The following is a 126,761-nucleotide window of genomic DNA, read 5'->3' on the forward strand; positions in this document are numbered from 1 at the left end:
TGCTGTGTTTGTCTAAGGGCAAGGAGGCGAGGAGAGCCACGGCCGCTCTCATTGGCTTTGGCTGAGGCCACTTTACCTCACACACATAATTGGGGAGGCTTCAACACCAGTTTGAATCATCTCTGGGCCGTCAACATCATAATTACCCCATTTACCCTCTAAACACTGACAAATTATTCTGAGCTAATCTGACCTTACAGCGACGCAAAATAATCACCGCAGCCGAGTACAGAAAATTAGCTTGAATCCTTTAAATAGTTAAGAAATATTATATGCTAACACTATCAAAATCACTGTTTACATAATGTTATTATCTGCTGAGTGTGCCAATTTAAAAATCAGCATAACTTATGTTACAGAAATTATTCTGTAACAGTTATTTGGATGCGGCTCAGAGCTTAATGCAGGGGCATAGCACCAAATTCTGGGGCCTATGCATAAGCAGTCCCTATGGGCACCCCACCCTTCCTCTCGTAATCCATGTCTCCCTCATGCACCTTTAGGATTTTCCCCCCTACGAAGTCAGTCTGCTTTATTCCCTTTCCTGTCTTTCTTTTCTTTTTTTGGTACATTTCTTGGGATAAGACATGTACGTTGGTGCTCCAGCTGCAAATGCAGTCACTAACTTGGCTTTAGCTACGTCTAAAGACAAACTCTAGTGTGCGGTGAGAGGACCCTCAAAGAGCTTCCTCTATTTCTTTTATACAAAGTTCAGTCTTTCAACCGATTTAATGCACTTTTTACTGGCCTCCCAAAAAACACAGAGACTTCAGCTCATTCAAAACTCTGCAGCTCGGCTATTAACCAGAACCAAGAGGAGAGAGCACATCAGACCAGTCTGAGCTGCTCTGCACTGACTTCCTGTTACATTTAGAATTGATTTTAAGCTCCTCCTCCTTGTATATAAAGCCCTACATGGGCTGAGACTGAGCTACATTGCTAACTCCCTTGTTAACTACTTGCCTCCAAGAACACTGCGATCATCTGCTGCAGGTTTATTGGAGGTTCCCAGCAACAGCCGGAAGAAGATCAGGGATGCAGCCTTTGTCAATTACACCTCAAAGCTATGGAACACACTACCTAGGGATATAAGGAAAGCTAGCTCGCTAAATTTCTGTTCACTTTAGCCTTTAACTAGCTCCAACTTCCTGATACAAGTCTGAAACTCTTTCCTTCTATGCTTCACACTGCTGCAACTCTTTTAAAATCTTAATTGATTTTATGATTACAGATTTTACAACTCTATGATTTTACCAGTTAATCTGTGTTTTAAACTGTTTTTATGTTCTTTTGTATTGAATTGCCTCGTCTGTTTTATGTCCATTATTATACTTTCATGTGACACACTCAATTCTTGTACTGCTCTTATTGTGAAGCAATTTGTGCTGCATTTCTTGTATGAAAGGTGCTACATAAATAAAGTTTATTGTTGTTATTATTTTTTTTAATTTGTTTATTTGTATTTTTTTAACTAAATGTTAATTTTTATTAAATTTTGTTTGTTTTTTTTAAAATTAATTACTAAACAAAAAAATAGAAATTGCAAACAAATCCAAACTTTTCATTCCAGGCTTTTTGAGGCCCCCCTCCCACTGGGGCCCTTGGGTTATCAGTCTCACCTTTCCACCCACTACAACGCCCCTGGCTTAATGCCCGAACTGCACATCTTGCACAGGAAAATCGCCAGAGCCAAAAAAAATAAAAATAAATAGGAAGCACATGATTTAATTTTGGACGCTAAGAACATCCGGTACAAAAATATGTCCACTAGAAATAAATGTGTAACCACCTAATGCGACTTTTGTTTGGCTTTTTGTGTCCCCCCACTTTTTTAACGACAAACATTTCTAATAAAAAAATTCTAAAGCACACATGCAAATAAACATGCATGCATCTATGCACTTTCATATATGCACCAAAATATTTTTCTCAAGTAGTAAATGATCATATTAATGTATTTTAAAAAGAATATATTTATGTGTATGACTCATGCTTTAAAACCACATATATGTAATGTAGAGCAGGAGAGCAGGATGCATGTACATACTGTATGTGTGCCTGTGTGTGTTATCCCTCAGAGTTACATTAGAATATTATATTTCCGTAAGGCTCAGCTTTCTCTCATTTTGTCTGGTGACCGAGGTGGCTGACTGATTCAAAATTAGCCTGTGACACGTCAGGTGCGTACAGTATATCATCAGCGCGGTGACCTCTTGAATAGCACACCTCATGCTGCGAATGTGTCAATATTATGAAGTGCTGTCATCTGATCTAATGGGGTCCATGTCAGTGGACAAGCTGCGACCCATGCTTGCACACACACACACGCACACACACGGGGACAGAGCTTGTGTCACCCTGCCTATTCCCGGCTATTGTTTTAACAAAATGGTTTACCCATGTGCAATTTGTCCAATGCTGTATTTATGACTGGAGATGTATCACATTACATTTTTCCTCGCCATAAGACTGCGGCTTACTCAGGCGCTTTATTGACAGGAGTGTTTTTCAGTGACACCGCTCTTGTTTTGTCAACTCTAAATCCAGGCCAGAAAGTGAAATGTGTTGCAGCCTTTCCCAGTCTATCCCTGCCTGTCTTTTGAGCAACTTGTAATGCAATGATCCATCTTGGAACACACCATTCCCACACGAATTTGGTGTAAAATCAAAATCTGTGCATGTGTGTGTGCGCCCATGCCCCATGAGGCTGTGTGCATTTTCATCTCCGTGTGCACATGCCTGTAAAAAGTAACAAATGCCAAAACACACAACATGTGTTCAAAGAGGGCCTGTCTGTCTAATTTCAACACCGCCACCATTGGCGAAGACGTGGAAAAATAGATGTTGAAAATCATCATTATTACTGCTTGTTTTTATTTCATCCGCTGCAGCACAGTGTCGGCCATTGATGTTGCCTACATTTGACTTTCTTTATTGTTTACCTTTAGTATCTATATCTGTTTACCTTGGGCGTGGGTGATTCCTTTGGGTGCTTAAAATGATTTTGCTGATGACCTCATCCAGTACACACGCTTGTCAACTGGGAATTGGAATTCATACAGAACATTTTGGTACGGCTTTCTTTTTTTCTTTTTTTGTGAAGGTGGATGTAAATGATATATTTTCTCACATAGCTGAATAGTCTGGGAGTCGAGAGGGTTGTCACAGAGGTAGCCAGCTCAGCTCAGCTGGCCCTGCGAGCAGACATGCATCCTGGCCGTATGCTCATCACAGACGGTAATACTGTCAAGTGGAAGGGTGTCTTTGTGCCACATGAGCATACCGAAGCCATGATGTAAGCTGCACCCATAATCTCTACAACCAACCCTGAGCCAAACACATCAGACAATCAGATTCATAATTTGTATAATGCGTGAAATAATTCCGAATGATTTCCTCTCTCCACACACACACACACACACACAGACTCACACACCGGCTGTGTCTGGGACTCGGTGGATCCCAACGGTAAAAGCCATATTAAAGGTGAGTGTTGTTATTCTGCCTTCAGTCCTGCTAGACTCATCAGTTATCCTCTATGGCCTCCAGGATGTCTGCCATCCCCTCCCGCCCTCCTGTTTGTTTTTAGAAAAATCTCAAAGTGGGAGTACGGAGTGGGTGCGTCTGACACAAAAGTAAAAACACATCTTTCATGTCTAAATAAATCTGACAAAGAAATGTTTTATGAACTGCCACCTGAAGGTAGTCCTAAAAGTCGCGGTGAGCAAAGTGGCCATAACGTTTAATCCAATTGGCTTCCTAACCGTCTTAGCAGATGGCCGGCTGTAATATGAAAGTTATTCACCCACTCACTACGGCAGTGTGTCTGTTATATCACCATGTCCTGTTATTCTTTATGGCTTCCATAGGCACTAAAGAGGAGAGAAGTTATTTTCTTTTCATTACTTCTCTCTCTTGGGGGACTGGGAGACTTGGTCCAGCTCTTCCCCTTCAGTCCAGAAATTCTTTTCAATTAAAGGCCTATCCTACCAGATGGTAGAGACATTAGGCCAGTGCTCTGTTGATGTGCCGCCCCTGCAACCGATGGACAGCCATTTCATTTACCAGGCAGTAAATCTTAAGGCACCTAATGCCCCGCAGCACAGGCCCGCCAGCGCCCGACAACACACACCAGCCCGGCCAAAGTGTTACGCGCTGCGCTGAACTTTTACAATCCTCCGCTCCCTCAATCACACATGTATTGTCTTTGCCACGGATCAATTAAAAGGATGAGGTCTAAAAAAAGGGGCTCCATTTGTAGAGTGGACGTCCTCTAAGAAGCGAAACAGCAGCAGAGAGCATTGGAAGCGTGAATAATTTATCCCGAAACCCTATCACAGTGTTTGTATCAGTTTCCATCATAAAGCTTGGCGAGGGAGAGGGGGTGGAGGGGAATACATCAGCCTGTGTGACAGGCTCTGCAGGGAGGGTACAGTAGAGGGTCTACTGGGCAACCACATACACATAAATCCACTCGCTGTCACCGGAGGAAGAGGATGAGAGGAAATGGCACAGTGAGAGCATGGCATAAGGACTTCGCCAAACCTTATACATAAAAAAACATTTTTAAAGAGCGTTTTTTAAATTGGCAATTACAGATTTCTGAAGCTATAAAGGCCTTGGTGATAGTTTCATGTGCTGCACGACTATAAACCTCCTGAATGTATAAAAGATCATCATAAACAAAAGCGTGAAAATCATTCTTTTTTTTCTTTTCTTTTTTTTTACATGAAACCACAATTTACAGTATGTAGTTTTATGGAGGCACGTGAAGCACATGAAACTCCAGGTGATGCAGATGATTTCAGCCTTTTTTTTCTCTCAGAAAGTGTAATATCTACTGCAGCTGCTGCAAAAATACACAAGGCGAAACAAGAAGCTTCTGGAATCTTGATTAATTTCTTCCCGACTTAATCCAGACTTTGTTTAACAATGAGCGGTATGTGCTCTATGTGTCAAAATAGACACCACATACTTTTCTCAGTTTGAGGAACTGGGATGAACTCCACTGTTGTCAGACAGACGTAAGAGAGGCTGTCTCGCATTGCTCTCTGTTTTTAGTTTGTGTTTTCACAGACACGATGAAAAGATCATTTTGCATTTGGGAGCGAATCTGCTCTGAAGTGACGTCTGGTTCTGTTGTGCGTGTACTAGACACTGATTGCCTACCAAAGAAAATTGTCTAGCATGTTAAATTTTGCATGTGTTTGTCTGTATTGCTTTAGCTTGCTTGAAATTTAGTATGAACGCGTGATGAGAAGCAGAGATGCTCTATGGGCAGAATACAAAATGAAAACGCAGGAATACATTGGAATTTTGTTCGTTTGTTTGTTCTTTCCTCACCTGCAGAACAAAAACCTAAAGAAAGATTCGAGAAGACTGGGAAAATCATGCCTCAAAAGGAAAGGAGGTCTCTAAAGATGTAGATGTATACTGTTTCCTGTAGCCTGTACAGCTGATTTTATGGTAATGTATGTGAAGGCCAGCTATTGTGTAAATACTGTCTCTACTGTTTCTTGAACATAAATGCAGATTTGATATTTGATACCTGACAAACACAATCTCTCCATTGCGTTGATTTATATCTCCGTCAAATGTCTACTTTATATACAGTAGCTTTAAAAATAGTGATATATATATATATGCACTTGTATGATATTTTTACCCTGGGAAAACAGAAATCAAATGTAGTGTGTTTTGATGAAGGACATCATAGCTCATTTGCTTCCCATTTCCTGTCACGTTCGGAGACTTGTAAAAACAGAGCTCCTGGTGAGTGAGTGAAAAGCAGCAAGTCTGAGCTCACCTCGGCTCTCGTCCTGGCCAGCGATTGCAGCCCGCAACTCCCACTGTTCCCAGCTGCCGAGGCAGGGAAGAGAAGCTGGGGACTGACTGGCTGCTACTGCCAGCAGGCTGACCGCGATCTGCGTCTGAAGCCTGCGCCAAACCTCCCCTGTCCCAGCGGAAAGTGCCATTTTCTGCAAGAGAGAGTGAAAGTCTGGTTTCAGACGGAGTAGGCAGCTTGTTAGGCAGCTCTGCCTTTACCCGTTCCTCGTTCAAACGGGAGCACTGGGATATTGGAGGAAATCCCACAGAGTTGAAAAGAGACTCAGTCAAAACAAAGGCTCCTGTCAGGGCTGGAGCCCACAACCATTTTCACACATTGTTCTACCTGGTAAAGGTGTTTGCAGTCACTTTACTTATTACATGCATGGGTGGAGAGGGGGCTAAGTTATTTTACATGGTGTGTTTTAATGTGTTTTACATCTAAGGGAAAATTCCAGTTTATTACAATTTGGGTCTTACTTCAGTCATTTTGGCCGAACACTTTAATGTCTGTGTGCTGTAAGTGTAATCTCACCTTGTAAGTATGGACTACAGCCAGGAGACAGTTAGCTTAGCATAAAGACTGGAAGCCATGAGAAATAGCTAGCTTTGTGCTATTCAGTGTTTAAAAACAAAATCCAACCACCAGCCTCTGTAAAATATACTAACACATTATATATTGGGCCTCATGGAGCAACATTTTCATTAATTTCTAATTTTTTGCCTTTTAATTTTCTGTTATGAGAGAAAAAATAAGAAAGAAGTCAACTCTTACCTGCTCGTACCCAGGTGTGCTGAATGATGAACCCACTTGATCAATCGGCACATGGCCGATTGTTTGATATTAGCACAGATAATGCACCCTAAACACTATATGAGGGCAGGTGTTGTAATGCAAATACTCTGGCACATGCCCAAGGACTGAAGAGATGCCACCAAAAAGGCTGTAAGGCCATCATATTACTCATTTACTGTAGGTTTGTTGACACCCAAAGATGTGATACACGTAATATTTCACTGTAACATGCGATAGTGGATTTTGTCTGTGACCGTATTATGTGTGATGTGTTTTTTGCTATGATACAATATGTTTTGACCTGTTTTACATGCTGTATTTTATTGTTTTTATTTTTTCTAGGATGCCTTTTTACAGCTGGCGAAGGGACTGCCGATGAAAACTAGCCTTTCAGCTATTTTGGGAACATTTACATTTGTTAAAATGTTTATTAATGCACACTGTCCCTTTTCTTAAATAAATAAAAAATAAACAGAACTTCAGCAGTAATGAAACTGTGACCTACTGTTAAATAAATTCAAAGTAACACTGGTTTTACAGAGCGTCAGTACAAAGTACCAACCTCCAGGGCTGATAAATAAGCCAGCGTCAAAGTACCAAAAGCTGCAGTTCCTCTAATGGCCACTTGAGGCTGGCTCAAAAAGCAATTCAATCCCCATAGACCCCCATGTTACAATGCTCAACTTTACAGCAAAAACACGTTTACAGCCTGGTGCAACATCGGTTTTACATTTTATTAAGGCTTAAATTTATGTATGATTAAAGGCAGGGCCACCCATCACTCTTCCACAGCTCCACCCTCACATCCCAATTTGTTAATTTATGGATCCAAAAATTCAAGATGGCGATGGCCAAAATGCCAAACTCTAGGCTTTAAAATGTGAGTCTATAAACCAATTGCTGACGTCACGGTAACTACATCCAGTAAACATTTGTGATACTGTAAATACCACGTCAGCAAAAGGACGCACAGTAACTGACATTAAAAGAAAATGGTTTTAATTGACTTAACTGGGAATAATTGTTTTTCTTTAGTCCACAAATTTAAAAATCAATTATCATAATTACTCACATAAAATAATCTAGATTTGATTTAATGATGGGCTATTCATGTTTTTTTCAATGTTCCTCAAATTTAAAACTTAGGTTTCTTTACATTAGTCAAACAATTTGTGGTGTTGAAAGCAAAAATCTTTTCTCTTAATGTTCTCTCACCTATGAGCGGAGCAAAAATGAGAAAACATTAGCAAATCCCATAAATCAAAGGGTACTAACAAAGTAAGAGCAACTCATGGATACAAACAAACAAAAAATAAGTGGAGATCTGTTTCCTTCTTGAGGCCCAGTGTTTGTTTAATCTGCACACAAACACAAATGTTAAAAGTTGTGGTTTTATGGGGAGTTACGTGCTAGAACTGTTTCTTGGCTTGGTGCAGGGACTTCTTGTTATCACTCTGAAGACAAGGCAAAGAGCTGAGACTCAAAGACGTCACTGAACCCGGCTGCTGGCCACCAGCAATCAGTATGAACAGAGTCCAGCTAAATTGTTCCCCCCGATTCTAGTCTTTATGTTTAACTAACAAAATAATCTCCTGGATGCAGCTTTACAATCTAACCTAACTCTCTGCAAGTAAGCAAATAAGTGAACTTCCCACACTATCAGCTGATAGTCCTTCGTCATGGTTCTCTGTGAAATCTGAATCAGAAAAGGAGTAACTTCCTGGTGGATGTGGGAACACCAGTGTCATCACAGCAGACATGACTTCTGTATGTCTTGTCCATCTCTTGTCCTGCATGTAGCATATGAGAATGGTGTCTGTCCTTTTTTTCCTTTCAGACAGAGGGGTTTGAGGGTGAAGTGTCATTTTACTCAGCATCCATAAATAGAACGTGCGGCGCGTATCCCCCATGGAGGTGAATGCATATCATGTTAGCAGGGCTGAGTAGGTGCTAACCTGCTGCTGGCAACCTCCACACTAAACAATACTTGTTACAGAGAAACACAGAAATTGGATCACTGTTGTGTGAAAAGTGAACTAATGTTATGTGGAGTAAAACACAAGAAAGTGTAACGCAATCTAATGCTCATTGTTGTCAGGGGCTGGTTCCCTTGACAGAATTACATTACAAGTAATTGAATAACAACAGGGATGTCTTTAGATTGGAAAGTGTGATACGTCTGATTTGGCAAAATTCTCAACCTGAATAATGTTAAAATTAAATTGTAAATGTTTTTCCCACTCCAAAAAAAATAATAATCTAAAAAATCAACTGAACTAATGGGTAATCCTGAGTGTGTGTTTCCTGTTTTCATTTTTATCCGTGTTGGAGAGTTACCAAGAAACACAGTGATGCTCAATTTCAGTTAAACGTAGGGAAAAAACAACAAACCACTCAGATTAGTTACAATTTGTGATGCTGTCTTAGTTACAGATGTGTATTGGGCAACATTTTACTCCAGAGTGACCATTTACCAAAGCCAAAGTCATTTTTGCTGAATAACAGCCACAGCTAAATGCTAAACTGTCGCTGAAGCATTTAGCTCAACTGCTGCTTAATTTTTTGGTTAAACCTAGGTTAGCCCGATTAGCCTAGCTTAGTGTTTAGCTAAAATGCTTATCTACTGTAACAGTAGCACAAGTGGAGGAGTCGTAAAATCATCAAACTGAATCAGAAATGTGCTATAGCTAAATTTACCTAGTTGCTAACTTTAGCTAACATTAGCCACCATATGCTACTGGCTACCACGGCCTCAAGTGGCTTAATGCTTTTATAAAATGGCTGCTACATATGCCACACACAAGTGCACAGCAACAAAACGATCTCTATTTTGCTCATTTCTTGCTAAGTAACCAAGCTATACTGTATCAAAATGTTGCTAGCAATTGACTGCATAGCTAGAGGAAGGTAAGGATAATAGGCTACAAATAAAAAATGCAAGCTAGCTAATGTTATATTGTTAACTTACCATAGATTGTTGATTTAGTTTGTCCGCATTAGATGAAAACAAAACGCTGGTGGACTGGGTAGCAGTGTTACCTCTCTCAGTGACAGCTTACTGGCTCAGAATTGTCGGGAACAACCTGGCTTATTTGCATTAATTTAGCTTCGCTCGTTATTAGCTGGTAACTAGCTTCCAGCAGTCCAGACCACGTAGAGGGAAGGATGGCGAGATGTTCGGGTGCTGTTCACCAACAATGTTTTTATTGCAGTGTTCACCACAAAACAATAAACATGGCTTCTAATGAGGTTAAAATGTAGCACTGAGCTTTTCTAGACACTTATCCAACCCTTCACGAAGTTCCTTCATATTCTGGCTAAATGTTGTGTCTGGGGCAAGTCGTGTATTAATGATACTCGTTACCTGGAGAGGTTGGAAAAAGATACACGTTTCTTCCCTGTTCCAAAACCAAAATCAAACCCTGAAAAGTGTAGGGTTATCTAGCTAGCTATTGAAGATATAGCCCACTGAATGTATACACATGCTGCTTTTGCTTTTTAATGATTATAACAGTGAAACAAAGACTGACCCTGCTGTACAGGAACCAGCGAAGGGAAGCAGGGAAACCTTGCTGATATTCAACCAGCTCTGTGTCATCACATTGTGCACAGATGAACGTTGTTTGACTTCCCCGGAACACGGGGGTGAAGCCAAACAATATTCGTTGTCATGTGTGGCGATCAGCAGTGATGTGGTGGTTCACTTTTACACTGTGATCTGTAGCCTATAGTTCGGCTTTAGCTTCTAACTACCTTTGTCTTTTTAACCTGTTGTTCTGCTGAGTCAGTTTGACATCCTGGATATATCCTTCAAACACAGACTGTAGACCCCTCTGTCTGCTTCTCTCTGGAATCACTGTTTCATTTTTCCAAAAATATTATAATATTTCTTCAGGGAGTGCAGGAAGTTACAGTGTGGGCTCCATGCTTATTCTGACAGCTGGTCGGACCATCACAAAGGGGCGGGACTTAGCGAAAGGTCAACTCTGCTGACTATTAAAGCTCTTTGCCGCCTGCAGTCTTCACCACGACACACTGAGAGAGAGCTGCTTCCCGCCACATACTCACAAGGCCACTGCCACCGCCAGTCTTTTGTGCTTTGATCCAATGAATGAATGATTGCAACCCTCTGCTCATTCCTGTTCCGGCAGATGATAACCCTGTGCCCCATATAACAACAGGTGAATTATTGTGCAGTAATACTGCGGTTATAGCTGTGTGTTTATAGAGGTTTTTACAATGGCTTGGAACGCAGCTCAGCCAATCATATTCAAGGGCTAGAACATTTGTTTTATAATTAGAATTACACTTCTTAATCTTTAGAGGAAGGAGAATGTATTATTTGTTCTGCCACAAGTTTTGTAGTCTCGATTTGAGGATAAAGGTTTGACCGGAGGTTTGTGTAAAGAAATTACGAGGTAAATGTCTCTGTGATGCTATCTTACAGTTTTACTAAAGTGTTGCCAAGATTAAATCTGTAACAAATTATCTGATCCCGTCTGTTCTTTGCAGGCGTAATTATCCCAGACCATTAAATACAGACTGGGCCTTGTGGTTAGACGAGGAACAATGTGTAAAAATTACACGCATTAAGACAGTGTCAATTACACAAACCTCAACATCACTATTAACATAGAACAGACACGCCACCATTTTGAGCTTTGACACCGTACACGCCCTGATATTTACCTGAACTGGAGTTGGAAAGTCATTCGCAAACGAAAAAATATCCCGGGGCATCGAACAAGCCGCCTGAGAAACCACTAACAAGTCTGCTTCCTTCCGAAACACCCTCCCCCCAGTAAAAGTCTGCGAGCCATGCCAGCGAACATAAAGACATAAAGACGTGATAACTAATATAGCCTTGGCTACCTCGGCGTGCCCTGCAGTCACAAGCCTATTGTTGTCGTGCTCTTTTGAAGCCTGGGAAAAATATCAAAGTGTCGGAGGCTGACAGAGCTTTGAACAATTAGATTTTGGCTCGGTGACAGGAAAACCTTAGACAACAGGAGAGAGGGATAGAGGGAGAAAGAAAGGAACTGACAGATAGAGAGAGAGTGGGGTGTGTGTGCCGTGATTTTGGCTTTCCCAGTTTCTGACTGACGGGACGAGGAGCATAGAGGGGGGACCTCAGATATTACTGTCCTGAAGCATGACAGCTTGACAGGGCAGCCTCCATTTGAAGCAGGAAGGAGCGGACCGCTCACAAGCCCTGGCACATGAGTGAACTGCTGCAGATAGACATGCAAACATGGGATTCAGACACACACACACACACACACACACACACACACACACAGCACCACATGCATATAGACACACTCAGGAATGTGCATCAATATGAGAAACAGTGTAAGAAGGTGGACTGCGTCTTGGTGCATCGAACAGCCGTGCAGACAGGCCAGGGTGGATGCCAAAGATCTCCAATCATCCCATTTCCAATAGGAACGAGCCTGTCAAACTGGCATCCTCCATCTGACAGACAGAGCAAGAGAAGAAGAGAAAGAACAGGAGAGGAAGAGAGCAAGAAAAGGAGAACGCCTGGTCTAGCTACAGCCTGCGCTGCTCCCCCGTTCCCAGCCAATGCAGGAAATGAAGAAATAGGATCACATCAAAATATGCACCCCGATCATCCCGAGCACACCTTTCCAAAGGCCACAGGCGAGCCAGCGTAGGATTTAGGAGATTAACCTTTTGCCAGATGAAACAATTCTATGGAGTTTATTAAGAAATGTGTTTTAACGATGAGCAAAAAATGTACTGATTGCCATGGCAAAATAAACCAGGAGTCTGGAGCGGTCGCTCTGCGAGACATGCCAACCAACACAGAACTTCCCTAAAAAGAGATTATGAAGGGATAATTAAACAATCAAACCAAAGAAGAACAAACACTAATCACTGCGTCACCAGCGTACAAGGCCGTACTTGAAAGTCTGACTGAAGTAACAAAGTCTGCAGGTGAAAACACAAAATTAGATCACTGGCTTGTAAAACGATTAAAAACACATCAGTGACGTACACAAGGGAAACTTGCTTTGCCCTGGGGCCACTTTTGCAAAATGACAGGAGGCTAGGGGCCAGTTAATGAACAAACATTAATAATTCATATAGAATAAATTAGCCCAGACCTCAGACAGGGGTCCAGGGGATCCTCCACCTGCACTTTTTTGACAGACAACCTCTGTTTTGATGCTTTTTACACACTCTGGCACCTTATTCACATTCAAAGTACAAAAAATAAATTCCCACTGTAAATAAATTTATCTTGACTGTAAATTACAAAATGGTTGGTAGGCCACCTGGCACCCTATCGAGGGTCATGTTTGGCCTGTGTTAAGTATCCCTGACATACACCTTCCTGGTGCAGTTAGAGCATGTTCCATAGAGTGCCCCAGGAATGAGTCCTAAAACCAGGAAATGAATTTTTTTTACCACTTCCATTTCCCTCGTCTCAAAGTCAATGTTTTTTTTGAATAGTTTTTTTGTTAGTACTGAAGTAAGGTGAATGGTGAAGACAAGCTTGGGATATGCTGACATTTTGCTTAATGACATAAAATACGTCAGTAAATACCCCACTTGTGAATTTTGAAGCTTTTATGTGTTTTAAAAAAGGCAGTTGCCAACAAGTTGCTAAATGAGACTACAGAACATCATCACACTGACCATGGCTTTACGGCCTTGCTGTGGTGGCAATGTTAAGTAGTGTGACGATGGTGTTGTTCTTTTATAGCCCTAATACTAGCTTTTTACTTCTGGCAATTCAATTTAGGCTTGAAAAATCGTGAAAGTGGCGTTCATTTGTGAAGATTATCTCACTTCACAAAATGTGTGAGTATCACAAACGTTTGTTTGCCACAGAGCTTATTGTCTACAGTAATCCAAAATCCAATGGAAAAATCCCATAGGCTTTTAGACAAGAGAACCAGAGCAATGCTACAGATAAAGGTCATCCCTGGAGTATTCTGGAGTACTCAATTTGCATTTCCAGTTGGAAATTTTAATTGTAACGCCCTCAGAAAGTCTGATTTCGGGCTCGGACAGTCAGAGGAACCTCACAGAACGTGATTTTGCTAAGCAGGACGTGCTCCTGATCAACATCCCACATCGTGTTCCTGGACATACCAATCACAGCCCGCTGACATCATCACTGTGCTGCTCCTGCACTTCTCTCAAAATACCTTTGTGCTTCTTCAGAGCTAAGCTAGTTTTCGAAATTGAAGTTAATACAATTAAACAAAATCCTAGAATATTAGCGAGTTAGCTTGCTAACTAGGTTGACTATGCTAATGGGTAAACTTGCCAATGGACTAGAATATTAATGAGTTAGCTTGCTAACTAGATTGGCTATGCTAATGAGTAAACTTGCTATTAGACTAGAACATTAGTGAGTTAGCTCGGTAACTATGCTTGCGAATAGGCTAGAAAATTGTTTATTAACATTAAGAGTAAGGATAATGTCATTTTGCAGTTCCTAAGACCACTGACACATTTTCCCTCCGTCAATGTTACAATAGTGAAAGCTACTGTAATATATTATTTATTTCTGTGTTATTTGTGTCTCATTAAAACAGTCATTTATACAGTACTGGTCCTTCCAACTGTGGACATGAAGATATGGTGTTTCATGTACAAAATACAGCTTAATGCCTTGCTAACAACAGCTTGGTTTTCCAACGTGTGGTACTGAAGCACGGTCATTCCCAGCTCCAACCTCTGACCTCTAAGGTAAATGGACCACAGCATAAAATCAAATGTGGTTTCATCCGCAGTTGAAAATAGACTCCAGGAAATGCAAACTTGCTCCAGATTGAGTAACATTTGCTAAAAACCACAGTGCCTCGCTGTTTAAAGAAATTACTGAGCCTTTGTAAAAATGAAACTACATACTTGTGAGCTATTTCAAAGATTTACATCTTCAATAGGAGCAAATGGGCTTAACTGACAGACAGACATGGTACAGAAGTCAGGAAGTATTGAGAGAAAAAGTACAAGAGATGGTGGGTGGGATGGTGTTATAAATATATAACACGAGCAAAAACTGTGAGAAGAGGAAGCTTGCATGCGATGGTTTTGAAGCAGGTGGGGCTGTTTCCCTCCTAGTGGGCAGTGATTACTGTTGGCTGAGGTCCACGCAGCCTGCAGCTAGCAAAACATTATCTATGGCTCAGTAAATTCCCTTTTATTTGATTTCACTTCTTCAGGTTGAAAGTTTCTTCAGTTCTTCGTGACAGGAGCCCATAACGCATGCACACTTTGAAGCCTAAAAGTTTAAAACATGTCTTCATAAATCCCACTATAGTTTATAAGTTTGTATGTATTGTGCTATGTTAAGGAGGGGAAAGTACATTTAGGAAGTGTAAACATACGTGTGACGCTGTAGATCATCCGTGCTATAATCAGGGGAGCTAAACCCAGGCCCCTGATTAATTTACTGCTCGTTAACAAACACACACACACTGCTCATTGGCTGAATATTATTAGTGTGTGACACATGCAGAAGCACACACACACATATAGAACATTGATGGTGATTTATAAATGCTTTTTTTTCTCACTGTAACATGGTTGATGTTTCTTTAAGCAGCAGTGCCCTAAATCTGTTTGAATATTTGTAGAAAAGATGAGTGTTATTCTTTTTTATTACAGGTTTGAAGAAACAATGTTTATGGGATATACCCTTAAAGAGTCAAGAGAAAAAAAAGCACACACATGGGTATCAGCTGTGTTTCATTCCTCTCTTTTTTCTCCTTTCCATTGCTCTCTTCATTGAGACGTGGGGAGCTCATAAAGAGGCCGAGAGAGAGAGAGGATCTGGGTGATGTAATTTGCTCTTAGTGTCAGTGAGGAGCAGTCCGGTGATTTAGCAGGAGTGTGCTGAAGACATGACAGAGACTAATTGCTTTCATTAATCACGTTTTGCCGGGCCCATTTCGAGGTAAACTAATTGAAATCCTCTTACCTGTCAGGGCGCCAACCATTGTGTGCCCGGCAGGAGTCACGCGGGGAGGAGGGGCGGGTGGGGGGGGGTAAAGGTGCAGGGAGAGAGTGCAGGAGAAGGAACAGGCAGGAAATGAAGCTTTAACTACAAATAAACCATGTCTTTGTCTAGACAAATCTCTTTTCAAGCCGTAATGCTCTCTGAAATGTGTTAATGTCATGTAAAGTCTTTCAGGGGGCTGCAGAGCCGAGGAGAAGCCAAGCGCAAATGTGGCTTGGGAAGAAAGGCTCTTTTCCAGCATAAAATACCAAATCAAATTATTCCCCTGGCCCAGCTGCCAGTGGCGTCGGAGAGAGAGAGGCTTTAGGCCTTAATACCTTTGTGTGTGACAGGGGCCATTACTGAGGCCCCTTTATGGTGGAACAAAACAGAGACATCAGAACAGCCCGGTCTCTGCAGACAGATGGACGGAACGACAGACAGACAGACAGACAGACAGTGGACAGATAGAGGTGAGTGGATACTCTGGACGCCATGTTAAGTACAATGTAAGAATCAATTACAGTACTACTTGCTTTGCACTTAAAGTGATAAAGAGTGTTAAGAAGGAAGCTCGACCATTTGCTGCTGCAGTTACAGTCAGGCCAGAGGATTATTGTCTGTATTAAAACCCAAATTTAAAAGACATACATTTTTTTGTGGACATGTTGTTGTAAGAGCTGGTCATGGAAATAAAAGCCCTCAAATATCCAAGAGAATAAAGACTGAAATGTAAGATTTATTAGGTGAAAGGATGACAGCTTTCACCTGAACTCACCTAGCCTGAGTGTCAGACTGAAGCTCCCAGAACCTTCAGTCTGACATGGCTTCCATTGAAGGCGATTTACAAGGGGGAGGGAATTTGATTTTTCCCTAACCAATCAGTAGAGATCAACGACTCACCCAGAATCTGACGTCATTAGTAGCCATGCCTCGGGGGTGCCGAAAACAAGCGAGCATTGCCCGTTTAAAATGTCTCCGTCGTCGTGCACGCCCAGCTGCATCGCCGTTAAATCCAGTTTAGCAGCTTCCTTAATTTGGTCCTCCATTAACGCGAGTAGTGGCGAAATACCTCGATAGCATCGTTAATGTGGTCTGTAGGATCTGTAGTGGTCGCCATTGTTGCTATCCTCACCAGTTACCCACCGGCGTACAGCTTGACATCAGCGTGGCGCTGATTGGCTAATCGCTAGACCCCCGGCGTTCATTGGTCCGTCCATCATTTGGACGAGATAAATCGCAAATTCATTGAAGTATGCCAGACCAGAGATGCAAGCCTACTCAGCTGAGTGGGCGGGGTCTATGGTCTGGAACCAGACTAGAACTCACCTGCTCAACATATGCTGTGAATGCAGCACTTGACTCTTTTTTTTTTTCGGTTTACTATCGTTCTGTCTCACCAATGTACTGATGTGAGTAAGGAAGTAGTGTAAAAACCGAAAGTCTGTGTAAAGAGGCAGGTTGGGGTGGATGGATAACAAAATACACTTTAACCGAGGAGACCGGTGTTTGGGACTGTTTAATACCAAGTAAGCTTTGAATTATTTTAAAGTATGTTGTCACCATGCTTCTTTTCCTGGACCGAACCAATGTAACTTTACGATGCCCAGCCACGTTTCTTTTACTAATGCTAACCTACGGGACTTTACTTGTCTAAACCTAACCTACGTAACTTTACGATGTCAACCCATGTTTCTTTTTCTAAAACCTACATATGCAACGTTACAATACTAAATCATGTTTCTTTTTCTAAACCTAATCCACGTAACCTTACAATGTCAACCCGTTTTTTTTTCTAGACTTAACCAATGTAATCTTACTTGCCTAACCATAACTTACATATCTTAACGATGCCAAAATGTGTTTCTTTTTATTAACCTTCACCTATGTAACTTCATTATGCAAAAACATGTTTCTTTTTCAAACCTAACCTATGTAACTTAACTTGTGCAGCCCTCCCACTAAACTCAAATTTTTACTGAATTGTCATAGCATACCCTATGGGAGGTGAATTGGTGGGAGTCTAATAAAATCAATTTTGGGATGTATCTACTTTAAACTAGAGCATATGACTCTGACTAGGTTACAGAGAGGCCTGGTTATCTTATTTTTATAGCTTTACTGTAACAAACTGCACAAACTCCCATGCATACCATTTACACACATAGCCCTTACATTAACCACATGACACAACCGTCCTGGAGGCAGTTTCTTGTTCCAACAGCAGGTTCCTGGCAGCAGCGTGAAGTCCTGGGCACCCTCTACAGCAACAGCAGCACGTGGCAGTAGACCGCAGACATGCATGTAGCATACAGACACCAAGGCACTCTATCCAGAAATTCACAACACTAATAAATTCCCAATCTTTTATCATAAATGTCCATATCATTAACAATTCACATGTAATGTCCATACTCACTCAGAAACTTGGCGCAAAACATGTCTCCCCCACACACTCAGTCCTCTTCTCTTCCCAGCTAACTAAAGAGGGCAAAGCTAACTAGCATTAACGTTAGCTCACAGCAGACAATGGCGTCACTGGTTTAGTAGAATTACTGGCTAAAACAGCTCCAAACACGGCTCACTCTTCTGTTTTGTACTAAGTACCACACAGATACTGTAAAACCTCCGGTGTTTATGTTCATTAACAGCATTCATTTTTAACAGTTTAAACTGGTTACAACTAGCTCTTGGCGTCTCTTCGTTTTCTTCCCGTTTCTCCTGCTTATCATTGAACTTCGTCTTTTTCTTTTAGTCCCGCCCCCTCTCAGAATCCAGCACTGATTGGCTAATTAACTGATTGACACCTGGATTGCCCAAATTAACAGAGGAAACGATATGAGACTTTCAAAGACTATACAGAACATAGGACATTTAATACCCTCCCAAATAAAATACCAAATATAAATGTCTCCACATTAATGTAAACTTATTTCACACCAGCAGTTATTTAACAGACAATATTTCAAGATATACTGCATATTTGTTGACGAAACACATATTTAAAGAATGAAATGTTGACAAATGTACCAGGGTCTTACACTTGCCTAACCCTAACCTACATAATCCTTATGATGCCCAACCATGTTTGTGTTTGTAAGCCTAACCTACATAACTTTACTTGCCTTTACCCAACCTGTGTAACGTTACTACATAACTTTACAATGCCCAACCATGTTTGTCTTTCAAACATGCCGGCTGAAGCTCAGAGGTAGAGCAGGTCATCCACTAATTGGAAGATCCGCGGTTCAATCCCCGGATGTCCTTGGTCCCCATGTTGAAGTATCCGTGAGCAAGATACTGAAGCCCACATTTCTTTGAGCGGTCAGAAGACTAGAAAGGCACTAACTAAGATACTCTTTAATTTTGTTATAATGTTTTTTGTATTTGCCCATGTCGTATGTGAAATTCTGGTGGTATAAACACACGTTCTGTTGTGATTATCACTTGAGTCATAGGTTCTATGATTACAGTGCATAGTCTTTTTGTTTTAGAACATCAAAAGCTAACCAATCATATGACCCGGGCGTCTAATCCACACATACCTGTCCTGTCACACACCTCACTTCTCGCCAATCAGCAGGGGGTTTGGATTAAAAGAAGTGGTCACACCTGCATATACATACACTCACACACACACACGCACACACACATACACACACACACACCTCTTTTTGGCAGTGGTATTCAGGAGTTGCATAGAGGACAAATCCAAAAGTGATTGCCGTGTGAAAGGCCCTCCTCCTGCCTTGAGAGTGCGTCTCCAGTTACGAGGTCACAGACAATTAGAGAGAGAGGATCAGACGGCCCCACTGTTGTCATGGTGCTGTAGAGAGACTCTCTCCACACACACATACGCACACACACACACACACACACACACACACACACACACACACACACACACAATACGTTCACCGATACAGTACATGAAACATGCCCATTGACAGACATTTATAATCCCTCGCACATTTATTAATCACATAACACACACATGTATATGTACATAAAGACAGCTCAGTGCCCGTCAGCTAACACCTTGCACTTCCTCTTTCCCCCTCCCTGCATGTCAGACAGACACTGCCTCAGGCTGGGAGAGCAGACATTTTTTTGGGAGGTGAAAATGTAATTTAAGGTTCAGGAATGACTTTATTTGCCAGAAAAATATTATCTGTTGATCTGCAGGGTGTTCACTGCTTCCTGAACACCTCTTGTCACCGCGCTGCCTTCCCTTGTGGTGTAGCGAGGAGGAGAAGGGCCTGCAGGGACACGGGCCGACTCCAGATCTTATCGCCGCTACCATCCCGTATTAGGTTACATCCATTTTTTAATTTAGCATACTGGGAGACAAGTCAGCATTCACAATGAAGCCTTTATGATCTGTGTCAACTCAGTGCCAGGGACGAGTATTTCTCCTCATCGCCCTGCGTATTAACGAGCACACAGACGTTTGTGACTCATCAGGACTTTACGGTAGCCATGCAAAAAATATTTTTGAAGCAACTAATGTTACATTTTTAATAAGGTTGTGTCACTGGGGTTGTGATTTAACTTCATGGAAAATTACAAAGCTGTAGTTTGTCCTTATGTACATTATACAGAGGATTACACATAGAAGGAAACAAAAGCAGGTGTGTCACTTTATAGCCAACAGCCATTCATTTTGGGAGGAAAAACCGTTGCTAGGAAACTGTTGCAGTTACCTTGTATAACCCACAATACAGAACTTTACATACTAGGAGCATTTTGTCAGTGATTTGCAAGTCAGTATATTTTTGTACTGTTGTTGCTGTCATGAGCGGCAAAATCTGGAAATGAGATATTTACTACCCGGCAAAAAAGCAACACATTTTTTTCCGGAACAAGGTTAGTTTGACTGAGCTTCCGCACTTTAAAAGAAAGGCATCAGCCAGTCATGTTGTGCAGAACAACAGCATAGACGCGCCATAGTCCGAACCAAGACAACAAATGTTATTACTCCTTTTAACGTTGACAAAAGCAGCACACACCACCACTCCTTCCCTACTTATCTTTTATGATAAAAGCCCTAGACATACACTGAGTAGCCATTTACCTGAGGGAACTCAAGTTCACTCAAAACATTTCACTAAAAGAAAACATGGAAGGAAAAGAAAAAGCATACAGTAGCTTAACCTATACAACAACATACCTCAGACCGACTGCCAGACGCTGCTCTGGGCCAATAGGACCCTAGTAGTTGGTCCTCTGCCTCCTAAGATGTGGCTCTAGCATCCTCAAACTGTCATTATTTTTTTCTGAGGCATAAACTGCCATGAATCAATTTGAACCTGTAAAAAAATGGAGCCTATCCCAGCTGACATTGGGCAAGAGGCAGGTACACCCTGGACAGGTTACCAGACTATCACAGGGCTGACACATAGAGACAGACAACCATTCACACTCACATTCACACCTACGGACAATTTAGAGTCACCAATTAACCTGCATGTCTTTGGACTGTGGGAGGAAGCCGGAGTACCCGAAGAAAACCCACGCTGACACGGGGAGAACATGCAAACTCCACACAGAAGGGCTCCCCCACCCTGGGTTTCGAATGCCTCACCCTGGGTTTGAACCAGGAACACTCTTGCTGTGCGGTGACAATGCTAACCACTGCCCCACTGTGCCATTTTCTTGAGTGTAAACTTCCCCAGACTATTTTCTAACATAACCCCACAAAATAGCTACTGATAGGTGAAAAAAGAGGAAAAAAACTCTACAGTCTGATACTACCTGGAGAAATCAAAAGCTTGACAGACCTGCTGTGCCTAGTAACTGTTGCTAAGCTATGATTAGACAATCGGTTCGTGATCCATACATACATTATTCCCCTGGACTCTCTCTGACTCTCCCATGCTAACCTTTCTGGTGTAACAATAATCGGCCTAGCAGCTTTTTGTCAGGAACAATATCCTTCTAGTAGGCGACGTGCTGATGTGAATTGGCGTAGGCTGCGTGGCTCAACAGTCCTCATGAACTAACTGAAACAATTAACATAGTGAACTCTGTCAATGCTCTGATTCTCTTGGCTGGTGGTTCAGAGGGAGAATCATGAATTATGGATCGAGGTCTAAATACTCACACCCCCGTTTTATTCAGCAAATATAGGATGCAGGCCTTTAGATTATGCATGGCGATCTTTGTACATTTATACCTGAGCTGACTGCTGTTGGCCGACGGGGGAGCGCAGTGGGACAAGCCAATGTCCTCTTATCAACTTTACCTGTGTGTGTGTGTGTGTGTGTGTGTGTGTGTGTGTGTGTGTTTCGAATGACATACTGTACAACATGCCCATTCAGGGTGGAGGTATGTATGAGCGATCAGAGGGCAGAGGTGGCGTACATGAGAGGGCATAGCAGGGGGTGAATGTGGGGTGTGTGTGTTGGGGGGCAGTTGCGGGCACAGGGGAAGGGGAATGGTTGAGGTGTGGGGAAGAAGGGAAGGGGGGGAAAGCCTTGGTTTCCTGTTCCCTAAATTCCCAGCTCCTGTCTGCGGAGCAGGTACACAAAGCCTCCCTTGAAGGGTTTGGAGAGGGGCGGCAGGATGAAACACAGCCACTGATGGTTAACAGATCTGTCCCCCTGGACGCCGCCCCCCCCCCTCCCTTCCCTTCTTTCCCCTCCTGCACTGCTAGCCAGCACCCCGTTTGTTTACACTCTCCCAAGCCTTTTTAGCATTTTCTGGCCAGGCCAGGAGACTTGGCGTGGCTCCACGCTGCTGATTGCCATATTCCCAGACAAGAAATGTCACTTACCACTTTGCTCTCCTTCATCCGCCAGTTAAACCCTTTGTAATCCCCCAGAAGAGCGGAGTCACCCAGGATATAGAATATTTTCTCCCATCCCAGCGGCTCCTCGCCCCCGTGCTGCCCCTCCATCCCCACTGTGTCCCCTGCCCAGACAGAGGCAGAGCAAAGAAACCATTTCAGCCAACTGGAACGAAACATTAACATTCCTACTGGGGCAGTGTGGGCCCAAAAGAAAAAGAAAGACTGAGGAGAGGATATCAAGAGAGAGAAATGTGCCATAAAATAACTCCCATGTGGCTCCTCTCCATTTACAAGATGAGTGTCCTTAAATTGTTTAAACGATTATTGACTCAGATACCTATTTTTGAGAGTTCTTTCACCACAGTACAACAAAGGTAAATGGAATGTTGTTTGCGCAGCTCACAGACTTAAAATCCATTTTTAAAGTTTTAACAACAGCTTGCCAGGACTCTCTGTTGAGAACAGTTTTCATTGGAACCACCTGAAAGAGACTGCTGTTGGTTTTTTCATAATACATTTTTAATACTGTGAGCACCACAAACAGCTCCAGCTTGCAAATTCGACTTTCTTATAAATGGAATATGATGTTTACTTAACTTAAACACATACACATAAACACATACTCCAAAAACTCGATTATAAATGGGTTAGTCATGTCCATAAACACACACTAGAGCAGTACAAGAATGAGTTCTAAAACCTTGAAATGAGTTAGCATTTTAGCACCTACATTTCCCTTGTCTCAAAGTCAATGGGTTTTTCAGTTGGATGACTGAAATAAGGTCTGTGATTAACAGGAGACTTTCACATTTTGTTCTATGACATAAAATACGTCAGTAAATATCCCCCTTTTGTGAAACTGAAGCGTATGCGTGTTAAAAAAGGTGGTTGCTCGCAAGTGACTAAAGGTGCTTTCAGACCTAGAGTTGTCTTGCTTTGGTCTGAATCAGGGACTAATTTTGTTAGAAAGTTGCATAATTGCCTAGAGTTGGTTCATGTTCTCACGGCAGCATTTACAAGCAGACGAGATAAAATGTCTTGTGAGAGAAAGTTGCTCTTTTCTGGTCAGAATTTCCATGTGGGAAAAATCCAGGAAGTAAACAAAACGGTGAAGAAGAGTACACTTGCAAGGTAAAAGTGACACTTTCTAATGTCACAATGGAGGGACAACTACGCAGGTTGATTTTAGCGCTGCTCATCATGGACTATTTGGTGTCATTGTTCATTCAGGACTGTAACATGCTCATGTTTAACCCAAACAATGTATAATGTGACTACAGTTGGTTCAGACTGAGGTCGGAACACGTTCTCACCACAAATTAACCGCATCAGAGTTTGTTTGTAACCCGATCGACCCCACCTCTTCAAGAAGGTCTCGGTCCGGTTATTTTGGTGTGCACCAGAGTGCGTTTGCTGGCTGAACCGCACTTAACCAAACTGAACCAAACAGGGCAAGTGCGAAAGCGCCATAAATGAGACTACCGAACGTCATCATGGCAGACACAGCTTTTACAGTTTTGTTGTGGTGACATATGACTGTAGTATAGCCTAAAATTGGTGTTTAACTTCTGGCAATTGCATTAACGCTTAAAATTTGTGAAGATTATTTTGCTGAACAAAATGTGTGAGTATCATAAACGCAATAATCCAAAATCCAGAATCCAATGGAAAAATCCCATTGACTTTTTGACGAGGGAACCAGGCTGACGCTAACTTCTGCGTCGGCCTACAAAAAAAATGTCCTCCCTGCAGCACTCTGCTGCCAAAATTCATAAGTTACTTACTTGTACATAACTTTAAACACTCAGCCGACAGTTCATCTTAAGGACTTCAAAGCCCTAATAACAACTCTTCACATCTGTGGTATTTAATATGGGTAGAAATAGAAAACAGACATTCTGGTTTAGCAAGCAGCCAGCTCAGGGTTTGCAGGGATTTACTGACCATCAACAGTTAGCTTAACGTCAGCTCTCTCCAAACGTCCAGTCCTCACGGTGACACCAGTGACTTCACTCCCGCTTCAACTCTGATTAAAACTTGTGTGGTTCTTGAATGTGGGGTGACCTGTGGCTAGGCTAGTCAGCTATGAAGACACAGGATGAATAAGGCAGGACAGGCCCTGTGCCAAGCTAATACTTTGAATTTTTCTAATTAGAAGAACTGACCCCTAAATATACAACGTACACACAATCAAACCTCAGTCCTTTGCTTCAGGGTACCCAGACTAAAAATGCTAACACAATATCAAAAGGTCTTTTTCTTCTCAAATTTCATTTTGTTCCTTGACTACACTTAGTTTCAAAAAATGAAATACACCAATATATGTGGTCATAGCATACAAATAATTAAATGAATTACCTGCGCTGTCGTACTTCAGGATATAAAGCAGCAGCAGGACCAAGAGGAAAGAAACACACAGCCTACCTATGAAACAGGGTTCACCTTTCCTTCATTTCTACTTATAGAAAAAACAACATCACCCGTGACTTATCGAGCAAAAACAAGCCAAGGTGGGACGCGAGGCTGTTTTATTAACCGGATGACATCGAGTTTATTAAACTGGCTGAGAGGCTCTTTCTGCTGCCAGACCAGAGGGAGCTTGGCCCGGGTCCGAGACCCGACTTGGGAGAGCCAGCCCAATTAACACCCTGGAGGGAGGTCCTTGCAAACACACACATACACTTTCTGAGCACACATAAACACGCTGCGCATGCTCACACACACAGCATACAGGGAGGTCTGAGGGGGCAGCAGCAGCCAAATAAACCCTCAGGGACCTGGTAGCTCAGAGTTAGCTAAGAAGCCATGCACGTGCGCATTTACACACACACTCACAGTTGTAGGGTGGCCTTAGCTTGCCATATAAATCTCTGCCACTCACCTTCAAATGCGAGTGGTGCGGTGGGCCCAGTAAATATGAGGGAGTGTGTGTGTTTGACCACAGACGCAGGTGGAGCCGTGGTGTGGTTGGGCAGACAGCGAACATCGCTCCAGGTCCAGTCCTGGCAACGCAGCACTACGACCTCATGTTGGTTATGAGCCGTGGTGAGAGGTTATGTGAACGTGTGCCAGTTGTTGCCGAATTTGCTCAGTGAATGAAATTCAGTGGCTGCTAAGCCGCAGCAGTTGTTGTACAAGTAATTATTTTTTGAAGGAGGCACGCAGCGGGGAGGCACTGCTTCAACTTCCAATGAAAATGGTTTGAAATAAAAAACAACAACTCTGCAATCAGGGGACCAAATACTAAAACAGCATGTTGATGACTGGCTGAGAGAAGAGTTATATTTCAATATTTCAACATGTATCTGATTTATGAGACTTGCAGCAACTACTGCTGAGCTGGTGTGGGATACATGCATGATGAGAGACAATGCCTACCAATGTATCTCATTATTAGAACAGTATGGGCTTTGACACAACAACTACTTATAGTAAAGTAACACATCATTTGCAGTGCCTGACGTGCACCTCCCCAGAAATGCAACAACACATTGCGGTGACGCAGACCTCCTGTCTATTTTTGTAAGCTGAAACCATTTCCCTCAGTGGAAACAAAGCTTTTATTCACTTTTATTTCATAATAAACAATAAATTGTGAAGACAATAAAGCCTCCACAAAATATCATTTTATGTCTTGTGGTTGATTTATCCTGGCTTCATACTGTATGAGTAGAGGAAATCTCTGCTTGTCGCTAGGCTAATTTCTACAATGTAAAATGCCATAGGCTTGTGCTAATAACGTTAGCATGTTATATTTGTTTGGAAAATGTGTTTAACATAAGACAGTTGTTTTGTCAGTGAACCCTGTGAGCTGTAATAGAGCCAAATTTTGTAACTTTACCTTTGTTAAATGTTGCTGTTGTCCCTGGCTTCATATGAGTAGAGGAAAAGTCCGCTAGCAGCTAGGCTAATTTATACAATGTAAAATGCCATAGGCTTGTGCTAATAACATTAGCATGTTGTATTTGTGGGGGAAATGTGTCCAGATAAAGACAAGTGTTTGTCTGTAAATGCTGCGAGTTATAGTGAAGCTTCTGTTTGAAATTGTCTCTATTAATGTGTGTTTAATGTGTGTTTTGAATCAACTAAACTTTACAGCACTTCACAGAAACGCCACCACAGACTAGTGTTTTGGAGATGTAACTGCAGTGACACAGACACACCACCGCACAAGTATAAATGCTCACAATGGTGTAGGCCACGTGCACAGACTCTGCATAGAGCTGACGCACAAGCATAAATCCGCCTTAACCCCTGCTGACCTCTACCAGTCCCAACCCGCAATTCAAGTCTATTAAAACCCAATCTTTTTTAGACCAATCATACTCAAACTCTTCACCATCATATATGCTTAACGTTGTCAAAGCCTAGACCCACTTGGGAATGCCTCGTCTGTGTGGGACAGGCATAGCTGTGTGGACGCCTGGCCCCTCCGGAGTTGACACTCCTGGCTGGGATCCCTGGCATCCACAGCTTCCTGATTACCAGCTGTCCTTGCCCCACTCTGCCTGTCAAATCCCAGTAACTGAGAAATAAACAAACAGTAAACAAAGGGCCTAGTTTAGCACCACCGCCCGCCACAGCATGACAACAGGTTTGTCACTCCCGCTGGCTGCCAGGGCGAAACTGAGCCTCTGGAGAGGAGCAAGAAGCCTTTTTCTTCATGTGAAAACCACTGGAGGAGGAGCTGCAATCAGTGACAGTGGGTTCGTCTATGCCGCCTCCAGACAAACAGCATCAGCCAAACCAAGAATAAAGCACTGCAGACTGAGACAACCTAATAGTGTGTGCTTTTGGTTCTTATACCGAGCAGAAAGTCTTTGCAGCTGGATGGAGCGGCGCAACATGACGAAGGGCCTGTCTCAATCTGTGAACATCTGCTCGCTACAGAGACAAATTCCCCTAACTTGAGACACACTAGCCACCAAGAGGAGAACACAGGCCTATTAATAGGCTTCCTGCTCATAAAAGAGATGTGGCAGATCAGGTTTTTTGGGGGGAGTTTGATATGCATGTAATACAATATTAGTTCAATTGTGATGCACCGTCAGAGGCCCCCTCTATGGAAATCTGCATGAAATCACTGTCTGGGCAAGGTCGTAAATCACCAATGGCGTTGTTTATTATTGCAGTACAGTTTTATGGAGGGCGGGCGCTTTGCTGGGACGTCCTGGAGAGGAATGCCCAACAGAGGACCTGCTAGGTAATGGCCCCTTTATTTCCACAAGAGGGTTGATGGGAGTTCAGTGAAGATCAAGCCTCTTGAGAATTACACGGTTACTGTAAAGCCTGATTAAAGCACAGGAACACCTTTATCCAACACAAGCAAGCACATGACATGTTCACAGGATCTACAACAACATCAAAGGACGATAAATCTCAGACAAAATCAACGTCCTGCCGGAGGATTGCGAGTCAGGTACAAGCCAAACAGACACAATCTAGCTCTTATTTTTATTCCCTTCTGTTCAGCACGAGCAGCCAGAGCGGCTGGCCAACATGCCACAACACCTACTTTTTCTTTTACAAAATGTCTGGTCTGGTTGTGTCTGAGTTTCTCTGCCAGGTCTCTGAACATCGGGAAAACTTATCAAAGAGAACAGACCTCTATTCTGTGCAGCAGCGCTCCTCTGCTCCAAACACAGCCAGGCAGGACCTCAGACACTACTCAGTCTTTCAGCTGTTCGGAAGTGGAAAAAACACATTAGGGGTCATTGTGTCGGCACATTCCGGCGGTAGCAACCCGACTTGCTTTGTCCAGCCTGGCAGACGTGCGCACCTCACCCCGGCCATCACTCCCACTCCATCTGAAAACATAATTGATCTGGATATTAAATGGGCCGTGCGACTCTAAATAAAATTCCACGCATGCTTAATTCTCCAACGTGGTTTTGGAGGCCGGACACTTTCTTCCCTGTCCGGGCTAGTGTTACACGCTGGACTGTCTTAGCTGTGACCACCTCATAAAATCAGCCTCATAAATATTTTTCATGTGTTATTTAAACTAACTCAGCTCTCTATGGCTTGGAGTGGTTGGATATATGTTAATTACGCACAGACGTAAGGATGGGGCTGTTGCGAATATTGGGCTGAGGATTGGCTCGGCTTCTGGAGCCTCAAGAATGTGTGACGCATGTTTGACATTGTTAAGGCTACTGAGAAAATCTAGCATTGTCTAACAGGAACAATACAATATCTCATCAATAGAAATTCAACCACAAAAATACAAAGCCTTTTCGTCATTTAGGTGAAGAAGGATTTTATTTTTATCAGCTAAAGGATGTCATTAGCATGTGGGGGCATGATGTTGTTTGGTCTAGACTTGCACCAGCTCCAGTTTCTATTTGTTTCCTGGTAGGATTAGCGGCAGAGGCCTGTGACATCAGTGTCAGTCTCTGGACTCTGGGGGCAGACAGTGATGTTATTCCAGTATTATTAACACACAATGGACACTAGTTAATAAAAAATGTCAGTGTTAACCTGTATTTTGCAGCTACTGTTCTGTATATAATATTTTAAATAATCTATTAAGTTGTAGTTTTAAATAAAAAATCAGAGGGCAACATGTAACAGTTCACAAATCAGTTTTTATTAATTTAAACACAATCAAATAATAATGTCAAAAACATCTGTACACATATTTTGCAGACACAACAATCTTTTGCGTTTCACAATGAGGCCCATGTAGTGTAAAGTATTTCCAGTTTGCATTTATGATTGCAACATAATAAAAAAAAGCGTGCTGTATGAATCTATAAAACATTTCCTCTAGTTACCTACCATTACCTTGATCTAGCAGCAATATGTAGATACCCCCAGAGTGTGGGGGAAGAAGTTATTTTGAGAAGATGGGTGTGTTCGGGGGAAGAGAGGGATCCAAATTGAAATGTAAAGGCCAACAGTGATCATGTGCAAAGGAGGGAAAAAATTAGAAACACAACGAATGGGTTTCTGTTTAAGAAATTCACAGTCGATAGCACATGTCCTGTATGTTCACAAACCCCTCGAAGTTAGTGGCTTTTCTCTCAACGTTAATTACGGTTTTCCCCGTCCACAGATGTCGAAGCCTCATGAAAAAAGGGCTTCGTGACTTTCAACCATTTCAAAGAGGGACACAGAATGTATTTCTCAAAGTCGAAATAAAAACACTACATCATACAAAATTACGCTCGCTGTACAAGAGTTGTTATAGCGCTTGTATAAAAGATAATAAAACCTATTCAAGCCTGCTTTTTTCTTTAAATTCTTCAAATTTGTTGTTAAAATGGCTCTCAAGAGGCAGGAAGGTTTCTCACTTCCACGCCAAAACCGAAAAACTATCTGGGGTCGGGGCTGCAAGCTGGTGAAATGCCGTGAGGACACAAGTTTTGAGCTACCTTTCTGAATAACTAAAAAAAGAAAATGTCTTTCCTTTTAAAACATGAGTCTAAAAAGGACTTGCAGTAGAGGAGACCTGTTAAGCTGTATAAAGGTGTGACTGAAGTTTCCTGTTAGGGACGAGAAACATCACAGAATCAAATGAAAGGTCATTGACACTTGACATCCATGCTTTTGGTCTTGACAAAACGATTTATCACAAAATCCCATTATCTACATATTTGTTTACTGAACAAAACTTGAACACATCAACACTTTCAGGCGTCGCACAAGCACGTGTGCGATGGGATGCCTTTTATTTATTTATTTATTTAATCTTTTACTTCAATGAAAAAGCATTGCCACCTTTCAAGAGCACGTACCTAAATGAATATAGGAAGGAATAGTCCAGTGATTACAAACTTACACACACAAAAAAGATTTCCTCTATACACGATTGTCTCAGCATTGTAAATAAAGTTTTTTGTAATTTTCTTAAATTATTAGAAAACCCCATTTTTTTTTGTTTCTTCCCTAAACGTCTTCCTCTCGCTGTGGTGGAAATCAATAGTACTTTGTAAAAGGCACGAGTCTTTTGTCGTCGAGGTACCTTCTCTGTGGCACGGCGCCACTCACAAAGTCTCCGTTCATAAATAACAAGCACAGGACTCCCAGGCCGGCGGTTAACAGAGGAGCAGTCGCTTTGTCTGTCTGTCCCATGACGGAAGAGAGACTAAAAAGTAGGTAGACAGATAAGGAACAGGAAGAGGCGGGAGGTGGAGAGCTAGAGGGACGGAGAAATGTCACCACCAGTAGTCGTGGGCCTGTGGTTTGCTGTAGCTGAGTTCTGTGGCAAGGTGAGGCAAGGCGAGGTGGGCGAGGCCATCAGTAGCTCTGCTCTCCTCACAGGTGTGAACCCTGACAGAGTCCCGGCACAAACAGGGGGCCGTAAAACACTTTGACAGCTTCAGAAAGCGGCCAATTCACAGTAACCAGGGCAAGCAGCTGCAGCGCCGTAAATTCACCTCTCTCCTTCGCTTCCAGAGGAAAAAAAAAAACAAAAAAAAAAAAAAAAGTTTAGGGTTAAGACGAAGTGTGACCGTATGTCAGCACATTAACCGTGCGCTCGGCCCCTTTTTTTTCTTCCTCCATTCTCCTCTTCTTTTCTTCCTGTGTAGTGGAAGACAGACGCCAGGCAGCGTAGGGGGGTCTTTTCTGAGCTGCAGGCTCTGCGGCAAGCGTGGGACGGGGCTGGAGGGCGAAGGTGAAAGGTTGCAGGGTGTGCTGAGGCGGAGCAGGGTGTACGATGGTGGTGTAGTGCTACAAGTACTCCAGGTCTAGAGCGTGGTGGAGGGCCATGAGGTCTGAATGGCTGGAGATCCTCCAGAAGGGCATGTTGTGCTGTGGGAGGAACAACAACAAAAAAAAATCACATTTTGTTTAATTAAGTTTTATTCAAACAAATTCTGTAGGATTTTCATTGCTGAAACAAGTCAACTTACAGAAATTATGGTAAACTACAAAATTTAAATGAACCGTTTCAGTCATTTATTGAAGAAAAATGGCAAAAAATTTCACGCTTTCCAGCTTCAAATACGCAAATGTGTAGATTTGTTGCTTTATTCTATTTTTTTTTATTGTAAACTGAATATCTTTGAACTTTGGGCAACTGGTCAGATAAAACAAGCAATTTAAAACTGTAAACTTGTGACTATTTTGTCACTATTTTCTGACATTTTTATAAAAAATATTAGTCGACGACTTCATCAAAAATGAAAATAAGGGTAAGCTTCCTATCTTATTTCTTAAAATTATATTAATTTTTTAAGTGATGCAAAGGAAGGTACAAAAATCCAAAGATAGTGACATAGAATACATAAATGAGGGTAGACTGAAAAGAGAATATAGACAAAACAAAACAAGCCCATGCAGCTCTACTTGTTAGCACTCACAAGAAGTGCTAACAAGTAGAGCTGCAATGATTAATTAATTAGTTGTTGACTATTAAATTAATCACAGACTAAACTGATACTTGATTAATCAGTTTGAGTATTTATTTAAGAAAAAAGTCAAAAAAGTTGCAAAAGGACTCCCACACTTAAGAAAAAAAGTCAAAATCTTTTAATTCCAGCTTCTAAAATGTGAATATTTTCTGGTTTCTTCTCTCCTCTATGACAGTAAACTGAATATTTTTGGGTTGTGGACAAAACAAGACATTTGAGGACGTTTTTTTTTGTTACCATTTTCTGACTTTTCTACTAATTGATTAATCAAGAAACTAACTGACGTATGAATCAACAATCAAGGTGTGTACTCGCGTCACAAATTTGATGAATTTAGATTCGACGTGACAAAACCAAAGACTTGCAACTTGACTTGGACTTAAACACCGATGACTGGTGACTTCACTTGAGCCTTTTGACTTGAAAGTACTTGATACCTTCCCCAAAACCCAAATATTAAAATGTATCTCAATTAAAAATTGTGTCAGGAATTAGTTAATTTCCCTTGATTTACACTTTAGATCCGCTTTGTTTGAACCAATCTGACAGCCTTCAGTGAAGTTGCAGGAGAAAACAATGAAGAACTAAAGTTACGTAACTGAACACCAGTTGGAAAAGAGGATAACAAGGACAATTTTGTTGGCGCACAAAAGCTAAAACCTGTTTTTAGAAATAAATACAATTTTTTAAAATTTAATATATTATTACTCTGTTATTAAAAAGGTATTATATTTGGTTTAGAGTCCATTATGACTTGTTTGAGACTCAACACTCAAAGTTCTGAACTCAGGACTTGACTTGAGACTTGCCTGTCTTGACCTGACTTGAAACTTGAATGTTAAGACTTGAGACATACTTGAGTCTTGGTCCCACCTCTTACTAACAATCAAAATAATGAAGTTGCAGCTCTACAAAGACGATTTTATTTTTTACCCTACAGCTGATGCATTCAATGAAAGGAGTGAGTCTGGTCCTTTCACCAGGAAAAGCAATCATATCAGTAACACCACAACTGCTCCTCTTGCTCCCCTGTGCATCTGTCCGTGCAGCCAAATAGTACATCTGTACCTCTAACTAATTTCTCTTCTGCACCAATGTGTAGTTTTATACCGCCAAACTAATCCAGTAGCTGTCTTCAACCTCAACAGAAATGAACTCCCCACAGGGTCTTTTGAATGAGCCTCCTGCCTGCTGGTGTGTGTTTGGGACAGTGCAAATGAGCTGTTGTTCCCAAGCAGAGGACGGGGGAGAAACCTGAGTCGCAGAGAATGAAAGGAGCTTGTCAGGTAGAGTCCTCAGCTCCTCAGTGTGTGGAGCCCATTACCCTCCCCTTATCAAAGGTATGGCCTCTCCCAGGCATATGTTCCGCTTAGGAGAGCCTGCACTGACCCTTAAAAAGCTCTTTGCTTTTTGTTTTGTAAATTGTCTTTGCTTTTAAGTTTAAAAGCTGGAGATGCTATCTCTGCCCTCTCTCCCAGGCGACGGTAATAACTGAAGGCAGAATTGTTTCAGGGATTTTTTTCGGGCGGAGGAATGAGGGCCGAGAGAACTTTTAGACATTTGCTTTTGTAGTTCCTCACAGTGTCACGTCTGATGTGTGCCTCCTGACGGGTGAAATTGTTGTGTTATTTCATGTCCTCTCTGATGTTGACACAGAAACCTTTTACCGCATGGCGTGTCGTGGGACTCTCACCACTCAGACGTGGGGGGAAAAAAAAACGCCTTATCCTTCCATCAATGTCATACTCCGACAACTCAAGACTGAGTGAAAATATTTGCATCTTTTTCCACAATCATCCCTCAAAGACCATATTCCCAGGGTGTGTTCGCTTTTCATAATACAGAGCTATTGCTTTACACACTTATCCAGGGTAAAGGTTGCTACTTCTTCCTAATCGCCGCCTAATCGCTCTTCATCTGTCCTCACGCTTCTCCTGGTTGTTTACTGAGAAACAGGTGAAAAAGGAGCTGGAGGCTTTTCAAAGGGAAACTCCACGTCTTCACCCTGACACTGTGGCTCACCATGACTGTCAGGGAAATATGCTCTTGGGCCGCTGATTAATTTGCTAATGAATATGTTTGCTGTGTGTGGCTTGCATGCGGCGTTGGGTTTACATCCAAACTTGGCAGAAACGCTGAGTACACAAATTGTGGAGCAAGAGCCGACAGGTAACAAAAAGGGCAAAGTCAGATTAATCTGAACAGATACTGTCGGCTCTCTTGATCCGTCCCGTGCCAAGAGGCTTGTCGTTGCAGTAAATATTCCAATTCCACCAACAATGATTTAAGTCTCCTGTATGCGTGCTGTATTTACAATGTGCCCTCAACATGCCTGAAAGGGCTTGCCTTGCATTACACACACAGCATTCACGCTGCTCAGGGTACCGAGCAGGAATATATAATTATGCCATCTCTCCCCTCCCCTGCTCTGTAAACCTGAGATGGCGGAGGAAGAGCGCTGATTACACACTACAGACTTTCTCCCTTGTACTTGGACGCCCTATAAGAGGATAAACGAATGAAAGTAAGACCATTGAGGAGGGAACCTGGAGTGCTGATTCCTTTCTTTGGGAAACTATGGCAGGTATGTTTTGTGTTCTGTGAGCATTCATAATGAACTCCTGACCTCATGGAGAGTAATCACAAGTCCAAACACTGTCTCTGCACCAGGACTCAGTGTGTATGGTGTAGGCATGGGACTATATGAACATTTCATGGCACGATTATCCTGGTCGATTCATGATATGATTCATGATTTTACTGAACGTCCTTTTCAGTCAGAAGCCAGGCTTTTCAACTATTTAAAATGGCATCATACCTTTTGATATAAAGTATGCCAGTGTATGATTAAAGGTCCAGTGTGTAGGATTTAGGGGGGTATATTGGCAAAAATGGAGTGTAATATAATAAGTATGTTTTCTTTAGTGTATAATCACCTGAAAATAAGATTTGTCGTGTTTTTGTTACCTTAAAATCAGCTGTTTATATTTACATAGGTAGCAGGTCCTCCATATTGCACAGTCATGTTTCTACAGTAGCCAAGAACAGACAAACCAAACACTGGCTCTACATATGGCTCTTCGCATTTTCACATTGGCCATCATAGTTACCAGCCCCTCCACGATGAGCCAAACAGCGCCAAAAACCACTAGTGTTTTTACCATGAAACTGCGTCATTCAGTGTTTTTACCAGTTTAAATCACTGGGTCTGTTTGTTTTGGAGAGGAAGAAACCGCCGCTAATTATTCGACTCCGGGTTAAAACCAGGAGTTCACACTTGGCACTTAGGGCCTCGAAATCTTACACACTGCTCCTTTGAGATCTTTTGTGTTTTTGAAGTGGGAGTCTCTTTAATGGTTGGTTGCCCAGCAGTCTCTCTGGGTGCTGCTGGCAATGATATTTAAGATGATCCCAATAATGGAAAGTCACCATGATCGACTTACTGTTTGTTTTTTTATTGCAATGTACTGTAAAATCATGTATTGTCCCATCCCCAGTATGCAGTATCTATTATTCCAAGACCTCTTACCTTTTTTGAGCCTTGCTCCTCTTCCACACCATCTCCAACGACAATGTAAACAACTTTCCTCCCGAACCTTTGAATTACTCTCTCAAAGCAGCTCTCCTTCCCTGCGGGGGAGTCGACAGCAGGATGTTAGCAGAGTGTCGAGTGGATGCAAACAGATACACAGGCACATGGACACTTTCGGGGGACCCGCACTAAATGCCATCAAGGTGATTCAAAGGCACGGGGTGACAAGAGCCCCTTTAAAAACACCACACGTACAAAATAGGGCAGAGTGTAAACACTTTGAGCTCAGCGAGGAGATGTGATAAGATCAGCCCGTAGATAAAGGCAATCTGAAAAGCATTAACTCTGCCCTTCTGCTCCTCAAACCTGGGTTAAATGGACTTAAATCAACTAAAATCACTCTTGCATGCTACAGGGTCTGGTTAGGAGGACCAGTGAGCTTAAGGCTCTGAGGAACCCTGAGCTGCACTCTGCTCCAACTCTGCGCTGATGGGCCTGAAAATGGTGCGGGAGTAAAGCTTGATGTTTATTTTGCATTTGAAACAGTGAAGGAGGGGAAGGACTGGAGGAAAAGGGGGGAGATTGGAGGAGGAGGAGGAATGAGGGGGGGGGTCTTGTTGCTGTGGAATGACATAAATGTGCAGAAGTGGTTTCATATGCAGAGACTGAACAGGAGAGGCCTGGGGAGGCCCAGCGCAGGCCCAGCTCCAGGAAAATAATCCCAGGCTGATTAGGCCTATTCCTTCATAGAAGAACATCAACCCTCTCCAGTGACTGAATCTCCCACCCCATCCACGCCTCTGTCCTGTCACTAAGGTAACATGTGTGTCTTAACTTTCTACTTTAACATAACTTCATGTGGTTGATTGATCACAGTGGACGAAACAGAAGAGGATTCAAATCACACATTTACCTATTTTGGTTGCACTATAAATATTCTCGATAGGAAAGACTATCCCCAAGCCGTAGAGCAGGACCTTAGCCAGGGCTGGGATGAGCTGCGTGGTGGTCACCAGGATATTCACACAGTTTGACCTGTGGTAGAGAGACGGAGGAGGAGAGCAAAGGGATGACATCATTCTAAATCACTTGAAGGGAGGACAAAAGAAAAAACAGTGTGCAGAAAAATAAAGACACTGCAATGTATCAATTGTTTAAAAGATGTCATGCAATTAAGGATTAAATCTGAGCTTCCTTTCAAAGGCAGACTTCTTAGCACACTTTCAAAATCAAAGACAAATCCAGAGCACTGTTTCTTTAATAGCTTGAGACTATGGAGTTGACTTATTTACACCACATGCGAGTTTATAGATGTGCGGTATGGGACTGGGTACAATTTTCCTCACTGGAGTCCTACCTTGAGTGGATTAATGTTAGTGCTTTCAGTGCCAGTGTTAACCAGGAGTCCGTCAAGGCTTCAATTTCTGCTCGCAATTGCAACCAGGCTTCCCTTTTGGCTGGGCCCAGCAGACCTGAAACGCAGGGTAACATTGTTTGGGTTGGACCAGCCCTCCGAATACCACTGAAATTTTCAAAATTTACCCTGACCAAGTGGTGTGGCATGTGTGCTTTTAGAACACACATACATGAACACGCGCAGACGCTCACACAAACGCACACACAAATAAGGGCACGTACATCTGCAGACTCATTTCTACTCGACAGATCTGCACAGAGGCAGCGCTGCTCGTTGGGGATTACCTCCGACGTTATTTTTGTAGGTGGTGTAGATTTCTTTTACTCGTCTGTAGCGGAAGGCCAGTTTTCTCATCCAGTCCACACCTCCCCGCACGCCTGTGGCCAGACATAGATTGGCACTGGTCGCTGCTGCGTGGAAACCATCAGCGCCGAAGTTATACGTACTGAGATGAAGACAAAGAAAGAATCTGTCAGCACAGGCTGCGCCGACGTTGATGCAAGCAAATGGCACCGTTTATTTTGACTTTTCAACCAAGGATGTAAGTGTACCGGTGTTGTACCTCAGATCCTGGCCGTTATCATCGGAGGACACATCGTCGATATGTACCTGATCACATTCCTGGAACACACAGAACACACACTTTGAGTGATGTAGGATTTGCACACTCTTAAAGAAATCTTTTTTTGAGGGGTTGCTTTCCTGGGAAAGGACACTCCCCACATGTTTCAGGTCATTTTTCACTAGGAACAACATATTTATTCAGGAATTTGTGCTTTGGCTGGACACCTCGGTCTTAAGCTCCTTTGCCTTGACTTTCTCCTTATATCTTTTTGAATAAGCTATCCACATTTTTCTTCCCTTGCGCCCTCACCAGCTCTATCTAAACAAAAAGTAACCTCATCATCAGTCAGAATGGACTGCTACCACTAGAGGGGTCTAAAGATATGCACACCCACAGACATAACCAATTAAGTCCCAATCCAGCAACTCTAAGCACTCCCCAGGTTGGCATTTGAACCGCTATGTCTGCAAGTACTGATATATATACATACAGTAGAAAGATGTATGTGGGCTAGCTGAATGTATGAAGAGCCTTGGCACTAATGGTCTGTGCATGTGTCTGTGCATGAGTGTGTGCATCTCTAAACATATGTGTGCACTCCTCTTCCCCCTTGGGGGTGCCTGGCTCCTCTTGGAAAGGTAGAGGGATTCTGCAGCTCTGCGCTGATTCCGCCGGTACACAGTAACACAATCCAGACTTTCTGGTAAATGTAACCTACTAGAAAAAATTGAACCTGATGCTAACCGCCAATGAAATTATGACCTCTGATTGCTGCTGCGCCACACACCAACACAGCCCCGGGGCCAGTCAGCCAGCCAGCCGGCAAAAGAGCACAGGAGAAAGCAGACTAAAAATCTGTTATTAGTTTTCCATTTATAGGAGAGCTCTAGTGCCTCCCCCTTCCTCCCCTCTCTCCGCCCCCCTCGGCCAGCTTGAAATGTGAGGGAGTCCTGCCTTGGCATTCAGATCAACACATTTCACACTGGGCAGAGAAGAGACAGAGTAGCAAAGCTTCTTTCTGCTTTGGTGGCGAGCAATCTAGCCAACAGGAGGTTTAGCAATACCCTTGTTAAGATCAAAAACTTTGAAATTAATGTGACGCCAGACTCTCAATTTGTTTCAGTCAGTTCTAATCTAGAATGAATAACAGAGAGAGTATTTGATATCTCTATGAAGTAGTTTCTCTGGATTAATTCCTCTGGAAAGCTACGGTTTTTTAATTGATTGTGTAACCGCCCAAAATGTTAGTCTCACCTGTTTAAAGTTATGTGAGAAATAATAATTTCACATGGAAACTGAAACTTGAGGGAGAGAATTCCTCCAGTCTCCAGTATGAAAAATCCCTCCCGATTTTTTAAGCTTTTTAATTAAGTTTCATCCGGCTGTTAAGACACCAAAACACAGAAAGGACTTCCTTGTTTTAAGTCAATCTAACTGGGGCCAAATGCTGACGTTATTGCATTCCTCTCTAATGCTAGAGCAGGGTAAGGGTAAGGGCTTTGGACTGTAAACCTTTTTTATTTTACTGGTTCCCCTCTGAACAAATTTTTCATCTCCCTGGATTTGTGGGGAAAGGGAGGGGAGAGCGACGTGAGGAGAAACTCAAACCAGCTGTTCTTTAACAGAATTAAAATCTTGACCCCCAACCCCTGCTCTAATGCAGCCATTCTCTCGCCAAGCCTCTCCCAGCAAGCCCCGAGATCCAAAGAGGAAAAGACTTTGACCCCGTGACCTCTCTCCCCTCCTCTCCGGGGCTCCGGCACCCCGATAAGGGGGTGGAAGGGTAGAGAGGTGGAGACAGAGGAGAGCAGCGGGTAAAAGGCTGGGGGAGAGAGCCCAAAGTGACCTCACATGGAGCGAGCTCTGAGCCCCGCGTTCCAGAAGATGGACTGCCAATTGCAGATGGGGTTCAGGCGGGGGCTCTTAGCTCTGCTGGCCTAATCTGTTTCCAGACACTCACCAGCAGATCTTTAATAGTTGAAGAAAGCAGCAATTTGTCCCAGCTTGAGGATCTGCTGCCAACAAACTTGTGGACAATTTATGTTTGCAAATTATCCCCAATTTTTTTCAGAGCAGAACCAAAGCCAGAAGTATTGGTGTGCTTAATTCCTTAAGTAGTAGAGGCATGTCTGTTTGTTTAGGAAAACAAAAACTGCACCCTGGGTTAAGCACCTCATAAAGCCTTCTTTCAAAGACCTCCCATTCTGGTGCAAGTGACTGGAATGCTTCTATTATCCAGTAATTACCCGCTGATGAATCAGACACAATCAGCCCGCTGCAAAGCACTCGTTTGGTATATCATTGCCTAATTGTACTTGTTTGATGACAATAGTTCCTCATGTTTGTTCTTCCCCTGTAATGTGTTTCTTTCAGAGTCTGACAGCCAGCATGGATCAAAACAGCTATGCGAGAAGAATATGACTCAGCATGTTAATTATGGGCCTACTTTAGGTGCCAGAGCCAGAACTCCGACATGACCCGTAACACATAAATATGTCTCAGTAATTAGGCCTAACCATAGCCATTATAATTGCAGCCTGATTATGAATGATTTTTCATGGACTTTCCAAAATCCTCAAACATAATAAACACATCAAACCTCAACAAATGTAAAGTGTTAAAGATTCAAACCACCAAGACAAATACAGGGGTCTGATGCTTGTACCCCTTCCATTTCATTGTTTCTGCATGTTTACATAGTTTTAAATTCTGTAAATATTACAACGCTTAATTAACAGCTGAACAGGGCTCAAGACCTCCAGATAGAAGTTTGTCTGTCTGTGTGTGTGCGGTGAATAAAAAGGGAGGGGGTCATTGCAAGAATGCGCAGACTCCAACAATTACTGTTCCCAGCTGGGGCTGGCATAAACCTCTGCACTGGCTTCCTGGGAGGACTGGGAGAGCTAATAGAGGAGGTGGCTGTGGGTAATGTTGTACAGTAACCCTTACACATACTCATTAGGAGGCACTTCTGAAGGCCTCGTAAACACCACAGGGCCATGGACGGTGCAGGTTCAAGTCAGTTAAGTACAGTCATATAGTCGAGGTGGATGGGATGGAAAGAAACACCATGGGGTGGTGAGTTTTACTGACTAACGGACTCTATAGCATACAGAAAAATGCATACTACACTCTTAGAAATAAGGGTTTCAAAAGAGTTCTTTTGAGGGCAGAGGTTCGACCATGAACCATTTGCTTCTGAATAAAGGGTTTTTTGTAAGACTAGGGGTTCCATTAAAAACTCTGAACATTCAAAGAACCATTTTTGGTTCTTCCTCAAAAATTCTTCCTCAAAATATTCAAATGTTAACTCATGTTTCAAAAAGTATTTTTAAAATGTACATGTGTCTGGAACCCTCTTAATTCCCTTTATTCTTACTATATCTTCACCACCATTTCTTACTATACAATACCATGTTTTCCTAAGTGGTACCTAGTACTTGGCATTTTGTATTCGGCAGTAATTTGGAAACAAATTTCGATTCCCAACAATACTCCACCATAGCAAAGAAACCCCAATTGTAGTGATTCTTACAAAATCACAACCCCCTTAAAAGCGTGATTGTAAACCATGAGCGCTGTGGGTTGCACTGGACCACGTCAGCCATGGACCTTTCGGAGCCTCATGAAGCCAAAAGCTGCTGAACGTGGTTCCCTTGACCCAAGGCTACCTTGTTAAACTAAAACTATGACAAATGGGATAGGGATCTGTGGGTAATATGGTCAGTTACTATTTTCAGAGTACACTAGGAGCTTTTTAGATGAAACCCTTGAATGTAAAAGGGTTCTTAGTAGAACCTCCTGTGTGGATTCTTGTTAGCACCCTCAGAAGGTGGAAAGTTTCTGTATGGAACCCCCAGGGAGAGATCTGGTGGAACAATTACACCATAAAAGGGTTTTCTGTAAAACCTCTCATGTGGTGTTCTGGGTGAAACCTTTCACAGATGGTTCTAGGTGTAACCCTTTAGGCTGGGATCACACAGAAGCGTTTTGCAGGTTGCAAAACTTACCCCAACCTTCCTGTGTAATCAATCTAAAGTTTATTAGCAGCTAGTTATTAAAATGGACAGGCATAGGATATTTGCTGTAGCTCTGGTTGAGGGTGAGAGGCTGTCAGCAAATAGTTTGCTGGGCATAGGGAAACAGAGATCTGTGTAGGTACACGAGACCCTAAAAAAGAGTATGGATCACGGGGAGTACCACCAGTAGGTCCAGGAGCTTCGCCTCGATGATGGCCCTTTCCAGGCATTCTATAGGATGACTCTGGGGGAGTTTGACAACCTGCTGTCTAGTGTTGGGCCGTATAGCTCTGGGTATCCAGCAACAGCTACCACCAGTTTCTCCTCCATGGTGTACCAACTGTAAGCTTGTTGTTGTGACCACCACAGAAGGCCCACCTCTCAAATCATCCGTTTGGACAATGGGAAAAAAAGCGGAGATGACGTGGGGCACTTTTCTGCTCTGAGTTGAGGAGTTTGAGTGCTCTAGAAAAAACGCCAGGCACCTAGGGCGCAGAAATGCGAGGTGTGCTGCAACACAAAAACTGCAAGCAAAAAGCTTAATTCCCATTAAAAACAATTACAAAAAGTTGCTTCTGTGTGATCAAGGCCTTATTTTGGACACTTGGTAGAAGTCTCTTAAAGGGTTCCAGGTGGAACCTTTATTAAGGTTTCGACCAGGAACCAAAAAATGCTCTCCTATGGGGACAAGCCGCAAAACCCTATACGGTTCTAGTTAGCACCTTTTTAACAGTGTGTGTCTGATAAAAAATACATTTTTCAGTTTTATTAGTGTCACCTGACTTGATCAAAATAATTCACAAGCACTTAAAGTTACTGTCACTGACTCATTGGAAGGCTTAAAAGCAAAAATAACATGCTGCTATTATTTTGTTTGTGTAACACTAACAACAGAATGACAGGGCTTCAAGATGGTGGCACATTGGCAGTCAGAGAATTTCTCAGAACCTTTTGAACATGTCTTTTCCATCGAATCCCCCCATTCTCCCCTCACCAAGCAAACAGTGGTCTCTCTAAAACCTACAATCACCACTAACTCACACCAGATGTTCCTACTGTACTCAGGAGTGAAGACCCTCCACCAGAAGCCATCGCAATTACTCCTTATGCAAACACTATGTCTTTCTGTTAAATTCATCAGCAACATTCCTCTCTTTTATCTGAGCTACCAAACAGTCTTTATCTGTACAGGAACAACGCCAAGAAATGCGCAACAATTGAAGACAGGATGCTGCTGCCTCAGGATGCCTCCATCTTTACATCAGTCACTCTCTCTTCCTTTCCCTGTCTCTCTGTCTTTCCACTGGTCTGCTGAAAACTCCTCACTGTGGAGGAAGTTATCAGAGCCCTCTTTGTTCCCTTGGCATCTGTCATTAAGCAATCAGCGATGACGGCCTGAGTCTTCCTGTAGCCCTGGAAAGAGCTCAGAGTGGTGACTGCAACAGTCAGAGGCAGGGAGAAGAAAGACGGGGCGAGTCAGCAATGCATGTTACCAAAACACAGAAAGGGCCAACCTATCTAAACTAACTCTTAGACCTTTTTCCCATGCAGGTCTAGGTCACTGCCGTATAGACTGTGTCCATTTCTTGGACACAACCTGCCCCCTCTCTCTCATCCTCTCTCTCAGGTGAGCCGCTGGGGTGGGGGTGGGTGGTCAAAACCACAGTGTGAGCGATAACAGCCGTCATCACAGCATTCCTTGTGACCCTACAGGCTAATGCCATGTGAAAAAGGCTCATCCATGGTTCGCAGGTTCTCAATACCGTCACTCCACCGGCAGTGGCTGTCATCCCCCCCACGGTCTGTGACCCCCAGCAACTTCCTTCTCTGTTCCCACCACAGGCTCCCCTGTCTGGGGGGGGGGGGACAGAAGGGAGAAGGGGGGGCTGTGATTACCTGGGGGTCAAACACAGGATGTGGGTAACAAAGGGAGAGTTCTTCGAACCCACTTCATTCCAATCCACAATCTGTGCTTGAACAGCCACGGAATTCAAACAGCGGCGCCAAACAAAGCACAGGTATAGGGAAATATATGCTGGTTTTACAAAAATTCACACGGTCAGGGGAACGGATCCAGAGGGAGCACAAATACGCCTTGCTCAGGAACAGACTGAATATTAACAAAGTGGTGTTTAAAGCGTAGCTGTAGGGACTTGAAAAGTTGGAAAAGAAAGAATCACCCCACAGGTAGGCAGTGAAAAGTATAAATTAGTTTTGTGTGATGGATGAGCTGCTTCTCATTATTTCCTAATTTTGGCGTTGCAAGTCCAAACCACACCTCAAGGAAGGCGACATTAAATGCAATATCAAATCTCAGTCATTTCAGCATTTTCCCTTCGCAACAAACGTATCCATAGAAAAACAGTTTATTCTTGCCAAGCACACTGTTGTTTGGACAAATCTCTGCAAGTTTCTGCTCTCTTCCTCCACAGACCACGCCGGGCAGGTGCTGCGTCGCCCTCTCTAATTCAGGACAAGAAATCTATTCTTAAATGTCATTTGTTACCAGACAGTAATTTTATATTTTCCATGCACCCTGCACCCCTATTGGTGCATGTACTGGCTGTGTTAGGATAGTGGGCAGAGGGTGGGGGTGAGGTGGAGCTCTGTGGAGCGAAGATTGACAGGGTGGCTTTGAAACCTCCACTTTCTCTCTGTAGTCTTTCCAAAACACATCAGTGGCCCCGCCTCGAGACGTGATGGAGTTATGTCGAGCAGCATGACAGGACTGCTGCATCAGTGGCCAGGCAAATGATGAAATACCCACATCAGTGTGTGCAGGCCTAAAGAAGCCCATCTGACAAAATATACTATGTATGAAAATGGTCTTTTTTAGTTCACTGTTGCACAATGTGTATTGAAAAACTGAAAAAAGAAAAAAGAAAAAAAAGAATAGGAACTCCTATTCCCTCGCCTCACAGTTTTCCACTGGTGCAGATCTTGATGGGTTGTTTTAAGGTGTTCTCGAAATATAAATAAAACTCAGTGCCCCAAAACTACAGTGTTAATTGGTAACCGATCAACTGAATGACTCAATTTCATGTTTCAATGAAAAGCACAGTTAGCATTATGTTCCCCCTTACTGGGAATAAAATATAGTATCAAGGAAAACACCATAAAGCTACCAATCTTATGGAATGGCGAGTACAGGATCTGACTCTCTACAGTGGGACATAAAACTAACAGAAATGCTCCACACTAAGAGGCTCTGGAGGGCCATTTCAGCCACTAGGAAAAGGTAACCATGCGTTTCACAGCATCTCTCATTAACAGGCAGCCCCTGGGTGAGAGTGACAGAGGAGGGTTCAACCCTGTGACTGCAGGCTGGGAGCTATAAAAGCAGTCAGCTCACAGTGTCACAGGGTTGCTCCACAGGTATATGTGTGTGTGAGATTGTGGGGACCTTCACGAGTGTTCGTACAGTTAAGAATTCGCAGCAACGTGTTTAGAGTGCGTGTGTGTGTGTGACAGGGGTTGCACACAGCATGGAGGCATCAGTGGACTAATTTAAAATGTTCCCACCTTTAGAGACCTCTCCCCCTCTCCCTCCCTGTGAGTGGTTTGCCCCCGTGCCCTTTATCCTCCAGACAGGGAGGGTTGTTTTCTCACCCAGCGAAGGGGGAGACGGCAGCCCACGTACCCCACTGAGAGGGGAACACAGGGGGCTCGGCCAGCAAGAGAGAGGCCCCCGGTTCCCACATACCGCTCGGCGTTAGCGTTCGGGCTGCAGCAGCGCACCTACAGTAAACTCACACCCTGAGTCACAGCGGAGCTGTCAGTCTTCCCAGTGAGCTCAGCCTCAGAGGGCTTCATTATACACATCAGTTTAGACCATCAATTAACTCCACATTCAACCTCACACCCTGCGCTGGTGTGAAAATGGCATCAAGGGAAATTTATTAGATTTTAAAATAAGATCTATGAACAATAAATCTTGGTTAAAGTATATCATAAATATTACAAGGTTATTATTCAGTTTTAAAGAGTGTAATTCCACAATTATTGATGTAACTTTTCCACTGTTGCTGTTAATAAAGAAAGAACCAAAATTTTGATTTAGTAATTTTTGTTTTCTATTGATCTAAGATATAACATTGATTCTATGTTTATCTCTGTAGCTACTGAAACACAACTTCTTCTATAAGGAAAATTAATACAGTGGAGATCACATCAATAGGGATCATATTGCTCTGAATTACTTTCCTAATACTTCCTTCAGTAAGAGCATTTTTGATGATAAAAACAGCCTCTACTGTTCATACAACACTACACCCGTCCTGTAAAGGGCTGAGCAGCAAATGGTTTGTGTGGGACGATCGATAGAGATTTGTGTGTGTGGGTTGCGAGGGGAAATCTTCTGGGGAGGTGCAATATTTCTGAGATGCATCTTCAATACTACCTTACTGTGAATGAGAAAAAAAAAAGAGAGAACGCTGATCCAGGAAAAGGTTAGAGGAGAAAGAGGGAAAGAGAGAGGGAGACGTAAGGGTGAAACTGATCCCTGTTGACCCCTTCGGCATGCCCTCTTTCTTTTTATGACTTTCCTCTGAATCGTCACTCACCAGCTCTATCAACGCCATCCAGCCTCCATTCACACACACTCCAACACACACTTGAACACATAATACACAAGACTAGAGTGCTGGCTGTGGCTTCAGCAGGCTGAGCACGATATTATGCTTAATTTGTATGTTTTGAACAAAACTTGTGCATTTAAATTTACTTAAAAAAAACCATTTGAACACAAGCAAAATAATCTGCACATGTAGCGAGTTTTTAAGGGGGCTGAGTTCATATTTAATGTTCTTGTGCATAGGCTGGCAGGACAACAGTGTTAAGACTTAGATAGACCACTCACACTTACACACCGTAAGGCCACTAACTCTGCACCTGTGTTTCTGCACAGCCTCTGGGGTCTCCCTTTATGGCTTAGACTAAATTAGATGGACCATATGCATTTCTGCACATGCTTAAATACATAACTGCTGCTGGCTGCGGTATTTATAGTTGGACTCTATTTAGCTCTATCTGAGAAGGAGTACTGTAAATCAGCGGAGAGGAAACACAACTGGTTAGGCATTGCTGAGAACTGGCACTTAACACTCGGACTGTCTCAGCTCAGTTTAAGAGGGGAGATCAATATGCCTTCGAGAGAATGTCACTCCTCCTCTGGTATGATTGTTAATGACAATCACTGCAGCGTCTGCAGAGAGTTCTTTACATTGGATGTCCTAAAAAGCATTCTTGCAGCAGACCACACATTGATATTCCAGTCATAATACTTCTCTAGTTCTGGCTGGGAAAAAAATATCTAACGCTTTAAAGTGTCAAAACAAAATCTAATAATTTTGTTACTGAGATAGAGCAGAAGAAATGTACGCATTGCATTTTCAAATAATTTTATAAGCAGTCTGAGCTGCCAATTCGTCTGCGAACGGTTTCATCACACATGAAAAGAAATCAAAACACAGGACAGATGTTGAGCGAAACCACATTTAAGCGTTGTCACAAACTGCCATTTTTTCACATGATTGGGGCACATCTATTAAATAAAGTGCAGCTACAATGGATTCTACATGGCCAGGGCATAAGGAAATATTTAACCAGCCAATTGCAGCCAATTAACTTTGATCACAATGACTGCGCTTGGAATCTCAGTCACTCGTCTGTCTGGGAGAATATGAACCTTTGCTTTCTCTGTGTCTCTCTCTCTCACTCTCTCTGCTGTTTTTTCCTTCCTTCTTGGGTTTGCTTCATGTAACACAGCCGAAACATGGTGGTGAGTAATGAGACTTGGCAGACTGGCCACAGATCTCTTCACACTTAAGTATCAAACAAAACATTTCCTCTACTGTGAGGTCAGCATAAAGCAGGACACCGAGGAAAAGCACTGGGTCAGTGGGATCAGATTCAGCGGGAGGAGGCAGGGACGAAAATCACAAAAATAAAAATTGAAAACATAAAAAAAAAAAAAGCATAGAGCTAGTGTTGAGGGAAATAACACTGAGATAAAGTGCTTTGTGAAAAGTTAAAATAAGACAAGCATGGATAGTTTGCCTGGCTTGAGATCTGAATCTGGAAAGAGAGTGGCGGGTGCGCTTCGTGTCTGTGCATGTGTACATACATATGGACAAATGTGGCACACACTTTTCTGTACATTCGGTCTGAGCCTATAAGCATCCCTGACCCTCTGGTCTTTCACCTCTCCCCAGAGCGAAGCAGACACTCAGACACCCCACCGCGCACACACACACACGCACACACACACACACACACACCTCCCTACCCTTGATCCCTCTATTCCTGTGCCCCAGGGGCAGATTTTACACTAGCTGTACATGAATCAGGGGGGCAAAGAGGCGTGGGAGGGGAGACGGCGGGGGATTTCATGCTGCGACGGAAGGGTCTGTGGTGTAGGTGGACAGCGACACCAAGCACACAGCATGACACACAGACAGACGGAGCGGCCACAGAAACACTAGAGCTTGACAAATTGAGCTGGCCGCTATGGGAGTGGGAAGGAGGTGGGGGGTGGGGGCAGGGCTGGTGACCCAGGAATGACGGAGAGTGACAGCACATGTAAAATTCATGGTATCCCTTGGGCTCCGAGGTAATACTTCACCACTATGGGACTGATTACTGAGAAACAGGCTTCACGCTATGAAACAGTTGTTGCTGCTTTTACTAAAATCTTAATGGACTGTTCTTGCTCTCCTGTTGGAGTGTATACACAACAATCACAAGGTGAACAGAAGTTGTAACAAGAGCATAGCGGAGCTAAAGGCGGCTTAAAGAAGAGAGAAAAACACACAAAATAGACGCACCTCCAAGTCGTTAAAGAATAGGTGTGTGTCGGCCAGGTTGAAGATCATTTCTTCCATCCTCAGGCCTAATGATACAGATGTCGGAGGATCCTGAAAAACAGAAAAAAAATGAAAACGTCTCCTTAAATATTGAGGTATTTTTTCCATTTGAAGGGGTTAATGTGAAACAATAAATAACGCTGGTCCCTGTAAGTCACTCAATTAACACAGAATCCCTTTAAATTCCTCAGCAGGCTGTTCCCATAAAAGAAGACATTAGACGGACTTGAAAGTTTCAGCCTCTGTTTACGACTTTCTGAAACGGACCAGAATAGTCATCAGAAATGCCACAGACTTGAATGAATGCTGTAAAAGCATGTCTCTTCTCAGGAGGGGTGGTCGATGTAGGAGAGTTAGGGGGTCACAGCCTCGTAAATAGCCCATTCTCCACATACTTGCGCTGATGCATCATCTGATTGCTCTCCAGGTTATACACTTCACCCTGAAGCAACCACTCTGAGGTGTTTATTAATATTTAAAATAATTCACGTTTAAGATACGGATAGCTCTCTGCACCGGGCACGGCTGCAATTTTTCTTTAAATCATGATCTCTGTCAGTAATGTGACACGTGCGGTAATGGTGATAGGGTTGCACTGTCTGTAAGATAATACCTAGAGAGGACTGAACTGCACTGTAAATAGTTAATGAGCCTGTGACAATGTGTGCGATTTTCCTTTTAAAAAGATAATGAATTGGCGAAAAGTCTTCGGTGCATTTTCACCCTAACATTTACCATTATTTTTTCACATATTAAATAAATTGCTTTCAAATTATTATAATAAAACAGCATGCAAAACACTTTTTAATTAACTAACTGAATACACCATTCTTTTTTGTTGTTGCACAATTAAAATCCTCTTTATCTTAAATCTCTAATTAGCAGATTGTCCTCAGCAAGCAAAGGATGAAGAGAGACAATGGCCGGCTGTGCAGGAGGATTTTCTGCAGCTGGGTGCGACTGCGTTAAAAGACAGGCCAGGCAGGACCAGAAGCAGGGATTACAGAGTTAAACCACCTGAAGACACACCTGAGCTTTCCACTGATTAGCTGTCACACCCCACAATGCTTATGTTTTCCCTAAAATGACAGAGGACAAACCACACAAGTAGAGCACAATCCCCACTTCTGGAGGCTTTCTCCGTCCTCTTAACCTCCCAGTTCGAATCAATCTTTCAGTCAGAATTCATCAAAAATAATTAGCCTCCCACATCAACTGGCTACCAGCTCCCTCTCCCGAACCTCTGGCGCTGTCGGGTGATTTAGCTTTATGGGGCTGGTTTGGTGGGAAAAGGCCGTCTTCTCCGGCGCGAGTGAATCCTTTCCAATTAAATCTAAACAATCAGTCAGTGAGGGAGTTAAGAATACAAGCAGGCCAGAAGGCCAAAGTGCTGCTGCTGTCATTGCTCCAGCACCACCTGTCCCGAGATGTCAGTGCCATCCGCAGGGGCGCCAAGTCCCCCCCACCACCCTCGGAGCCCCTTACCAATAACAACCCCCCATCCATCCCCACCCACTTTAAGCTCTAGCTCTGGCCAGCCCAATAGCAGCACAGCTGGCCTCAGCCATCAGCTTTATGGGGGTGAGCTGCCTTGATGCCAATTAAAAGAGCTGATAAGAGCAGCAGTGTGTTTATGTGTGTATGAGAGGGAGAGAAAAAAAGACAGAGTCGGAGAGAGTGGGTGGGAGGTCACAGCGAGTGAGAGAAAGTGTGGATGTGTGCTCACTCAGATACACATCTATTTATAGTAGGCTCAGAGCAGCTCGGAGGGAAAACTGTTTAGTAACTTTTTTTTGTTTATGCGACTAAGCTGAGGATGACATGAATGACAGAGGGGGAAGAGAAGGGGTGGTTGTGGTGGTGGTGGTGGATGGGTGGTTGTGGTAGATGTTGGTCTGCTTCACTTTCCTTTCTGAGGTAGTTTACAGATCTGTGTCTCTGATAGGCTTTGAGGTAGCGTGCTCTGTGGTCGCTGTGAGTAAGCATTTCTCCCTCTCATAATGCCGCTTTAATGTGACAGTGTCAGCAGGTCGGAGCATGAGGGAGACTTTGCAAAGACGGGACTTAAATGTGCGGAGGAGAAAAAAAAGAAGGAACAAAAGAGAAAACAGAGTGAGAGGGACTCTAGCGGCTGTCACATCCTATATGAGCTCTGATGGAACGGGCCCTTATGGAGTCAGGAGTGTTTCCTGTTTCAGAGGAGCACACTGGAGACCCTGTGTATGCATGTGTGTGTTCATATGTGTGTGTGTGTGTGTGTGTAGTTGGAGAGTCCCTCATCACTGCGCCACGGCTCCCTAAGCCTTAGCTCTCTCTTTACCCAGCATGCAGGGCTGAGAATAAAGTAAATAAACAGTGGAGGGTCGTGGGGCAGCCCTCTTTCACCCCAAAAACAAAACACTGCCCCCATCAAACACCCCCTCATACCAGAACAAAGGCGCAGAGCACGGGCCACAGACGCTAAGCTCTCTGACATATGAGGAGCAATATGTCATTTTTGACTTCAAAACCAGACACCTCCACAGCCAAAACAACCGGTGATTAGAACTGCTTCACTCCCAAAAAAATATGCAATGAAATAAAGGTTCATTTATAATCTTAAAAATTTGTGATAAGTTGGCTTTAAGGTTCTTTATTTGTGTGTAGTTGCTATATCTAAAAGGTAATATGAGAGTGGGTGATGCATTTTGGAGGCTATATACTGTAGAACCTATGACCTCAACCGAACATGAGAATAGGATTCGGCCTTATTTCCCAAATTGTTTGTTTTGAAAGTTTAAATTTAGAGAAGCAATTTACAAGGAACAACAAATAGCAAAGCCTGGAAAAGTAAACTCCTCATCTTATAAGCACACACAGCGACATGGGATGGAAAATGACCTTCCAGAATAATAATAATAATAATAATATATGTTTGTTAAGGTTTATATAAAGGCAGGTTTTAGGGGAATCTCCGTGTTCTAGTTTGAGTTTTGACTGAGTTACATTCGGTGCACTCAGTCTCCCGCCAGGGTCTCCCGGGAGATCCCCGTCTGAAAAGGATGGATTGAGAAGCACTTAATTAAACTAACAATGTGGCATTTCTGAAGGAGAAAGGAACACTTAAGATGTGTCAATAGACATCCAGAGTGCAACTGTTGTGAGCCCCTACAGCTGAGCCCCGACCAGCCATGCATAGCTCCAACAGCTGCAAAGAGCAGCCAAATATTTGCCAAGCCTCATTGGACCTATTAAAAAAAGAAACAATTATCTGTACATTGAGTTCTGCTCTATCTTTTCTGGACTCTGTGAAATCTATCCGCCGCTCAATGGCCATTTACCCTCCTCTGATCCCTTTTTTTTTTAACGTCTTTTAATATTTATGTGTTTTGCTGATAAAGTGCACCGCTACTGACACAGTCTGATGTCACTCACCCGTCCATATCTGTTGGCATAAGAACCCGTAAGCAAGGAATGGAAAACGATGATTGTTTCATCCAGGTCCCAGATGAAAACTCGCTGGAGAGATGGGGGGCGGAGAGGGGGAGAGAGGGGGGAAGAAAGAAACAAAGAAAAACAGAGAGAAAAGAGGCAAAATCAATGGTGCACTCTGTAGGGCTGCAAGGTGATCCTCCTGGTCAATAGGCCAGGAGCGTGTATTTGTGCGCCACAGGGACCAGGATCCATTTGCTTGGGTTGGTCACCGCAACACTCCTCCCATCACCCCACCGCACGCTTTCCACCCTCTGCCCTTTACATTAGAGTAATCAATAGTGACAAACTAATTAACTAGATATGTTAACACGCCATGATGTCAGCGCTATAATGGGTGCTATTAAACTCATTTAAATTCATATCATATTAATGAAGAGCCCTCTGAATTACCAAGATTTATTGTGACATATCAAAGTGTTGCACGGCTCATGGTGCATAGTCCATATATATATTATTCACCTCAGTGACGACTCACTTAATCACATGCCTTATTGTTTATTCATGAGGTATACACGAGAGCTTTATATAAGATATGTGTTTAGTGATGTCATATATTCCACAATGCATCAATAATGCATTTATAGTTTAGGAATCAAATCTTTAAGAATTAATGCCCATCAAGTGTTAAAGCCGGTGTGGCAGCCATATAGTAAGTGGATTAGTGTCCATGTGCCTCAGACAGGGTGAGGCTGTCTGTCGCCAAGGTAGCGGGCTCACCCTACCTCAAGGTCGGAGTCAGGCGGCGGTGATGGGTTGTTGTTCCTTCTTCCCCGGCCACGTGACTTTCCATCCGAGGCCCGGCGCAATCGATCTGAATCTGAATCTTTAATGGGGGTTGATGGACTGTGGATGGTACTGTACTCTGCTGAAAGGAAGGATAGAAGGAAGAAGGAGAGTATAAAAAGAGCGCACTGAAGATGAGCTATTATTTGCTTTTAGCAAAGAAGTGCGAGTGACCATTTGTCTTCATGCAGGACAGACAACTTCCCAGGACATTTTTAGTGATTGTGCAGGCCTACAGGTAACAAACATGTCATGAATCAGCTGCAGAGCACAAACTAAAAGCTATTGTGCTCCACGCTGATTCAATAAACAAGACGTAATGGAGTACACGTCAAACAGAAATAGCAAGGATGTCATTTATCCAAACTGGACGACTGTGTATGAAATTATGTTTATCTAAAGCCTGATGTCTTTGGTGTTGATTGATGACGATTTCAAATGCAGTCATAAAATTTTGACTGACTCCTACAGATACAATCAGTGTTCGATTGCCAGATGATGCATTAATGTCACATGGAATTATGGGAAATGATTACACTTTTAACTTTTGTTTTTCCGCTTGCCGCACTGCAGTACACGAGATGTGATGGCTGAAATCATTTCCTGATAAATACAGATTGTTGGCCTTTAGCGCGTGTTCTCTTATCAGCAGCAACTTCCAGTCAGTACAAAGGGGGGAGGCTCAAGAAAGAAACATCAAACTTGTGATATTCAGGTTACACAAGGCAATCCTGTGGCCTGTGGTTTCTTACCTGCAGGGTTCTCTGTGAGGGCCTGGCTGGTGATGCCAGTGGGTGGCTCCTGGAGGGTGTAGGTGGTGGTGGTGGAGGGCGTGCTGGGGCTGGTGTTGTTACTTGTCATGTAGGGCGAAGTGTAGGGTGAGCTGTTGTAATACTGAGCGTACTGGCCCTGGCCAAAGGCTGGATAACTGGCGTAGTCCTGTTGAGACAGACAGAGTAGGGGAAATGGTAAAAAGGTTGGTTACATATAAAGATAAGGCGATTAAAAAAAAGAAAAACTGAGAGATAAAGAAAGATATGTGCAATGTGGTGTAAGAGAGATTGAGATCAAAAGGGTGGAGCAAGTCAGAAGGTAGCAGAGCTGAGGAAGAGAAGTAGGAAGTTTGGCAGAGTAATGTGAGATATGCCCTGCACCAGTGTTGCTACTTTACAGTGCAGATTCCAAAACATAAATGCAAACACATGTCTGTTCTGTCCTACATCTGGACAGCGATCTGTCTTGTTTTTTTTTCCTTCTCCCTTCTCCCTCTGTGGCATAATACATTTGTGTTGGAGGAGGTACAGTAGATAATCCTGCGTACAAAGCTTTTGACATCCTGAGTGATTTATGTTTGAATGTGTCACGGATGAAATGTAACATATTGAGTATGCATGTTTCATAAAGATTTCCAGGTTTGGGAAGAAGTCTGCAAACTTACATACACTGATAGCTATATACTAATACCAGATCACAGAAATGGAGCGAGCAGAAGGAAGTGCAGAGCTACCTGTTGTGTGCTGTTGAAGCCGGTGGAGTTTGTCAGTGAGTTGTTTCCTGCGTACAATCCTGACGTTGTTGTGAAAGTACCACCTTTAGGGAGAAATAAAACAACTTTTGAGTTATGTGTACACCATGTTACATCAAACAACATTAATAAATCTGCAGTGTTTCCAGCAGTGCAGTGACAGAAATGAAATGGCACATTGTCTTTTGTGAAACAGCTATTTGAGGTGGTGAACAGAGGGAGGCCTGAGGGAGCGCTCCCACCACTGGCCTTATCTTTCTCCTCTTCCTTGCTTATCAGTGATTGGATCAGGCCTGATGAATGACAGAGGGGGGGCAGTGAAGGGTGAGGGGTGGACACAACCTGCTTCCAAAAGCCGTCCAGGCCCGCACAATGTGAGGAAGACAAGAGACTTTTGTGTGTGAGCTACCGAAGGATGGCGTGGGGGGGTGGGGGTGAAGAGGAGGCTGGAAACGATGGCTGCACTGGGACGGATCATGAGGGTGCCAGGGGGGTGTGCATGGGCAGTGTAGTGAGACAGAGATGTATAGGGAAGGAGGGTGGAGGTCGCAGTGAGTAGCACTTAGGGGGGTTTGCTGCTGACATCCAGCCCCAATGAATATGTATGTCCCTCTTTTCACTTGCTCAAAGGATGGTCCTCCTGGGTAATTAAATCATTCAAAGGGGCTGATAGCATCTAATGGCTTAATAATACACACGACATGAGTTATAGAGGAGGGGAGCAGCGGCAGCCCCCCGGGGCACGACTTCTCTCTTCAGCGGCCATCCACCTGTACTGTCATGTCAGGCCAGAGAGCAGCAGGAGGAGCAGCTCTTAATGGGATCAGCGACTGGTAGGGAGGCAGCAGGGTGACAAGGAGAGCAAGATAATTTTGCTCATTTTTGAGATCACAATTGTGCTGCATTCAGATGGAATCAGACTGTAGATGGTAGAGGGCAAATGGACCACACGTTCTGGACGGCACGGGAAAAACAAACAGTCCAACGAAATGGCGGGACAGTAAAGCGAAACATGCGTGATACTGGGTTTCCCCTCTACCGTCTCCCTAATTCCACGTGAATGTAGCATTATGATCATTCAATAATCTTTAAAGGTCCAGTGTGTAGGATTAAGTGGCATCTAGCAGTGAGGTTGCAGAGCTGACACTTCTGTGTGCGAAGTGTGTGGGAGAACTACGGTGGCTGATGTGAAAATGCGAATAGCCCTATCCAGAGTCAGTGTTTGGTTTGTCCATTCAGGGCTACTGTAGAACAACATGGTGGACTCCATGGAAGAAGACCTGTTCTGTTTGTAGATATCAACGGCTCATTTAAGGTAGCGAAAACACAACAATTCTTATTTACGGGTGATTATAAACTAACAAAAACTTAGTTGTAAATATTATACACCATTTCTGCCAAGAGATGCCCCTAAATCAAAAATAGTTGTATTGCACTACATTTTAATCTGACAAAAAACACTTTGCAAATTGTGCTCTATACATGTACGAAAAAAAAGGTCCCAAATTTGACATTTCCCAAAGCTCACCATTATGAAACTGGGCCTTTTTTTAAGATAATACTACTGCAAAATTCAACCTTAAAACCCTGATTTGACCCTTAAAAGAAAATGGATGCAGGTTGCCTGCCTGCAGCCACAACTGTGTTTATAAATGACGCAAAGTGCTCGAAGCAAAAGGCTAGCTAAAATTGGTCACAGAATTCAGTCGAGAGTGGGGAGCGTCTGATTTGACGTGTTAAGCATAAATATTGCATCAACTCACGTTTATGCATTGTGAAGGCCAAAATTGTGATTGCAATTTTTATAAGATTATTTACGCAGCTGTGTGTGTGCATTATTCTGTATTATAATAATATATAATCATTGAAATATAACAATAGCAATAGTAGCTTTGGGCAGATGTTGACTTTCTCAACCTAGTAACAGACGCTTATGAGTTTTATTACAAATAATCTATTAAAAAAAGTATAAAAATGCACCAGTCAGAGCAGTTTACTTTTACAACCTTAACAAATTCGACCCGTGGGCTTCACTGCTCACTTTTGTGCATCCAAAGACAAATCAGTTCTCCGTACATTCACAGGAGACATGCATTAGCACTACCATTGAATTATTTCAAAAAGCTTCTTCACTCCTCCCGAAGCCAAAAAATATCCTGTAGCTTCAGTGAAAACGAAGGGGGAGATAAATTTACTGTTCCTAAATGGGGGCGTAATTACACCTTTGTTCCCAGAGACAAACATAGAGAGTTTCTTTCATCCTCTGGTCATTGGCCCCATCAGGAGGGCCCTCCCACACCGTGACAAACGTGAAGCAGCTTTCAGAGCAGGGGGGGAGGATCAGGGAAGTATGGGAGGGGGGCCTGAAGGGTACCGTATGGACGAAAGCAAGGAAAAGAAAAGACGTAGTGCAGTGTTTAGCCTTGTCAGTTGGCTAAGTACCCAGCACTGTGGCTAAAAAAGAGAAACAAATACCTCCCAAGCTCCCAAGATTACCAGGATCCACTAATTATTTGTGCAGTTTCTCACTCTCTGCTTCCCGCAATTACACACACAGCAGATTTTTACCTCACTCTTCATCCTGGCCTCTACCGGTTATTTTCACCAGAGCTGTTCTCTCTCTCTTTGTTGCTTTGTCTGATATGTCAATGCCTGCAGGGGGAATTTGAAAACTTTTGTGTTCTCCGCAGAAAGTTCAACATCAAGTGAAAGTCTGACAGAACAATAAGGCAGAGACGAGGAGGAGTAAGGCTGCGAAGGACAACAAATTAGCCTAATGCACAGTTCAAACAGTCATAAAAGCTCTCACTGGCAGGGTTTGAGGGCTGCTCTGTGGAGGACAGGGAGCCACATAAAAGCCGAGGGGACCCCTGCTAGCAGTGAGAATGAGCCCATGCTGTTGGGAGTGGTGGTGCTGGTTATAGTAGGGGGAGAAAGAGGGGGTCTTGTGGTTCCCCGGGGGGCATGTTTTCTCTCCCTCCCCCTGTCCTGCTCCAGTTAGTTCACTCACTCAAGACCAGACATCATCCCTCCCTCCTCTCCTCCTTCCCTCCTGCCTTCTGGCTCCACAATTGGAAGTCCATTTGCTTTGCTTGATCAGTCCCCTTGCCATGGGCTATGTCTATCATCAGTGCACAATATTTGTAGCAGAAGTTTGTATGCCCCACTTGGGAATAGACTATCAAGTCCAGATGGGGCTTTCCTTTTAAAAAGGCAACCGAGGCTTCGGCTTCTTCAGCTCGCGCTGCCACTGGGACAGAATGCTGGAATCCAATTATTCACCTAATTAGCATCTGCTCAGTCCCACCATCAGCACAGTCTCCCTGTCTCATCACACACCTCTGACGTTTTAGGATTTTTCTGACAATCCACGAGAAGCACTACGTTCAAACTGCCACGAGGGATTGCAAAACTGAGACGCACGAAAACACCAGTCCCCTTCACCATTTGGTGCCATGACTGTAGCACCCACACAAAGCTCCATGGCATCGGACATGAAAGCAAGTAAAAACATTAATCTAATCGTCCTCCGCCTTGACAGCTGGCCACAGGCTGGTGGCAGGGACACTGACAGAGAGGGGGAGTATCAGATGTGGAAAAAGAGTCTTTGGTTGGGACACCCAGGCCCGAGGCACCTCGCCCAGGCTGATCAATAGGCCAGAAAGAGTAATGATGATGGTGTGGCGGAGGGCCAGAGCCACAGTTAGAGAACTCAAGGCCAGAATAGTGGTCAATCTGTCATCTAACATGGCTGTCAATTACTAACGCACTTAACGCTACGTGGGGCATCCGATAGCCAGAGAGATAGCAGGAGACAGTGAGGCAGAGACAGAGTTAGATAGAGGGAAGGAGAAAGACAGAGTAAGAGCATAATACTTAGAAGATGAATGGGCACATAATACTGTCATCGTGAGTTAAACCACTAAGGGCAGGATAGCAGCTTGAACATTCTGCCGCACATGCTCCGACTCTCGTTCCCTTTCTTCCCCTCTCTCTCTCTCTCTCTGCCTCTCTTTTTCAGGCGCTCGGCTGCGTGCTGCAAAACTCCGGCTGTGGCCGACTGTATTTGGTTAAGAGGCGTGGAAAAGAGGCTTCCCCGCGCCACATCTGCTGCTGAGCTGGCGTTATTTATTGTGAGATGCTCTAGAGGCTTTTCAACAACATGTGGAGATGTTTCTACTGTCGCACATTAGCTATTGGAGGGGAGAACACAAAGACTATGCTGGCTGTTAGCTAGCTGCTAACTTCGCCCGGTGCAGGTGGAACAGAGGCTCGATACAAAGAGAGAGTAACAGAAATACAACATGACAGAAGGCTTGATCTGCATTTAAACAGAATGTATGACTGGACAGAGAGAGCAAAAGAGGGGGAGTGCAGGGCGCAACAACTCATCTTTATCGGTTTCAAGGCCATAAATCTCCACGGTCTCAGCTCTTAAACAAATACAAATATGATCACAGGGAGAGAAAAAACAAAGGCTGGGGAGTGGGGAGGACATGGCTGGTGCCTCCTAAGTGCCTGCCATTTTTCCATCTGTGTTGATTCTTTTAAGAGGAGACGAGAGGGAGGCAGCCGTCGTGGCTGCACATAACGACCGCCGGGATGCAACCATCTTTTGGGGTGAGTGCGAGGGCCGTGTTGTGAATCAGTCTGGCTCTGCGTGCTATTAAATCAGGGACAGAGATCTTTTTCTCTAATCTTTTTTTTTTTTTAAAATAGAGCACAATAAACCTTATTTGGATGGGCTAAGCAGAGGGAACACATGGCAGAAACATCGAAATGAGACTAAGTAAGGAAAAGACAGAGGGGGAAATAGTGACACTGGCAAAATAATATAAAAAGAGGACAAAGAAGATAAGTACTTCAAAGGACAGAAACAAAACAGGAAAGATAACAGCAACCAGATTTCCACCATATTTTTAGACTGTTGCTGAATCAAAATCTGCTTTGTAGTTTTGTAAACCTCCTGTGATGTTAGCAGTTTCAGACACACTGCTGCAAATGTGTCACTTTTAGAGAGAGCAGTGGCATCTCACGCTGCATTGTGACACCTTACAAACACCCAAACTGACATGTGAAGATGCGCAGAGAAAAAAAAAAAGACGAAGGATTCACAAACATGTCCTCACCCTGCATCTGGTAACTGTAGGGGGCCTGTCCTGTCTGCGGCGTGGTGAAGCCCGAGCTGTAGCTGAGGAAGCCTGTCTGTCCCGGGGATTGGGACTGGGTCAGACCCCCCTCCGTCTTTATGCCTGCCCACAATGGACCTAAATCAGTTAGTGACACCAGATCGGTTTGATGCACAGACAACAGTCAACACACAGGTTTAAATTACACTGGACACAGCAAAGGGACACAGCCTGTGTCTGTTAGCGTAACACACTTATCACAATGGACGAGCGTTGATTATCTGATTAAAGATTTTTACTATCATCAGTTGTTTAGAAATATTATCTTACACTGCAAAGGAGTGATCTATTTGGCTGTAAAACCAAATGTTAGAACTCTGATTGTTTGATTTTGTGTTATCATTAGTGTTATTATTAGTATAATCATCTATGATAGGTCATCTGTGAAAAGATGCACAAGTAATAAAACATTCTGCTTGTGTTTGTGAGTGAAACTGGCCACTGCTTACACTCAATCAGTCACGATGCAGTTTCTGTGCAGCGGTAGGTTGCAGGACTCCAGTCAAATAAACAGTGTAAATTCCTCCACATATTGGAGAGTCTTTCAGGGTCAAAACACTCGAAAGACTTTGGACAAATAAAGCCCACAGTGAGCCATGCTTTCTCTCGCAATGCCAGAGGAAACCAGTTTTCAGATTTTTATCATTAATCTTCCACATCTATCTGAACAGCTTGACAAGCAAATTCTGTTTTATTGCAATGGAGGAGATTATGCAGGCACTAAACAACAACTCAGCATCTCTGCTGCTGCTGCTGCTCTGCTGGAGGAATTGTGGGAACACTGTTTGTTATGAGCAATGTCTCGGTCCTGACCTTCAGGGAGGAAAAATATTTAGTTGTAGTCAACATGCATCTTTTAGCAAGACAAGAGGAGGCTTCTATGTGTGTGTTGAGAAATCTTACCATAAGCTGGGATGCCATAGGGCTGGCCAGGCTGGGGGTAGCTAGCATAAGCTGCGGCCTGCTGCATTCCTGTGGTGTACTGCGTCTGCCCATACGCAGCCATATTTTGGGATGAAGGGGTAGGAAGAATATGCGGATATGTTCTGCTATTTGAGAAAAGAAACAAAAAGACAAAAGTGAGAAAGGCAGGCAGGAAGAAAGGGGACCGTGTTTTACCCCTAAAACCATAACACAAACTCTGCTAACTGACAAATTCCTTGTGATTGTGCTACTTCATTTTAAACACCGAGCCAAGCTGGGGGACAGATAGCATCGCGCAGCTCATATACATAGTCAAAGAACAATAAATGGCAAAGGAAATTTTTTTTGCAAGATAATAATTACAACAGATTTCAGAGTGCGCGAGCTGCAGACATCCAGGCAAACAAAGCCAGTCGAAAACCCCCCGATCTAGCAGAAGGATCTAATTAAAGATCCAAATGAAGTTGGATGCTGCTTATTTTTTAAAGAAAAATAAAAGAAGCCTTACTTGGAAGGGTAAATCTGTGGAGAGAACTGGTGAGTTTGTCTTGGGCTGAAGCCACTCGTTCCAATAGCTGAGGAGAGTTAAAAAGAAAAGAGGCAAGCACATATTTAAACATTAAGAAATAAGGTAAATATTGTCTTTTGCCAACAGAACTTCTGGATTCCAAGGAAACAGTAATTACATTGCATTACTCTATTTATTTCAGTAACCTTATTTAAGGGTTGAAGACCGGAGAGCAATAATGAAGTAAAATAATCAGGTAAGAACATCAGGTTTTTCTGCTGACCCGCGTATCTCTGAGATACTTGTGGGCTGCCATGACGACCGCTGGTGTAAACACAAACAGGATGGTCTGAATCACTCTCGGCCTGTGGCTTCAGCTGCCTCGGGCCTTTCAGGCCACAACCACATTGGAAGTGACATCACTGATTGCAGGTAATGAGTGCTACTGCATAATCATTCCTTCATTAAGCGTGCGACTCTGTGGTTCCACGGTGCTGTGAAATCGCAAAAGTTCAGCCACAAATAACTCACAGAGGTGCACTTGTTTTAAATCTGCTGTGAGAATTATTTAAAAGACAGTGAGCACACACACAGAGTGAGCTATTTTTTTTTTTTTTTACATTTTTTTCTAAATAAACTCTCATTAATAGGAAAATGGGAATTAATATTTGTGTGCCCAATGTTACCTGCAGGCTTCAGTTTTAAAATTCAAAATCTCAATTTTAAAATAAATAATTAAATGAATTAAATTTTCTTCATTCAAATTCTTTAATTGGTTTTATTTAATCGATAATTATTTAAATTGCAGGCACAATTTATCGCACATTCATATCTAAATTTGGATTAAAACACAGCAGATGAACTTCAAATTACATTCCAAATTAATAATTAATAAATTAAAGTTAGACATTTAATCAAACTCAGTTCTGCAGCGTTACACGTTTTAACTGCAGTGGAGTGCCACAGTTTTGAAACATCTGTCTAATTGGTCGTGACATGTAAAATAAGGGATTTGGTTGCGGGGGAGCGCTAACTGTATGTAACTGTATGCTGTAACCCCTCACACACGTTATTAATATTGAACACTTTTCCCACATCAGCAGCACCTGCCACTGGACAAAACCTGCTCCTCTAAACGGAGCTTTGGGTTTCCCCGCGGAGGATATGGGGTGTACGATTACTAAATTTCATTAATATTGTCAGAGACAAAAGTCATAGCAGTGATTTATGCGCTTCTAGCGTTAAGTATCAAGTGCTTAGTTAAACAGTTAGGGAAATACAGGAAAATTAGCAGCAAGATAATACCATGCACAGTTGGATGCAGCATTGTTAATGCATGTTTATAGAAAATAGAGGAGAGTGCTGCAGGACGACACGGATACTGGCGAGGCTGGAAAAAAGAAATAAGCTAAAAAATTATCACATTAGTGATTGTTTCTGTTACAATTCCTGCGATGCTTGTTACACTCCGAGAGGTCTTGGTTTTATTTAGAGATGTCCCCGTGTGTGTGTGTTTATGTGCGTGCATATGAGTGTGATGTTCCCGTGCTGAAAGGAGGGTGTGAAAACCCTGGCTCTGACAGGGCGATAGGGTAACAGCCCGTGGAGAGCGAGGGCCACTGGGACGCCATGTCACTCCACTGGACAGACAGGTTCAGTGCATTACAGGTCATAATTCAGTCCTCGCTGGCATGGGAACCAGCAGTGTTCACACACACACATGTGCAAGCAAGCACAGCATATAAATATGCTGACAAAGGCAAGGTAGAGTCGCTTGTTCTTAAACACACACACACACAGACACACACATTATATTGGTGTTGTAGCTGCAGGGACACTTCCTGGGGCCCCGGCTTATAGGTCACCCATCTCTAGGCTCATCTCTCGCTAATCAGTTCAGCAGCTGTGTGTGTGTGTGTGAAAGAGGCAGCCAGACACCAGTGCACACACACACCCACACCCACACCCATACACAATAGTCCCCCAGCCTCACCTGATCCTGAGAAGCTGTCTAGAGAGGTGTCTGCTACGGAGGTGGCGATTTCGCTGCTGCTCATTGGCTCGGTTTTAACTGCAAACAAAGAAGCCACATTGTCACCAAATGCACCAAATCAAGTCTGGAAAAAGAAAATAAAAATAAAAAAAGGTCAGATTAATGTCTAGCTACCTTTCAGATTTTCACATTCACCAAATTATGATTTAACGGAACAAAAATTTACTCGGAATAAAATAAAAAACAGAGCTGCAGAGGAGGAGGAAGGAGTCAAACAACATTCAGTATTTGTAATAATGTCATTAAAGCTAAATCCATTACATCTGTATCCACTTAAATGGCTTACAGATATATTTTTTGAATATTATCATTATGTTTAATTCTTTCTGATGGGATTTATCTGATGGTATAAGAGAGTTAAGTTTATCTTTATCACTGATCTTTATTGGTAAACCCAGATAAAAGCATTTTATATTTAGAAATGTGCATGAGCCATTTCCTGATGTAAAATGTATTTTAAATATTTTGCAGAAGCAATATAAATCAAACTTTATTTAACAGTACTTAAAAAAAGATATTATCCTTTACATTTTATGATTAATTGCTGCCTTATCACAGCGTAAATGCAGCATGAAATAAAAATCATTACTGCAGATATGTGTTAAAGGCGCAGATAAAAAAAAGAGCTCCGCAGGGACGTGAAACTGCAATTGAAATGTCAAGTAAATGTATGGTGTATAAAATCTTTTTAAGAGTGTAGCGAACGCTGTTTGACCTTGGCTCCATTATACAGCTCAGCGATAGATCTGCAAAGACAATTTCACAGCTTTCTGACAGCTCAGGAATCTTTGAAATCAATCCATTTCACTTCAGGCGGGCTGGAGGACTTTTTTTTTTTCTCTCTCTCTCTCTTTTTGGCAAAACAAATTGACAATGTGGGCAAGGGAGTCATGCTCAGTGGAATCCCCCATGGTTGAAGAAGCCATTTGCTGTCATGTTTTACATGTTTCCGCTATGCTCGTTCAGTGCAGAAACATATGTTGACGAGGGGAGATTCTTTTGAACAACACACCGATGAAAAAAAAAAATAGCGGTAAGGTGCATGCATAAACTAGCACACACTCAGGGCACAGAGCACACAGGAACTACTGTATTCAGGAAACGACATGGGGCGTCCAAATGAAAACAAAATGCACAGTATGCAAGTTCACAATCTGGAACAATGGACTCAAATCCAAGTCAGTATCAAATCATGCTCGAAACAAAAAACCACAACAATTACAGCAAAGAGTTTGTGAATGAAAGGCACAATAGTTGAGGCAACTTCATAATTAAGAAGCTGATATTTTGAGGCCTTTTATATAGATAATATTTCTTTATAAGTGAGTTCAAAAAGGTAAACTACAAGGAGCGCTTTCAACACCAAGTATTGTCCTTTCATTGTGTCACCAAGAGTAAACAAACCTGCAGCAGACTGTGAGTTAGAACCTAACAACCAGTCTGCAGTGGTAAGCATTGTGATGTTATCACCTATGGGAAAGAAAGACACATGACAGTCTGCACCATGTCTACGGGTCCTGTGTCATGAATACACACAAGAGTAAACCCCGAGCTCAAAGCACAGGCTAACCTGAAGATTACGTGACAGAGGAGGGGAGGGGATGTTTTTAATAAGTTGTGTTGGTTTGACTGCTCCACTAAACAAAGGCTCAGATTTAAGCGCAGGTGAATCACCTGAGTAAATAACTATGTACAGTAGAGACCTCATGCAAAACGCTGTCATTTCCATGCTGTGGGCTTTGAATAATTACATGGCTACTTAAATAAACAGCTAATAGTCGCTGGAAAACAACTACTGGTCGCACTGGATTGTTGAAGCTACAAGTGCAGCAAATATAAAGTGCATTTTCTCAATTGTTTTACAGCTGTTTAATATCATATTACTGCACCCCCAAAAAAACTAGTGACTAAATATTTCAATATAAACACTTGCATGAAGCTACACTGAATTACTGAAATGCTACAATACAGCTTCTGTCACCATTATCAGCCCTTTAAAAATTTTTAAAATAGCATGCAAGACTGAGAGAGCAGCTAAAGAGCAACAGCGCCGCACACATACCTTCAGTGCCATTGGGTGTCATGGAATTGTTATTGATGTGGGAGTTGTCGAGGTTGGGACCATTAGGAGATTCACTGCTTCCACTTACTCGGCTGTGAGGACTGGCTAGATCCTGCATTTCCATAGACCTGACGAGACACACACGCACATGCACACGCCAAAATCAAATTACACATATCACTCTGGTTTCAGGGAAGACACGCAGCTCTGGTACACAATGCAGTGTGCACAATATGCTAAATCCTGTAGTGTGGATTTAGATGAATAAAATGGTGGTAATATTACAGAGTAAAAAAAAAAAAGTGTGGTTAAAAATATACATTTTAAATATATAATTCACAGCAATTTTGAATGTGATATTTTCTACTGAATTTCAAATGGAAAAAAATTAATATATGACAATGAAAGAAAATACAAGGCAGAATGCAACACACACACACACACACACACACACACACACACACACACACACACACACACACACACATATGCACAAAGAAAAACAGAGCGGAGCTATGAAATGAATAGTAAACATTTTGACAAGGCAGTTTCTGATTGCCCTCATTACAACAATCTCACTGCAAGTCACCGTTTTACATCAAGTGCACACAAAGTGTTTACTGTCAATTTACTCTGATGTGTCTTTAAGCAAAAATGGCCTTAAGTGTATATCGTTTTGTGTGGTATCGAAGACTGTTAACAGATGTTTGCTGGTTTGAGGCGATGGTTAATGTGCCTGTTAAAAGTGCAGCACTCTGCCTGATTGTACGAGCCCATGCCTCAGTGATGGGCAGATGAGAAGCTCATGAGGCATGTGTTTGCTCTGGCAAGCTCCTTAATTGTTTCTGTGTTTATACAAAAGACCACGCCACTGAAAACATTATTCTATCTTCTCATTTGTGCGCTCAAAGGATTTGATAGTGTATGGAGCATGGAGGCAGAAGAGAAGGCACGAGTGATTTGAAAAGTACGGCCACAAACTCCAGAGCCCATTTGTCTCTGCCACCGCTCCCATCGCAATAGTGAGCTAATGAAATTAGGACAAAATGTTTTGTACATTATACTGCCATTTCCAATTATATCCCGGGGTTCTGGGTATCTCTGCTATCGATAAACATTGGCCTTTTACACAAGGCCACAGAGATAAATGCTGAAGAAACTCTGAGCAGTCTGAGTGCTATCAGATGGCACGAAGAAACCAGAATTACGAGATAAAAAGATTAAATTATGATATGCATTTACTCTATTTAAGATGATATTATAATGTTATGATATTATGATACTTTGCAGTATAGCTTGGCAAATGTAGTCCTTTCTTGTGGTTCCAGTCTAATTTAATTACTAACGGGAAAAATATATTTTATACCAAAAAGACTGAGATACAAGCAAAAATCAGAAATAATAAAAAAAAGTCTTTTTCACACATGCTACAAAAACAGAAGCTGCATTGTCCTTTTCCCAGATGTGTATTCATTTACGTCTCCCCTAAAAATAAAAGCACACAGAGGTACAAATACGAGCACATTCAGGATCGTGCAGAATAAACTAACCCCACATTTCACACTCACTACTTAATCCTGTTTTCTCCTCCTCTGCCCAAACTTTTTTCTCATTAGCTCATGGCTAAAAAGCCTCCACTATCTCAAATCAGACAGCACAGTAGGCTGAGGGAAGCTGACAGTTGTTTAGCACAGTGTCTAAGTCAATCTCTGATGCCACGCACAGAGCTGCATGTCTCTGATGCTGCTGGCACTGGCTCAACTGTGCTCTTACCTGGACCTAGATGGCTTTGAGTCCTCACAAACCACACTCCCTTTCTTTACTCTGCCTCCACCTGCCCCGGCAGAAACAATGTCACTCCTTGTTATTGCAGCTCGATGTCACAGTCCAGAGCCATCCATGACACAAAAAGGCTTGTCTGAGAAAACATTATTGTTATTCTGGAGCAGAATGGGAAGAGAGGGCTCGCGGGGGGAACAGAGGCGCACATTGTCTCTCTCCGAGCCGCAGCCCTACTCCGCTGTTGTTTCCTCCTCCAGGTCCTCCCTCCTCCCTGAGCGAGGGGAGCACAGCCAAATGACGGAAAGGTGATTCATCATTGGTCTACGACAGCTGCAAACTGGATTAGCCCTCCCCCAATCAACATGCAAAGCGGCTTAGCCAAGGTAAGCAGGAAGGAGTGGAGGTGGGGGGGTGGGTTGTGGGGGTGAAGGAGTGAAGGTAGGCAGAGGGGTGAGGGGTTGGGGGAGAGCAGGGGCTGAGGGACAGCAGAGGGGTGGGAGAGCCTGCCCGCTTTCCTGCTTGAGGTAGCCTGCTGCTGGAAGGAAGATGGGACTTGTTGAGTGGAGGCAAGTCAAGCGTGACACCCCTAGCATCTTCAGCAGATCTTTCATCTGCAATTGACACTATCTGAAATTTATCAGCACTCCCCCTCCCGGCATACTGACAGGTCCTAATGACCGTCAGGGCAGCTTCCCGCGGGCCTGCCCCAGCCTGGGGCCATGGCACAGCACAGAAACACACAACTTCCTAACTTCACAGCCAATTCACAATGGACAGAGAGGCAGGAGAAAAATATATACACTCACACAGACATTATATAAATCTTTGCTTTCTCTGTGGCAACACAAAAACTTGTGTCTTTTTTTATGTCTTTTTTCTTCAGCACACAGAGAAACATAACTCATGCCTGTATGTCTGCATGCATGCGTACACACACACTTATGCACGGGGCACTTCAGAGGCCCCCAGATCAGTGCTGCAAATACACACACACACGCGCGCGCGCGCGCACACACACACACACACACACACACACACACACACACACACACACACACATACACGCAGGGGCACTTTAGAGGCCCCCAGATCAGTGGTGCATCTCAGACAATGAAGGAGACTGGAAACAAGAACACGGAGAGCATATGGAGCCACATATGTTTCCTATGACGCTACGAATGCCTCTATTACTCTCCTTTAGCTGACAGTTACATTTTGCTGTCCACTCCCGCTCTGCTCGTCTCTCTCCCAACATCAAGCACAGCCATATACTTGCATGGCTATAACACTATATTAGACCTGACTCCGGCCCACCATGGGAATACAGGGTCCAAAAAAGGTCAAAGGTATTCAACTGGTCAGGGAAAACGGCATATAAAGCCTTTTTCTGAAAAATCCTAGCATGATTTTTTTAATGGCTGACTGTTTACATGAGCCAGGGTAACCTGAGCTACATGGTCTTAAGGTTTTTGTTTTTTTTTCAACAGGCTTTGCTCTTCACACCAAGGCAAAGCCTTCATGAATACCCTTCCAGCTTTACAATTTGCCCACTCTCCCTCTGCTGATGGTACAGCCATCTTAGCAAAAAATAACCATTATATTTCTCATTTTAGAAGCTACGGACAACAGCAGTGCCTCCTCCTGGCTTTTCCCAACACTAAAATATGCAGAGGGGATGTAAAAATATCAATGGAAAAGAAAGTCTACGGAAGTAAAAGCCATAAAGACGAAAGAGAAACACATTTTGCCACAGCACATTAACAGCGATCACAGAGTTGGGGGAAGTTGTGGAGAGAGTGTGTTGTGGTGGAGAGATGTGGTATAGTGTGTGTGAGTGTGTGTGTGTGTGTGGTGGCTGGTTTCTCTGTTCAGCAGTGCAAGCCAATGAAGCCATTACCATGCTGGTGTCTCAGCCATTGCCAGCAGGTGAAACTGGCCAGGTGAAGAGAGAAAGAGAGAGGGGGGGAGTGAGGAAGATGGGGAGAGGGGGAAGGGATTTAAAAGCACAAGTCTTTCTTCTGCGCCGCTAAATATTTATTGTAAAAAAAAAACGGGCTGCATTCAGCATCTTTGATGTGCTTCTTAGTTCAACCTGAACTGCCAGGTCTTTGAAGCTAACAAGAACAAAGCCAGGCTAGATGAAGCGCTGGAAGTGTCATCAAGAGCGAAAGAAAAAAAAAGAGGAAGAAGTGCCACAACACGCTTCACTCACGGTTGTTTGCTGGCCCTTTGTTTCGCTTTACTTATTTCAAGACCTGCGTTTCCAAAGGTAAACATAGCCACAGCCAAGCTTTTAGCATAGATCATCTCAGCATGCAGGCTGTCTGACCCGGCACAAATCGCTTCTTCACCTTTGCTACATATACCGTCCATATATATATATCCAGCAAACAGTTACTGATGTGTTGTATAGACAGCAAACTTTTAACATATATGTTAAAAGGTAGTTTCACATATTAAAGTTTACTGCTGCAAATAAAAACAGCCAGTGAAACAGAAATATGAGCGAACATGCTTTGTTTATTTCTTCTGTCCTGTGTCATCCTCACTAGATATTAATTCTATAGGGCACAGACCATAGCTCTTTGAATTTTACAGTCTATGTAAGCCATGTGTTGTGAGTTACAACTTTTGAAAAACAATGCTTTAATCAAAATCTAACTTTAAAACAACTAATCCCCACTTAAGCTGGTCAGCTGAATCCACATGGTGGCCCAGGAAAAATAAATCCACTCTCAAAGAATGTAGATGCAGACAACAATTGGACACAGATGTGAGTGGAATTAGGCACAGTTTACAAAATGCTACACTTCACTTGTGTCTCTATACGTGGCCGAAAAAATGACGGCTGCCAACAAATGCAACATTAAATGGCTTGGTGTTTTTTCATCCTCGAAAGTAAAGCATTTTAGAGGAGACAGGCGTTGCATATTTTTAATTAAATGGGTGGACATTTGAAACTAGATGGTGGTGTCATTTTGCACAATAAGGGCATTTTCTGAAAGATGTTTTTAGCTTAATAAAACAGCACTAGAACACTAAATAAAATAAATTAAAAAATCAAAATATATTTATATAAAAAAAACCGAATGTTACTTTTTATTTTTTATATCCCACATACATTTATTTATACAGATGAGCTACACTGGTTGGTACACGAATAAGACTTACGGCGACAAATTATAAAAGCACATGGCTTTTCACACGTAATTTAAAATTGTGTACTCGTCTGTAATTAACAGCACAATTATTAACACATGTGCTGCGTGTCGATGTGCAATTTGTCTCTCTCATTTGGCTCAATCTGACATTGGTGCTCCAGCAATTCACTCAATAGCTACGTTAAATCTGTTAATACTGTGCTCTTCAACCTTCCAAATTATTTCCAGAAGGCCAGTTCAGCTTTGAGGGGCCATCAAACAAGATTTAAGGTGCACATTTTTATCACAACCTGCCTACCACCGTGACCACCGCAGAACGAGGGAGGCTTTACAACACAGAGATGAAAGGAAGTCCAGTGACGAATCTTAACGATTATATCACTTTTAATGCTCGTGGCTTGTTATTCAAATTCTCCAAAATCTACAGCAGTGATCTGCTATGCTGATAAAATTATTATCAGGTGAGGAAGAGGACAAAATTCTAAAATTGCTTTGTTCAAAGCTGCATTTTTTTTACAATTTTAAAGACGAAAAAAATGATGTAAAATCAGAGGCACGTTTGACTGTAGGCACATTTGCAGTGTGATCCCTTTAAATACAGTTTCTGCTCAGACTTTCAACTCATCTTCTTCCACACTGTAAACATATTGCCATTTACAAACAAACACACAAGTGGGTATTAGTGATTGTGGATCTGTAATGGTGATCATTTCCTGTCCTTTCAGCCCCATACTGCAGATGCAAACAGTGGCGTGTTAACAAAATAACACCCCACAGTATTTAGTAAACAGCCCCTGTCCACTAATCACCCAGTATGGGCTACTTAATAGGAGGTCCCTTATTTCCTTCGTCTTTCTCTCGCGCTCTCTCACCCCCTCTTCCTCAGTAATAGCTCTATCAGTGAGGCTGGATCAATTAGCCCTCTGTGTCTTTCACCATTTTCAATCTCCTCCCTGAGAGAAGAGGACAAGGGCTCGGCCGGCTAGACACATCTATACGGAAGGCATCAGGCCTTGGGCAAACAATGCCACCGTCACCGCCGACCACTCCTGCTTGTGCACACTGCTGCTACACATGCACGGAGCTCCGCAGCCAGGCAGAGAGACCCTGATCTGTCCCTGCGCAAAGCAAATACGCAGTGTAAACAGCCCCAAATCAGCCGGCTCATTATCTGTTAATTGGATAAATAAGGTTATTGTGTGAGTGAATGGTTGCAGCAGGCGATCACACACACTGTCATGTTTGTCTGCACGGAGCCGAGGCCACTCTGCAAGCAGCCTGGCTCACTTGCCTGTCCTAACCTCTCGGTTTCCTCTCTTTCATCTACAAACACACACCTTTCTAAACACCAAAAAGGGCAGGCGTTTGAAAATGACAGGAATTAGAGGAGGAAAAAGGAAAGAGGGGAGGAAAAAAAAAGCACAATTTGAGAGAGATGAAATGCCCTTCACACACACAATAATTCCCTGACTTGTGATGTAAGCCTGTGATCATACGCAGAACATTAAACCAGAACATCCTTCAATTAGAGAGGCTAGTGATTACAGCGGGTGAGTCATCTTTACTACACGCGAAACACTGGCGAGCGGAGGAGCAGCGCGGCCGGGAGTCGAGGCCTGTTGTCTCGGTCAGACGCTGGGAGCCTCTCAGGTCTCCCTGAGCATTCCTGGCCTCAGCAGATGGCATTAGATGTCAACTGCTTTAACTGTGTTGGTTTTGTTTGTTCTGCCAGTCAAAAAGGGACTCCTGCAGGGAGCAGCGTGTTTTCATAGCCTGATCAAAAATGTAAACTGGGCCAAGCAGAAGAAGATCCCATATTTCAAATGAAAATGTGATACATGTGCAACTAGGATATTAGTTTCTCTTGCTAACAAAAATCTGTTTTTGCAGTTTAAATAAAAATGTGTGTGTGGAGAGAAAAATTGTAGATCATGATATTTAAGATGGAAATTTTTGGTGACAACATTTATAATTACGGACAATTTGGATGTTACATTTATAAAACTATTGGACGTACTATATGTACTATAAATACAGAACATATAAAATTGTTTAGCAGTGATCAAACACACTGTAATATACTGTGAATTGCTATTTAAACAGTATCATATTACAATTTGTGTTGACTTCTTTACCAGGATGTGACTTGCATTTGCTTTCACTTAAATTAAAACTAAACATCCAGCAAGAAGAATTTAATTATTTATTTATTTTAGCTATTTATCTCTAATCATCAGCGACTTACATTACGTTCCTCTTTGCTTGATATTATTATCAATATTAAAACATTTTTAGTAGCTCTACAATATTCCAGTTCTTACAATAATAAAGACATAGGTGCTAATTTAAACCATGAAAATTAATGACAAGCTAATTGCAAAAATTAAATGGCTACTCCTACCGCTCTGTTAATATGAACGCCTTAATTGAGAATTAAATCTTGAATTAAACGCTGATGCAAATGTGCCAAATAAACAAGATATTTCCACACACACACACAAATCAGACAAGGTAAGACAAGACAGTAAACGCACATATCACACATCACGTACAAATTAAAGTCATACTCACTACAATTATGGTTGAATCCTTGTGTGTTTATCCCTTCTTATATCTTCTTATTTAAAAAAAAAAAAACCTTCTACAGAGAGATCGTTCAGTCCAGCAGCACGGACAGCAAACTTTTTTGCTGACTTCTTCAGGTGCTGGTAGAATCTGTAGCACAATAAATGTAAACTACAAGACTACTTTTTTCTTTTTCATTTTAGGTGTTGGAACCCATGGAGCCCCGCGCGGTATCTCAGGAGACCCCGGTCCTGGTGAGAAAGAGAGTTGTCCGATTACTGCTTCAGGCAGTGACTAGTGAGTGTCTGAGGAAGAGGGAAAAAAAGAGAGGGAGTGAGAGAGTGAGGGAAAGGGAGGAGGGAGGGTGAATGAGGGAGGGAGAGGGAGGCTGCTGCCGTTTGAAAAAGCAGAAAAGTTGCTCGGTGCTCTCTCACAGGAAGACTTTGGGTCTGGAGGAGGCACGGGGGAGTTGTGCCTCACACCAGCTCCCCATATGTCATTCACTCACAGCTTTAAGCAATAGAGCCCTCTCCAGATTGTATCAGTGGAGACTAAGACAATGAAATGGCAGATCTCTCCACCGGCCTGCCTGTCCACTGGAACACCAGGCTCCGCTCACACACCCCAAGGGCCCACACTTTTCCTCTCCCCCCTTTTCTCTCTTGTTTTTGTTATGCTCTCTCTTTTTTTTTTCACCACAAACCACATTTTTTTGCTCTCACTTGTGAGTCTTAGGTCGCTGCTGGATTTCTCTTTGTCATAGAGGGACTTCAGAGGGTAAACAAGGGTTTAGGTCATTAGCTTAGGTGATGGGAAGCCGGAGGTTTAACAGAGGGGGCCGAGCGGCTCGGCTCTGTCCGTCTCCACAGCAGTCTAGTGGAAGTCTTCCGTCAACACATACACACCGCGTCTGTGTGCAAGGTAATGACTGCCTTCTGTCTGCTCCAGGTTATTATTTCAACTGTGCGAAGCTGCTACACAAGGCCACGCTGCTACTGATGAGCTCAAACTGGTGATTTATTCAAGCTGGTGATGAGGCTTGTACAACTTTTGCTTCAATATGTCATGCCATTTGTTTTTCTAAGAGTATCAGATCTGTGTAATGAACGGTGGAGAGGTCAGTGGACCATCTGAAATTTGTTTAATTTCCACAGAATAAAACTGTTGGTGAAATACTGACTGTAATACTGAAAAATGATTACCGAGAAAGAGGAAATCATACATTTACAATGGTAAAGAGGTGGTGAGAGAAGAAGAACACCCACGGCTGGAAGAATAGTACACTGTGTTAGCGGTTGGCTCGCTTGTGTGTCACTGTTACTAGTCTGTGGGTGATGATAAAAATAAGAAAACGGTGATGTGTGTCACTGAAAGGGCACACTCAAACCTCCTTTGTTAATCATATGGCATGTTTCAATTAAAAAAGGACTGATACATTAGTCAGTTTCTAGAGTTCACAACCCTCACTGAAAGCAGGTCAACACAAACCAACCTCTGTAGCAGCAGTCAACAAGGAGCTGACAGAAATAGACTCAAGCTGCACTGCTCCTGATTTAAATACACTGCAGTAATGATGTGTGGACGACGTGCTACCCTCTTTTCCTCCAAACCAACTGCCCACAGGTAAATCCGCAGGCTCACGTTTCAGTATCGAAGCATGAAATATATTGCACATTGAGCAGGTTCCTGATAACTCGATTGACTAATAGATGCTCGGGGACTCTCAAGTAACTATTTCTAATAGTGGAGGGGTACACATGCCAATTGAGTTACTGCATTTACTCTGTCGCTCTCTATTTCAATAAGCAGCTGTACAAAATTAGTTTGAGATGTAATTTTGCAAGTGAGTTATTTTCAAATTGCACAGTGTAATTATCCGGAGTTGTTTACGTCTCGACGACTAAACTCAGATTTTCTTCGTACTGTCCTGCATGCAGTGCGGTGTGGTATGTTTTGAATCAAGGCTCCAATCAACCTCGCAGTTTTACTGGTGATGTTTGGTGATTGCTATTTTCATGTTGAGTGGTATTAAATGGAAGGCCGTTGAATGCAAACAATCTCATGTAAAATGTAGGTTAAACTTTGGATTGATGAAACTTCGAATGATGCTTAACCTTCTGATGAAAAATACTCACATACATAAAATATTACAGCATAAAAGGAACTAACACATATTCAACACAATAATTTTTCAGCAACTATATAAACTTATCCTAATAGACAGTTTTACGTGTGCCAAATGGAAGCTTAACAAAAGATGCACTGATACTGTCCGACTGACATCAGCGCTAAAACGTCACTTGCCAAAAACTATATCAAGGAAGAAATTTGAGAAGTGAGCTAAGATTAAATGTGAAGCCGTTCTTTATTAAGGATTATCTTGATGGGACTCAATGGTCCTCATGTGGGGTTGCAGGGATGCCTGCCTGCAATTTAGAGTGAAGAGAGATCTGCACTGTCCTCCGCTGCCAACAGGTTATCCACTCAGCTTCTTGCACACATGAAAATAGACTCACTTCCAAATGGCTGATTCCGTCTTCGAGATAAGGAACGGAGGGTTAATGTACATCTAACTGGAATCCTAGTGCTTGGAAAGTTTTAGATCCTGAAGCTGCGGTGGGTTTTTCCTCCGTCGCTCCACAAAGGGGAACATCTCAGTAAAGTGAGTTTGCTTATCTTGACAAAGAATACATAAACAGTGTGAAAGGTGCAGGAGCGGTGTGACAAGGGATCAAATGGTGCGGATGAAACAAAATGCTAACACCCTAGTGACACAGTTGCAATATTTTCATATGCATATGCTGCAAATTTGTTTGGGTAGAGCTACTACGGTGTTTATACAATGTCACACATTGGGGGGATCAAGTTCCTTTTTTGACACAAGTCTCAGCAGAGTATTACACTCCGAACCTTCCCCCAAGAAGGGAAATCTGAACTTGGGATAACTCTGGATGAAATAACAGTTTTTATATATTTATACAGGCATTACTAGGTGAAGTGTTCACCTATTGACTAAGGAGAAAACAGAAAAAACCCTTAACTACACAAACCTCCCACCCGCCAGCCTTGCCCCTGACACAAGTGGGACATTAAGTTTGCTGGATGGCAATTTGTCAAAGAGCTCTGTAAGTGCTAGGTACTGGATATTCCTGAGTTATTCAATGTGCATAGTTTCCTGTTGAAAATAACCGAGCCGCACAGAGTGACATATCCTTGGTAAAGCAAAGCAGCACTGATGACCAAGGGAAATTCAAGATCATTTTCAATACTCTTCCATTCCTCCTCTGTTCCCCCTGCTTGTGTTTTCATGTGAAACTTAAAAGGCGACTTGCATAGCAACAATGACAGCTAACGCAACTCAAGCAAAAACAAAACGCAACCAACATAATTTTGAGGCTCAGAAAACATGTTACCTTGAGTTTAAGATGTCTTTCTGCATGCAGCATTCAAGTATAAACAATATAACATTAACCCATCTATCTACCAGGCTTTCATTAAACTCGAAAGAAAAACTTTGATGATGACAAGTTGCTACCACAAAAAAGATCTTGACATCGCAGACAGATAATTTTGAAGTCCCTCAAGGTAAATTAGTAGCAAGTCGAGTGCTTTCAAGTGGTGAATGAAAGTTTCGAGTGAAGCCAGAATTCCTTATAAACAAACATCAGGTTGGCCCGCCTTACCGAGGAGCAGTGATAAAAGTAAACACAGCATACCTCAACATGAAAATACATTGGAGTTTTCCTCCACAAAAAGCTAGGAACAAAGGAAATGGTTAACCTCAGCGGACGTCACAAGCTTAAATTAACAGAGTGACCTTATTGTTGTCGCCATCTTGGTTCCAAACAAAAAAAGAAAGAACATGCTTTGAAACTAAATAAAATACCCATTTGAAATATAAAAAGCAAACAAGAATTTACAAAAGTCATTCCTACAGTTTGTTGTGTTGAAGATCCCAGTGCATGCTAAGTGGTATTTGATTAAAGAACACTCAGCGGACACATTTATCCGCGCATATACCATGAGAGACAAGCTGTACTTTATGACCGGCGAGGCACACCTGGAGAAAGTCTATGAGGACCCCGAAAATCCTCAGACAGACACTTTATTGCTCTCCAATGGCCCCAAAAAAGCCAAACAAGCACACTTTAGAGACCTATTACTCAGAATGAGACATCACTATGGCTGGAAGTATCACCGCGGGCATTACGCTTAAAATATATAGCCTGTTAAAAGATAAAGAGAATAATAAGAGTAAATTCAGCTTAAAAAGTCACATAAATAAGGTTCGGTATATTTTGAGATATATATGTCTTCCAAAAATATCTGAATTTTAGTTTTAATATGTGATTTAAGATGTGTGCATTTGTGTGGGGGCAGACGTAATTTAATAAATGAAAGGCCTCTCCTCGAGATAGTTCAGGATCCAAACACACTGTGGAAAAACGTCCTACATTTTTACACCTAGTATAAAAAGTTGTCCACAAGGTTTGCAGTTTTTGAGGGAGCTGCGATTGATGTCATCATCTAAACACTAAAGTAACAGTTGCTTTTTTAGTCACCAGTGTGGCTTTGTGAGGGGATGACTAAAAGTTTTTCACTAAACAAGATCTGAGCTGCACTTATTTTGCATCATTGTGCTGTTTTATCCAGTAAAAACATTTTTCTGACAGGCCATATGGACTTTGTACAAATTCCTCTGACATGCCTTTGTGATTTAAAATCGTCCACAAGCCAGTGATCTAAGACCAAATATCTGCGATAAAATACTATCAAATACACATTCTTAAATTTGCCTGATTTAGAAAGGAGGGAAGTATTTTGTTTCTCTCGTTTTCTTCTTATGTTGAGCAGCATTTGTCTGGCCTCAGGAGTGTGTAATCTAATTGAATGTTGGATGGACGGATTTTAAACCGAACAACAAAGCTTTCACATTGTACGGCTCACTTATTCTACATAAATGCTCTCCTAACCTTTGCCATAAATACACTGAATACAGTGTTAGATGAAGCTTCATTTCACTGGTGCAGTTTGATACTAAAAATGTTTGCAGTCTGGGAAAGGAGATAAGATACAAACCAAAAAAAGCGACCATAAATATAGGTTCGCTGGATACAACATATACAGTATATTTTTTCCTGTTCTTTCTTCTCAACGCTGCCCTACAATTTGCATACAAACAGAGAAAACATTTATATTGACAATCAGTTGATTCCAGTAACTTGAAACAAGTCATCGTCTGACTTTATTCCCAAGTTTCACGGTTGAAGTTAAGTTCAGTGGAAATACAACTGCTGAGGAAACACGTTGAGCAGATATCAGTGATTGTTATAAATACAGTAGGTGGTATGAGGGCAGTAAGAGGTGGGTGTGACTTTCTGGTAGTAATCTGGCATTTGGGTTTAAAGACAGAGCCTCATCAGCAGCACCACTAAATCTAAGTCAGCTGCACCCTAAAATACCAATATGTTTGGTAATAAATTTTCAGCACCCCTCTAATGGCAGCATTTGTCAGGGCAGCCCCAACTGTCTGGGACTGCTCCTGACTTGCGCAACCCGGGCGGCCAGAAATGTGGCACTCCCCGTCTCCTCCACAGCTGCCTGCCCAGTTGGGCCCAGGTCAGCAGAGAGCTGGGGGCCGGGGCGCTCGTCAGCAGGCTTGCAGTGGGTCTGGCCCAAGAGGAAGGAGGGGCTGGTCATCAGTGGGAACTTATGTTCACCACGCCACACAACTCCCAGTGGGTTAGAGTACAAAATGCAGAGGTTATGGACGTAACTTCTGCCTTGCAACCCCACCCCCCTCAGGCTGACTCCCTGTTTCTGTACCCCCCTGAGTCACTCACCAAACCCCCACTAGCCCAGCCACTGTGACATTTGTGAAGCCAGGAGTCCACATAACAAAAACACATTAGGCAAATGTCTGGGGTCAAACGTCTGTTTGAATTGGCCAGATGAAAGCCACTTAGATTGGGTCTGTGCCATTCTGCTTAGAGACTAAGTACAGTTACAAAAGAGGCAGTGCTGTGCGAGCCAGTGGTTTGTCTCACTGACAGAATATGCTTCCACATTCAAGTTCTGGTGCTGTGTGTGCCAAAGGACGATACAAGAGCTTGGACAAGGCTATTTAAGCCTGGGGTATTACCAATCAGCCATCTATCCTACATAAATAAAACAGAAATACTACAGACCGGAAAATAACTTATATTTAACCTACATCCACATTTGTTCTCTGAGAGGCAAGTGCAAGCGAACACAGCGGGGGTATTTGCAGTGATGAATGGGCATTCCCATCGGACACCAGTTTTCAGTAATTTTAAACTCCTGGACAGACTTAACAGCTGGGCTTATCTGTCCGCCCGGCCTCCTTCTGCATGTGCACTTAAAAAAGCCGAAGCTCGGATTATCTAGGCACCAAATGTCACTCGTTTTATAGAACAGCAGGAAACATGCTGAGCTGCACAATTTTTCACAGCCTTGAGGACAGTGTGAACTATTAGCGGCTTGCTGAACCAGTGGGTGCCTCCAATCATGTCAGAGGGACCTGAGGCATGACAAGAAGTTCCAAAATAACCAATGGGGTAATCGCAGTTTAAGACTATGCGAGGAGAGTGCTGACGTATATGCTAATACCTTACCCCAAAGTACCTCTTGGTGACTTCTGTGCATGTGTCTGGTACATGTCGCTGCAGTCATCGTGAGTAAGGGAGACAGCCTTTCATTTAGTGTTTTTACTAGAGCACTACTGCTACACTATCAATAACCAATGAACAGGAAGAGCTGTCCAGGCTACTTTACAAATGAAAAAACAAAGACTACATCATTTAAGTGAGGAGACCACTAACAGTGGGTTATAAACCAGGAGGAAATAGCAAATATAACAGTAGTTCATTGAAAGGAAACATCAATTCTCTCTGTCCAATCCTGTCTTACTGTAATACTCATCCACTTTCTTGAGACTTTGCCGCCTCTTAATGCAGTTCATTTGGACAAACATATCATTGTGAAAGACATCAATAGAGCTGACCGGACTGAATGATATGCCAACTTTCCATGTTTGTTTCCTCTTGATGTGTTTGGAACAGCAGTGGCCCTGCTAAAAGGTGACTTCCTCTATGAGGAAATGGAATTTGCAATGCACTCCTTGCAGCACACTCTCCCTTTGTACTTGCGTGAAAATGTGTTGTATCTCATTGAGCTGCTTACAAGTGATTTGAGGAAAAACAGTCTCATTTTTTACAGTCTTTTTGTATCAGTCACCCACATAATGGTGTACAGTATTTCACTGTTTCAGTACAAGACTTTCTGCTAGAGATACTGCCCCAAACTAAGAATTTTCCTAGTCGAACAATAGTCGTCATTTAGGGCCATTAGCCGACTAGTCACCCGCATGTTTACGATATTATTTAATTATTAAATGATATATTTTGGGCGGGGCAACACAATGGTTTGAGTTGAAGGTGTTAGAAAGAATAGTATCAGTAACATTGTTAACACTGTGCTACATTACAGAGAAATACAAAACCGTACTAATGAACCTTCATTAATATAGGCCTATATTTTATCTACAAGTGCACGTCACACACTGAGCGAGCCGCCTGTTAATGACGCTGTCGGCAAAGCAGTAATGATTGTGCTAAGTGGCTAATGGGCATGTAGCTACTTCCATGTTTCAGATGATACGTCATGTTTGAAGTCGACCAATGAAGATGAGTTTACATATCACCTTGGGTTCATCCTTCACCTTCTCAAAATGATCCCACACTTTGGATTTCCTGCTTGACATGTTATTAACTAGCCCGTGGCCACTTCCTGTGTCTGTCCTTTCAAATTAAATTCCCACATGGTCCACTCATATAGGTTTTGATTTATTTTGACAAGGCGCAGCTCCTAGAAGAGTTTCACCTTTTTTTTCTGCCACAAAGCGACCAACGAAATCTTGCCAACTAGTGACCTCACTGTCCTAACAGATAACACAATAGTTTTATAATAACAGGCTAATACATGGTTTTCTTGGTGATCTTAAACAATTTCGCTAAAATGTAATTATTGTTTTAGTTAAAAAAAGAGATTATCAACAATAAAAGCAAATTGTGAGAGACAAAAACATCACATGACCTCCACCAGGCAGGACACTGACAAGTCAAACCAATCACCAGAATGACTGTTGGCATTGTACATTTCTGCAAATCACAGATATGTACCATTTGTACGTTATTATATAGCAGATATTTACATTTCAACAACGATGTAGTTGACGTGGTTTTGTTTAGGCACAAAAACTACTTGGGTATGGGCAGAAAAAGATCATAATTTGGCTTAAAATACCTGGTTTGCTGGCATAATTATGGCTGGAAATGTCGTTGATGTCTCGCTGAAAAACAACTGGTTTTGTTGTTTGCTAGTCTGGAACAATGGTCTGCAGCTTGGCAACCATTTCACCTTGTTTTTACATCATCCACCATCTCCCCCACCTCCTGATGACAAAGGCAGCTTATATATATGTAATCAGAATTACGTCACTTAAACAAGGTTGATATGATACGTATGAAATGTACAAATGTAATGTATCCATGATTTACAGAAATGTAAAAACAATTGCATTCCCTCCATAAATTACTCCCCTGACAAGAGTTTTACCTTTAAACTTTTCATCTTCTTCCACTGTAGATCGGATGTGTTGCAAAGCAGCATTACTGGAATCTAAGAGTGCTCGTGAAGAAGACTGTACAGTAAAAGGCTCATTTCAAGGGGGGATGTAACAAACGGACTAAGGTAGGTGAATAACCACAACAATGGTGTTAGGAGTGAGCTTGACGCTGGAAAATGTATTGACAGGTTAGATTTACGTGCATTAAAAAGCTTTAAAGACAAGAATGATTGATTGTTAGTTAAGTTAATGTATCTAGTCCATAAACTAAATGGATTCCTATTGATATCTCACCTCTTTTAAAAGTCCATCTCATTCCATCTATTGTCTAGCCTCTTTAAGTCTTCTCTGTGGACTCAATGTTTCTTACTGTATCCACGTTTGGTTATCATAAAGCAATACTGTTTTACTCTGTCTTTTTAGTTTCTTTTATTCAACAAATACTACTCTGTCTTGAACTAAACCTTGAAAATGTTTTAGGAACAATAAGACTAAAGGCAACTGTGGAACAGAGATATTACAATATGCCGAGTGTATAAGGATAGTGAATAGGACTTAAGGTTACAGACAGATTTTGAAATCAGAGTTAAGTTTGATGCAGCTGCCAAATGCCTTAAGGGATATCTTGTCTTGAACTCTGTACTTGACACCTTTGATAATTAATACGCCTTTTCAACCCTGTGAATCAGAGATAAATTATCACTTTAATATGGAGGGTTCCCTCTGATTAACCTTTTGCTAAAGACGCACACAGCGAGGGGAGACGTGATGAACTGCCAAGGACCTCTGATGATGAACACGTGAATCATCAATACCAGCAGCTCCGCAAGTCTTTGCTGAAAACACAAACGAAACCACAACAAAGAAATTCCGGCCATCCGGGGCATTGCCTCTGACTCCAAAATAAACATTACGTTTTGTTACCAGGATCCGCTACTGCACTGAGGGGGAAAAGCAGACAGTGGGAAAACAAGGGAGAAGAGTGTGAAGCCTTCTTCCTCTTGACTTTGTGACTCAATTGCCGAGGCCCCAGGTGTTTTTTGTTCTCAAAACATCCAGTCAACTCTCTAGTTGACTTTCAGTCTATCAAAAAGCACCAGACCAACTTCTCTCTTCTAAATGAATGAATAAAACTGTTGGTAACGCTTTCTGTGCCTTCTCGTACCAGCTAGATAGACCTATAAATAGCTCAGCAGCCTGCCATGGAAACAAACAACCGCCTAGCCTCGGATCAGTTACAGGAGTAGCAACTTTTTATAGGTCACAAAAACTTCCAGTTGCCTAGGAAACAATGTGGAAGAATAGTGCACTTTTGGACGCAGAACAGGTAATACTGGTCAGGGCAATTAGAGGGCCCATTTTGTTGAATGGGAGTTATCAGAGAGCTGGCTTGGGGTAATTGAGGGGTTTGCTCATTCACTGGCCGCGGACTGTTCTGCTCACGCTGCACCTGGGCCAAGGCACCTTGAACAACTCACAATGGAAAGAAATGCCTGTTTGTTTTCTGTGAGCCAGGGGAAGTATCTGGTGGAAAGCTGTCAAAGGACGGGACTGCTGGTTTAACAAAAGGCCACTATCTGAATATTGATTTTCATTTGGGCTTGGGTAATATTGTTAATTCTGTAGCCAAGCTTAAGTGGAAAGCAATAGATCTGTTTGACTACAATTGTGTCCAGAGTGCTGAGCTCAGAACGTGTCGCCTTTCTGCATGTAACAAAACAACCATTTATCTTCATCTATTGCTCTGTGTCTGATTTAGATTATCTGCGTGTATCACAAGCTTTAATTAGATGCATCCAATACCATTCCTTCCCGATACCGGATCCGATACTTGAACTTATGAATCAGCCGATACGGATTACCGATCCAATACTGCTGCGTTAAAAAATAAAAATAACAGCTGTGCACTACTACACCTGTAAGGATGTGAAATGATTGCTAATGTTGAATAGTTTTGCAACCATTTGTAAAACTTTGAAAAGCTCTCTAGGCTACTGTAGTTTAAAACAGTGGTGCCCAACTCGTGGGTCGTGGGTCCACTCTAAATCGCCCACAAGTGACTCGCGAATGTCTCAAGTTGGAAAAAATACACTTTATTTTCAAGTAAAGTGAATTTCCAGCACAGGATTTTTATTTAGAAGTGCTGCTTCCTGCTGTAGCATGAGTGAATAACGGACAGATACTTAACAGAGACAGCAAACTAGCTCCACAACAACCCCAAAACGCAAGTATGATGCGGAATATATTAAAGGAGCTATATGTAAGAAATCTAAAGCAAATAGTCGTAAAATCATCCTAATATGTCACAGAGACTAAGGAATAATGTTCATATAACATACTGATCTCACCGACAACAATAGTACAGCCAGAATATTTGCATTTAAAAAAAATTTTTGCGGTCTGCAAATCAAGTTTATGTTTTGAATTTGTGTTTTGGCCTGTTGCGCCACCCACCGCCGTCTACCAGTCACACAGTCAGTAGAGTCTCAGCATCAGTTACAGTTACGACTGAGCTACAATGGCTGACGGTGCGACTAAACCCAAACGACCTCGTTATGATTCCCAAAAACACCAAGACAAAACTCGAGGCAAAATGAGGGTCTATACAGGAGAAGCTTTTGAATGGTGGAGACGGTTGAAAGCGGAGAAGAATTTGAAATCGGATGTCGAAGTGGCTACTCTTCTCCTCGACAGGTAAGCTTTAGCCAAAGTTGGCTAACTAGCATCATAGCTAGATGGGGATGGACATTTCGAATACTTTCAACTGTTACTCATTTTCAATCATACATTGTAGCACATATGCAGGTGGGTCATCGACCCGACTGATTTTTTTGAGAAACAAACGTTAGCAGCACGGCAAGCAGCCAGCTCCTCCTCCGCTGTATTCCGGCAGCAGCGTTAGCAGCAGAGAAGCCGGACTTGCTAGAACTGTCGGCTGGAAAACCGAAGATCAAGGACGTGGCGATGCAGCCCTGCCACGGCAGCCGCCCGTGGGCAAACAAATCACCCCCAATTTCCACCAGATGCGTGTTGGTTGCGTCTGCGCTCCGGCACGGCAGCGGAGCCGATAGGATTCAATTCTAGTCAATGTGTGTGTTTCCACCTGCTGTGGCTGTGCTGCGTCTCGGCTCCGTCTCAGCTGCAGCAATCCAGAGCCCACCGCAACAGATACGCAGGACTTTTTTGCAGGTGTTAGATCACCGGACGCCGGAGCACAACGCAGCAATTCAGAACAGAGCAGCATCCTCAAATCTGTAGGGGAGGGGGGGCGGACGGACACGACTCGCGGCAGTATTTTGAATTTCAGTGCAGTAACCATTTTGGCTACATTCTTACATACAGCGCCTTTAAGTTGTGTGGACCATGAACTAACGACTGAGGAAAAATGCAGATCCCGTGGCTGGACCAGTTGGGAACCACTGGTTTAAAACATCTTAAAAATAAACTTCCTTGACGCTTAGGCTGGATGGGCGGCTTGGTTTGCGACACACTTCTTCTTCACGGCTCTAAAACAGTAGCTGTGTGTGGTTCCATAGCACAACTTGCCTAGAGCAGCGAGGAAGAATTGAATACCGGGAAAACTTTGACTTTATCTGGGTGTGAAACTACTTTTAAGTTTATTAATAAATTACACAATGTCTGATCAGTGCATAGACCTGACCCAGCAGTTTAGGCAGTATCAGAGACATTTCCAATATTTGTATCGGTATCCAACTAACTCTAGCTTTGATATTTTGTTTTTCAGAAATCAAGAAGCTTCCAACTGTCATTATATTGTTTCTCTCCAAGCCTCTTTTGTTTCCACGCTGCATTTGTTGTGGATACCTGACTACAACTCCACCACATCTGGATTAAAGTCTTCCTGTAACTGTTACTAAAATCCCAACCAACATTCACAGTTGTGACTCTCAGTGGCAGCCTGGCCCATCCATTGCATGATGACTATGCAATTTACAAAATTACAAGCTAGCTGAAACCCTGCCCTAAAGAAGCCCCAGACTCTGCCTGAATTATTAATCAACTATTGATGAAGGCCTGATAAATGCACTCGGCTCACCGTCCCAATGACATTCTTGCCTCCTGCCCTGGGCCACTTCTCTGCCTGCCTATATGTTTCTGTCAGATGATACAAAAGTTTGGAAGATGTGAAATATCCTCATTTAAATCACAAAAGGTAATTGTTTTCAACAATGTATCGGCTTACATATCTCGACTGCACTGCTATCTCTCTTGCCCGGGAACTCAAATAAGCACACTTGCACGCCAGCTAATTACAGTTTCACACTGTGTGACAGTCGACAATCTTCCCCTATTCTGCTGGCCAGCCACCAAAGTCTTCTAATCTGCTCACACGAGGGGAATCAGCGTGCCAACCTGATGGAGGTATACAAACAGTAGTGGAGAATTACAGGCTGAATTTTGATTACTTCTCTGCCTTTAGGTATTAATATAATATCTATGAATCTTTAAAAAACTGAGGACAAAATTATTGAAGAATGCCAAAACTGTGACATGCTCTTTTTCCACATAGCGGACAAGTCTTCTAAGAAAACTAAATCATGACTGTACACACCAGGGAATGCATTATACCACACGTTTTATAGTGATGCTAATTTAATGAAATAATTCACATTATCAACCGACAGTAAGCACTTCAGCCGCCCCTCTGACTGACCTCTGGGCCTGGTCGTCCATATCTCCAGCACCATCACCTCTAGCAGCTGCGGAGCACTTAATAAATTGCACCTTTAACAAAAGGAAAAGGTGATGAATTGAAAAATGTTTAGCCCTTTCATGCATTATTAATGCCGCCTCTCCCTCAAATCGGCCGCTGATAAATAATTAAAATTAATCTCATTATGGGAGTTTTCATTATAGGATAATTTAATTAAATGAAAGCCCAAGGACCTCTGAGGGCCTGGAGCCACAAGGGCCCCATGCCCTACTCCTCTAATGGGTCGAGGACAGCAGAGTGCACTGGTAATGCACAGGAGCCCATACATTATTTAATGGATCCCACTAAGTAAGGACAGATCAATGATAACCTGTCATCTCATCAATGTGTTGAAAGCATTCCAGAGCCCACTGCACGGCAAATCCCAAAACTGAAATAGAAAAATATCAGCACGCACGTACGGAAAGCCCATACACACACATTTACTGTACGCCGAGCAATGTCACTGACTGTCACTCGAGGATGCAGCTATGAATATTCTTTGTTTGTGCATATTGAAATGCAATACCAAGCCGAGGATGCCTGTGCAATTTACTGATGGGAAAGCAGCGGAGGGCTGCGGGTTGGAGGATGAAGGGAAAAGAGTAAGACTTGACGTCTGTTGCCTGCATTACAGTTCAGGTCAAACGTGCTTCAGTGCAAATGGTGAAGGGTACAAGGTGTACATCTGATACCAAACAATAAATGATATCAGAGTCAAATGGGAGCCATTAAAGGCCTTCTTAGTGAATGAGAGGAGGGGCTGAAGAGGAAGAGGGTATCTGGGTTTGTCTTGTCTCCAGGAGCACTTAAGCACTCTAATTATCACACAGCAGTGAAGATGCACACATCGAGACGTCTTCAGCTACCTTTCCACCACACATGGATCGAGTTCTCAGCCATCCACACAAGCATCAAAATAAATAGCAGCATAAAGTTTTTAATACAATAATAAATAAGACGTATATACCAATGATCGATGACAGTCTATCATCGATTATTATCTAGTTAATAAAACTCTCAAAAGCTTTAACATGCCACATAATGTGTTATTACTCTGACTTTATTGTTATTGCCAGACTACAAATTAAATGAATGCAATTATTATGCTTAAAAAACATTGTGGGAAGCATGTGATAATAAAGACCATATGTGACAGACTCACGTTAGAATCTCTCATTATGTATATGCACATCAGGCCTCCATTTCAAAGAGGAAATCTTTAACATAAACATTAGCATTTTGTGAAAACAACTGAGTAATTAGTTTAGGGCATAATAAGCTGGGGTAGGCACACAATGAAAGAAAGCATTCTGCCTTTAAAATGAATAAAAATTGATTGTGTCCCAATAAAAAACGAATTGGCGGAGTGTTAACTGGATTCCACATAAACGTCTGTAGCAGTCCCTGGCCGCTTTATTGTGTGCTAATGCAATAGAGAACACTTAGCAATAAATGCTCCTCTCTGATGAGCTCACAGAGGCTTTCCAAGATGGCCTGATGAAATTGTAAAAATTAGATTTGAGCTAGCTGCTAATGACTCCTAAAACAAAGGAAAATCTCTAAATAGAATTAGCCTGCCCTCTTCTTCTCTAAATACATCATATGTAAATTACTGTCATTCGGAGAAATATGCTTGCCTGGAAGGTAAAGCCTTCATTAGAGATCTCAGTAGGTTTGGGACTCGAACAAGAACTCCTCCAGGACATTTAAAAAGTTTGAGCACAGAGAGAGGAGGTAAAGGTATTGTTCAGTCAAGGCAGCAGATCAGAGATATGACTAACAAATCTATTTTACATTATTTTAGTCAAACCAGATGGATTTTGTTCCAAATCTGAGGGCACAGATGTTCTGGGAAACAAATACTAAATATGTAAAAATGTTATGGTTGTTGTAATCCATATTTGCATTTAATTTAAAATCCAATTATGCTCAATATGTTTTAGCCAAGTCACTGTACATTTCTCTAAAAATAGCTTTCCATTTGTGGAGGCGGCAGCACACAAAACAGTGTGTCAGTGAGAGGTATCAAATACTAGGGGTTGGGGGGGAAAAACCGATACAGCATAGTATCGCAATATTTTTCTGTGGCAAGTATCGATTTTTTAAAATAATAAAATTATTATTATTACAAATACAAATTAAACTTTAGGTATCCTACTATAATAATATAATAAATTTTTCGAGTCCACTAGGTACATTTTGCTGCAAAAAAATGAGATGAAACAAATGAAAACTTTATCTTATTAGATAAAACAGATGTTGACAGAGTACATAAAACAGTTGAAAACATAATTTACAGTTGAAAAAAGGTAATAAATTTGCAATATATCGCGATAAATTTTAACGCAATACTCAGCATATCGTAACATATTTACAATTTGCAATAATATTGTATTGTGACTGACGTATCGTGATAATATTATATCATATAGTATCGTGGACCCTCTGGTGACTCAGACAGTTAATTAAATGAATAAAAGTCTGAATAAAATAAGTGCATATAATTTTTATTTCAAGCTTTTTTCAATTTTATTTAATTCAACTTTTATTTAACTAAGAATTGTCACAAACTGATTCAAAATCTCTTTTACAAGGAAGTCCTGGCCAAGAAAGCAGCATGAGGAGTTTCACATAAAAGAACAGACTAAAAACACAGGGCCTTCTGTTTAGTATTAGTAAATGCATTAACATGTAATTTCCACAATTACTTAATTAAGTTAATGCCTCATCTAATCATTAAATACTTAATGACTAACCAGGAATTAGATGTTGAATAGGTACAATCTTATAATTCAAACATCCTGAGTCGTCAGAAATATATTAGCATTAAACAATACAATTCAGTAGATGGAAACACGTGTACTTTATACATCAGTCTAACTCTGTAAATCAGATTCCTCCAAGATAAATGATGCAATTTTGTCAACTCAAGCCTCAGAAGTGTTTACACAATTCCTACCACCAATTATTGGCCATTCTAGAGGCGTCCACTTAACCACTCCACGACCATTCACACCACCCTCCACTGTTTGCACAAGTCAAGAAAAACAGACATATATGACAACTTTGCAGGAATTACGCACCAATTAAACAGGATAAGTCGTGTTTGCAGGAGCTGCTCAACTGTTTCCTAACACAAACAGAAGGCCTGCCAGTTGCCTAGCTTCAGGACACAGCCCTTGTGTGTTCCTACCAGGTAGGTAATTCACTTATCTGGGCATTGTTCTCTGTTCATCCCTGTTGAATCACACGGCTTTGCCATGAGATTTGCCCAGCTTTGGGTAAAACCTCCACCAAATATAAGCACAGACCTCACAGGACTTCCCAAAATACAACCATGCAGAATGTTTAGCAACTTTAAATGCCAATAGCTTAAAGAAATGCACTCTTTGCACCATGCATCGCTACACAGCTACACGCTAATTGCCTGTCAGCTGTGTTTTGTATTAATTGTGAGTGAAAGCAGATTATTGGTGGATTCATTCTGCACCCAGAATGTTTGTTGGACACATGTCTGCAGGAGTCGGCTGGAGTTGAGACTGCGCCTGCTTGGTAGTGGAGTTTGAGTGTTTTCTGAGGGTCTGACAGGAGGATCACATATGGAGCAACAGCCAGACTGCAGCTGTGGGGTATTTCCACTGTCCATAAGCACCTACCTATTAATGGGCTTAAAGAAACTCATAATAACTCAAATCTGCCAAACTGTTTCTGCACATTCTCTTGCATGCAACAATTACTCATCAAACCAAAGGCAAGCAGATATTCTATATTGTATTTCCTGTCTCCCTTGCTTCCATGCACAGTCGTTAAAAACAGCTATAGATGGAGGCAGAAATTTTGCACCACATTCCCAAACTTTTGTAGTGAATATATACAAAATATTTTTATCAAATGTCAAAAATAAGTCAATTTATGATGCGTACTGTAGGTGTCAACACTTGATGCATCGACATAGTTAATCAGGCCTGATGTTCTTAAAGGAGTCGAGCAGCGGATTACAGTAATTGAAAGTCCATACTGCGACAAAAATAACTGTTCTCACACAGGGGCTAGACCCACTGGTGCCTTTTGCTGTCTGTTGGCGAGAACTAAATATATTTTCTGCATTCTGAATGGCATTCCGCTCGAACGCATACGTGCCAGTAGTTAACAGTGTATGAGAATAAATAGCTTTCTCAGCCAGGCCTTGAGACCTGTCAAAGATGGGTGCATATGTGTGTGATTTGTTTGTTTGCTGAATTATATAGAGGCAGGTCTTAAGAAGTGTTCTCTTCATTTTTATCAGTTTACATTAGTCAGATAAACTCTCGCTCATACATATTGACAGAGTAATAACACGTCTGGCAGAGCAGCAGGGCCTAATTTCTAAGGATCTTAACACTGAGCCAGAATTATGTCACTCTGACCACCTGTTCCTCTGGAGAAAAAAAAAAAAAAAAAACGTCACCGGCCTTAAGTATATCCGGCACGCATCCAAAATGTGAACTTCTGAACCGGAGTGCTTACTTTCTCATTTGTGTAGAAGCAGGAGGCGGCGGCGTGTAGCAACAGCCACTCTAATTTCGTGGCAGTAGAGGAAGGGTTTACATAAGGGATGTGCTGTTCTGTGCCTGTCACTCAACCTGCCTTTGATGGGCAAACGCAAGATTGAGGCTGATGCTGTTTCGTGTCACCTAAAGGCTAATGAGAGATTAAACATCAGTAGCAGAAACGCTAAATATTGTTCCAGTAGTCCGGCAAGGAGTTCACACTTGCGTCTGTGGAAATAACCCAGAGAACATTTCCTTACTGGGTGAATGGAAACATCACTCATAATTAGGAGCTTAATTGAGCATTTTCTTTCTTGTGTTATTTAAAGCATCTGAACAAAATGACCTGTGATAATTCTCCCAATCAATGCTCACTTACACGATCTATCAAAAATAGAAAATGCAATCATCTACAGAAAGACAGGCTTCATTTATTAATAATTGCCCGTGCATTAGTTTCGACAGAGGGTCACGGAAATAATAGCTGAGCTCAACAAAACTAATCCTTTCTCTGTCAAGGGAAAAAACAAAATGTTCTGCTGCTTACACCGTCTGTCCTCAAGACCGAGCTGCATTGCAGGTGTAGCGCGAGTATACGGCGTATTTCTTTTGGATTGGAGCTCCAAAATAGCTGTGCAAGCATTGCTGGACCACACACAGCTGTTAGTGGTGTGGTGCTGCTTACATCATTGGAGTTTATGCCAATTAGCCTTTCTCCCTATTTGCAGGGTGTTTGTCATGAATGAATGACACATGTAAAAATAGCCTCCACGGCTGTGTGGCAGGGGCTCGCTCTGACTTGTAATATAAGAGTAAACAGAGGATATGAATAACAATAGAATACTGGTATCAGTTCATTAAACTTTCATGTGATTAAAAAGCTTTTTTTTAATATAAAAAATACTTTAAATTTGGTGTATGATCACAAATAAAAATAAGAAGCTGAGTGAAAAACCACTGCACAGGACATGCTCCTGAAACCAGCCCAGCAGTGGTCCGTCATGGGGGAGCAGGGCGACCACCATGCTGTGGTGGCCTTGATGAAATCAGCTCGCACTAAAGCCTATGTGCTGACAGTGGGGATAATGGTGGTCAGAGTTATTCCAGAGGTCGCGCCGCTCAGCCCAGCGGCTGACCTGTACAAGAGGCTGATAAGCCACAGAGACAGAGAGCCAGTCTCCACACTGTAAACTACAGAGAAACCTGAAGTAATGTTTCAATCTGTGGGCGACACGACAGAGACAGAGACAGGCAGAGAGACAGGCAGAAGAGGGCACTGTTTTTCTTCACTGTTACACACAGTGCAGTTCAATGATGGAAATATAGTCTATATAAAAGTATTGATGGTACTGAAATGCACTTAGAGGTTTTATGTGTGTAAAATTCTATATAAAAAGAGGATAATCTAGCATGTGGACTGTTATTACAATGCAGGTTATTATCCTTTAATTACCAAGTAAATTGACACATCTCATTTTAGTAAAGAGACAAATCTCTCTAAAACATAAATAAAAACCCACTGCAATTATTTGCAGATCCTTTTTGACATACAGTGGTAGAAAAAGGGATTCAACACATACATTTTTTTCATTAAATATATTTCCAATGCAGCTATTCACATGAAATTTAGCCAAGACATTGGAAATAACTCAATAGAACTACACAGAAAAAAAAGAAAAGAAATTCTAACATTTTAAACCATATAAATTAGGTGCAATACAGTGGAATAGCACAGAAAAAGAGTGTTAAACATGCAAACTGGAATTTATTTAATACTTGGAGATACTTCAAGACACTTCCTGTTTGAAGAAACTAATCTTTCACAGTGTTCAGATGGGATTTTGGCCCATTCTTTGATACAGACAGCCTTACAATATTGAAGATTTTGTGAATTTTGTGAATCTTTAGAAAAAAATGTCACTTGCAATACTACAACAATGAGTGTCCCCAGTTTCCAAACACTTACTGAGTTGATGTAACACAGTCGAAAACACACAGATGTCCCAAATTTTGGACCGAATCGCAGGCATCAAATTCAGAATGAGTGTATATGTACAAAAAACAATGAAGTGCATCAGTTTGAACATTAAATATGTTGTCTTTGTGTTGTATTTAATTGAATGTATGTCAAAAAGTGTTTGCAAATCACTGCATTTTGTTTTTATTTACATCTTAAACAGCATCCCAGCATTTTTTGAATCACTGTTACATTCATGGATGATAAAAAAACCCCTACTGCATGAAGGCCGCTGCTGTGCGTCCTGCTATGGTAAAGAGAAGTAGCCACATACCCCGCTCCATTTGCTCCATGTGTTAAGGTGTCTATCATGTGTGAAACAAGCTATTTTTCTTCAGCCGTGCCTTTTTGACTCTGATGACATAATGCTGGAGAGAGTGGGCGCTGGGGGGAACTTTCCCCACTCTCACGTTTATACACCTATTTAAGAACAGCAGCCTTTCACACCGAGTTCAGCAGGAAGACGTAGTAAAACGAAATGGGCAAGACCTACAGTATTTCATAATTAATAGGTAGCAGCGAGAGGAGAGCGCTCCACGCTGACGTAAAAAGATCAACAACGTATAAAAGTGATCATTCATTCCCCAGAAAATTACATATGAAGAACGCAGCGCCATATGTTATTCCTTTCACAGGAACAAAACCATAACAAATTTGAAATACGCGTCAAGCTTTTTATAATCTTTGATTGCTTTGCTTTATTTGGAAGTCCTACAGAGCTGCTACTCTGCCTGCCTATACGATCTAATTTGTTACTGAGGTGGTCCCAAGCTCATACCAGGTCACCACCTGCAAGCAGTACTGTAAATTACTTGGTGGGCCTAATTGCCCATGTCCGCTGTATTACTATAAACCACTAGTGCTGTGCTAACTCTATTGTCAGGTACTTAATCAAGGCCACCAGATTTATTTCCCTGCGCTAACTCTGGGGACAACCACAAGCAGAGGCCTGAGTAATTGGATCTTTTTTTGCATCTAAAATTAACCACCTATTCTTAGTGAGAGCTGGGGTTTGGAAATGATAACAATAATGATATCAACCAATACCATATGAGGCCTTGCCTTTCATACTGGGAGTTGCATAATGCATAATAGACCCAGATGTTGCTCGGACTGACCCTACCTGGGGGGGTATGGTGCCATTATGCCAATCAAACACTGTAACACTTGATCAGTCACAGGCCTAAAGCAGACTGGAGAAACTCAATTATTCAGTCTCTTACCTCACACGTACACAGCGGTAGCAACAGGCGTTAAGGTCAGCCCAATCCCTCCTGCATGGACCTGACATGGGAAATGACAATGGAGGGAAATTAATAACCACAGTTGAGCTATTTTGAGAGGAAAAGCACAGCAATTTTCACAGTTTCTGCATTTTCACACTTGAAAAACTACTTTAGAAGGAAGACAGAGAGACTGATTGATAAATGAATTATGGAAAAATACAGATTTTTGGGCAGGATCTAAGAAAATATAAACATAAAACACCTTTTACAGGTTATTATAGATAGACTTCGTCCAGGAACAATATTGATATTAAATTTAACATGCAAAAAAAATATTTTAATATGTCTTCCATCCAATTTCTGTCATTAAGTGACTGTATATAGTAGATTGTAATATAACTCCTTCTTGTCGATGCGGTGGGTGAAGCGGAGACGTGAGAGAAGAGTGAGCACTGAGCATGCAGAGGGAATGTGGTCTGTGTAAGGATGTCAGAAGCATAATGGCCAGCTGAGTCATAGGTTATAAAAAGCTGTCATTAGGGATTTCTGTCCTCAGCAGCTCATCACACAGGACCTGTGAATTATTTATTACGCTGGAAACTCAAGTGCCCCGTTACTCAAGACCGCCTGGTTTCCTGCACTTCCCTTTCCTCGGGGCTTGTTTAATAAAAGCATAGCATTTAGTTGTTGTAATTAAAGTCTTTAACAGAATCCAATATATAAATAGGAGTTCATTTTATTAATGTGCAGGGATTTTTTTTTTCATAATGGATATAACAAATTATACACCAACAGTGTGTGCGCCTAATGAGGGCTTTTATACAATGAAAGTGTACAATCAGAGTGTTTGTATTATTAGGATGGGCCTTGTATTTGCTTTGCCCGCAGTCCAAATGACCACATCATTAGCACTCAGAGTGCATTAATAAAGGGCATTTTTATTATGAGGCTGATCTTTTTAAAGAGCCAATCTTAAAAGCAGCAATTTGGAAACTCTTAAGAGTACACTCTAACGTGCATGATGTCGTCACATATGCTTATATGTCTTTAAAAGAACTAAAGATGCCCCGAATCAGTTTCACCTCATTTTTTCAGCTCAGTTTTGGATAGCAAAGTCGATGCAAATCAGCTCAGGCATTTTTCCTCACTTTGTTTTGTTCTCAGTATATGAAAATGGTTAAAAATCCCATGGGTCAGTGAAAATGATCCCTCCACTCCAGTCGCCTGCTCTAAGTCAGCCAAAACATTCCAGACATCAAAAGGCGGCTTTGCCTACCAGGGCCATTTCAGTGTCCCAACCTCCATGGCCCAGGAGGACTTGGTTATTTGGATAAATTAATTTCTGGAGTCTGCCTGAGTTGCAAAAACAACCTCCTGCCTGACAGCAAATTAGTCTTAACTGAAAAACCTTAGAAAATGCATAAGGTTAAATAAAACAGCCCATTGTGTTTCACTTAAAATTGATTTGCTGTTTACTGACTGCGCTGCTGTGTTTATCATCTCTATATTTTTTGGAAATTTCAACAAGAAAATAAAAAATACTGAATACATCTGTAAAGCTTTACGCTGGCAGGTGAGGAGTTTCAATAGTCAACATCAGCACACAGGTTGTAAAACACACATGTACACAGCTGACAGGCTGTATACCATAAAACAGGCTGATGTAAAAGTTTAACAACTGTCAGTGGTATTGAAAAAAAATGATATAAAATCGAAATCTCATGAAGACTCAAACAATCATAAAAGAGAAAAAAAAATAAACCTGAGAGCACAGACTGTGAAAATGGGGGAGGAAAATGGTTACGGAGGGAAAATTATGCAAACAGATGAAGACAATCCAGAATTAATGGTCCGCAACATTTTCAGGCACTCAAAGAGCTGTCCAAGGACACCATAGGGGAGACTGCATGGCCCCAGTAATTGGAGGAGCATGTAACTTCAAAAGTGAGGAGAACAGACTGGAGAACTTTCCTCTGAAGTCAAAGTCTTAAAGAAAACGTGAAGCACATGTACAGTACAGTAGGGAATCTGGTACATGTGTGAATAAAACTTGTTCTGCTCATTGCCGCAGACATGATACATTGCAGTGTTCCTGCTGCGCTACCGCTCTTTTTTAAACGGACTGAAGTCTAATCATTAGGTCACAGCTGCTCCAGCTCAGGTCAGTGGCTGAAAATACAGAATGCGGGGGAAAGAAACTGGGTCGAAACAAAACAAGATATTCCACAGTGTCAATAAAGACGTCCATAAAACATATCAGTCAGAGGATGTGAGATCACCCAGAGAAAAAGAAAAAGCTTTAAAATGTAATGACCGTAAGTCACAATAGATGTGTCATTTATGGTGTTGTGCATTTTGACTATGTTCATAAAAAGGATGATATTTCAGCAAGGCAACCCAAAGACAGGAAAGTCAAATGGTGGCCTTGTCAGACGATGATCTAATCACAATATGAAAGGAGTGTTGCAGTGTTGTTAGTATGGCTGAAACGATCAGTCTATAGACAGAAGAACCAAGGGACTATTGATGACCGATTATCTAGTTCCAGCCTTTCAAATATGAGGATTTGCTGCTTTTCTTTTTCTAATGTGATCATAAACTGAATATCCTTAAGCGTTGGTCAGTTAAAACAAACAATGGGAAGATGCCACCTTGGATTTTAGTGAACTGACGGGTATTTTTCATTATTTCCTGACATTTTATAAAACTATTAACCAAAAACTAATCTGCAAACTGACCGACTTTGACAGTAATTGTTACTTGCAGCCTATTTTCTGAGGGAAAGATGGGTACTAAAGATACTAAAGGCTAAAGCATATAAACTACAGGGGCACAAAGAGAGTGCAGATCTCCGCCAAGGCCAAATGTCATACCTTGCATTGTTAAAGAAAGTGAAAAATAATTTGTGCATAAGTTGCGTGATTCAGATCCGCTCCAAAATTTAATGAGCTCTTCCTCAACCCATGCAACACCCTTCCACCAAGTTTCAAGAAAATCTGGCCAGTAGTTTTTCTGTAATCCTGCTGACAAACACACAAACAGCACTAAAACCATGACCTCCTTGGCAGAAGTAACAATACACAATATCACGAGAAGCAGTCTGATTACCGATATTAAAAGTCTGCAAACCTCACACATTAGAAATATTTGAGATTAAACTAAAAAGATGTGGACCAGATGAGACAGACAGACAAAGCAAACATCATCTGCTCCACTTTTCTACCCTTGTGATTACAGCACCACATGGTTCGTGCAGCCAATGCATGACCTCTGGTCACAAGCGAGCCAATCCTCAGCAGTGACCTCATCATAACATTTAACCAGGTGCATAAATATATGAAAGCTTCCTGAATTGACATTTAGACTCTAACAGACTACTGATATTTGACAACTTGGTCCTAAGACAAAGAAAAACATCCAATCAGGGAACCACCATCTTTACACAGCCGATGCTTACACAGTGCTGCAGCACTGTAGTCGAAGGCCTGCGTCTGCAACCTACACTGTAATCATGATGGCATAACTTTGACATAACCTACACTTCTGTCTCGATGATGTGCTTCGGCCATATATCACGAAAATGAGTCCAAGTCAGAGGAAAATGAAGACAAACTGTATCATATTGGAATGGGAAAAGCAGAGGGGAACACAATCTTTCCAAGGTCCTTCGGTCTGAGGGAAGAACACCATGCATGCTTGAGTCAATCCAACATACACTAACTGAGGAGAAAATGTCCATTTTTAACCTGCTATCCATCACTGTCAAGTGTGGTGCACGGTAAAAAAGGAAATAATTAGACAGAAAAATGACTGCCGCCTGGGGCAGAATGAATGAGAGTAAAACCTAGGTACAACTGCTGTTAACTTAAGGCAAATGATATTTTGATAAATGTCCTGTGTGCAACCTGAACTACCTGCATCGGCCTATTTCTGGGAGTGAACGCATGTTAGTCTTACATTATGTGCTGTATTGGGGGAAAATGACAGACGACATGTGTTACAAAATGCTGCACAATGCAAGAAGAGGCTTCAGGAAATTAAATAACGCAGTGTAGCTATAACTTTGAAACTGTGTTGATTCCTTTTTAAGCTAGTGTAAATTAGTGTAAGGTGATGTAGCTGCAGGATGCACCAAAGTAAAGTACCATAATGCTTTGCAGGACAGGTAAACACTTCAAATAAACCAAAATTAGGCTTTATAAGCTTAATAAAAATGATATACATTGAAAAATAATTAATTAAAAATAAATACATTGAGCTACAAATAAGGTGTTTGTCCTGTGAAGGCTCTACTTATCACTGCTTGAGCCACAGCTAATACTACAGCTATGATTCATGGTGCTAGCTGTCTCCCTCCTCACAGTCACTGCTGCTGTCCCCGCCCATATTGGAAGTGTCTCAATACCACGCTGTCAATTCACCACACAAGGCAACAAATTGGCAACAACAATTGACAAGAAACGGGAAACAGAAAAGCAACAAAAAAAGCAGACAAACTCCAAATACAGTCGTGTCAGTGCTACCTACCTCACTGTATCACCGCTGTCACCACCACATTCAACAAGTCTCTCCGTCCATAACCATGAATTTTACTGTCTTCAGCCACTGCTTCTTTCTCTGCTACGTGGAAAATGTGTCCGTGACAAGCTCACACGGGAGGAAGGAGGAGAAAAACCACGCATTAATAGCTTTTAAATGTACAAAATGAGAGCTAAAAAGTTTTTAAGGGCAGCGGAGTCGGAAGGTTACAGTGAATTGACAAGACAGATCCGCATGCGTCTGTGCGCGCGCTGCCCACTGGTATCAGATGTAGCAGGCACGAGGAAAACTTTACCCGCACACACACAGACTGTGTTACAGGTCACTGTGTCGCCAGCAGGTTGGATTTACCTGTCAATAACACAGTTTATAGTTGGATAATATTTCAAAACTCAACTGTTTAAGTTAGCTGGATAAAATTGCCACTTGTTTCAGTAGGTTTTAAAATATAATACAGCTTTTAAATGCATTAATTAGTCACTAAAACCCCACTTATAAGTCTGTGACGATGCCTGGATATTAAAGCTGCCTTTGTAATGGTAAACCATACTTTACAATTAACTTCATCTCTTCCTTTCTTTCGATATGAACCAGAGCGCCACCTATAGGTCCCCCATACAACCATTAATATTGTTAAATGGTGATCAATATCTGCTGAGAATATTATTGATGGCTTGTAAGAAATCCTTAACTCTTTGAAACCTGAGCAAATTGGCTTGATTTCTTTTAAAAACATGGGAAGAAGGCAATAAGCAACAAAAGAAGAAATGACCCAAACATTTAGCAAGGAATTTTTTTAAGAAAAAAAAAGAAAGATAAAACAAACAAACAAAGAAATTACTTGCAGAGGCCTTAAAAATTATAATAATTCTGCAACATAATTTTATTATTTTTATGATTTATTTTATGATTTTTTATTTATGTTATATCTTGTAAAATAATAATAATTATTATTTCATTATTATTATTATTATTATTATTCATTTTTACTTTTTTCTTATTAATTTTATTAATTTATTCTTTTTTTTTTTGCTTAAGGTCTTCATGTTCAATTGGCTCTGGATTTTGTTGACATATGTTCAATACTGCCTCTATAAACAAATAAAAAGAGAATTACAAAAGAAAAAAATTGATGATGATGATGAAAATGATTTTCAGAGTGAATGGGATCTTCGTCTAGAGTATTTACCCTGGCAGGAATCTATCAAAAACATTAAAAGTTTAATGCTTTTTGGCCAGGTTACATCATGCTTGACGTTAGGAAGGATGTACTCAACTTAGCTAGACAAATGGTATGGTGGTATTTGTATTTATGTTTATATTCCAAGTGTTTTTATTGAGCTAAAGATGAAATTACATATATCATGCAGTGGTGTCAGTGCTCATTATATATTACAGAATTTTGAAATGATAAGCTCACAGATGTAGAAGCATATGAACACAAACATGTAAACAAGACAAAACATCGGTGTATTAAATGTAGTTAAATTAAAACAATAATAAAAAAAGGTCTAGATACAGGACTTCTTTAACCCCTTCTATCCCCCTATCTGTTTTCCTCGTCTCGCTCATAAACTTATTGTCAGAAAATAATATAGTAAAGGAGTGGAGGTGTGATATGAGAGGTTGCCAGGTTGTGATATATTGTGGGTCTGCCCTTTAAGACGTATCTTATCCTTTCCTTTAAGTGTAGTGTACTGGTTCGGTCATGTAGCCACATATTGTAGGTTGGAGCTGTTGTTCCTTTCCGTGACATTAGTAATAGCTTTATTGCAGTAATGATACAGGAGAGAGGAATTTTTGTTGAGCTTGTATCTATATTTTGTCTTTATTTGTACCCTATAGTGCATGTTTGAGAACTTTAAACATGTATAGTAGAACTGAGAGACAGACCCATTGGGACGAAGAAGGTTAGGGTTGAGGAATGACTTTTATTGTCTTTGTCACAACAGTAGAGCTGTGTTATATGAGGTATGATGTCATTAAGAGAAGGTCAGACAGTTTTTGTTGAAATCTTTTTTGTTGTATGCTCTGTTTTGTTTATTTAACTGCCTGTCATTGCCCTGATATCTACATATGTCGTGATACTGACAGCGGTTATTGGTGAATGTATGCCTGTAAGTTGTGTTGAAAATAAAATAAATTAAAAAAAAAAAAAGTTTTAATTCAGTGGATCCTAAACTAAGTCTGGACCCAGGTAAAAAAAAAACATGAAAACCTAAATTATTATGGGGGAAAAAATATATTAATGTCATTGCTTTTTCTTGAGAAATGCAAAAAATATGGGGAAATTTAATCATTGACTGAACTGCTTACATCTTGGGCACACGTCCTATGGTTAGGGATCACAGGGGTCACATGCACAACAATGTTGGGAACCTCTGCTTTAATTATTGTATGCATTTGTATAATATGGTATGATATAGTAGTATAGATTGGGATGTCTGGCACAACTTAATCTGCTTTCAGTGTGTCTTGAGAACGTCTAAAGAGGTTAAAGCTCCAGTGACACTTGTTGGTATTAAAAAACAACTGTAAACTTGTACTTTATTGTTTTGCAATTACAGTGCACACAACAGGATATATCAGATAAGTGTTTCTGAGTGAAAACGTCTGAATGCAGCATTCTTGCTGGCCTAATCAGCCTTTATATAGCAGCCTAAAGCAATTGTCATGCCACTCTTTTGATAATATCAACTCATCGGACTACACCATTGGATGGACAGCCCTTAACGGCCCTTAACAGCCTTCAGCAATACATCACGAGACAATTCTGATGATTTGTTGCATCAATTGACTGTTCACATAATCTCATTTGGGGTGGAAAATGCACTCATCCAAAGGTTCCAGTCAAGGCCTTCATTTCAGCACAGCAGCCCACACACCTTCAGATAAAGGGCTTCGAGTGGATGGAAAGTGCCACATATCCTTGAGAGCATTTTTTAATTTCTTGGTGCTCCATCTGTTGAAATGATAAAGTGCAGCCATAATGGAGTGCAACAAGATTAAATTAATCAGGTTTGTCCATTATACCGCCGCAGGCTCTTCACAGATGATTGCAATTTTCTCTGTCAGGCCCATTATTGTAAGATCTGTTTAGTGGCTTGATGCAATTAAAATGGACTTAATGTAAATTTAACAATACAAATAACACTTCTGTCTGTGTATGTTGAAGAGGGGTGCGGCTGGAGGGTCCTGAAGTGCAACGGTAAACACCCACTGTAACCATTTTTAACTTCAAACAAACCAGGGTGCTATTTGATTAGTGCGGACTCTGTGATCAATAACTATGTTTCATGTTTTCATGTTCTCCGTGATGTCAAAGGATCCGGTTGCACAGACCACCCTTGTCTGGACATCGGCTGTAAGGAACACAACACCTTCCACAAGCGTATCATGATGCCCATAGATCATTTGAACCTGGAGAGGGGGGGGCAGTTTAATGGAGTCGCTCTGATGAAAGCACATAAAGTGCACGCCTTTACTCTTGAGTATGAATCTCATGGTTCAGTACAGTAGGTGAGGCAGACTTGAGAGAATTTTATTAATTTTTCCCGGAGCTGATCTAATATTTTCCTGATTGGTTGCTTCCTCCTGCTGGATCAGGTCACTGCCAGGGGACAAAGCCTACAGGATGTGTGCTTAACAGGAGGAGATCTCGGCCGAGCGCCACAAAGCTCCCACCGCCACTTAAACACGGGAACGGCGGAACTGTCACGCTAAAAATGTCAGATGCTTTTTATTCTCAGCACCTCTATAATTTTTGATTTATGCCAAACAGTAAAATATAACAATGCACCAATGCTTTCTCTGCATGAAGATACTCCTATGCGTTCGAGAACCAGGTTTTCGCTGGTACCTCTGCCGTGAGGCACATTTTTCATAGATCTATGAAACCTCTGAGCCACATCTGTTTTAAGTGATTTTACTGGATTTGAGGCGGCTGAGCTTAAGGTTATTGTGGCTAAATGAAGAATTACCATAACCAATCAGACAATGCACCTTATTACATTATATGCTGCATTTCATTTTTAGGTCAGGTGTTTTGTGTTAGTCTCCTATCGCATTACAAGCAAAGTGAAATAACCCACACCTGGAGAAAAGCACATATTTTCTTTGATACATAAAAGGACGAAGGCAATGTTTTTATTCAAATGTTCACTTTTTTCCCGTCACACAATGAGATTTATAATACCTGGTGTGCCGCCCAGGTAACCTGAGGAGGTATGCACCAGTGTGTTTGTTGGAGGCACCTTTCTCACGAGGTGCATTCCAGTGGTCATGGCAGGCCAACAACAAGTCAATCAATCACATTCTGCACACCAGTAATTTAGTAGGTGTCACACTATCTCTTTTGTTAGCCACAGGACGGCAGTGGGAGTCAGAGAGGGAGGCAGGACAACAAAATGCTTCTCAAACAGCTGAGGACACATAAAAATCACATTATGCAACGTTTTATGTGGTTTATATGAATCGCTGAACGACAATCACACACAATTTAAGACAGTTACGCATTTTATATGCAGTAAAACTACAAACAGGAAGTTGATCCATCTTTTATATCATTACAATATGATACTTTATTGACCCCTGCAGGGGAGCATGCTTAAAGTTTGTGCCCCAGACACAAAGAGTGAGGCTGGTAGGTATTAAAGAACCAGCTCAGCGACACATAATCAGGGTGCAAACACAGCAACATGGAAGTCTGATCTTCAGTTGTGGACTCAAGTCAGATTTGAGTCTTTAGAGGACTTTAGATTCAACTAGACGAAATCAGAAAGACTTGCAACTTGACTTGGACTTAAACACCACTGACTCATGATTGCACTTGGACTTGAAAATACTTGATAACTTTCACCAAGCCAATTTGTGCAAAGTTATACAAAGTTTTCCAATATGAGATGAGTTAATTACAACAAAACAGGACAGAAACAATCAAAATTCATTCTATTATGGCATATTAATAGTGTTATATGCTATGAAAGTGAAAGACTGATTAAGTTCAGTCACATTTGTTTCAACAAATAAATATAAATTGTAAAAAGCAGCCATGATTTTTGTAAATTCAATATATTATTTCTCTGTCAAAATGGCATTAAATTTAGTAGGAAGCACACTAAAGGTGTTTCTCAATGTCAAGGAAGGATCCTCAAACGGCCCCGCCGAAGGACTATTCCAATGTCAAGGATCCTTCTGAGTTTCACGAAGGACTGAATCCTTCTTTCAGAGAAATTTGAAGGATATAAAATCCCCACAATGCTTTGCACAGTACACGATTTGCTGGAAGTGAGGGCGGGGCCTCCTCAGTGAAACCTGCACCAGTGGAGCTCCGCGGGATTTTGATTAATAGGCCGATGTCATTTATTTGGATTAATGTCTCCACGAGTTTTTATCATACGAGCGTGAAAAAAATATTGACAGAAACCTCATAATTTACACTTTCTAATGTGTCCACTGTTGAATAATGAGATTTTTTGAAATAACGGGATTTAAATAAAACATAAAAGTTTCAAATGAATCATTCGCAGCATAGATGGGGCGCTAAATGTGCCTCTGCAGGATCCTTCCTTGACTTTGAGAAACACCCTAAGACCTGTTTAGGGCTTGAAACTCAAAGTTCAAGACTTGGAACTTGACTTGGGACTTGAAATGACCGACTTCACCCCAGCTTTGCCAATCTGTAATCCTGATTGAAGCTTGACTTCAAGATTTAAATTCAATGTATCCCTTAACTGACTGTAAATATTGGCTGTTGTACTCATATTTTTGTAAAGATGTATAAAATTGGTGTTTTAAATTGTGCTGGGTGGAGTACCCTTTTGCTTACATTCACAGATTGTTCCTTTAAAAAGCCTCTCCTTTTATAATCATTAAACAACCCTGCTATTCCTCACGAGTCCCTATATCATGGGAAAGAAATAATATATAAGATCCAGATATAAGTGCTTATCAAATAACACAAATTATACATTTTTGTAATACCACCCAACACAACCCAGTGAGTCCTTGGGTAATTAATCGCCATCTGTAGGTATTTATATGTTTAACTTGCTCGACATCTGCCCAAACATACAAATACAATAACAACCAAAACACTTTGATTCATTGCTCTGGTGGTATATGGCCTCGAGGTGACGGCTGTCCGGTTGCCAAATCAAATACCCCTGCAGGTATGTGAAACCCTGAAAAATGCACTTCAATCTGTCCTCTATCAGCGGTTATGCTGGAGAGGAAGTATGGCCAGTGTTTGAGAGCGGAGCGCAAAATAATGAGCCGCCCATTCCAAAAAATGTTTAATACAAACATACAAGCACCGGCATCAAATGCCAGAATCTCCCGCAAAAAGAGCTTATGAAGCCCCGGTCCAGTGGGATAGCATAAAGTATGGGAAATCTGTAGTCCTCCAAAACTGCTCAGAACAATTACCCAGTATGTGTGGATTCTTTTTAATATGTCATGAAGAAAACTGGCACCGAGCGCGAGACCTCTTCTTCGCCTTTTACTCAGTCATGATGGTTTATGGGCTGCACTTTTTTGAATAAAAAAAGGCATCTTCTGAACTTTGGCAAAGTTGGTGGTGAGCTTTTTAACATATGAACGTTTGCAAGGAGATATGTTAGCTTTTTAAATTATCACCACACCAGAATGCTTTTGGCTCATGGTAGAAAATTGCTTTTGGGAGGAATAATGTGCGTGAAGGTTAAAAAATGCCATAAGGAATACTGGTGAGGAGTTACCTTATTGGTTCTTCTTGGATATAATATGATTCCGCTGATGTGCCATCCGCAACCAACGTCTTAAATCTCACTCACTGACACCATTTTCTGCCAGGGTTGCCTTACATATCTATGGTTTTATACAATAATACAATAACTGGTAGATGCTCAGGCCAAGAGTACTCGCTTTTATAAAACATTATACATATAAAAAACAGTGCTGGCAGACTGTTTTATGTGCTCATTGTCACTTACAGGTACTATCATGGCATTTTTTACTAGAAGGTTGTATGTCATGATGATGTAATAATTTTCTTTTAAGGGGAAAAGACTTATTGGATTTGTAAACCATCCACCCTGCTGTTTTATAATGAAGATAAAGTAACCTCTGCCATAAAAACAGGCCACAGCCCATGTGGTGGAGTGGACTTAATCATAACACATATACCTTCGCTGCTTTAATGTATTGAAAACATCTCTATCCTGAAGTGGGGAACACACGTTGAATGAAAATGTGTTTGCCTCGTAGCAATAGGTCAGCGATAGGTGTGGTTGAGTCCGCAGACGGATAGTGATCATGTGGATTAAACTGCATTTAGCCACACTTGTCTCATGGGATTTTCCTTGGCTACATGCGAGCAGACGCTGAGCCAAAGCCCAGCTCAGTATTTTGACAGCGGAGCCAGAAAAAACAAAAGTGTTTTGCTTTTCCGTCGAAAAAAAAAAAAAAAAAAAAAAGGCGAGGGAGAAAAGAAATGAAGATGTAGTGGAGAGAAACGGTAGTCCCTCAGCCACTGCCTTACTCAATCCATATGCGAGGCTTAGAGGCAGGAAATACCCACAATTCAGCGTAATCAGGGTAGAGGCCGCCTACCCCATTGGAACGGACCTGGTGGAACTGATTGGGCACCATTAGGGCAAGCAAAAGCTAAATATGCAGCACACTTGAAATGTTACATTTTCATACAGATGCAATCAAAGTAATGGGAGGGAACAAGCTCTATCTCCCATGAAAATATAAGTAGAAATGGATTTGTGAAGGTTTTTCTGTATGATTTTTAAGGTTCACCTCTAATCTAACAGCTTCAGCCTGCTGCCAGATATGTGCGAGCAACATCGGCACACGCTCGCCGTAGTTTAGAGTGACACATCTCCGAGTTACGAGTGTTTGATCACTGCAAAAGCGCGTCATGTAAAAATCTCCCAGACCCTCACTGCTGCTGCGTATTCTCACTCTGAATCACAAAGGAACATTTTGTATCTTGCTCGCTTGCATTGCTAATTCACAAACTGACTCTCTTCTGCGGTACCAACACTCAACCACAAGTAAGACTTCAGCGGAGCAACATGACAATGTGCTTCCCTAAGAAGGCAGCAGTTGTTTGACAGGCTGGTGGGTTTGTTTCGTGATGAGGGAGAACTGCTGGCATGTTAAACCATAATAACACTTCCCCCAAACTAGCGTGCTAGCCGTAGCTCTGTGTCAGAACCAGAAGAGGGGTTTCCCAGTTGTACAAACAGAGGCGGGCTGGCTTGTTGTCCGTGCTGCTTGACGTTTATGGAATTTGAGGAGTCTGCATGTTTACTGATAGTTGGTTTTGGTTTGTCCCGTTTGAGAAATAATTGGGAGGCTAGGAAACAAGGGGAGCGACAGCTGATGTGGTTTGGTCAAAGGGAACGAACATCTGCCTTGGATTTAATGTGTGGCCCAATGACGACCGATGGCACTGGCACAATATCTGCCTTCCTCTCTGTCTCTATCTATTGTTAGATTTGTCTGTCTCTCACACTCCTTCGCTCTCACACAATTTCAAAAAGCATCATCTGTGCCGCACAGCTCTGTGTGTGATTGCTTTCTCTCTCTCTGTGCTGTAAATGTAATTTGCGAGCCGCCAACAGCGCACACAATAACAAACACGTGAACACTGGCCTATACATTTTGAGTAGGAGAGAGGGCTGCAGTAGTTAAATCCTTGATTTGTACCTCTCGAAAACTCTCACAAGTCCCCCGTGCCCCTCCACCCCCGCTCTCCACCTCCCACACAATTCCCAGGTCAACAGAGCTCTCAATATGAGGCGCGTCTGGTCTACTGTGACAGCATATGGTTATCCACTCAAGGTGTCCGGAGACACTCGTTCTTAATACATTTCCAGTAAACAATAGAGTGAGGGGCTTAGTCAATCAAAGTGGGTACCACACTGAAGAAGCCTGTCTCGGTAAGATAAAAAAAAAATACATCTTTCTAGTATTTAAAAATGTCTCCCCCCTCCATACACATAATGCTATACTAATATACTAAGCTGGATCTTTTTCCTCCTTCTCTCTGCAATCAAAATATCCCCTTTTTAGCAGTTAAACGTCTGGCAAAAAGGAGCTGTACTGTATGCGAGCGAAGAGTAAACACACCAAATTAGACGCTGATTACATCATATTTTGAATCGGGGGGCTAGAATGGCATCGCATGAAGTTTTATGGGCACTGTCAGTTACCTTTTAAAAAACACACTCACCATGGAGATGATGTTTATGTTAAGAAAACAAGTGTACGTTTTGCCTGTTAGAAGCACAATTCCTTAAGTGCTCGGCAGCCCGGCGCAGATGTTTGCAGTGTAAACATATAGAGAATATTAGAATGATGTAAACCCAGAAGGTCTGCAGGCTGTTACCACCTCTGCTACTTTGCCTCTTTATTTGTAATGCTCCGAGATTAACAATAAAGCTAATTTTATTCCGTCAGACTGCGTCCTTCTCTGGCAGATTTGACCTACATGCTGTCTGACTGGATGATAGACAGATGCTGCCGTTTCTCCCGGAGTGTGTGTGTGTGTGTGTGTGTGTGTGTGTGTGTTGCCGTTGCATGGCGACAGTGTGGCAGGCATGATGGAGACGTGTGCTGGGACTGATAGCATCTCTGAGAGGCAGCTCCCCTGGGTTAATGGGGGAGTTATCCTATTAGAGCCCCTCCTCTGCTCCACTCCTCCTCTTTCTGCTGGAGAGCACCCATCATTGCCTGGTCTGTATACACAGGGAAGAGGCTAATGGCCTTCGCTGCACGCAGCACAACCACAGCCGGGAGAGCTGCTAGAATTCCAGGCTAGCTGATTGGTCCGAAGAAGAAAAGTCCTGTTGTATCTCAGCTACTCCTCCTGAGGTGCAGTAGTGGAATGTAACTAAGTACATTTACTCTAGTTTTGTACTTCAAGCTGGAGCTGAACTCTGTCGACATGTGCTTCTTATATATGCCTGCAGGTGAACTCGCTGCATCTTACCTGCCCTTAGGAGCGCGCCTCTCATGCCTTTCCGTGCAAAAATCTTGACTTAAATCCTTCCTATGAATGCAGAGTATCGTTTTTTATCAGGAGCATCCACTCCAGACACTTTTCTTTGAGGCTTCTTCTGCCATAGCCTCTGTCGTACTACTAGCTGCTGCTCCATCGCTACCATCTCGGCCCTTTTCCTGCCCCCTTTAGATCCACGTGTTTGACGTAAAACATACTGCAGAGTCTTAGGGCTGCTGTGAAAATGCGCCTACTTATTTTTTTAATCAATTTTTTAATTATCATTTTTTACTTTTTTAATTTTCTAAATTTTATTTATTTATTTTTTGTATTCTTTTATTCATTCCTTTTTTTATTTGTATATGTGTATACATATGTATATATATGTTTGTTGTTTATTTAATTTTATCTTATTTAATTGATTTTTTTCTCTTACCTCCTGTGTATAGTTGTGTTAGTTGTCATTGAAATTTGGTGGTCAGGCCTCTGCTCCTCAGAGTTGATCTCATCTAACTGGTGGTATCAGCTGACTGATTCTTGCATTTCTAAATAAATTGACTTTTTTTGTTGCATTGATCTCAGCATATGAACCTTTTTTGTGGCTGTCCAGCCCAGTTGTATCGGAGTGCGGGTATCTCTTTTGCCGTCCTTTCTTGACGCAAAACGCATCACTTTCCAGTGCCCCAGAAAGTCGCCATAGACACCAGAAACCAATAGGCCTTCTCAAGTATAGGGGGAAATACAGAGGGCATCCTTGGTGGCGATAGGCTTCAAGGCTGTAGCCATGGAGTCAATATTGGGGGGGGGGGCAAAACTGCACGCCCCCCACCCCCCCAAACACACACACCCTTACGTCCTGCCATTGAAATTCTAAAGTAAAATATGTACAAATTCACTAACACTATAAAAAACAATAACCATTCACGACATCAAAATTTCATAACACTTTACAAAACGTTACGTTACGTTACCCATACAGCAGTCTGGCAACAACATTGATGGCAACCATGGTAACCAGCCCTGGCATTCTGCTACGGCAGCTCCACTTGGACAAACCACATGCAGAACTGCAATACTTGAACCAATAGTAATAATAACAGGGATTTGTTATGTTTATTTATAATTATGATGATTACATTATTTCGGATGGTGGTATGTGGTTGCCTATCGTAGAGTAGCAATGAAAAAAAATAGTTTTTTGTTGTTGTTGTTTTTCAGTTTCAGTTATATATTGGTGGAGGGGGGCATTTTGGGCATATCTGAACATTGGGGGGGACGTGACCCCCTCAATGTATATGGTGACTACTGCCCTGATAGGCTTTATCAGCATTGTGTGAACACATTTAGCAAAAGCTTAAATGTAACAGACATTCATTTTGCCATCTTGCACTCCAACTTTGGCACAAATTTGAGGTATTCTACACGAGTATTTATATTGAAGTTCGGAAGAAAATACTGCACTACATTTATTTTATGGCTTTAGTTACTAGTTACTTTTTAAATTAAGATTAAAATTAGACCATATATATGAGCTTATAAAATAGTGTAGCGATGCCTACATTTCCCAGCATGCTGGGCAGAGTAGTTTGTTGTTGCTGGTATGCTTACTGTTTTCTGTTCCATAATGCAAATATCATCTTCTTGTTATTGGCCATGGTTTGTCTGCTTAGAGCAGGATGGTTTATGCTAGTTAATGTCATTTGTGTGTTAATTTGTAGTTAACACAGTTAGTGAGTTGGCTACCCCACTTCTTGACCCCAGCTGCATTTTTCCCACAAAGTTTAAGTCTGATGTTCGTGTACGACATGTCAGTAAAGAATGACAACACAATAAAACAGTAAAACTCTCTCTCTATATATATGCATCAGCAATAATATTAAACCAGTCACAGGGGGCATTTCCTGCATTTTAAGTATTTTAACTTTTGATACTTGAGGTGCATTTTGCTGATATTTATTCACTTTTACTTGTTATGGTATTTTCTGTTTAAAAAAAATAAGAATAGCATTGACCCTTAATCATGCTTTATATGAAAGCAGGAGATGCATATGCATGTAAATAATATTGACCATAAAGAACACTGTATACTTTTTTCTGTCAGGTGGAAAGGGCTTGGCAGATGTTAGATTCTCGTCCTGAATTATTATAGTACAGCCCTCTCTTCCCTCTGTATCAGTCTCCTGTGTGTCTCTCTCTCTCCTATCTCTCTCCACTGCTGATTCCCAGGATCGATAATCCTCGGCGGGTGCCCTTACATTTCCCTCTTGACATGTTGGGCCATTAATCACCCCTCTGCTTCTGCGGCAGGAAGGATGCCTCAGCTAGAAAACATCTCAAGCAAGCGCAGGTCAGGTGGAAAGGTGAGGACAGCTTAACGGACTGTCCCCAATAACATGCCCTCTTCTATTGCTTCAAAAAGAGACTTCTTTTCCCTCTGCCCTGAGTCAATGGATGAGTGGGGGAATAAATTAGGAAGCCACATTAAGCTGTCACCCAGCAACACAGACTAGCTTTCCACATGTGAGCACACTTTTCAGAGACCACACTGAGCAACTGGTCCAACTTGAAGCCATATTCATAAATAAAAAGCTTTAAAAAAGACAAAAAGCACTGGATTTTTAAACTGTTTTTCAGGACGTAGAGTTATTTTTTTCACTTTAAGATTAATTCACATTAGCAGCTTTCGGAAAAAGTTTTAATTCAATGTGATTTTCGTCATATATCTCTGCTTGGATCAACCACAGCCACTAAGGAGACTGCACCACAGCAAACAACAAAACCACCACAGCTAGGCCTACAGCATATTCCAAGAAATGCACGTTCAAGAAATGGCATCCTGTTTTTTTTGAAAACTTAACCCTGCTGTTGTGTAAATCTCCAAGTTTTCCTCCTTCACAGATCTGACCATCATATAAACCATTCTTAGTGCACACATGTTCGATAGTGAAAGTCAAAGGAAGAAATCTTTGAAGATTTCAGGAGTGCATCTGGGCTCCTCTCAGACGGTTCACTCCCTCCACCACAGCCGCTGCTTGTTTCCCCATGGCTTCTGAAGGCAGCACAAAGACATTGACCTAGGCCTCAGTAATGGCCCCTTGGTGGCCATCCTGTCTCGCAATGTCCATCCTCAGCATAGTTGAGTACCGAGGCTCTTGACATTTTTATGCCTTAACTCGTGCTTTAACTCCACCACATCAACAAGGGTGCACTTGTGAGATGTTACAATAACGGACGTGAGGAGAGAACCATAAAAAGCTGGAAGGATTAAAACAATCTTATAGATCACAGTCAACTGGGGCCTCCACAAGGTTCGGTCCAACAGTGATCACAAATTGTGCTTCAGGTTTTCTAGCACATCAAAGGTGGTATGAGGAAGGTGAGTCACCCTCAGCAGGGGAGGCTGATATATGGTGTGAGGAGGGAGACGGTATGAGGCTCATTGAGGGGCTCGTGCGGAAACCTCTTGGACAAACTCTCACTGCACCGTGTTTGCCCTTGTGACCTATTTTCCTGACAGCATTGCAGGAAAGGAGAAGTACTATTACTTCTTAACAGAAAAGGCACAGAAACCATTATCAGTACAAGGTCAGGTGGTGGGAATGGCCTTGGTTCCTACTGTAAGCATGAGCATAGGCAGATTAATAAACAATGGGCCCCTGGGTACGGACATGCAAAAGGCCCTACCACCTCTCCTACAAAAGAACAAGACACACAAACTTTATGCTTATTTAGCCTGTTTTTGTTGCTGTTTTGTGTCTCTTTGTAGTTATTATGATTCATTTTGTGTCTCTTTGTCCTCATTTTCTGTCTCTTTGTAGTTGTTTTGAACTTTTTCTAGTTTTTCTTTGGTCATTTTGCCCCTGAAAGTAGTCATTCTGCACCTGTTTGTAATTGTTTTATCTCTTTGCAGTTGTTTTCTGTGTCTTTGTAGTCTTTCTGCACCTCTTTGTAGTTTTATGTCTCTCTGTAGTCATTTTGCATCTCTTTGTAGTTGTTGTCTCTTTTTGGTTGTTTTGCATCTCTTTGTAGTCATTTTGTTTCTCTTTGAAGTTGATTTCTGTCTCTTTGTAGTTGTCTTATGTCTCTTTGTAGTTGGTTTGTGTCTCTTAGTAGTTGTTTTTTGTCTCTAGTTGTTTTCTGTCTCCTTGTAGTTGTTTTCTGTCTCTTTGTAGTCATTCTGCACCTCTTTGTAATTGTTTTGTGTCTCTTTGCAGTTGTTTTCTATCTCTTTGTAGTCATTCTGCACCTCTTTGTAGTTGTCTTATGTCTCTTTGTAGTTGGTTTGTGTCTCTTTGCAGTGTTTTCTGTCTCTTTGCAGTTGTTTTGTGTCTCTTTGTAGTCATCTTGCATCTCTTTGTAGTTGTTTAGTGTCTCTTTTTAGTTGTTTTGCATCTCTTTGTAGTCATTTTGTTTCTCTTTGAAGTTGTATTGCATCTCTTTGTAGTTGTCTTATGTCTCTTTGTAGTTGGTTTGTGTCTCTTAGTAGTTGTTTTATGTCTCTAGTTGTTTTATGTCTTGTTGTAGTTGTTTTCTGTCTCTTTGTTGTTGTTTTGTGACTATTTGCAGTCATTTGTGTCTCTCAGGAATTGTTTTATGTGTCTTTGTAGTTGTTTTGTGTCTCTCTGTGTCTGTATTTATTTTTTTGTAGTTGTTTTATGTCTCTTTGTTGTTGTTTTGTGACTATTTGCAGTCATTTGTGTCTCTCAGGAATTGTTTTATGTGTCTTTGTAGTTGTTTTGTGTCTCTCTGTGTCTGTATTTATTTTTTTGTAGTTGTTTTATGTCTCTTTGTTGTTGTTTTGTGACTATTTGCAGTCATTTGTGTCTCTCAGGAATTGTTTTATGTGTCTTTGTAGTTGTTTTGTGTCTCTCTGTGTCTGTATTTATTTTTTTGTAGTTGTTTTATGTCTCTTTGTGGTTGTTTTGTGACTCTTTGCAGTCATTTGTGTCTCTCAGGAATTGTTTTATGTGTCTTTGTAGTTGTTTTGTGTCTCTTTGTAGTTGTGTGATATCTTTTTGTAGTTTTGTGTCTCTTTTTAGTCATTTGTGTCGCTCTGTAGTTGTTTTATGTCTCTGTAATTGTTTTGTGTCTCTTGGTAGTTGTTTTATGTCTCTTTGTGGTTGTTTTGTGACTCTTTGCAGTCATTTGTGTCTCTAAGTAGTTGTTTTGTGTCTCTTTGTAGTTGTGTAATGTCTTTTTGTAGTTGTTTTGTGTCTCTTTGTAGTTGTTTGGTGTCTCTTTGTGGTTGTTTTGTGTCTCCTTAAAGTAGTTTGTGTCTCTTTGTAGTTGTTTTATGTCTCTTTGTAATTGTTTTGTATCTCTTGGTAGTTGTTTTATGTGTCTTTGTAGTTGTTTTGTGTATTGTTTTGGTAGTTTTGTGTCTCTTCGAAGTTGTTTTGTGTCTCTTTGTAGTGCTTTTGATTCTCTTTGTAGTTGCTTTGCCCCTTTTCATATTCATTGTGAGTCTGTATGTGTCTCTTCACAGCTGTTTTGCATCTCATAGTAGTTGTTTTGTATCTTTGTAGCCATTATGTTTAATGACTACAAAGATATGTTGTGGTTATTTTGAATATCTTCCTGGCTGGTACATGTCTCCTTGAGTGACATCATGCAGATGGAGGCCAGTGGAGCCTCTGACACTTTGGGCCCTTGGGCCTGGGCCTGGTAGGCTCGTTCAGCAATCCATTCATGAGTATAAGAGGTAGAAAACATTAGACAAGGGATCAGGTTCATCTTTCAGTCCGCCACTGTTTTAACCACATATTTAAAATGTTATCATGTTTAGTGAGGCGTGCACCCATTCTTGGGTCTCACAGCATCTTTTGTTTTTTTAGGAGATGAATAGTGGCAGAGCGGAGCCAAAAACACGCAAATAGTTCCTAAGTGTTTTCTGGGTTTTTTTGTTGCACCAATAATTTATGATTGGGAGTCAAAGGTATTTCCAGGAGAAGCCAATGTTTTTCCTACTGGACTATAATTGTGCTGATTTACACCAGTGGCTACAAAAACATTTAATTTCACCTCCTCCCTTCAGCATTAAACTTTGTCCTTTAGTGCAGCACAGGAAGACCATTGTATCTCTGCATTACGATAAAGAATACACAGATAAGTGGAGACTCGCACCAGACAATGGCTTTTCTATTGCAAGTGTGGGTAATCGTCTTGTGGAGGGAGGCACTGTGTTTTGGCAAATTGCACCAGATTCATCAGGCTATAGGCATCCCCTTTCCTGCTCTCTCCTCGGGTTTCCTACACCCCATCACAGCGCGGGGGCCTTATAGTGCTGCCCACTCTCAATAGGCAGGGCCGACGCTAAGATTTCAGATGCTGGCCAACCTCTCTGAGGGAACAGGTGTCCCCTCTGTCTGCCTGTGGTCGAGGTCCCGTAGTGGAAGCATGGGAAAGGGCAGCCACCGCAGAGGTTCTACCCCAGCGGACAGGTAACAGTGCGCCTTTCAACTCAGCCTGAATTCAGCTAAATTGGTATCCTTTTAGGAACCACGGGAAGCAGTTGGAGCTGGAAAATAAAGAGCGGAAATTCGCCCGGTGATTCCCAGTTGGCTTGAGGAGTATGGTGCTCTCACAATGGGAAAGGAGAGAAACTATTTTGATGTGTAAATGAGATAAGAAAAAAGAGGCTTTGGCTTGATCTGCTTTACTTTGCTGCATGCTTTAATAAAACTCAACTATACTGATCATATATTCAGTAAATTCAAATAACCGCACAATTTCAGTGAACACATACACAATCATTTCAACAGTGTGTCACTTCCCTTAGGGACAAACTTTTTTTTTAATCTGACAAGAGACAAGAGGGATTTTGAAGCCTGGTGGTGAGCAGGTCATTCTGAGGAGAGATCAAAAGAGCAGCAGCAGTGTCAGCCCTGAAGCAACCAGCTCACAGCGTGACCTGTGATCAATGGTGCAGGTGTGGAGGAGGACACCAGGGCAGGTAAATATCTCAGAGGCTAACACCTTTAACATCTCATTAGGAGCAAATATGTATGAACTCTGAAGGTTGGGATTATTATAAACCCAAACTTTAAATCTAGAAAAGACATTTATGTCACAGATGATGAATCTCCTCAGTCAGAATACCCTCAACACACCCCTCATTCATAATTGCAGCCCAACATAAACAGCTAAATCATCAGCCATAGCCTCAGTGAAGCTCTGGGGTTATAGACCAAAGACATTTGCAAATGTCATTTGTGACCTGCACGCTCCAATTCTGCACAGTGATAATATATCGATGGGAATGCCATTAAAAACAGTTTCCAGCTCCTCCTGGATTCATTTGCGCTGACCCAGAATGCAGTATTTTCTTAACACAAGCAGCAGGCTGCTTTGATGTTATCTCCCTATCCAAACAGTGGAGGGCCGGCTGCCCCTGCCCCGCCTGTGGCCGCGGAGGACGGCGTCGATTAATCACAGTGAAGCCTGCGAGAGCGCGCTCATAAATCGCCCCGGCGCTCCTTAAACAGGAGAGTCCCAGGGCGCTGCGCCGTCATTTATCAACACTCTGCCCTCCGGATGAGGAGTAAATAAAACTCTGAATATGGAGCGGTGTCCAGGGATGTTGAACATATCCACTGGTGTAATGGTAAATAAAGAAGTGCCTCAAGTGTGACCTCCAAGCAGTCATCAATTTATGTTGTTTATTTATTGAATATTTTCTTTAAATCCTTCCTTCCTGTAAATATCTCACATCATTTTGGCACTATATTTGGGGTACTTTAATGCATCCTATATAGCAAATAATTGATGCTGCAGTGACTATTAGATTTACTGTATAAATAGAACTTAAGAGACTTTAATAGTGGCCTTTTTGGAGCCTTCATCTCAATAGGAACTCCATGAAAACATTGCAGGAATATGTACAGAGCTGAAATAATCATTTGATAAATCATTAAATGGACTGGCAGAAAATTAAGTCTCAACTATTATGATAATCATTTCAACATGGAGTCGTTTGGATCAGCAAGAATACCAAACATTTTGCAGTTCAGGCTTCTAAAGTGAAAATATCCCCTTGGGCTTTTGGAAAAAAATAGATTTTTCTCATTATTTTCTGACATTTTCTAAATCAAATAAGTGATGGATTAACCAGGAAAATAATCAGCAGTTTAATAAATAATGCCACAAATAAGCACGTGGAGTCTATTTATTTAAAATCTGCAATAGCTCCTTCTCATCAGACGTGTCTTTACTCCAGGCTGTGTGTTAGAGAAACAAAGAGGTGCCATAGCTGCATAATGTTTCCCTCAAGTGGAGATTAAGAAAAATGCATTAGTTTGGGGCTGACAGCTGTCCTCAGTGTGATACATGTGCAGAGGACTGTATATAACTCATGGCTCTGGATCAGGTTTTATGCTTGATTTTGTTTTTGAGATCATATTTGTAATCTTTCAAATGTCTATCACTGTATCTTCACGTGTGTGGGGTGCTAAGCTGCAGTAGCATGTAAAAGTATGACAGTTTAACGACCTGATGTGATGCTACACTTTCTTAAAACTCTTGTTCAAGGTTCCTCTAACACCATTCCACAAACAATCAGCCATGAAGACCTGCAGTGAAACTTTTTTCTTCCCAGGAGTTCTCTTCAGGACTGGCCGGGGGTGTAAACATTGCTCCTTGTGTTCGGCAACACTGGAGTCCTGTGAGAGTCGGGGAGAAGCAGCAGCAGAAAGCACTATCTCCATCATCGGCGCTCACCAGGCCTGTCCTCACACTGGCAACCCCACAAAGCCTGCCCGGAGACAGATGACAGCGCCACAAAGACAACACAGGTGGCTCGGCTGCAGACCACCTGGAGCAGGAAAGCTGGGTCGCACTAAGATCTCTGGGAGACACCGCAGAGAGGAGAGTTTGGGAATGGGGGGAAGAGAGGGAGGAAATTATAAAAGGGGTGAGGGGGTGAACAGAGTGAAGAGTCAGATGGAGAAACAGACAAAGGATAGGAAGTGAGGCACTGAACGAGAGAAAAGGAATAGAAAGAGTCGGGCAGCTGAGACAAAGTTGCAGGCCATCTTTGAGGAACTTTGTTTTCTTTAAGCACCTGAAAATAAGAATCGTTGTGTTTTCGTTACCTTAGAATGAGCCACTTAAAGAAGAAGACGATATACTTAATTAATCCCTGAGGGGAAATTACATTTTTATTTTTTACTCTGTTGTCAACACAGGCCCAAAAAACACACACACACACACATGCACAAACAGGACCTATACATGCATTAAATGGAGAGATGTCAGAGCGAGAGGGCTGCCGAGCAGTTGGGGGTTCGGTGCCTCGCTAAAGGGCACCTCGGCAGTGCCCAGTAGGCAAACTGGCACCTCTCCAGCTACCAGTCCACGCTCCATATTTGGTCCGGACAGCCACTTGAACTGGCGACCCTTCAGTTCCTAACCAAAGTCCCTATGGACTGAGCGACTGCCGCCCCTACTGTAGATTTATATCTGCATAGGGAGCAGGTCCTCATTTATGGAGATCACCATGTTGCACCGCCATGTTTCCACAGTAGCCCAGAATGGACAAACCAAACACTGGCTCTGGATAGGGCCATTCATGTTAGAGACCTTTGATACCAGCCTCTCCACAATGAGAGTGTTGGAAAAACACATTTTTTTTGTGAAACTGCTTTATTAAGTATATTTACCGGTTTTAATCATCGTGTCCGTTTGTTTTGGAGAGGAGGGGACCTCTGTGGATAATAAGGCTCCTGGTAAAAACCTCCTATGTGGATCTTAAGTTATCAGAGACAAAAGGTGAGCACAGATTAGCAGGTGCTAGGTTAGCGGCCCATCTCCAACATGCCAGACAGTGCCAGAGAATTACTGATTGGTAACCTGAAACTGCTTTTTTCAGTGTGTTTAATGGTTAATCACCAGATCCGTTTTTTTGTTTGTTTGTTTGCTTGTTTTGAGAGGAGGAGACCACTGTCAACAATTCAGCTCACAGTAAAAACCTCCTGGATCTGAAATAAGGTGAGCGCTCATATGGAGGTGCTGAGCAAGCCACCCATCTGCGACATACCAAACAGGGTGGGAGTAACACTGATTTGTAACTGGTTTATTCACTGGTTTTACTGGTTTTAATTACCTGGTCTGTTTTTTTGGAGAGGAAGACACCTCTGCGGATAATTCGGCTCCAGGTAAAAACCTCCTGAACATCTTGATCTTACATTATCAGAGATATAAGGTGAACACACATTAGCAGGTGCTGAGCTAGTGGCCCGTCTAAGATATGCCAAACAGCATGGGAGAAACACTGATTTGTGACATGAAACTGGTTTATTCAGTGTTTTAACTGCTTTTAATCACCTGGTCTGTCTGTTTTGGAGAGGAAGAGACCTCTATGAATAATTCGACTCCTGGTTAAAAACTCCTGAACAATGAGAACTGAAGGAATTCCAACTGAAAGAAGTTTCAGCTGGTTGCAATCTGCAATCCTCACCACTAGATGCCACTAAATACCCCTAAATTTTATACACTGGACCTTTAAGATAACATTAAGATTTTTGATAATGCACTTATTTGCTTGATGAGAGTTTGTCGAGAAGATCAGTATAACGCCAGAGGTATTGATCTCCTCATCTAACTCTCAGCAAGAAAGCGAAGAAGTGCATTTACAAAAACGCTGAACTATTGCTCTAAGAATAGTAATAATATGACCAGGCAGTTTTTTGTTTTGCAATAAAATAAAACAAAGATACCATAAAATAAAAATGCCAGCACTTTGAATAACATTGACCAATAGTTAGGAGATCTTATTATAATAAATGACTATTCTTCTATAATAGTCTCTGTTGAGTTTTAGTCTAAAACATTTTTGAAAGTAAAGTCAGCATGAATAATGTAAAGTACCTTTTTACTCCAGAATGACATCGTCCTCCACACCATTATTTATAGTGATGGATAAGCTCATCAAAGCTAACCCTATATCTATCATCAGCATCAGTGAAGGACCCGTCTCACATGTCACAATAAGGCGGCTTACATCAAATTTGACCTCTCTCCTGTTCCCTTTAACAATACCGTTTAATAACGATATGGTCGGTCACGCTCCACATTGCGATTACATGCCCTCCTTTCAAGAGGTTTTGTGCTGACCAAGATGAATCTGTCTTGGGGACTCACGTTCGTGCCCACCTTTGAACTGAGGGAGATGCTTTAGTGCCGTGACCTCGATCCATTCCCCTTATAGAGCTCGGTGAACATTTATCCAGACAGCACAATCCCCTGGATCAAATTCTTCAGGGTGATGGAGAATTTTTTGGTGCCGGCAGTCTTTAAAGCAAAGATGGAGTTCCAGTGAGGTTGATAGCCTTTTAGACCTTAGATCGAGTTTGTCTGTGTTGGACATGTGCGGTAGTTAGTCTTTATAGAGATGGAAGAAGAGGGAATAAAAATAAGTCAGACAGAGCATTGTTGGAGGACTGATTAGAATTGCAGAAGCAGCCCGTACTCCCAGCAGTAGGCCTGGTTAAATTTTTTGACCTCTGTGCTTTTACATGGCAGTAATAGCAGATATGACCTTACCTGCTGCTGGAGGAGCAGAGCTGGAACATCATCACAGCAGATTGATAAGCCTCCATTCTGTCGTTGTGTTGAAAGCCACCCACAGGAGGTTTCTTTGAATTAAACCTAAAGTCAAGGGTCTGTTATTCTTCTATAATCTATGTTAGCTTTGGAAAATATTTATTCCCCTATCCACTCCACATCTCCATCTCTTTCTGTCCTTGTCGTCATAAGTATGTTTTCTTTTCCCCTTTCCTTCTCATCATCACTTCTCCATCTCACAGACTTCATTTTTCAACCTCCTCATCCCAGCGTTTCCCCCTTTTTATGCCCCAATCTCACCTCATCAGTAGCGCTTCTCCGTGCGCACTGCGGCTCTCCTGCGTATCAGCACATCTGGGTCCTGGCCTGCTTGGTGGGAGCCCTTCACCTCCAGAGCATAGCCTGACTGTCTGCAAGCCTCCTCAACAGCTGTCATGAAAACCAAACAGACACTCTTAATTGGTGTTCCAGACTCAAGGAAACTGGACTAAAATATTTGCATAATTTCACAGAGGACGGAGGAAATTGTTAAAACATGTGAGCTGAGGCCCCGGCTGCTGGGTAACCCTACCCGTTGGGCTGAGTGGCTCTTGGGTGCCACCCAGCGCCAACAGTGCCAGGAGGGAATGGAGGGGGAGGGTGACAGGGGTGAGGGGAGGGCAGTGGAGGAGAGAGAGGCGAGGAGTGAAAAGGTCATACTGGCTGATCCTATTAGAGTGTCTCACCTTCTCATAGTGCTCAGAGCCAGAGAAGACCTGACACGGGTAGAGTCGAGCCCGCAGTATCGTATGAACACAACACTGGGTGGTTCTTGTTAGAGCAAACAAGGTTTTTTTTTACCCAGAAATTTCTTCTGTTGCATTTGCACATGTACTGTACACATGAGTGTTCCAGTTTCAGACAGAAAGATGGACTTTTAAACTAAACTAAACTGGATTAACAAGGTAATCTATAAAGTTATGTTAATTTTTTAGGATGTTCATATATATATATTTTGTTTTTTCTCGTAAAATACTGGATAGTTTGACCTCTTGAGGTCACATTAAACTCAAATCAATTTTTGCTTGAATTGCTCATAGCTAATAGAAATATGGCACCTTTGATAAAGAGTCATAACTTGACTTTTTATTGTTTTAAAGGCTCACAAGTCAAAATATTTGTGAATTAGTGACTTATATTATCATTGCAGATTAATTTAGTAGATTATAAGACCATTCCTAGTAAATGAAAGGAGCTGTATGTTTCATTCAGAACATAAATGTAGCAGCAAAAGTAAGATATAGTAAAGAAATGGTATCATAAGCAGAGACTGACAAATGTATGTAAGAATTCTGCTTTTTCTGTCATGTGTGCATGTTGGTGCATGTGAGTCCCTGTGTGTGTGTCCGACTGGCTAGCTGATCGCCACCCCTCTGCTCATATGGCAGTTACCACTGATATGGGCATGGTGTTGTCATGGAAGCCCTTCAGGTAGCAGTGTCAGCTCTGTCAGCATTCTTGCTGTTGTTAGCGCTGATTATTGAGTTAGCATCGTGCTAGCTGCTGGCTCTACCTCCTCAGGACTTTCCAAGCCCAGACTCAGAATCATAGACCTCTGAATGGCGCATACTCCTCCTTTAAAATACCTAATTGCCCAATAGTGCTCTGAAATCTCAAAAATTCCCCACAACTGAGACTTGATGTTTTAAAAAATAAAAACCATAACAAGGTTGGCTCATTTGAAAAAAATGAATTCAGAAGATAGGGTCATTATCATTATAAGACCCAGTGGGGTGGTCTGTAATGTATGTGCCTGCATAGCTACTATATATACATATGTGTCTATCTAATATGCACATGTGCATGCACAAGTATGCGTATGTTACTATGTTTGTTTTGTCTATATATTGTTTTATTCTGGAAAACTATCAAAACTACGCGTCGTCACTCCCAACTCGTTACTAATGCTTGATCAGTGGCCTCTGTGTCTGATACTGGTGCACTGAGGCACCCTTAAGCGTCTGTAAAGAACGAGAAACTCTGCATAGGGTGGGAGGGATTTTTTTGGTGGATGGTCAAACACAGGACTTTCACCCAGTAGTCCGCTGTTTGTGTCCCCTGTGAAATCAAAAGTCAATGTTGAGTTATTCTAGCTACATAATATAATATGTCACATTAATGCAGACCATGATTTTTTCTCTAAACCTATGTACTTTTGTTGCCTGAACCTAAAAACAAAGTAAACCTACGTTAGTTCAAGTTTATTTTGAAAAGAGACTGTGTGTATGTGAAAGGAGAAAATGTGCATTTATTGTGAAAGGGGATTTTTCTTTTTGAAACAACACTATGCATGCAATAAGCTGAAATTGACATGCCGTCCCTGAGCATCCAAAACTGAGGCTCGAGGGGAGCTACACTGATTAATCCTTAGGGCCACTGACCTAGTGTTCGTATTTGAGGAGTTTGGAGTAATAATGTGTTGTATAAAGACATCAAGTGACACTAACACTGTGTATGGAGACATGTATATCTAGTTAGAATAGATTAGAATACAATGGGTCTATAATGCAACTGAAGGTGCCATTATCTCCAGTCTTTGTTGTTCTGCCAATATATTGTATTAAAGTGTATAAGAACATATAAGTATTAATGCATAATGCAGCAGAGCTCCGTCTCCTAACCTCCTCCATACTGGTTCCCACATCGTGAACCACGGTGGTGGGCGTTCACAGTCACAGCTGAGGCTGGGTAATTAAACTAGTCTGGGGCCATGTGGAAAAGACATAGAGCTTTAAATGCCCTCACTGGAGATAACATGAGCACCATGCAGATAGATCACATGGGAGCCCCCCGTTTACTGGGGATGCCAGCTGCATTGAGACACTGCAGCAAGCTTTGTCACCTTGTAAACCAACGAGGAGAGACAGGGAAGCGTGGGGAAGTCAATGAGCGGTACTACAGTTTGTCTTTTTGTTGCACACCAGAGGCAGAGGGAGCGGGAGAGGGGAACATGGGCTCTGAAATTGCACGGTGCTTAATAAAAACGCGGAGGAGGCTAGCATGAGACGCATGAAGTAGCTCAAACAAGCATCAGGTGTCTCTGGGATTTCAAAGGAAATTTCATGCTGTAAAACTGTATTTTATGGTTCTCAGCTAAGAGAGATTGTGAAATACAAGCCTCTGATTGTTGACATTAGATATTATTTAGTTTTCTTTTTTTGCAATATAGATGCAAATGAGCCATCACCATACATACACCTCAGTGGAAAGGAATGAGCAAATTAGAAATTCACCAGAGCTACAAGTAATTATTATTAAAAAAAACAACTTTGTATTATACTGAGGAGTGATTAGATCTAATCAGGCGGAGATAAAGCCAGTAAACAGATCATGAAACATCCGCTCCTTATGAATACAACATAATTATTAAATGATTATGGTGATTACACACCCACCAGGGTTTGTGGTGTGTCTTCATTATCACGCAGATTAATCAACGCCACAGCCTCAGGCAGCAGGCTGATGAAGGATTCACGGTGCAAGGAAGATTCATAATGAGGTCAAAAACAAGAACACATACCATTGTATGTATGTACTCTGTGCATATATATATATACACACACACACACACACACCAAAAAACACAAAAAAGAAGCTCAGAAAATATCAGTCAGAGACATAGTTATGTAATAAATTTACCACAGCACAATGTTTCCACATTATCTGAGTAGTTCTGATGTATTAAATTCACTACTGAATTCATAAAGTTTGCCAAAAATCCTTTTGGATCAGCTCTCTGGAAGCAGGTGAGGCAGCTACTGGTGTTTGGCAAAATATGAGCATTTATTTAGTGTGATGAAATGATCAGAAATACTGCAGGTCACTGAATCTGGCAGTGACACACACATAACTCACATCGCTAATGCTCCAAGGATACAATGTGCTGTATTTTATTACTATATTATTTTACTATTTATCTGATGTGCCTTCCAGTGACAGATTATTATATCAATTATGAGGATTAGGAAAGTCAAAATAGGTAGACCTGACTGGTAAATCAATTTTGGGGAAAGTGAGTATTAAAGGAACATTATGTAAAATTTGGGGGGATTTAGTGGCATCTAGCAATGAGGACTGCAGACTGCAATCAGCCACTTTTGATTCTTCCAGTTAGAATTCCTTCCGTGTTTGTTGCTCAGGGGGGATTTTACTGTGAGCCGAATTATCCGCAGAGGTCTCTTTCTCTCCAAAACAAATGGACCAGATGATTTAAACTGGTAAAAACACTGAAAAAAGCAGTTTCATGTTAAAAATCTGTATTTTTCTGATGCTGTTCGGCTCGTCACGGAGACTCGGCTAACTACAGTGGCCGGTGTGAAAATACGTATGGCCCTATCTAGAGCCAGTATGTGGTTTGTCCATTCTGGGCTACTGTAGAAACATGATGGCAACATGGTGATCTCCATGAGTGAGGAATTGAAATCCAGCACTTACAGTGTCAGACACTGGCGAAAAAAGCCATTCTTTAGCGTCAGCATGATATGCAGCCAGTCGCCTTTATAGTTTAAGGGCGCTTGACGGTGTTGGGGGAAACATGGCAGGGCAAAAATGAAAGTTAAGGTGGCAAAAATCAAATGAGGGTGGACAACAACAAACACCGACCTTCACCTGGGAGAGCGGTGTTCGCTTCCTGTAAGATTCTAAACCCAACCACATGCTTTTGTTGCCTAAACCCAATCACGTGCGTTAGTTGGTAGCGAAAAAAAAGGTGTCAGTCCACGTTGATGTACCGACGTAGTGCATTTATTTTGAAAGAGACTGCTTACTATAATATATTCAATTTCTGCCAGTATATCCCCCTAAATCCTCCACGCTGGACCTTTAACATTTTTAAACTGCATCCAGTTTTCTAAGCTTTTCTAGATCAGAGAAAAGTTCATGTACTCTTCATGTCTAATAATGTTCCTCCACTGCATCACAATGTATAAAACAACTGTAGAACAGCTACCCTGATATTAGTTGTGTCTCCATTATATGACGCAAATTAATCAGTGTCAGAGGCCCAGACAGTGGGAGAAAATGATGGATGAAAGATGTCTGCACGGTAACCATGTGACGCAAATAAAAAAAAAAAAGGTAAGAAGGCACTGAGAGCTCCTGAGCGTGTCTGTGATGTAGTGACAGAGGAGGATAGAGTGTGTGTCTCGCTGATGCAACAGACAGTGGGAGAAACCCGGTGCGTGTGTCTTTTCAAGTGTGTGTGCGAGTATGTCTTTCTATGATGACAGAACAAACGACCTCCTCTGTCATGCATGGCCTTGAGAAACCTCCATGGATTTAGGCCTCCATCAGCCCAGAGGGGTGGGCGGGGGCTCTCTGGCTGTCCTTGGAGCTGCCTGTTTGTCTCTTTCCACACCGCCGACTAGCCAAACAGCAGGGTCCTCCGCCTCTCCCACGGGTCAGGTCCCTCTCAACCCCCGGCAAGCTTTGATCTGACGGACAGAAGAAGGGGGTCTGAGAGGGCTTTGGGAACTCTAAGCTCTGTGTATGTGTGTGTGTGTGTGATGGGGTAGCAGACAGAAAGGCAGGGGGATGGTTCGGGTCAGTCGGGGTCAAAGGCCGATGTCCATCTTGACTGTCCTGTTACAGAAGAACACCTACCACACACTCGAACAAGCATACACTAAGTCAAACATATGACAACATATATCAGGACACATAGAGTTTAAAGCTGCTATAGTCAATATTTTTACAGTACCAAAGGATCAAATTACCATGTGAAATGTAAAAGGAGTCGCTTGCAGTGAAGATCCCACTGAGAATTATCACCTGACCTTCCATATTTTCACCCTAATTGGCCTCCTTTACATGACCGCAGTTTCCATTAGCTTGTAAAGCATCTTTCAGCTCAGTGTTTTGGTTTTCAAGCCCTAAACTTAAATGTTTTGATCCACTCTGACTGTAGTTTTCAGGCAGCATGGCAGATGTTTTCAGTTTTAAAAACCCACTGTGTTCTAAATTCCCAGCACCAAATAACAGACAGACAAAGTTAGGGATATATTCATTCATAAATTCACGTTATTTGCAGATGATAACAAATATTTCCTGCTCTGGGGACAGTTTACAGCAGCTTCTGGAGATGGTCACATCAGAATGAACTAAATTAAAGATGTGGTTTGACTCAAACAGATTATCATTAAATCTGAGCAAAACCAAACTAATGCTCGGCTTCGTCGAGTGTACCAAGTGCAGCACGATGCTCGTATATGACAGCAAAAAGACGGGGACCTCGACACTTAAGAGGCACATGACGAAGGTTGCCATGGAAGGAAAGACGAGAGTCAGCCTTTAATGTTCACGTTCGTATCCTTAAAAAAAATGTTGGGGTGTAAACCAGGCTCGGGCTCGGGACGGACGGGCTGGGACGGGCTCTGACAGAACATGCATGGGCTGGACAAAGCTGAAAAGTCAGACACATACTGGATTACAAAGCATTATAAACTCTGTACTGTTCTCTGATATTGCCACAATTAAATTATAGTGTTGAGGTATGAGGAGACACCTACAAATCCACCCTACAACCATTATTCATACTGCAAAAAAGAACCATAAGAATGTTGGATATCGGGAACAGACTAATAACCTGTTTTTGAAGTCACATGAACAGAAATTTATGAATCTGGTGGATTTTAAAACAACTCAAGTCATGTACAAAGCAAGAAGTAACCAAGAAGTAACTACCTAGCAACATATAAAAAATGACCAAAACATGGCAAAAAGAAGAGTAAACACTGAACATACATTTGTCATGTGGCCAGAAGGATGACTCCAGATCTACTATGTGTCTATTAGATATTAGAATTGTTCATGTTATCACTCACCAGTATCAGAAATGCCTCTGATACTGCTTAAAATGCTGGATTGAGTATCAGGGAGGGTATTTGGGTATCCGATACAACATAATTTTCCATTAACAAACTTTAAAGTAGCTTCAAATCCAGATAAAATGTCCAGTTTTTAGTTTTGTATAACTTAAGGTGTTGACAAAATGCCAGAAATTTGGCAATATTTTATACCAGAAAGTCCCATCAGTTAAGGATTTAACCTGAGCGATGCCAGAAAATAATGATAGCAATAATGTCACACTCATACAGAGTTGGTATTGTTGGTTTTTACCGCAATGATATCTGATCAGTATTTGGTATTGGCCGATAAACAAGTTCAGGTATTAGAATATTATAATACTATACTAATATTATATCAGTGCTGCAGCTTGTTCCCTCTGCCCCCAGGTGGCTAAATAATTAGCTATTTCGGGTTTGAACCACTAAATATCTGCATTATTTTGTGGCATCATGCACAAACTTCTGCTATTTTCTGCTCA

At 41.9% G+C, this 126,761-nt stretch overlaps 1 protein-coding gene across 20 annotated transcripts; it reads right to left on the bottom strand.

The window, feature by feature from the left end:
• Positions 1-28,958: 28,958 nt before the first annotated feature.
• Positions 28,959-98,108, bottom strand: eya1 (EYA transcriptional coactivator and phosphatase 1). 20 transcript variants are annotated; one of them, XM_050057085.1, is made up of 20 exons: positions 97,834-98,108; positions 93,304-93,364; positions 72,177-72,475; positions 64,663-64,790; positions 64,005-64,070; positions 62,541-62,618; positions 60,548-60,614; positions 60,019-60,161; positions 59,056-59,193; positions 53,909-53,991; positions 53,154-53,340; positions 52,341-52,480; positions 51,559-51,642; positions 48,106-48,195; positions 37,260-37,318; positions 36,982-37,142; positions 36,638-36,752; positions 36,194-36,315; positions 35,278-35,378; positions 28,959-31,146 (listed from the first exon to the last, which is right to left on the bottom strand). In XM_050057085.1, exons 4-20 carry the CDS (start codon positions 64,784-64,786, stop codon positions 31,066-31,068), a joined length of 1,839 nt encoding a protein of 612 aa, XP_049913042.1. In that variant the 5' UTR covers positions 64,787-64,790; positions 72,177-72,475; positions 93,304-93,364; positions 97,834-98,108; the 3' UTR covers positions 28,959-31,065. The 20 variants fall into 20 exon arrangements, with proteins under 20 accessions (XP_049913042.1, XP_049913031.1, XP_049913023.1 ...); XM_050057074.1 differs by having other exon boundaries at positions 59,056-59,178; positions 60,019-60,164; positions 97,834-98,107; XM_050057066.1 differs by having other exon boundaries at positions 52,341-52,483; positions 60,019-60,164; positions 97,834-98,107.
• Positions 98,109-126,761: the final 28,653 nt, after the last annotated feature.

The sequence above is a fragment of the Epinephelus moara genome, chromosome 11 (assembly GCF_006386435.1).
Source record: "Epinephelus moara isolate mb chromosome 11, YSFRI_EMoa_1.0, whole genome shotgun sequence".
In the NCBI taxonomy this organism is placed as follows: Eukaryota; Metazoa; Chordata; class Actinopteri; order Perciformes; family Serranidae; genus Epinephelus; species Epinephelus moara.

Bases quoted from the DNA above. Each gene is read 5' to 3' on its own strand.
- eya1 (XM_050057069.1), bottom strand. From the start codon at position 64,786: ATGGAAATGCAGGATCTAGCCAGTCCTCACAGCCGAGTAAGTGGAAGC. The intron at 60,615-62,540 runs GTGAGGCTGGGG...AACTCTCCTCAG, and splicing joins AGACAGCTTCTCAGGATCAG to CTATTGGAACGAGTGGCTTC. The intron at 35,379-36,193 runs GTAAATGTGTGA...ACTCCCCCGCAG, and splicing joins TTATAGTGCAACCAAAATAG to GGAAGGAGAGCTGCTTTGAG.